Below are 121,374 nucleotides of genomic sequence, written 5' to 3' on the forward strand. Positions count from 1 at the left end.
ACCCAGAAACTTTTATTGGGGGGCCAACCATTAACCAAAATTTTCCTCTTAGGGGGAGGCCAATTTTTTTTTTTTTTGTGTGTGTGTGGTGGTGGTGGGGGGAGCAGAAATTTCTTTTACCTATGTTGGAAGCAGCTAGATGAAGGCTCCAATATAAGTTTTAAATTCTTTGGGGGCAGTCCTAATGTATCCATCTGTGAGGGTTTTCCTTGGGCATAAAAAAACACCAATTCCCTGATCACTTTTGTCTAAAAAAAAGAAAAAGATAGTTGCATAATCACTTCCACACTATCATAATCACCATTGATTGGGTGGACAGGACAGTCATTGGTAGAATAAAGGTGGACTGATTCTCACCTTTAGAACAGACAATACAAAAGCTAAGATAATAATTATTGAAGAAACCAACTGGGGGCTCCGCGTGGTTGGTAGGAACTGTCAGTGCGCGTCTCCTTGTGGTGGGACTCTACAGGTTCAAAACCCAGTGTAGTATGTTCAATAATAACCGGTGGGGTTTGCCTCACAGTGGCAAATATCGTTAGATTTATGAAAATCTCAGGATAATATCACGATAAATTACTTGAATAGTTTAAACGATAATTTCTTGCAGTAATTTCAAAATATCATGATTTTTCATCAAAACATAAGTATCATGATTTTAAACATTTTTAATGGCCATTTATCATGAAAAAAATGTGTGGTTTTTTATTTTTATTTTTATTTTGTTATAAAATTTATTTTTCATATTTTATTATTTATTTTTATGTCAAGATTTTGTCAAAAAAAAGTGCGAGATTTAAAAGAAATCAAATTCTCATATAAGTTTTTGACTGCCTATATTTTGCCGTTTTTAACTTTTGTCACTATGGTCTGCCTAACCCCAGCTTACTGTTCAAAAATAATCATAATAATAATAATAATTATTGAAGAAGATCAAGACGTTTGAGTCTTTTTAAGCGCTGCCGACACGGATCCTGCTCCCGCGTGGCACGTGTAACCGTCCATATCAATCCTGCTGTGTTGCACGTGGCAGAATACACTGTTACAGTCTAATTTTTTCCACAATCAAATGAGAACAATTAGTTACCAAAGTCCCCCAAATTTCTTTCCCACGTGCGAGAATCATAGCTACAAAAGTTTAAAACGGCAATTTATGGCCATGATTTTTCCGGTGAGATTTTGAAATTTTTTATTTATCTCATATTTTTCGATAAAATATCGGCTAAATAAAATAAATTAAGTTTGAAAAATATGACGCAAAAAAAACATTTAAATATACAGGCTTATGGTCTTGTTGAAAATTCAAACTAGTTAAAATAATTCAAAACTTTTAATTTTCACGCTAGATTTTAGGAACGTTTAAGACAAGTAATTTTCAAGATGAATTTTAAGAAACCATCTCTGTTCTTAACGCTTTCCAAAGATGCATTTTTAAAAACTGGTTTTGTTTTGAAAACTGAGTGTTCTTGGCAGATGGGAGGACGGTTTAATAGTATCGAATGAGACAGAGAGAGAGATGCATTAAAGAATAGTTTAATGAGATTTTATTCACTCAAAATATAACGTTGTTAATGCATTTTAATTACATTTAAAGCAGTTAACTATATCTGTTTTTTTTTTAAATCTCGCAGCTAAAATGGAAATATCGAGATAAAAACACGATATTTATATTTTGACGAAAAATACCGGGGATCTTTTGAAATTATTGCCGTATTCTAAAGTTTAAAACAGTGATATAACATATTGCATTTTTGGCGATATTTTCAAAATATCACCCACATTTGTCACAATGACCATCGTGAACTTGTGCATAGCATGACATTGAGGGGTTGTTTCGTTCACGAACAAATGCTTGACGTGTCAATTGGCGCTCGTTCAGGACACTTGCAAGATAGTGACAAATATCGCGAGATTTATGAAAATCTCACGATAATATCGTGAGAAATTGCCTGAAAGTTTAAAGTGGTAATTTCTTGCGAGTTTTTTAAAATATCGTGAGCTTTATGAAAAACATAAATACCATGATTTAAACATGATATTTACGTTTTAAACTGTTATTTATTGTAAAAAATTTTATTTTTTATTTTTAAACATTTTTTATTAATATTTTCTCATACAAATATATTTTTAAATTTATTTTTTTATTGCTGAGATTTTGCCGAAAAATGCAAGATTTATGAAAAATTTTCAAATTCTTGCAAGTTTTTGAAAAATGAGATTTTGCTGTTTCTAATCGTTTGTCACTATGACCAAGGAACACAGTGACAAATATTTGCTATAATATCACGAGAAATTGCCTGAAAGTTTAAAAAGGAAATTTCTCGTGAGATTTTCAAAATATTGTGAGATTTATGAAAAAACATAAATACTGCCATTTAAATGTAATATTTACATTTTAAATGGCTATTTATTGTAAAAAAACTGTGTATTTTTATTTTTAAATAATTTTATTTAGATTTTCTTTTAAAAAATATTTCTTATATTTTTAAATTTATTTTTTTATTGCCGAGATTTTGTCGAAAAAATGGGAGATGAGTTTTTGCCGTTTTTAACGTTTGTCACTATGCTTGAAAGCCATGCGTGCCACGACCAAACACGCTTTCATACTTAAATACTAGACAAGGCTACACGTCTACTAGCGATGCAAAAAGGTTTCGATTTTGGATCAGAAAATACGTTGAAGAGTTGGATTGGATCAGATCAGAAAATACGTTGAAGAGTTGGATTGGATCGGATCAGATCAGATCCGGAACAGCCAAAATTTGCAAATCCCCCGTCCTAAATTTGACTCATTGGCAACCCTAACGTCGTCTACACCTTGAGCTTGTTTTGTTTTTTTGTAGATAAGAAGGTTCGATTAGAATCTTGGTTTGCAAAATTTCATACCAAACCCGGGTCCCACATGAGTTCCGATTAAAATCTGTGATTGTTATAAAAAATATTATTTATAGGGTATGGACCGGGTGAGGTTGATGTAATTCTTATAAACTCGGGTATGGTTTTTTCTTATAATGGACTCAATTAGGCCCTGATCCAGACCCGGTACCTTTACCTCAAAGTCTGATCTGGGCTCAAACCCAGGTCCGAACCAAATCCGACCCGTTTGACGCCCCAACGTCTCCACCCCTTTTTTGTTTCATCCAGTACAGCTGGAACTCAGATCTTTGACTCCATTGTGATATCTGATCTGATTCAAATTCGAAACCTGGGCTCATTCTTCAAAGTCAGGATTCAACATCGGTACAAAGTATACGCCCAATCCATATCCGACTCGTTCATGTCGCCTGTCCCACCATTTTTTTTTACCAAAGGGTACTTATAACATTTACGCAAAAGTACTAACCGTTAGAGTAAAATCGCTGACAGGAACTGGTGTCAATGGGTCGGGTTTGGAACCAAACTTGGATCCGGTTTTAGGTATGGTATCGGGTTTACATTCGAGTCTAATCAGGTCCACTATAAGAAAAACTATATCCGGACCCAATAAAAATTACATGAACCAGAAACCATATTTTTTTATCATTTTTACATTAAAAAATTGTAGGTTCGGATCTGATATAAAATTTCACAAACTATACCTGGGTTCATGCATTGCCTTCGGTCCGAACCCGGGTCTTAATCGTGACTTTTCATTTATCACCATTCTGGACCGTATAGGGTTTGGTTCGGGTCGGATTTACTCAAATCCGACCTGTTGACACCCTTACTTGCAGGGGATGGCCCCTAGCCGCTAGCCGTTGCGACTTCACCGGGCGTAACGGTCGAGGCTTCATGTCGGCTACGATGAGTAAAATGACGTAAATATCCTTGGATGACCGGCCACCTTCACGTGCGTTGTGCAAGCTTTGAGAACTCAAAGGTATCATTCAAATAAGGAAATTACTGATCCGCTTTTAATGCTCTTCTTTTTATGCTCTTCTTTTTATTGCTTAATTGATTGAACTAAAAAGGCGTTCAAAGTTAGCCGAAGATTGACGAAAATGTCCTCAACCAATTATTTTTTTCCTTAATGTTTTTCTTTAAAATTATGAACCGAATGACTCATTTGATCCAGTCGTGACTGAATGGTTATTAAAGCCACCAAAAACGATAGAAGAGTAATTTTATAGAAAGCAGTGGTTGTGCCCTATAAAAGTAAAGTGGTGTGGTTGTAGTTTTAGTTAGGGGGTGTGAAGGGGTCGGGTTTGGTTCGGACCTGATGAAACCAGACTTGGACTAGATTTTCGGATATGGTATCGGGTTCGAACTCAGGTCTAATCGAGTCTTTTATAAGAGAAATCATATCTGGACCTGATAAGGACTACATGAACAAGACCCGATAAAGTAATATTTTTTTATCATTTTTACATTGAAAAATTGTGGGTCTTAATCAAAACTCGGGTCTGGTATAAAATTTCACAAACTATAACCCTGGTCCATATATTAATTAAACTTTCTGGTCCAGTCTTAATCAGGTCTTCTTATTTGTCACCATACCGGACCTATAGAGTTTAGTTCGGATCGGGTTCAGATAAACCAGACCCGTTGACACCCGTTGTCGTAGTTGCTACCCAACACCTTTTCTTTATGGGTTGTCGGTGAGAAAACTCAGTAAAGGCGAAAAGGCTAATTCCGTCATTTTGTCTTAAGGATTAAAGACTGGTGAAAGGGCGTCCCTTTTCCAACGGCTATCGCGCCATAAAATAAGGGCATTCCCGTCAATTCGCTACTCTGGTCCGTACGGTTCCCACGTAGTGAGAAAATAAAAACCCACTTGAGGAGAATGTGGCCCGCACGACGGTTTCCAAGAATAGTATTTATTTGGTGAACTGGATTACAGCGGTACTGGACCTACTGGTTTACGTTTTTTCTTAACGTTAAGATTCTTAAGAATTTCGAGGGAAATAGAGGGAAGCCAGTATTTCTTAGGAAAAGAGATCCCCAAGACAAAATTATTGAGGGGGCTCAGTGACGATTCTCACCCGGTGTCGACACGGGGTCCAGTGAGAATTAAATGTCACTCGCTATCGACACGGCTCACCCCCAGATATTTTACGGGACATCAACGCCCCCTTCTCCATCTCTCTCTCATCACGTTCCCCCCTCTCTCTGGCTCTCTGTGTTTGTTAAACACTGTTTAGGCCTCACGGCTACATCTCTCTTCTCAGAGCAAACCCTAACTCCCAAATTTCCACTTCCTCTCTCTCTCTCTCAGAAACCCTAACTCTAGTGCTAACTCTATCTCTTACCGGATATTACTAGTTGCCGCCGTTTGTCCGCTTGTGCCTTCTCTCCTTGGCTTCAGATCCGGCGGTGGAGCGGAAAGGGGGAAATAGGGAGGGAGTGATATCATGGATTTGAGTTCGTTCATCACCTCGCTCGCGACCTCCTTTTTTATCTTCGTGGTGCTGGTGCTCGTCTTCACGTTTCTCTCGCGGATGCCCGCGAACGAGGTCATCTACTACCCCAACAGGATACTCAAGGGCCTCGGACCGTGGGAGGGCGGGAGGGACAAAAGGCGCGGTCCCTTCGCTTGGATCGGAGAGGCCTTCCGGACGCCGGAAGAGGAGCTCGTCGCCGTCTCCGGCGTCGATTCCGCGGTCTACATCGTCTTCCTCGGCTCAGGTATGCCGGAGTTTGGGTTTGTTACTTTATTCCGGTCGGGATTTCTCAGAATGGCCGAAACACTCCGCCCGGAACACCCCCTAACCACGTGGTGTGGGGCTCGACCGCTTCCGGCGCTGTAGTGGAGGGCATTTTCGGTATTTTTGAGTGACTAAAATGCCCTCTTAAATTGGGTCAGGATATAAAAAAAATTCGAGTCCGCGTCCAAATCAAACTGAACGTGAATCTAAAGGTTATCCGAATCCCTTCAATCGTATGAAAATCGGATCCGGATTTTGGTATTTGTATGTCTATCCAAATCTAACCACTAATCCGATTGGGCAATAGGCAGTGTCGCAATAGGTCGGATTCGATAAATGGCATACCTCCTTACTGAATCCTGTTCGGCAGCTTGCTTTTTTCGAGGGCATTTTCGGTAGTTTGGGTCCCTTTGAATTAAAATGCCGAGCTTGTGGATAGACGTTAAGATGTGACGTCTCCTTTGTTTTTTCTCTCCCTAGCTACTGCCGGTTGGACCGTTTGGTTGATGTTGGGTGTTTTTGGAATTCTGTATATACGAACACTCTCCCCTCTCCTCTTGTTGTTCGGGGCCGGGTCGTGGGCTTCTTTTGCCTGTTTCTAAAATGACGGAAACGCTCCTTCAGTTTCAAATCATTCCCCTATCATGATTGCTTTGTTTGGTGGTAGGTACGGTGTTCGCTTCTTTCCTTTCTTTTTACGCTTCCAAAAGCACTCTAGTGATCTTTTGGAAAATGGAAAAAGCACATCGGTCGGATATGGAATACATATATTCCCAAATCATCATTAATTTAATAATTATTAAAGGTAAATATAAAATTTAGAATTAGAGTATGAAAAAAATTATTTGTTTCAAATACCAATTTACCACTAAGATCTAGACTTCATATCTATTTCGTGACCTAAACTTATATAAAGCCTATTAAATTTAAAGTGGAACTCAAGTATCTATACCTAAACCAAAATATAAACAAGACCCACTACAAATTTTGAGGTCCATTATGTTAAATGCCATCCACTTCATTAAATCAACACTTATTATCTGCTTAATGCATGATTGGACCTGGACTACTGATGACCACTGATGCCAAGTTTTGTTGATTGTGTGAAAATTTCAGTGTTGGCTATACTGGTTTTCTCTGGCCTGGGTTTGCTGCCACTTCTTCTTCCACTGAATGTGACTGATGACTATATCATAACATCAGCAATCGGCAACCCAAAGAGTGCAAACTTCACAAGCTTTGATAAGCTTTCTATGGCAAACATCTCAGTATGCTCAACTCCTCCATCTCATCATCTTCTCTTATCAATATAAAATGCATGCAACTTAATGTGATTGTTGTTTTTCTCCTTGCTATTACTTTTGTTGGTGCCAATTTATAATAGCAATGATGGCGTCTCTGCTGTTTTTATGTGTGAAATGTTAATTCTTCTGTAGCACACAGCTTCAAAAGTGTATTTCTAGTCTAATGTTCAGTTGATGGGATGTGCAAAATCCTTTGTTTGGTTGGCAAAGAATAGAATGAATGGTTTGATCTGTTTTTTATACTAGTATTAGGAGTAGGGGTAACTGAAACATGTAAACCAGTAAAATATGTAAACTGGTATGCACCTATTTTTTCATAGGTTTTTTTATTTTATTTTTTCTAAAATTTTAACGTACTGATGCGATCTAGATGCTTGGTTTTATAGAAACAGACTCTTTTGATCATCCAATTACGATGTATAAGAAGGATCTTTTAAGGCTTGAAAATCAACGGCTCAAAATTTTCAAGCATAAGAAACACATTTCTTGATCCGATGATCCGATAGTCAATTCCAAGCAAATGGACCACCAAATGCATCTGCAGGGTTAGATTTGCAAAAAAACTTATGAAAATCTCTTTTTATACCAGTTTAAGTATTTTGTTGGTTTACATATTCCAGTTTCCCCTTAGGAGCAGTTGCTTGAGAAAATAAGAGGTCAAAGGTACAGAGAAATCAATCTTTGAAATTTTATCAATGAAACAAGCAGGTGAGATGAAAGGGAACAAGGAAGCATTGAGAAGTAATAGGAGTCGTGAATTTTGAATGAACTGAGGAGGGAAATAGCTATATAGACGTGGGAGGGAAGAGAAAGCAGGGAAATTTCTAGGACGAAAACAGTTTAATGGAACTTATGCTCTACTTGCAAGATGATAGATGGGCTCAGAGTCTAGGGTTGAGTTTAAATTTGGTTAAACTACTATAGTGGTGGTTGTTTGGAAGAATGACATTAAGAAGGTAGCTTGTAAAAACGAGAAAGAATGTATGACAATGTCTTCTTTGTATTTTCACAGAAAACAGGAATTGGTAAGTACACCTCCTAAAGGTGGTAAGCTGCAGATCCACAAATTGATCGCTTCCTCTTTTCCAAAATCCACAAATTGAGGTTGGGCATAGAAAGCAGAGAAATTTGTAGGAGGACGAAAACAGTTTAATGGAACTTATGCTCTAATTGCAAGCTGATGGATGGGATCAGAGTCGAGGGTTTGAGTTTAAATTTGGTTAAACTACTATAGTGGTGGTGGTTTGGAAGAATGACATTAAGAAGGTAGCTTGTGAAAATGAGAGAATGTATGACAATGTCTCCCTTGTATTTTCACAAAAAACAGGAATTGTTAACTACACCTCCTAAAGGTGGTAAGCTGCAAAATCCACAAATTGATCGCTTCCTCTTTTCCAAAATCTACATGTGCCCTCTGACCCACACGCATCTCCTTGACAGAGCCTTAGTGTCTTTGTCTGGTTATAGAAGGCAAGGTTTAAAAACTCGCCCAGTCAACCCAGTGACTCGGTCACTTACTGGGTCAAATCAGTGAATGACCCGAACAAAACTCGGCGAGTCAGCTGAGTTTTAGCATGACTCGGCTAAGTGAGCTCATGACTCAACCGAATCATATATATATATATATATATATATATTGTATATAATTACATATATTAATAAAAGTATGCATTAAACATATTATAAAAATATCATATAATGAGTATTATATACAATATCTTAATAATATACTATAAAATATACATAATATATACATATATTACATATTTTATATAACATATAAAGTTAACATAACCCAGCCGAGTTACCAGGTTGACCTGGCCGAGTCACGAGTCAATTATGGATGAGCCTAGTGACGAGTCACTGGGTTTTAAAACTGTGATAGAAAGCAGAATAATTGTTAGGAGAATACATGTGAAAGTGCTGACCTGGCAACCCTTGATGTAATCCTTTCCCACCATGTATGAAACAAACATCACGGTGGGAAAGTACCATGCTGGCACAAGTGGGGCTCAATTTTTGCCACCTCTTGCCACATTTTATTACCTAAATCCATTCATACATCTTCCCTTACGAAAGACATGGAAAACTTTGATACGGGCTGAATTGAACGTACTTTTTAGAAATCAATGCCAATTCCCATGTAAAACATATCCTTTACATGGGAATGAAACACAAACGAGGCTAAAGGAACTTGGTACTGTTGGAAGGTGTTATAGTGTTTATCAAATTCATAGTTGCCTTTTATATTTTATCGATGACTATTCTAGAATGACAATTATTTACTTAATGAAATCCAAAGATAAGGTCTCTTTTATTTTTCCTATTGTGCATAAGTTATTGGCAAAACAATATCATGCCTCTATCAAGATATTGAGATCAGACAATGGAGGTATCATAGTTTAAAAACTCACCTGGTCAACCCAATGACTCGGTTGACTCAGTTTGATGGTCATTTACTGGGTCAAACTAGTGAAATGAACAAAACTCGGCCGAGTCATGTGCTGACTCAGCTGAGTTAACTGAGTTTTAGCATGACTTGGCTGAGTCATATATATATATATATATTACATGAAATATAATATAAATATTATGTATAATATACATAAAAAGTTGATTATACATATATTAATAAAATTATACATTAAACATATTATTAAAATATCATATAATACATATTATATACAATATATTAATAATATTGTATATAAAAAATAAAGTTAACATGACCTGACCCGAGTGACGAGTCAATCATGAACGAACTGAGTGTGACGAGTCACTGGGTTTTAAAACTATGGTGAGTATACCTCTCAACAACTAAGAGATTACCTGATGATGCTGTAACTAAACCAACAAAATCACAATAGATTGCCAATAAGGCTACAATGGATCACAAAAGCAAAGTGGTCACTTATGGACCCACACACTCTCACAAGGAGAAACACACTAACAACTCACAAGTAAAAAATATAAAATGTTTCACATTAACAAAATGCTTAGAAAAGCATGCATATTACAATGGGGAGGATCCCCTTATATAGACAAAAGAGAAGACACAAGAAGAATAAGACAAAAGAAGAAGAATACAAAAGAAGAAGATAAATAAAGAATAAGATAAAGGGGGCAGCCCAACTAGAGGTTGTACCCAACGGTCATAAATATGACCGTTGAGACTATCCCAACGACAAGTTGGGCTGTCTCAAGTAATATTGATTATTAAAAAGAAAAATAATAAACAAAAAATATAAAGTCAGTCCCTAATGTGCTGACCCCTATTACAATGGAAAATGACTGAAAAACCCTGATGGATATTTTAGTATACATACACAACAATATATATATATACTTATATATATATATATATATATATATATATATATATATATATATATATATACAAAAAGAGTTCAATCGCATAACAGATGCATGGTATTAAACCCCAAACTGCTTGTCCTTATACCCCTCAGCAGAATGGGGTAGCTAGAACCTTATTATTTGATAGAAATGTTCCCAAGAGTTATTGGGGTGATGCAGTTTTAATGATTGCTTATTTAATTAACAAAATGCTTCATGACTCGTTGGCAGGAAAATATCCTTTAGAGATTTTAGATCCCAAGGTCAAGAATTTTCATGTTACTCCCAAGATATTTGGTTGTAGTTGCTATGTCCTTGTCTTTGCTCGGTCTAGAGATAGTTAGACCCTCGTGCTATTAATAGTGTTATGACCTAATTAAGAGGCAAAAATATGTTACCATGGATATGACCTTCTTTGAAACAAAGTCCTATTATGATGATAAGGGAGAAATTATAAAGGGGAAATTGAGCCTGATGTTTGCTTACCCCCTACTCCCATAACCATTGTAGTAGACCTCAAAGAACATGGAGGCAATGTGGATAAAACTCGGATGAGGATATACATGAGATGAGAGAGAAATATCGTCATGACGGAGCCTATCATTACCACGATTGAGGAAACTTCCCAGGATTTAGGACCAAGTGACTAGGACATTGAGATCTTAGATACTAGGGCACCCTTATATTTGGACCTGCCTATAACCATAAGAAAAGGTAAAACTAAAAGCCTATGCACTTCGCATCCTTTGTGCCATTTTGTTTCTTATATTGAAACTTCTTAAGCTTATCAGATATCTGTAGCAAACTCAGAATTTAATTCAATCCCTAAGAATATGAATGAGGTGATGAGACATAAAAAAATGGAGAAGCTATAATTCAAGAGATGAATGCATTAGAAAAAAAATCAAACGTGGGAGGTAGTACCATTGCCAGAACGAAGAAGCTCAATTGGGTGCAAATGGGTATACACACTCAAGTACAAGGCAGATGGATCCATTGAAAGGTACAATATAGGTATGGTGGCTAAAGGGTATAGTCAAATCCTATGTAGTAGATTATCAAGAAACTTTTGCTCTTATGGCTAAACTGACATCTATCAGAGTTCATATCATCTTGGCATGCATTTCTGCAAGGCCATTTGAATGAAAAAATATATATGAGCTTTCCTCTAGGGTTCTGCATGTACAATGAGAAGGATGAAGTGTGTAGACTGAACAAATCTATTTATGGATTGAAGAAAACACCTAGAGATGGATTGCCATTTCATAAGAAGGAAAGTTGAAGCCAAGTTATTCTCTATTTGCCATGTTCATACTTGGTTTCATTTGGCAGATATCTTAACCAAGGGTGTAAACAAATCAAGATTATATGATATTGGTAGCAAGTTGGGGATGTATGATATATTTTCCCCAACTTGAGGGAGAGTGTTGGAAGGTGTTATAGTGTTTATCAAGGGCATAGTTGTCTTTTAGCTCTTATACAAGAAAGTCTATTGTTTTACTTTTAAGGGCATTTTGGTCGCAACGCTTATGTAAGTGAGATGTTTAACTATAGAGAAATGAGAATATGTGAATGCTTTTTTTCCCTATTTCTGTCTTTCGTCTCTCTCCATCTTCTCCATCATCTAACATATTCTTGTTCTTCTTTCATTTTTTCCCATCTTCTCCATCATCTTCTTCATCTTTCTAACATATTCTTGTTCTTTCATTCTTTCTTAATACAAAGAGGATCACGACCTACCATGGTAACGTTGATCAGGTACCAATGTCAACTTCGTTCAGAAAGCTTATAAACCACCTCAATCAATATAATGTCCTTCAGGTTGATGTGTCAAACTAGGACTGAAGAAGTAGCAACATGAGCACTGTGAAGAGCTGTTACATTGTTATGGATTTATATCTTTTTTTTTCTCTTTTCCTCATTGGGTGACCAACAGGATTCTTAGGGTACTTGTGCAAAAATGTAAAAGGAAATCCTAGAATGAAAAAAAGAAATTTGTCCAAGACAAACAATTACCCTTACAACAACTCTCTCTCTCCCATGGTCTTTTGTGAACAAGATCACCACAAATTTTGTACACCTAGTACATTTTTAAATTAAATGGTGGTTATGATGCATTAGTTGTCACTATCATGAGCATTTTAACAAATTTTTAAATAAAAATACAATATACTATGTTGCCTATCTCTATAATACTGTAATAAAATAACTAAATGTTTATAATGGTGATGATTAATGCATCAAAACCTTAAGAACAATTTTAAATCTGTTGAGGTTGCAAATTTATGGACTTGTGAATGTTTACGAAAGGCAATGCAAGTTAAATGTTTGTATTAATCTTAATCTTTTTTTCTCTTGCATACTCATTACACTCTTGGCTTGCAACTTTTTAAATAATACATCACGTGTCTATAGTTTGACCTGACAACTCTATTATTGATGAACATATTTTATAAGATGGATGCGGTAGTTTGCTCCTTAGAGCCACCTTATCTTGACTTGGGGATTTAGAGTTCAAATGCTAAAGGCATGCTCTGCACACATGTTTACCTGTATGTTAGCTATAACAACTGCAATAGTATGAATGTGAGGGGTTGAATAAAATGCGTGGGACTGGTTAGAGTTGCATTACTTTAACCAAGGAATCTTGGATTTGAATCCGACTGGTGCACAAACCCTATCTTCACCATAAAAAAAAGAGGATACTTCGTATATGTTTACATGTTTAAGTGAGCTTTCACCCTGTTTACATGCATTTCTAAACAATAAATGTTGGTAAATATTTATAAACAATAAACATATTTAAATTATTGTTGTTTGGATGGCAATCTTCCTAAGAAATTTAAGTTAATGTGTTTGGATGTGCATGAATGGCATCTAGATTGAGTCCAATTGGGACAAATGAGCTTACCAGATCCAAAATTAATACCACAAATTTAATGTATGTTTGCTCTAATTTGGACATAAATGCACCGAGGCCTACGTGAAGCATATAATTATATAAATGTATTGGTTCAGGTTCATCCCAAGGATCATAAAATTTGTGTCACATGATGTTAGTTTCTACTCTTGGATGTTTCATTGAACTTATGATGATAACACAATCTAACAAAAAATATATACAGATATAGAAAACTCAGTTATTAACAATTCATTAACAAATATAGAAATTTCACTTATCTTTTCTATACGTCTCTTATATAGAATTTGTAGACAATTCATTAACAAACTATTATCTTCTTTAAAACAAAGGAATTAAACAAAACAAAATACATCCAAACACTACCTTCAGTTATGTCACATCACTTATCTTTGCAAATTCTTGTTAACTTGCCATCTTGCTGACACCAAAATTGAACACTCGTGGATCTTCATGGACAGAGCCAAACACGTGTTGGATGTAGTTGGTATCATCATGATGAGAAATTCTTTACATGTTAAATATATTATGCAATTCCTACAACCTTTAAGCACTGGTCACTGCTGGAATTTACACCATTCTTTTGTTCTAGGAAGGGAAATCTGAACGGTATATTATTTCTTCCAAGGAATATGGTGCAGTTTAATTGGTGGCTTTTCCTTTTCCCTCAGCTGGATTCATGGATGTTTGAAATCATAACAGCATTTTATCTTGAAATTGTTCATTGACAAGTGTGGATGTCATTTGACCGTAACATGATATATTTCTCTCTTTGTAATCTTTTTTTCTATCATGTTTCTCGTTGTGAACTGGTATGTGTTCAATGTGCAGCAAAAAAGCTCCAGGATATGGGCACATTTATTCGCAGTTTACTGGGTATCCCTTGTTACATTTTTCATACTATGGAAAGCTTACAAACATGTTTCTGAGCTGAGAGCGGCAGCATTAGCAGCTGCTGAAACTAAGCCCGAACGATTTGCAATACTGGTTAGAGATATTCCTCCTCTTCCCCCAGGCCAAACACGTAAAGAGCAGGTCGATTCATATTTCAGGAGGCTCCATCCCGAATCATTTTTTAGATCCATGGTGGTAACTGACAACAAAGAGGTACTGCCTTTACGTTCCTTCCTGCATATATATATATATATATATATATATATATATATATATATTGTTTTAGTAATGGTGCCATTACGTACAAACGAGTTTGGATCTCCTATGCACAAGTTGTTTTCATCCAAATCGATCTCATGGATGGATTAAAAATAGTGGGAATCGGCTTTTGGATCATGTTTTTTTTTATGAAAAAACACAATTTTATGTCCCTGGAAAGTATTACACATTGTAGGCCATCGATTTTTGAAGCCTTATAAAATCCTACCTACATGTCGTAATTGGGCTAATCAAAAGCCGATTCTCACCAAGTGAAACATGTAGATCACATCTGTAAGGTGGGTTTTATGAAAAACAACCAACAAATAAATAAAAAAATGAAAGACAATTTTATGTCCCTGGAAAGTATCACACATTGTAGGCCATCGATTTTTTAAGCCTTATAAAATCCTACCTACTACATGTCATAATTGGGCTAATCAAAAGCTGATTCTCACCAAGTATATATATATATATATATTGTTTTAGTAATGGTGCCATTACGAACAAACGAGTTTGGATCTCCTATGCACAAGTTGTTTTCATCCAAATCGATCTCATGGATGGATTCAAAATAGTGGGAATCGGCTTTTGGATCATGTTTTTTTTTATGAAAAAACATGATTTTATGTCCCTGGAAAGTATTACACATTGTAGGCCATCGATTTTTTAAGCCTTATAAAATCCTACCTACTACATGTCATAATTGGGCTAATCAAAAGCTGATTCTCACCAAGTGAAACATGTAGATCACATCTGTAAGGTTGGTTTTATGAAAAACAACCAACAAATAAATAAAAAAATGAAACAAAGGAGCATTTGTAGGTAATGGCGACAGTAGCCAATAAAGAAGCCCTATGTGTCTGTGTGGGTGTGAAAAATATATGGTGGTTCTGAACCATGATATCATACTTTGGCACACTCTTTACTAATAGATGGTTTATTTGCTATATTAGGAGGTTTTATCATGCCTAGCACAGCCCTAGATTGATTTCTCAGATGGTGAAAAATCGATGGCTCACAATGGTATAGACTATCATCTTGGATATAAGGATGGTTTAAAAATTCATGAATATATAAGGATGCACAATTCATGAATTTGTAGGATGGTTTTACAATGGTATAGACTTTCATCTTGGAGTCAAGCTTGACACATGTAAATAAAATAGAACATGCTTAAACCATGTCCCAAAAGTTACTTTTGGCTTTTGGTTGTTAGATATGTGTGAATCAAGAGTGTATACAAGAAAGAGGGAAGAAGCAGGCAGTCAAAGAGAAGCAACTTCGTTAGTTAAGAAAACAAAGAATACAGCCATATTGTGTGTGTGTGTGGCCCGTTCTATCCCACTACAGGACAAAAACAGGTGACTCTACACTACCAATAAAAGTACAAGAATATCCCTTAAAAGAATGTAATGTATATAATTTTAGACCCTACAGATGTGATATATGATTTATTTAGTAAAGCCTGCATGTTCGATCATGTGAATTTTATGTGTAAGCGGATATTTTAGGAGCTTCAAAATCAATATGTCCCCATTTCCACGATTCGAAGATTACATTTTTTTAAGCATAAAAAGGAGATCCAAGGAGAAAACAATATCAAGCAGACCATGCTGCTGAACATTCTTTTTAGCGTCAGATTGAGTCAATAAACTTGAAACCATGATTCGTTCTGGTCGACCTGATTTTCTTGCTTTTTTTGGTGAATAATAATATTAATATGTTTCTAGTTCCGACTGAATTTGCTACTGTTATCTCAGTTTAGGAATGATTGTTCCTTTATTACAGGCCAACAAAACATGGGAAGAGCTGGAAAGTTACAAAAAGAAACTTGCTCATGCAGAAGCCGTGTTTGCAAAAAACCCGAAAACTAGGCCTCAGCACAAGACTGGATTTCTGGGCCTCATCGGTGAGAAAGTAGACACAATCGAGTATTGCAACCAGAAAATCAAAGAATTGACTCCAAAGTTAGAGGTCGAACAGAAGACCACCATCAAGGACAAGCAGCTTGCTTCCGCTCTTGTGTTCTTTAACAGCTGGCGAGCCACTGTATCTGCCTCCCAGACCATCCATGCACAGATGGTTGACAAATGGACAGTGATGGCAGCTCCTCAGCCTCGTGAATTGCTGTGGGAAAATCTATCTATCCCATACTTCACGAGGCAAATCAGGCAGTATGTGATCTATGGCATAACATTCCTCGTCATCTTCTTCTACACTTTACCAATAGGATTTGTCTCTGCATTCACCACTCTTTCGAATTTGAGGAAGTACCTGCCTTTCTTGAAGCCAATTGTTGACCAGGCAGCGATTAAGACGGTGCTGGAGGCTTACCTGCCTCAAATTGCCTTGTTGGTTTTCCTGGCTATTTTGCCTTCAATTTTGTTGATTCTGTCAAAGGCTGAAGGGATCCCTTCACATAGCCATGCGACCAGAGCAGCATCTGGGAAGTATTTCTATTTCACAGTGCTTAATGTCTTCATTGGGGTGACACTGGGTTCTGCCCTGTTTACTTCATTTAAGGATTTCACCAAACACACTGACAAAATTGTTCCTACACTTGGGAAATCTCTTCCTAAAAGTGCTGCCTTCTTTGTAACATTTGTTGCTTTGAAGTAAGATTTCAATTTCTGAACTCACAGATTTTCCATTTCATTTTCAACTTCTTTGCTCCTACGTAACAAATTAATGGTGGCTTGTTCATATTTATTTCAGGTTCTTTGTTGGCTACGGTCTTGAGCTATCTCGCTTGGTCCCACTGGTCCTTTACCATCTTAAGAGGAAGTACCTCTGCAAAACCGAAGCTGAGTTGAAGGAAGCTTGGTTCCCTGGGGATCTTAATTATGTCACTAGAGTTCCCAATGACATGCTGATAACAACAGTTGTGATGTGCTACTCAGTAATTGCACCAATGATAATCCCCTTCGGTGTTGTGTATTTTGCACTTGGATGGCTTTTGTTCAGGAATCAGGTAAGGCTTAAAATCTTCTCATCTTAATCATAGTGATTATAAGTATAATCTTCACTGCACCTACAAAAAAAAATACGAACAGGAACTTCTGAAAGTTGTGTTTGCCAAGATTGCCACTGTAATTTTTAATTTAGCCTATGGTCAGAACTGACCATGCTCACCAACATTCCTAGCCTTCTCCTAATAGCAGCTCAGAAGAAACCTGATTTTGATCATGTTGACTGAAAATGCAAGAATTAACTATTGCTGCTTTATTAAAACAATAGGCTATTATAGTACGGAACAACATATTCTATCACTGAAATATATTAAATAAAGTCGTCTCCCAAGTCCTAACATTGAGCAGACCAAGTCATACTATATTTTGGATATATTCTGTTTTAAAGGTTTTTGAGAAAAACAGAAAAGAATCATGATATTTTGGAAAGGTTTCAAATTGAAAATATCATGATAATGTTGTTTGTAATATTCTTAACTCAGTTTTAGATTTATTTTTACTGCAATTTATTTTAAAGAAACTCCGAGAATTTCTTAAGAAAAACCATTTATTTTTATTCTCTTGAGGCAAAGCCTCATGAGGTAACTATTGAAACAAACATGAAAAATAACAACAAAGTCTTTTAATTCTTAGGAGTCTTGATATTGTCTCAAGAGTACTTCGGGTCAGAAGGCTGAATGATCAACCTTCCACGCACTTTTTACAATCAGCCGTGGCACTTTTTTGGCCTCTACTAAGAATTTTATAAATGACTTATTGTGTTTAGAAAACGAATCGCTATATATATTCGACATGACTGATCCAGAAAATAACTAATTTTCAATGTATGCAGGCTTTGAAAGTTTATGTACCCTCCTATGAGAGCTATGGACGCATGTGGCCGCACATTCACACTCGAATTCTGGCCTCCCTTTTCCTTTTCCAAATAACCATGATTGGTTTCTTAGGAGTAAAGGTCTTCTACTACGCACCGTTTGCTGTACCCCTTCCGATTCTAAGTGTAATCTTTGGCTACGTTTGCTATAAACGCTTCTATCTGTCATTTGCTTTCATTCCACTGGAAGTTGCCTGCCAGAATTTCGAGGAAGAACCAAATCTAGAAGCAGTTTTTGAGGCCTATGTCCCACCATGCTTGAGCGTGGACAAGTTTGAAGATGTGGAACAGTATGAAGATGCTCGCTCACAGCCCTCGAGAGTAGGCTCAGGCGTATATTCATCCGTGTAGTTGTAGTACCATCTTGTGTAAATATGTGAAGAACAATATTCATGTTTTGCCTTTTGTAAAATTTCTATGCTTCTTTCGAGAAGAACCCAAGTTGTATTTGTTCTGTTTGTGTGTTTTATTTTGGTTGTCTAACTACGTTGTCAGTTTAGCTTTCTTTGGGTGGCGGGCGTATGACCAAATTTGTTATAAAAGTGTGGTTTCTTATTATTGTCATTTAGAGAAACTCCAATGGCTCATTTTTTGCTTTATATTTCTCTCTACATTATTGGGCAATTTACAGTAATTACAATGGTTTGGATTTATCTTTCTTGGTCAGTGAAAATATCTGGTCTTATTTCTAAGCAATGATAATGTCATAATCTTTTCATGATTTTCATGGTAATGGTGATACGATTTTCATCTGTACTGTATCCAATTTTTGTTCAGCAAGCTTTGTTCACCTCTGTCCTGTCCAACAAGTTGATGAAAGCAATAACTTCCTTCTCTTCTGTTACAAGTGCTTTCTTCTTCTCTTGAAGAAAAATATGATATTCTTCTCTACATGGTGACCATGGTTCTTTGGTTTCTTTCATGTCATTAGACAAAGTTTTACAAATATTGACAATCTCATCAGTGTTCTCTTGACTTACAGCGCAGCGTTGGTACGGTCTTTTGCAGTTTAATCATCTGTCGCCATATTCAGTGGCCTTGTGATGTTTTTCAGACTGGCCATCGTAGCAAAAATGAATGGATTGATGGGAAAAAGATTGTCACAAGAGATTGACCTTCGTCCTCCAAATATGACCTCAATTTTCCTTGTTTTATATCGGTTGATTTAGCAGAACCACGGACCTTGTGACTTTTCTCTAACGCTGCTTGTCTCATTAATTCAACATCCAAGAGCCACAGTTGATCAGTCTCAGTGGCAAGATGGCGTAGGGGGGTGGGCATAGGCATCCAAATATGTCAAATCATCTCAATCTTCCTTGGTTCAATGCTGCTAACCCAGAATATGCACTTAGCAAGCTGCTGAAAGTTGCGGGGTTTGGCTGAACCCCTTCATCAAGCATCCTAATGAACCATAGAAATGCATGCTCGAAATCACCATTTTGTACAAAACCAGAAATAATAGTAGTCCAAGCTATCACGTCTCTCTCAGGCGTTTTCTCAAACAGTGAAATTGTGTCCTGCATACACCCAATGTTTGATAATCCCAGAACCATGGTAGTCCAGGAAACCACATCCTTTCTAGGCATGTTACCAAACAACCTGTAGGCTTCATCAGTTCCTCCATTTTGAACATATCCTGCAATCATGGCATTCCAGGCAGCTACATCCTTCTTCATGCTATTAAAGATCTTAGAAGCACTGTTTGCCATTCCATTCCTTGAATACTACATGGTGATTAAAGCATTCCCCAGTATTGCATTTGTTTCAAAACCCATTACAAATACCAAAGCATAAATCTGAATTCCCTCTCCCATGTTGCCACCTTCAGCACAAGCGTCACAAACAACCGTCAAAGCAGTTGAGTTGATCATCACCCTGAGTTCTCATCCTAAAAAACATACTGAATGCCTCATCCCACATTCCATTGTGTGAATAATCACACCAATCATTGCCGTCAAAGAAACCACATTTCTCTCAGGCATTTGATAAAAAAGTTTCAGAGATTCCACAATTCGGCCTGTTTGGGATTACCCATCGACCATAGCGCTCCAGGAAACGACATTTCTTCCATCTATCTGATCCAAAATTTGACGTGCACTATCCATCTTGTCATTCTTCACATATCCAGTAAGCACTGCTTTCGAAGCAAATTCTTCCGTCCGGCATCTGGTCAAACAGATTCTTAGCTTCAGCCAACATATCATTGTGAGCAAAGGCAATGATCACCGCTGTCCAAGAAACTGCATTCCTTTCCGGCATACATCGAAAGAACTCACGCATCCTCCAGTCTTCCATTACATATGCAACCAGAGATCATAGCTTCCAGGAGACCAAGTTCTCTGAGGCATTCCATCGAACACTTTGCGCGCATTCTCGCTCACCTTTCTCAGCGTAGGCCCTAGGCAATGCCGTCCAGGTGACTACGTTTCTGAAGGGCATGTGTTCAAAGACTGCCTTTGCATAAATGAGATCGCCATTTTTCCCGTGTTTGGCAATCAGGGAGTTGAAGTAAACAACCGATGTTTCTATGCTATTCTTTCTGTTGGTTTTCTGGTTTAGCTTGGAAATTGGCGTTTGGTGGTGTTGGGTCTCAAAATGGTAGAGATGAGATGGTGTGGAGGGTGAGGCGGTGTCTGTAGATCAAGAGTCAGTTGGATTTTTGCAGAGTTGCAGAGTGGTTGGTACAATGTGTAGAACTGAGATGGTTGGGTTGGGTTGGGTTTGGTTCGGTTCGGATACACGAACATTAACACAGCATTTAGTAGGAGTGTCAACAGGGTGGACCTCACCTAGAATTGGGTGGGTCTGGATCCGGATTCAACTAAGAAGTGCTGGTATCAGCTTTGGACTCAGGTCCATCCGGATTTACGACAGTAAAAACTATACCCGAATCCTATAAAAATTGGATAAGCCCCTTGTTTTGTTACCAAATTGACCCTACAAGGTCCGGCACAGGTTGAGATCGGGTTACATGCGGCTCGCGGACACCCCTACCCAATTGTCAGTATTGGTGCATATCGGCCGATACGTATAGTATTGACAGAAAATCTATATGCTTCACCTTGAATGCGGCTATTTTTTAATAAATGTAAAAAATATTTAATTTTATTTTTTAAATATTATTTTAAAATTATTTTAATAGCTTTGACATGTGTCACATTCTGATTGACGTGTAATATTTTTTAATTACTTTTTGCCAATTCAGAATGGTTCACTTGAGTATGGTATCCGCCGAATTCACCCGAATCGTTGGCCAAACAATACAAAGCATACTGACAACATTTAGGGATGGCAGTGGACCGGAGCGAAGGCGGAGGACAAGGTCTCCACTCCCATCTCGTCTCAAAATTCTGCCCTCTATCCCCACCTTCATCCTCGCACGGGTTTTGATTTTAACCTCCATCCCCGCCATCATCCTCATTGCATGTCCTCCATCTTCAATTCAAACGAGACGAGAAGGGGCAGAGCCTGTTTCTCTCTGGTTCACTGCCATCGCTAAAGTTATTTTAGTTGTTTTACTAACGAGGATCGGGAACAGAACAGGGAAGGATTCATGTGGAAGACCCAAAATGATTTTCTTTTTTGGTTCATATCGCCGACCCCAATTGTTTTGGGATGAAGGCATAGTTGTTGTTGTTTTGTTGAGAATCGGGAACAGAACAGGGTGGGGCGAAAGAAAGCATAAGTCCATCTTCGCACGGGTTTTCATTTTAACCTCCATCCCCGGTCCAAACAGGGTAAGGCCGGGCGGGCCCCATTTTTCCCAGGTCCACTGCCATCCCTAACAACATTTGCCCCTTCCATGTGAGATTTAGTAAGGTCTTATATATGTGACTAATCAAACAGGTTGAATCAGGTCTAGTGTATTTTCTCTAAATTTATACCTAGACTAATAAGTGAACCTCATCAATATTCAAACATGTTTTTGTTTTTGTTTTTTATAACGAGGAACCAATGTTGTCAGTATCGGTATCTGCTCAGAATCGTTTGGCTACCGATTCAGCTGTATTGGCCAAATAGCGATACTCAAGTGAATCATTCTGTATCAGCCCAAAAAAATTATTACATATCAATCATAACATGACATGCGTTAAAACTATTAAAATAATATTAAAATTTTAAGTTTTAGTATTTTTTTACATTTATTTAAAAATATCTTCTGCTGATGCTTAATGGGCTCATCGACACCCAAGCCTTTACTGAGCTCAGCACTCTCAAGCCGAACACCCTGCCACCCGGGCGACCCGGGTGGGTGTTATTTAAACGTGTTGACGTGTAAAAAAATGCATTAAAAACTAGTGCAAATAAAGAACAAGCTCTTCTCATCCATATACATTTCGCTCAAATAAATCCAACTCATTTATATGGTCCTTGATTTCTAAGAGGCTAACCCGATGTGTCTGTCAATGTGTCGGGTTGGTACCCGATACCTGATCACTCAGGTGTAGGCCTGGTAAACGAACCCAGCAGCTCCTGACTTGGTTCGGTTTGGCTCATTACAAACTTGTTTGTGCTAGTTTCATATAATGGGCAAGCCGATCCACGAGCAGCTTGTTTTTGCTTAAACGAGTCAAGACTCAACATAGGGTGTTCGGCTCAGCTTGGCTCGGGAGAGCTTGTATACATAATATATATATTTATGTATAATATAAATTTTAAGTGTAATATATAAAAAAGTGCATAAAATCTATATAAAAAATAGGATGAATGAAAAATGTATATATAAAATATAAACTGTAATATATATATATATATATATATATATATATATATATATATATATATATATATATATATAACATGAAATGTTTTTACACAAGCCAGCTCGTGTTCTGCGGCAAGCTCAGCTCGGCTAATCACAAACACGAACCAAGCCACGAGCTCAATCCATTGTAAACTAACCGAGCCCAAACATGCTGTGTTCTGTTCGTTCGGCTCGTTTACCAGCCCTACCCAAGTGCTTAATTTTTTATGATCCTCTTATTAATCTTATATGCATGTGAATCGCTTAAAAAAACACGTAGAGTCAAATGGGCCAGTTAATATGATCACCCTTTCACATGTAGGCCGCTTAAAAAAGCATATATAGTGGGATGGTCCCTTTGATCGCCCTTTCACGTGTAGATGGCTTTACAAATTGCCTTTCTTAAATAAGAAATTGACAATGCTGTACATGTACTTTCTTCTACCATCAATCCCTTTCATTCACCACAGTTAAGATCCTTCAACATACCTTCTTCAAGGCCTTTTGTTTCGGCTCAGTGAAACTGCTGTTGCATCGATTGGCTCATTAGTGTCGTTTGTTCCCAATTCCTTCTGCCATTCTCTAACATTGGCAGAGATCGATTCGATCCCTCTTCTTTAATTTTCTTCGATTCTCTTATCTATGGATTCGAGCTCGTTCATCGTCTCGCTGTCGACATCCTTCGCGATCTTCCTGGTGCTGGTGCTCGTCTTCACGTGGCTCTCGCGGATGAGCGCGAACGAGGTCATCCACCATCCCAGCAGGATCCTCAGGGGCCTCCACCTGAGGGAGGCCGCCGGCGGCCGGAGACGCGGCCCATTCGATTGGATCGGAGAGGCCTTCCTCACGTCGGAAGAGGAGCTCGTGGCCGTCTCCGGGGTCGATTCCGCCGTCTACATCGTCTTCCTCGGCTCAGGTACGCCGGAGTTCCGGTTGAGAGATCTCTCAGAATTACCGAAATGACTAATGCACCCTCGTAAATTTTCATAAATGATGAAGTCAGATTCGGGTCGGATATCAAAGAGAATTCCAGCTTGTTTAGTGGTGGTTCGGAAGTCGATCAGAGAATCTGAATCTAAAGTGTGTCCGATTTCCGAATCATCCAATAACATGAAAATAGGATCCAGATTCGGTATTGGTATTTTTAGCCAAATACAACTCCGAAATCTGATTGGGCAATAGGCTGTGTCTAGAATAGGACGGATCAATGTTGTCAGAATCGACCAATTCAGATCCAATCCGCCCAAAGTCAATTCAAAAGGGGCCGACTCAAGGTCGATTCAATTAGTATTTTTTTAATATTTTTTAAGGAGGTTAAAAAAAATTAACATTTTTTAAATATTTTTATTTTATAATGGCATGTGACATCCTACAGTGAAAAAGTACTCATTCGCAAAAGATTCGATTCGGAGGGTTTTTTGAGAAACCCATTTACCTACTAAACCGATTTTAACAATGGGCCGGGATTCGGTCATAGCTGAGGGCATTTTTGGTAGTTCAGGTACGTTAAGGTTCATATTGATGTATTTGTGCTTGGGGGTGTCAAGGGGTCGGGTTTGGTTTGGACCCAGGTAGAACCAGACCTGGCCCCAATTTTTGGGTATGGTATCGGTTCCGACTCGATTTTTGGGTATGGTATCGGGTTCGGACTCAGGTTTAATCAGACTCACCATAAGAGAACCCATACCCGGACCTGATAAGAACTACATGAACCAGACCGGGATATACCCAGGTAAAATAATATTTTTTTATCATTTATACATTGAAAATTTGCTGGTATTAATAGGAACTCGGGTCGGGCCTGGGTTTGGTATAAAATTTTATAAATTATACCCGGATCCATTTATTAATTGGACTTTCTGATCTAGACCCAGGTCTTAATCGGGTCTTCTTATTTATCACCATATATAGCCCTATAGGGTACGGTACGGGTTGGGTCCGGGTAATCCTGACCCGTTGACACCCCCTATCCATGCCCTTTGAATTAATGTTTTTTTTTTTGTGTTTTTGGAATTCTGAAAATATGATCACCCTCCCACTTCATTTATTTCTCGGAGGTAGTGGACTTCCTTTTTTTTAGTCTGACTATTAAATTTTAAAGTCAAACCCAAATATCAATACCTAAACCCAAAATATAAATAAAACCCACTAAAATTTTTGAGACTCACTACGTCAAATACAACCCATACAATTAAACCCATTTAATACAAGGTCATTTGTAAAATCAAAATGAAAAACAAAGTTAAAATTTAATTAAGCAAATCAAAAGGCAAAAAATCAAATTCAAAAGAAAATATAAATGAACCCAAGTGAGGATTTATAAGAATCCTAATCTTTTTAATTTGTCAGGAATTGCTGAGTTTGATAACTCAATCTATACAAAATATCAGCAAACTTTTCAAATAGGTAATTGTCAGTCAAACACGATCAGTGAATTTGATGAACCAACTTGACCGGGTCCATATACCTAATATCATAGTGACAAAATTAAGTTAAAAACAGCAAAATATCGGCAGCCAAAACCTCATGAGAATTTGATTTTTTTTTTAAATATCACATTTTTTGGCAAAATCTTGGCAATAAAATATAAATTAAAAATATAAAAAAAATTTATAAGAAAACATAAATAAAAATTATTTAAAAAGAAAAAACCATTTCATGATAAATAGCCAATAAAAACATAATTATCGTGTTTAAAATACGATATTTATATATGTTTTTGATGAAAAACTAGAAAGAAATTGAAAATATCACGAGAAATTACCGTTTCTTTCTTTTAGGTAATTTTTCGTGAGATTTGTCACTATGCCTAATAGACTTTGTTGCAGACATCAAGGTCCAATTTTGTTGATTGGACCTGAACTGGTGATGACCACTGATGCCAAGTTTGTTTGTTTGAAAATTTCAGTGTTGGCAATACTAGTTTTCTCTGGCCTGGTTTTGCTGCCACTTCTTATTCCACTGGACGTGACTGATGACTATATCGCAAAATCAGCTAGCAGCGACCCACAGAGTGCAAACTTCACAAGCTTTGATAAGCTTTCTATGGCAAACATCTCAGTATGCTCGAACTCCTTCTCATCATCCTCTCTTATCAATATAAAATGCATGCAACTTGATGTGATTGCTATTCTTCTCCTTGCTATTGCTTTTGTTGGTGCCAATCTATAATAGCGATGGTGGTACTCTGCTGTTTTTACTTGTGAAACTTGTATGTTCAATTCTGCTGTAGCACACAGCCTTATGAGTGTATTTCTACTCTAATGCTCAGTTAATGAAATGTGCCAAATCGTTTGATTGGTTCGCAAAGAAGAGGTTGAATAACTTGATATGCTTTACTATAGAGTAATTGCTTGAGAAGATAAAGGTCAAAGGTATAGACAAATCAATCCTTGAAAGTTGATGATGCAGTCATGGTTCAGAGCTAGATCCAACTCGAGCCAAAGGTGAGAAGAAGAGGAACAAAGGGTGATTGAATATGATGAATTCAACGAGAGGGGATATATTCGTAGTTGCATTTTAGATTTGGATTCTTTTAGTTTGTTTGAATAATCGGATCCTATTTAAGATATGATGTAAGGTAAGGATTCTGTTTTTGCTATAAATAATTGTTATAGGGTTCCTCTGAGAGGGATAAGAGTTGGATGTTTAATTATTAGTATTGTTGTTGAATTTATGTAATTTCTTTCAATATTTTTTTCTAGGTTTTCGTGTATAGGAGTAGCGTAACATAGTTTTTTTTACAAATTGTGGACTCGATTTGCATCAAAGTAGTATCAGAGCAAGATCTTGATTTTGTGACGAATCAGGAAGCAGTCAAGAGGAGAACATGACAAAAAATCTTCTCACATAAGTGACCAATCTGAAGATTGATATGCAAAGCCTGAGAACGATGGTGACAGAGGCAAATCAGAGGCTTGCGATGTTTGATTAACGATTCTCCAAGATGGAATATATGCTCGAGGCATTTCTACGATGATATGAACAAAATGGGCAGATGCACAACACTCGAGAATCTCATGGAAAGATGTTCATCCACGAGGGTGAGAAGATGGTGTTGGCATTTGGGAACGCCCAACCGCTACTGCCTAGCAGTGGAATTGAGTTCACTAATCACCCTCCACCGTCAGAACATGCTCAGATGAAGGATCCATTGTCACAAGGTATTTTTTCATCAACGAGTGAAGCGGGGTATGGCGATCAATGTCCTTCTAAGGGTGTCAACGAGTCGGGTTTACCCGGACCCGACCAATACCAAACCCTTATAGGGTCCAAGTACAGTGATAAATAAGAACACTTGATTAAGACTCGAGTTCGGACCTGAAGTTTTGATTAATACATGGATCCAAGTATCGTTTGTGAAATTTTATACTAGACCTAGGCCTGACTCGAGTTTCGATTAAGACCTACAATTTTTTGATGTAAAAATGATAAAAATATTATTTTATCGGGTATGGTCTGTGTCTGGTTCATGTATATCTTATTGGGTCCAAGTATGGTTTCTCTTATGGTAGGTTCGATTAGACCCGGGTCTGGACCCGAGAAATGGTCGAAGGGGACCATCAGCCTCCTGTTCTTTCCTTCTTGCCCTAGGTCAATGGAGGGCAACCACTGGGTGGGAAGGGGCTCATCCACTACCCAACCACCATTCGACAGCGGGAGCCCCACCTGTCACCGACAGTTGCCCCTTCGTAAGCAATGGTGAAGGCGGGGCAGTGGGTTCCCCACAAGGGTGGAGAACTCCACACAATGTTCCCCAACATGGGTGGAGTCCCACCCACTTGGAACAGCTGGGAGAACCGATTCAACACCAAAACTCTGATTTAGGTAGATTCTGAGGCCTAGAACTTGGCTCCATGTGTATTAGGCCTGAGTTAAACCCAAAAACTCACTGATTTTGAGCCCTAGGACACCGGTTCCCTGTTGGGTGGACCTTGTTAAGTATCCAAGTCTACCTAGTTGAGCCCCACCACCTGTTTTGGTCCTAATATGAATACTCAAACCCAAAATGGACATAATTGAACCAGAATAGAGCTCCAGTTCTAGTGCAGACCGGGTCAAAACCATACCCAACATAATTTTGGATATGAATTGGGTCTTATCAAAACCTTTTACCCTCAAATCTTGATCCAATATCTGACTCAACCCATTTTGGGTCCTATGAATCAGTATGTCCTTGATCTCCTCACAATCCAATTGGATCTTTACCAAACACATTATCCTGGCCACCCAAATTTGAACCTGGCCTATGAACCAAACCCTACCCAAACCCAAAATCAACCTAACAAACCTCTAGCCTACCCAATACAACCCAAACCCCTCTATTGGACCTTACCAAAAACCAAGTCCAATTTAATGCCCAAATCCACAACCCGCTAATGGGAACCCAATTTGGGCAATATGCACAAGTACTAGGAGCAGCGAAATGAGATCAGAGGCCAATTGATGTGGCTCTTATCAATCCACCAGAGAGGCTTCATCCTAGGCACATAATTTGATGAGATCTGGTCAATCCATTGGAGGATCCTAATGTTGATTCAAATTTCTAGTACGAGAACCCACCTAGACCGGTTATGCGTCGGGGCGATAGTCAAAGTGTCAAAGACCTATGGAGTCAAGCTAGACCTCCCAGAATTCTTGGGACAGCTTGATGCTAATTAACATCTTCTTGGATTGGAGGTTGGCAATGGACACATACGTCACTTCCCAACAAGTTCGAGAGCATTGTCATGTCGCACTGGTCGCAACCCGCTTATGAGGGTTAGTACTATTATGGTAAACTGACTTGTGCTAAATTCATAAAAGTTAGAGACTAGGACCTGTAGAGACGTGGACTGAGATGTAATAAGTCATGGATGCCAAGTTTGTACCCCTCAGTTATGCTCAACAAGCATATCGACGACGTCTTTTGCTTTGACAGAGTTTGAAGTTTGTAGCCAAATACACTGCAAAGTTTCATTGCCTAAACTTTCGGAGTCAGCTTCAAGAGATTGAGGATCAACAAGTTACCAGGTATATCATAGGCATTTGTTCTGCTATTTATGATGAGATGATTTGCCTTGTAGTGTCAAATGTTAATCAAACAACCTAACATGCCATATCTATCGAGGAGAAACTCAAGTCAATGAGTGATTTACGAGTATCGTCCTCGCAGTTCAAGGACGCTTTCCCAACCTGAGGAGCGAGTTTAGACCATGGTACCTGTAAAAACTTTAACTAGTGCAAAATTTGTGCCAGTAAAAATCAAATTTCTTGTAGTGTCAGCATGCTTCCAAGGCCGCCAATCAGAAGGATTCCAAGCAACCAATGTGACGTGAGGATTTAGAGCCTGCACACAACACCAGGTTGCGTGCTTGGGCCTTTGAGTGGATCAATGTGCTTCCATTGTGATGGAGTTGGGCATCTAGCAACCTAATGCTTCATGATCCACAAGCAGGTTCAGTTGGTTGAACATGAAGAGGATGATGACACGAATCCTTACTCTAAATTAAGAAAAGGGCCAAGAGTCAAAGTAGGATGAAGTGACCATTATTTTTTATGGTGCAACCCTTTTGTGTGGGGCTCATGTTTAGAGATGTGGAAGCCACTACCTATGATTCGTCAAAGATAAATCCTTTCCAACCTATGGAGGATGATGCAATCGTGGATCTAGAGTCGGATCTAACCCCAACGAAAGGCAAGAAGAAGAAAAAGGAGAGGAACAAAAGGTGATTGGATTTGATGGATCCAATAGAATCCGTAGTTGCATTTTAGATTTGGATTCTTTTAGTTTGTTTGGACATTCGAATCCTATTCAAGATACGAGGTAGGATAGGATTTCTGTTTTTGCTATAAATATTTGTTATAGGGTTCCTGTGAGGAGAATGAGAGTTGAATGATTAATTAATTTATATTTTTTTTGTTGAATTTATGCAATTTTTTTTTGTATTTCTTGTTTTTTCTCAGTTTTCATACATAGGAGTAGTGTAACATAATTTTTCCTTGCGAATTGTGAACTCGATTTACATCAGTTGATCAATGAAACAAGCTGGTGGGAAAAAAAATGAGGAAGCATTGGGATTCGAGAAGTAATAGGACTATAGCAGTCATGAACTTTAAATGTACTGAGGGAAGAGAATGGTGGTTGCATCTTTCTTTGAGGTTGGGCATAGAAAGCAAGGAAACTAGTAGGGAATGAAAATACTTTATGGAACTTATGCTCTACCTGGAAGTTGGTAGATGGGATCGAAGTTGATGATTTGGGTTTAAATAGCTAAATTATGCCTCATCCTATGCAACGGAGCTCAGAAAACAAGGAATAATAGAAATTAACACTTAGATTGTAGAAAAATAAAAGATAACAAGAGTCGATCACCCATCAACCTCCCTCTAAACCCCTCATAGCAAATATTTATATTTATAGTCAACTAAAAACTGTAATCATATTTTTGGGTCTCAGATAACATCTGAATATGAAAAGAAATTCCAAAAGATCAAACCAAATTAAAAATCACAAAATGGATCATGTGCATCCAAACTCCATCAGCACTTGTTCTTTTTCTTCTTCTTGCAGCTCGCACGAATTGGGTATGTCTCCGGATCCACGGGTGCATCAAGGGTGAATATAGTTAATGGAACTTACCCTCTACTTGGAAGCTTGGAGTCTAGGATTTGGGTTTAAATGTGGAAAGCTACGACAAAAGTTGTCAAATAATAATAGATTAACTTAATCTTCTTAATTGTTGCAAGCACTGAAAGTAATTGTTTGAGAACTTTGAGGTCAAACACACTGACGAATCAATCTTTAAAAGCTCATCAAGCATTGAACCAGGTTGGGAAGAAGGTGTCGACGAGGGAGGAGGAGGAGGGGTTGGCAATGAAGGCTGGTCTACGAGAGTGGGAGCGGGTGCAGTCAGAGACATAGTCAAAACAACTGGGGGTGAGGGTGACAAGGGCGCTACACCAACTGAAGGGGTAGGTGGGGGAGTATGGGAGATACCATAGGTTTAAGAAAGGGAAACTTCTCCTTGTAAAAAACAACCATACGCTCAATTTCATATCTAAACACAAATATCCTTTATGCTGAGCACTATATCCTAAGAAAAAATATTGAGCGCCACGAAAATTCATCTTATGAGCTTTAGCAAAACGAATCACCACCATGAGCAGCCATGTGCCCTCAGGACCTTTATAAAACTTGAAAATCCTACATTGAAGGGCCCATGGCTAGATTTGTCACCATGCTTAGCAAGAAATAGAATTAGAAGAACCTCTGGTATGCTGATTTTGAGACAGATTTTGTCCACCAGCATTAAACGACCAGTTATCATAACCACCACCTCGATTTCTAGAGAACCGACCCTTATTGATTTGCTTCTTCTAGTAAAAACAACCGCCAGATTTATTTCTGCGGCCCCTACCGAATTGCCTTTGGGTATATTGGACAGTAGGAGTCACAACTTCATGTTGTTCATTCACACTAAGTTCAGCTTCATGAGTCAATAAAAGTTTGAACAGTTCATCAAGAGTAACAAGATCTGAATGGGTATCAGTAGATGTCCTAATAGAACCATATTCTGCAACAGCAAGACCAACCAAGAACTGCATGATTAAGTCCTCATTTGAGGCTGGTTTGGAAGCAAGTACAAGTTGAGATTCAAGCACTTTTGCTTTTAGAAAATAGGACTATCGTTGCCTTTCTTAAGGTAATGAAACTGACCTCTCTAACTGTTGAACATGAGCTCTAGATCAAGTAGCATAGTACTTCTTAAGAACCATCCATACCTCATAAGTAGTCAGGCCAATCACCTAACTATGAACCGTCTCACTGAGAGAGGAGACCAGCCAACTTAACAGAAGTTGATCTTGCTGATGTCATTGAATATAGGCATGGTTTAAAGCAGGTTTATTTCAGGTTCAGCCGGTTTAAACCTCTTTTTTTGGCAAGGATTAGATTCGCCGATAAAACCAATGAGATCATGGCTCTTTAACAAGGGGATGAATTAAGATTCTCAGAACAGAAAATTATCATCCGATGATTTTGTAGTAAAAAAATATTGGAGATTTGTAGAAGCTGGTGAGGCACCTGATCCATTGGTAGTGTTATCATTCTTTGGAGGATCCATCTCCTTCATATCGTCTACAGCTCTGATATCATAAATGACTTGCATGAGAAGAAGAGAAACAGACACAAACTCTTAACGTGGTTCAGTTCCTTTCGAGAACCTACATCCACGGTGGGAAACCTCACACACTCAATGGAGAGGTGGTCTTGTTTTCATTGATTTTACAGGAGGTTTACAATCACCAGAAGATTCTTTCTTAGGACTCTTATCAATTGTAAAAGTCCTATCACAATTATGAATAGATTTAGAAAGGGAAACTAGATTTCTATCTTCATTAGCTTCATTACATGTCTTGTTTCCTTCAATGGACACCTTCACATGATTCTTGAGGTCTCACGTATCCTCCACACTTTCTTTAACAAGGTAGATGTGTTAAACTAGGAATGGAGCAACAGGAGCACTGTGAAGAGATGACTCATTGGAACAGAGAAAATATTTTATATGTTTTCTTCTTTTTTCTTTTCCTCATTAAGTGACCAACAGAATTCTTAGGGTACTCGTGCATAAATGTAAGGAAAAACATAGAATGTAAAAAAGAAATCTATGCAAGACAAAAACTTGCCCTTGCAACGAGACTCTCTCTCTCATGGCCCTTTGTGAACAAGTTCACCACAAACTTATATCCAGCACAAAATTATACACTTGATGCATTTTCAAGTTAATGGTAGTTTTGATGCATCGGTTGTCTATATCATGAGCATTTTGATAAAAAATTTAAATAAAAATGCACTAAACAATGTTGCATATTTCCATAATATTGTAATAAAATAACTAATTTCTTATAATGATGATAATACGTCAAAACCATAAGATCATTTTTTTAATTTTTTGAGCTTACAAATTTATGGATCGTGAATCTTTATATAAAAGGCAATGCAAGTTAACTCTCTCTCTCTCTCTCTCTCTCTCTCTCTCTCTCTCTATATATATATATATATATATATATATATATATATATATATATATATATATATATATATATATATATATATATAAACACTAGAATATGACAACTAATGTGTGAACCATGATTTTTATGGATTTTTTGTTCTCTTCTCTTGAATCTAACCATAAGGATGTGATCTACATGTATGGTTTTATAAGAACCCATTATTGAATCATTCTATTTTGATGCATAAAGCAGATGTTTTAAGGCTTTAAAATCAGTGGCTCATAATCTTCATAAATATTCAAGTATTCAAAAATCATATTTTTCATCAAAAATACACCATCCAATGGTTGATTCCTAGCAACTCACCGTGCCAAGCACATGCACATGGTTGAATTTGCAAAAAAGTATTGAAAATGCCCATATTTCTAGTTCTCATGTTCTAGTGACTCTCTCTCTCTCTCTCTCTCTCTCTATATATATATATATATATATATATATATATTATGTGCATCAAAACCGTAAGATCAATTTTAAATTTTTTTAGGTAACAAATTTATGGACTTATGAATCTTTATAAAAGCCATGTATCTCTCTCTCTCATATATATATATATATATATATATATATATAAAATATTTGCTACTAATGAAGATAAGGAACTAATGAGCTAGAAATCATAAGGTGAAGTTGTATCGACTCAATCTAAACACATAAATGTGTTCAACGTGGTTTGTTTGCAAGTATCAAGCCTTGGGTTGTGCTTTTCTAATGTAAAAATGTGATCTTTTGAGTGACAGAAATTTTGGCACATTTTGAGCCGTTGATTTTTGGACCCTTTAAAAACCTAATTACTTGTCATCATCACATGATTCAAATGCAATACTTTTTCCTATCATGTTTCTTTGTTGTGAACTGGTGTGTGTTCAATACGCAGCCAAAAAGCTCCAGGATGTGGGCACATTTATTAGCAGTTTACTGGGTGTCGTTTGTTACGTTTTACATACTATGGAAAGCATACAAACATGTCTCTGAGCTAAGAGCGGCACGATTAGAAGCGGATGAAACTAAGCCCGAACGATTTGCAGTACTGGTTAGAGATATGCCTTCTCTTCCTCCAGAACAAACACGTAAAGAGCAGGTCGATTCATATTTCAGGAGGCTCCATCCCGATTCTTTCTTTAGATCTATGGTGGTCACTGACAACAAAGAGGTACTACTTTTCTTCGCTCCTTCCTACATGGAATATGTATAAACTAGGATCTTGCTAAGAATCATAGTTGCCGTTGTTTTTGCCTTTTCGGATCAATCTGAACCTCTAGATGTGTTTATTATAGTTTACTCGGTAGAAAACAAAAACATGTATTAGATGAGGTATATTCAGGTTCAAATTTGTTCAAGAGATTTAAAATCAACAGCTCATGTCTCACAGTGACAGAATATTCAATCAAAACATGTATTTTTAGTAAATAAGCAATGACAAGTATTTATTACAGGCCAACAAAATATGGCAAGAGCTGGAAAGTTGCAAGAAGAAACTTGCTCATTCAGAAGCCGTGTTTGCAGAAAACCCGAAAACTAGGCCGCAGCACAGGACTGGATTTCTGGGACTCATTGGTGAGAAAGTTGACACGATCAAGTACTGCAACCAGAAAATCAAAGAATTAGCTCCAAAGTTAGAGGCCGAACAGAAGACCACCGTCAAGGACAAGCAGCTCGCTTCTGCTCTTGTGTTCTTTAACAGCTGGCGAGCCGCTGTATCTGCCTCCCAGACCATCCATGCACAGATGGTCGAAAAATGGACGGTGACGGCAGCTCCTCAGCCTCGTGAGTTGCTGTGGAAAAATCTATCCATCCCATATTTCATGAGGCAAATCAGGCAGTATGTGATCTATGGCATTGTATTCCTCGTCATCTTCTTCTACACGATACCGATGGGATTTGTCTCTGCATTCACCACTCTTTCGAATTTGAGGAAGTACTTGCCTTTCTTGAAGCCAATTGTCGACCAACCGACGATTAAGATGGTGCTGGAGGCTTTCCTGCCTCAAATTGCCTTGTTGGTGTTGTTGGCTATCCTGCCAACGATTTTCATGATTTTGTCAAAGGCTGAAGGGATCCCTTCACGGAGCCATGCGGCCAGATCAGCGTCTACCAAGTATTTCTACTTCACAGTGCTTAATGTCTTCATTGGGGTGACACTGGGCTCTACCCTGCTTACCTCATTTAAGGACTTCACCACACACACTGACAAAATTGTTCCCACACTTGGGAAATCTCTTCCTAAAAGCGCCACCTTCTTTATTACATTTGTTGCTTTAAAGTAAGATTTTCATTTTCTGAACTCGCAGATTTTTCCATTTCATTTTCGATTTCCTGCTCCTGCATAAAAAAATTAATGGTGGCTTGTTCATTTTTTATTTCAGGTTCTTTGTTGTCCATGGGCTTGAGCTCTCTCGCTTGGTCCCATTGGTCCTTTACCATCTTAAGAGGAGGTACCTCTGCAAAACCAAGGCCGAGTTGAAGGAAGCTTGGGCTCCTGGGGATCTTAATTATGTAGCTAGAGTTCCCAATGACATGCTGATAGCAACAGTTGTGATATGCTACTCGGTAATTGCACCAATGATACTCCCCTTCGGTGTTGTGTACTTTGCAATTGGATGGCTTTTGTTCAGAAATCAGGTAAGGCTTGAAATCTTTGCTGAGTTTTTGCTTTCCTTTTTCTCTTACTTTCATCATAGTGATTATTAGTATATTTTTCACTGCATCTAGAAATAAATACAAACAGTAACTTCTAAAAGTTGTGTTTGGCCACTGAAATTTGTGATTTTGACCAAGGTCGGACCTTGCCACGCTCACCAACGTCCCTAGCCTTCTCCTAAAAGAAGCTCAGAGGAAACCCGACTTTGATTTTGTTGACTGAAAAAAACATGCTACTATAGTACGGAAAAACATATTCTATCATGAAATATAATAAATAAAGTGCTCTACCAAGTCCTAACATTGAGCAGACCAAATCATAATTGAATATATTCTGTTCTAAAGGTTTTTGAGAAAAACAGAAAAGAATCATGATATTTTGAAAAAGTTCCAAATTGAAAATATCATGATATGTTTGTGATATTCTTCATTCATTTTTTTTTACTGTACTTTATTTTAAAGAAACTCTGAGAATTTCTTACGGAAAACCATTTATTTTTATATTTTCAGGGAAAGCCTCACCAAGTGACTACGAAACAAACATTAAATAAAAATAACAATAAAATCTTCTAGTTCTTAGGATTGCCTCTAAAAAGCACTTCGGGTCTGAAGGCTGAATCATCAATCTTCCAAAAGGGCTTAAAAAAACGCAACTATTAAAACTAAAGCATGGTCCAGAAAATAACTAATGTCCAAAACTACAATAAGCCTTATAGCACGTTCAAGTTTGAAATATAATCATTGATACCACAAACTTCACAGAAAATCAAGACAGCTATGAACAGATTTAGTTACTTCTATTCACAGAGCAGAGTTGATTCATAAAACTTTCTATGTATGCAGGCTTTGAAAGTGTATGTACCCTCCTATGAGAGCTATGGACGCATGTGGCCGCACATTCACAGTCGAATTCTGGCCTCTCTTTTGCTTTTCCAATTAACCATGATTGGTTTCTTAGGAGTAAAGCACTTCAATTATGCACCGTTTGCTATACCCCTTCCGATTCTGAGTGTAATCTTTGGCTACGTTTGCTATAAACGCTTCTATCGATCGTTTGCTTTCATTCCACTGGAAGTTGCCTGCCAGAATTTGGAGGAAGAACCAAATCTGGAAGCAGTTTTTGAGGCCTATGTCCCACCATGCTTGAGCATGGACAAGTTTGAAGATGTGGAACAAGGTGGAGATGCTCGCTGACAGCTAGCCCTCAAGAGTAGGCCCAAGCATATATTCATCCGTGTAGTTGTAGTACCATCTTGTGTAAATGTGTAGGAGCATTTTTCATGTTTTGCCTTTTTTAAACTTTCTATGCTTCTTTCGAGAAGAACCCAAGCTGTATTTCTGTTTGTGGATATTCTATTTTGGTTGCCACATCTATAACTTTGTCAGTTTTATCTTTCTTTCGGTGGTCGGCATATGACCAAAATTGTTATAAAGAAAGTTGTCTCAATTGTGGCTTCTTATTATTGTCATTTAGAGAAACTCCAATGGCTCATTTTTGCTTTATCTCTCTCTATATATTAACCCATATCTTCCGTGAACAGGAACTGGATCAGAAAACATTAATTCATCTGCCAAGATGTTATTGGGAAATTCACAGTAATTACAACGATTAGGATTTATCTTAGTTGTTAGTTAGTGAAATATTTGGTCTTATTTCTAAGCAATGAATAATGTCATAATCTTTTCAGGATTTCGTGGTAATGGTGATACAATTTTCATTTGTACTACTTTATCCAATTTTTGTTCAGGAAGCTTTGTTTAGCTCTGAGCTGCCCAACAAGATGATGAAAGCAACAGCTTCTCTTTTGCTGCAAATGTTTTATTCTTCTCTTGAAGAAAATTATGATAATCCTTCTCTACATGGTGACCATGGTTCTTCGGTTTCTTTCATGTGGTAAAGGATTACACAAAGCCATCCAAATATTGGAAATCTCGTCACTGTTCTCTGATTTACAGTGGCAGCATCGTACGCGAGCTTTTGTGGTTTAATCATCTGTTGCCATCTAAGGTGGCCTTGTGATGTTTTTCATACACTGGCCATTGTAGCAGAAATGAATGGATTAATGGGAAAAAGATTGTCACAAGAGATTGACATTAGACATCCAAATATGAAATCTCACTGTTCCTTGTTTTATAGTGATTGATTTGTGACCTTTCTCCAGCATTGCTTATCTCATTAATTCGACATCCAAGAGCCACAGTTGATCAGGCTCAGTGGCAAGATGCCGTAGGGGATGTGCTGAGGCAACCAAAAATGTCAATCATCTCAATGTTCCTTGTTTTATAGAGGTTGGTTAGCACACCATGGAACAGTCTGCATTCTGGTCATGATCACATATCCCAACTTCTTAGACATCAGCCATATTAAATTAGATTTTCCTCAGCATAGACTCTATTCCTGAAAACTGCGGATGAGATTGGTCCCCAGCAAAGAAGAAGTGAACTTCAGAGTTCACAATGATCCAGCTATGTCCTCTGTTCTTCTTCACATCTTTCAGCCTCTTGACCATCCCAAGTCTTTTCTCATCCTTCTTCTGACCTGCCATGGCATACATCTTTGACAGGACCACGTATGGAGTTGCACTCTCAGGTTCTAGTTCAAAAAGCTGACGTGCAGCTATCTTTGCGAGCTTGAGATTCACATGTGTTTTACTTGCACCAAGTAAAGCTCCCCAAGCAGCTGGATAAGGCTCTAATGGCATTGCCTTGGTGAAGTTGAATGCTTCTTCTAATAATCCAGCTCTACCAAGAAGGTCAACCATACAAGTATATGATCAGGCCCACGGTTGATTCCATATGAAGACCTCATCAGATAGAAGTAGTGCCATCCTTCGTCTATTAGGCCCACGTGGATGCATGATGTGAGCACCCCAAGAAACGTAATAAAGTTTGGTTGCTCTCCAACTAGTTGCATTGTATTGAACAGTCCTAATGCTTTGTTTCCACAGCCATGAGCAGCAAAACCACTAATCATCGAATTCCATGATACGAGATCATGGTTTTTGGTACTTCTGAAAACTTGATATGCATCTTCTATACTCCCACATTTTGAGTACATAGAGATTAGCAAGTTTGAGACCAAGATTTCTGACTGGAAATTCCTCTTCACGGCCTGCGCATGGACCTGCTCCCCTTGGTTCAATGCTGCTAACCAGGAAGATGCACTTAGCAAGCTGCTGAAAGTCACGGGGTTTGGCTGAACCCCTTCCCTAAGCATCCTAATGAACCATAGAAATGCAGGATCGAAATCACCATTTTGTACAAAACTAGAAATCATAGTAGTCCAAGCTATCACATCTCTCTCAGGCATCTTCTCATATAGAGAAATTGAGTCCTGCATACATCCAATGTTTGATAATCCAAGAACCATGGTAGTCCAGGAAACGACATCCTTTCTAGGCATTTTAATAAACAACCTGTAGGCTTCATCAATTCTTCCATTTTGAACACATCCTGTAATCATGGCATTCCATGCAGCTACATCCTTCTTCTTCATGATATTAAAGATCTTAGAAGCATGGGTTGCCTTTCCATTCCTTGAATACATGGTGATTAAAGCATTCCCCGCGATTGCATCTTATTCAAAACCCATTACAAAAACTAAAGCATGAACCTGAATTTCCTCTTTGATATTACCACCTTCAGCACAGGCATCACAAACAACAGTCAAAGCAGTTGAATTGATCATCACACCCTGCCTTCAAATAGTCAAAAACATACTGAACGCTTCATCCCACATACCATTCTGTGAATAACCACCAATCATTGCCGTCCAAGAAACCACATTTCTCTCAGTCATTCTATCAAACAGATGCCAAGCATCCATAATTGAGCCTGTTCGGGAGTACCCATCGACCATAGCCCTCCAGGAGACCACATCTCTTCGGTCCATCCGATCGAAAAATCAACGTGCACTATCCATCTTGCCATTCTTCACATATCCAGTAAGCATTGCATTCGAAGCTATCAAATTCTTCTCTCCAGGCATCCGGTCGAACAGATTCTTAGCTTCAGCCAACATACCATTTGTGAGCAAACCCAGTGATCATAGCAGTCCAGGAAACCGCATTCCTTTCCAGCATAGATCGAAAGAGCACATACGCATCCTCCAGCCTTCCATTACATACGCAACCAGAGATCATAGCATTCCAGGAGACCAAGTTTCTATGAGGCATTCCATCGAACACTTTGCGTGCATTCTCGATCTCATCATTCTCAGCATAAGCTGTGAGCAATGCCGTCCAGGAGACGACGTTTCTGAAGGGCATGCTGTCAAAGACTACCTTTGCATCAACGAGATCGCCATTTTTCCCGTGTTTGGTAATCAGGGAGTTGAAGGAAACAACCGATGCTTGGAAATTGGCGTTTGGTGGTGTTGGGTGTCAAAATGGTAGAGAGATGAGATGCTCAGGGTGAGGCGGTGTCTGTAGATCAAAAGGCAGTTGGGTTTTTGTAGAGTTGCCGAGTGCATGAGAGAGTTGGTGGTTCCTGTGAGGGAATGTGATAGTAGTGAAATGAGATGCCTCGATTCATTTCACGACGCTGCTATGGTTGTGTTCATCCGAACATTGACACAGCGTTTAGTAGGAATATCAACAGGCCGGACCTCACCTAGAATTGCATAAGCCAGACCCAGGTCCAACCGAATAAAGGATTTACTATAGAATTGCATCCAAAAACATTGAGTGGATCAGCTTTAACAGAATTGCTTTATTGCAATTATTTCTTTGTTGTTTCTGTCACAAACTTTATATGTTTTCTGTTGTGAATAAAATATATATAAAAAAGAAAGATGAATGAAAAATATACACATAAAATGTGGGTTATTAAGTGTAATTTATAGAAAATTATATATATTTTCAAGTATAATATATACAAATGTATATACTTTGTATAAATAACATGAAATGTTTTTACACGAACCAGATCATGAGCTCGGCTCGGCTAAACAAGAATACAAGCTAAGCCACAAGCTCAACCCACTAGTAAATGAGCCGAGCCCGAACATGCCCTCTTTGGTTAGTTAGGCTTGTTTACCAGCCCTTAGTTGCAGATAGGTCTGGTAAATGAACCGAACATCTGGCGACTTGACTCGTCATGAGCTTGTTCGTGACCGGCTCATACAGCTGGCAAGTGAAGCCACTTAAAGGAGTAGAGCCCGAACACAAGGCGTTTGGCTCGGCTTCACTCAAGTGAGCTTATGTAGATTAAAAATATATATTTTTTATGTGATATATATTTTTAATGTAATATATAAAGAGAAGTATGCAATATATATATATATATATATATATTCTATAAATAAATAACATGGATTTTTTTTTATATGAAGCCGCTCATATTTGGCTTGCCTCATTCAAGGACAAGCGGAGCTCGGCTCAGCTAAACAAGAACACTAGCCGACTCATGAGCTTTCTCTGGTAAAAAAGCCAAGCCCAAACCTGTTCCATTCGACTCATTTAAGAGTCTTACTTGCAGATGCATGATTTTAATAAATTTTTTTATTTTGTTAAAAAAAATCACAATTTATGAGAAGATACCTTCACCACCAACTTAACCGAGAAAAAGGAAAAAAAGAATACATATCCATAATCCCACCAACTCATGCAAGTTGACTAGCACATGACAATAAAGAATTAAAAAAAAAAAAAAACAAATTGTAGGAACAAGCCACTGAAGATTTACCAAAGGTCCATATGATAGACAGCATCCGGTCTGCAACATGTGAGGATATAGAAAGGGATACGTGCTTGCCTATTGTTTTTTTATTTATCAACCATAAATGGATACGAGAAGATGTGTGAAGGGGAAGCGAGAATGAAGCGCGAAGCGTGGTACAATTGTGAAGCCATTATGCATGAAAAATGAAAAGGAAACACTTAGAAAGCAATATGAAGTGCGGGTGAAAGCAGCAAGTTTGTTATAGAAATGCTATTATTTCCTAATATAAAAAAATCTAGAAAGTGAGTGTGACAATAAGGAAGTGAGTGGAACGTACCCTGTTGGGTCAAGTTCTGAGAGCCAATTGGGTTCCCAAAGCTAACCAGGTGCAAATGAATCAAGTTTTATGCAGGCCTCTAGCTTGTGTCTGATGCATTTTTTTCTAAAAAAGATAATATATATATATATATATATATAAACTGAATTATGTAAACCAACAAAATATGTAAACTAGTATAAACCGAGATTTTCATCAGTTTTCTTTTTTTGTAAATCTAACCTTGCAGATGCATTCTGCGTGGTCCATTTGCTTGGAATTGACTATTGGATCATTGAAATCGAATAAAAAAATGTGATTTTTGCATGTTTTAATATTTATAAAAAATCTAATCTCCCTTGATTTTGAAGTCTTGAAAGATTCTTCTTATATATCTTAATCGGATGATCTAAGAGTTTGATTCTATAAAACCAAGCATCTAGACTACATCCGTGAGGTGAAATTTTAGAAGAAAATAAAAAAGAACTTAATGAAAATATCGGTGCATATCAGTTTACATATTATTCTGATTTACATATTTCAGTTATATATATATATATATATATAAAACATGTTTTCCCATTTGAATAGTTCCTTAACTAAATGGTCACTACTTGTTCTTTTGTTTTTAATATGGGACTAATAGAGAAAGAGAGTTTTATTACAATTTGATCGTTACCTAATAAAATGGTAAGTATTTAGTTATTGAGCATATTATAAAGATGACATGTAAGTGGCACTTTTAAGTGATTATATAAAAAGAAGTGGCACTTTTGTAATTTTTAAAATATGGGTTCGTCAAAGAATAAATTCCGGTTCATTGACGTCCATGTATTAACGCGTTAATAAATCAACTTCTGTTTTTAACCCTCTTGCTCCTCTCGCATTTCTGGCCGCATTTCCGTTACGCCACTTTCTGCTTCTTTTGGAACTTTCTGCTTAATTCCCGCCCAATAAAAATCCGAAGAAGACGAAGGCGGCGATATCCTAAATTCTTCTTCTTCTTCTCTGTCTGTGAGGGTTCTGTGTTTGGAGTGAGTAAGGAAGGATGAGGCTCCTGAAGGTAGCGACGTGCAGCCTGAACCAGTGGGCGATGGACTTCGACCTGAACCTGCGAAACGTGAAGGAGTCGATCGCTAGGGCGAAGGAGATGGGTGCGAGGGTCAGGGTCGGCCCCGAGCTCGAGATCACCGGCTACGGTTGCGAGGATCATTTCTTGGAGCCTGATACCCACGCCCACGCGTAAAATTCACCCTCTGTGATTTTCCTTTTTTTTCACTTAATTAGTCGACTTTTAGTTCATCGGAAGCCGTCTTAGAATCCTGATCCGAAGTTCGCTTTGTTTCTTTTTGTTGTGGCATGAAGAAGTAAATTCTTCGATTGCGAGTTCATTTCCTTTTGTTTTTTACTTTCTCTTTTTTTTTTGACGAATTCGATTCTTTAGCCCTTTGTCAGGTGGATTCAATTCTTTTGCAGTTCGATTTGTCTTCTAATCGATCGTTCGTTCTTCTTCGTTTAGAATCGTCGGTGTGTGTTTTCTTAGAGTGAGTTTTTTGCAGTTCGATTTGTCTTCTAATCGATCGTTCGTTCTTCGTTTAGAATCGTCGGTGTGTGTTTTCTTAGAGTGAGTTTCGTCTTGGAAGGAATGGAAGTTCTTTGTTTTTGTTGCATGAGATGATTTTTTTTCCTTTTCGATTTGTTGGGAATTGTTTGTGGTTTTTATGTTGTAGTGAATTGGTTTAGTTTGGTCGAGGACTCAATTTGCTGATTCACGTCGAAGGAGGATTTTTGTAATTTCGGTTTAGTTTGATGAGGTTTGCAGTTGTCCATTCCGGTGCTTCTGTTCTATCTTTGAATCAATTCGGATTGAGGATGTAAACTTTTGCTATCTGTGCTCGAATCGGGAGCCTCTTTTAATTTCGGATTGGTTTGTGGATTTTTGCATGTTACATAATCGGTATGGTTTGGAAATCGTTGAATACGTTGTTTTTACAAAGTATAAGTTCCTTCCTTTCCTTTTCTGTTCTTTGTGATCGTTGAGCTTTATGTTCTGCTCTTTTTGTTTTTCCATGTTGGGTTTACTTTTTCTCTCTTTAGATTCCTTTCGTTATTTCTTTTTTCAAGTTAGGAAATAGCTCTAGAAAAGGGTTGAAAAGATGTCTTCAGACAAAGTAGGATTCCTTAATTTTGTTTGGTTTGCTGAACTTTCTATTACTGCTTGATTTATTTTTTTGAAATCGGGCAACTGATACAAATTTATTATCACGTTCATTTGGAATTGATAATTTGAAAAAAGACAATTTTCTTTTCCAGTTATTTTTTCTTTTTAATTTGATTTATGCATGCTAGGGGTTTAATTTCGTTTGTTAAAGAAATTAAATTCATATGTTAAATGGAGTAGAATTTCAGAATTTCAGTTGGATTTTACACGGTTTTGTTCTTTTTTGAAGTTTCTGCTTATGTGTGAAGGAATTCATGTAATCCTTTTGGGACTAATTCATGATCTGAACCTAAATTCTTTTAATTTCACATAAAGTTAATTGACATTTGTTTTTACTTGCTTATATTAGATGAACTGCATGCGCATTTGCGTTTTGTCATTCACTATCCACAGTAACAATTCAGTATTAGGCTAAAGAACTTTGGTCTTTGTTCGTTGCCATTTCCAATTTCATAATGTTGCTTCTGGATTGCAATCTTTCTTATTAAGTTAGATATTATTTTTGGTGTTTTCGTTTATAAAAAGTGAACTGATGATGAATGTAGGTGGGATTGTTTGGCAGATCTTCTGTCAGGAGAATGGACGGAAGGCATTTTATGTAGTATCGGCATGCCAGTTAGAGAAGGAAGCACCCTTTACAACTGCCAAATATTCTGTTTAGACCGGAAGATCCTTTTGATTCGACCAAAGATGTGCCTTGCTGGTGATGGAAATTACAGGGAACCAAGATGGTTTTCAGCATGGAAGCATAGAGGCCAGTTGATTGATTTTCAACTCCCGCACAATGTCTATGAGATTACTTCACAAAAAACAGTTCCCTTTGGTTATGGGTATCTGACATTCTCAGACACGTAAGCCTCTTGTCTTCAGCACTTTAAACTTTCAGACACAGAGAAATCTGTATGCTTTTTAATCTGCTTGTTAATGTATTTCTGTATCGCATGTATGATTAGTTCCGGTAAAGTTTGGTTTTGTTGTAGTTTGCTTCCTGCTTCTACTTAGTACAAAAATCTGCAACATTGACAAGGGCCACCATGTCAATTTTTCATTTTAAATTTTTGCATCTGGCAAACTTAGCAACCCCCTATCTGAAGCAATCACTGTTTGTCTCATGGCATTGGTTATACAGAGAATCTCCTGCAGAGTCACACATCCACTTTTTTAGATTATTTCATACAATGGCCGGAAGTTTTAGATTTCAACTTTGCAACTCAATAATGTTTCACATGTAATGGTTTTTGCCTTTATGCTCTGTTTGGATGCCATATTTGAGATGGAGATGGGAGGGAAATAGGGATTCATTGTATCCTCTATTCCCCCATTTTTTTTGGTAACCCAGATTTGTGAGATGGGAGTGAAGAGGAGGGTGGAGATGGTCTCCCATATCCCCATTTCAACTACATCCTAAAAAAGATGTAGTTGACAACTCAACTCTCATCATCCATTTTCCTCTCCACTCCCATCAGCTCTCTTATCTCCCCTCCAACGCCAGCTCCCAAAGAGAGCCTTAATTGATTTGGCTGATTCATGAAGGTCACAGTCCTCTCAGTAGACTCAGTCTTCTTTTTAGGATTTTTTCTGTACATTGCCATAAGCAATGAATGATGAAATATACATATGTCAAAAGGCGTGAATATATCCAGTGAGTTAATTATTTTGAGTTTTTGAAGCAAAGAACTGTGTATATTCTTGCTTTTGACAAGCATGAGTCCTTAACTTCCACACTAGTAAGTCATTCTGATTTGTCTTTTCTCATCAGAGTGGTTGCTGCTGAAACATGTGAGGAACTTTTTACTCCAGATGCACCCCGAATTGAGCTTGCGTTGAATGGTGTTGAAGTCTTTGTTAATGCAAGTGGTAGTCATCACCAATTGAGAAAGCTAAACATCCGAATGGACCGGATCAAGAATGCTACATTTGTATGTGGCGGTGTTTATATATATAGCAATCATAAAGGGTGTGATGGTGGCCGGCTTTACTATGGTTTGACATTTATTCTTTTTTCCTTTTTGCTTTTCTAGATTTGTGTGTTGGCATTTGTTGCATTCTGTGAATTGTGTTCAATGCTGAATGTCTCCATTTTCTATAATCTTTACACTTACCCTGAGCATTCAGGCTCGTATGCATTCTTCAATATGATGATTTTGGTGTTTCCCTGAGGCAGATGGATGTTCTTGTGTTGCTGTGAATGGAGATGTTGTTGCCCAAGGTTCCCAGTTTTCACTTAAGGATGTAGAGGTTTTATTTGCACAAGTTGATTTGGATGCTGTGAGCTTTCCTCTCTCATTTATATTATTGCTGTTGCTCTTTTCACTTTCTTCTGTTCATAGTGAAAAATATGTGTGTTGTTCCTTCCCTTGAAGCCTTTTTTTTTTTATCGTATTTCGAGTTGTTCCCAGTTCAAGGCACTGGAAGCAAATTTTTTTTTTTAAGAAGAAAGGAATATATCTGTTAATTAAAGATCAGAATATAATCAATCTTAAGGGGTAGATGGCGAGGTATCACCCAGTCTCAGTCCTCTAATTGTTCGAACAATAGAAAAGGTAGGCCTGTTAAGATGTATTGATATAAATTCACTTATATATATATATATATATATATATATATATTTGACTGTTTCTCATTGTAATAGGTTTTGCCCATGTAGGGACATTTTAGTCTTTTTACATGTATGTAATAGGTACTGCCTATTAGGGGCAGTTTTGTCTTTGTGTATATTTTTTCATTTTATTTTTTATTCTGTCTTTTCCCTCTTGCATGAGGGTATATTGGACTTTATCCAATATAGTCGTTGGGAGTGTTGGGACCTCCCCAACTGCTATAATTATAGCTGTTGGGAGCATCCCAACTACTCTTTTGAGTCTTGTATAGCCTATATAAAGGGGGTTAAATCCCCTCTTGTATTAATGCTTTTTCTTAAGCATTTTCTCATAATAATGATCATATTATTTTTAAGTGTGTGTTCTTGTATTTGCTATTGTGAACTTTTATATTTGCTATTGATTAGCTTGCGTATTGTCCCTTTGTGGACTTGTGTTTGAGCACTCTCTTTTGACTCTTGTATGCCCTTGGTGGCTCTTTTTGTATTTCTCTTTCTTTCATTACATGGTATCAGAGCCATAGGCTCTTGGGATCGCGTGATACTTCTCCAAAGTTCGTGGTTGTGGCAAAGAAGGGATCTTCCTCAAGCATTTGTTCGTGATACTTCATTTCTCTCCTCCACACTTGTTCGTGATAGTTCATTTCTTCTCTCCAAAGATAGGCAAAAAAGAACTCATGACGGTGGTCACATTCAAGCTAAATGACTCAAATTACCTAATGTGGGCCGCTGCTATGGAGAACCATCTTAAAGGCAAAAAACTATAGGGGTACGAAAGTGTCACTACATGTGAGCCACATCTCATACTCACCAAAAAAGATGGAGATCAAATCAAAGCCCTTGATGATGAAGAAAGAGAAAAAATTCTTAAAAAACATCATATTAAGGTGGAGGATTAGGAAGTCGAGAACGCTCAAATCCTATCTTGGTTCCTAAATAGCATGAAATTTAAGATAGCCACCAACATTGTGAAGTTTAAAAAAGCTTGTGATGCATGGATCTTTCTAAAAAACATGTTCATGCAAAAAGACTTGGCACGACAATATTTCCTTCAAGAGAAGGTTCAAACTATAAAACAAGGAGATAAGAGTGTGAGAGATTACTATGAAACTCTCTCTCCTCTTTGAGATGAGTTGGCCTTGCTTGAGCCTAAATGGGAAGGCACGTGCATTGAAATGAGGCGAAAGTAATTGGAAAAGGAACAACTCTTTATGTTCTTATTCAGGTTGAGACCCAAGTTTGAGCAAATTAGGTCCTCAATTTTGCATAGGATTACTACTATCTCACTTAACGAGGCCCTTGTCGAGGTATACCAAGCTGAAACTTGACTTGGCATGAACAAAGGAAGTGAGGAAGTCCTTGTCGTGTCAAGACCCAACAACTATGTCAAAACATATAGACTTCATTTTGGGAGGAATAACAATGGTAGAGTGAGGAGAATAATATGCCATTTTGTAATGAACCAGGACATATCAAACCAGAATGTCTCAAACTTAAGAAGAAGGTGGCAACTGTTAAAGAATCATCCAAAAATGGTGAAGAAGCAAACAAGAAAGGAGGAGACCTTAAGGATACCATCAACCAATTAACGGAAGCACTTCAACAATTCCTTAAGACATCTTCAACTTACTTTTAGTGTCACCGTCTCCACATCCTCTCCTCCCGATACGTTTTCGATACTTGATTTCGGTGCCTCCTCTAGAATCTCTCTTATCTGAATGCACTAAACCCTTTTATAGTTCATATTGTTTCTATCGCCGATGGAACTAATTTGAAAATCAAAAGCATTGGAACCTTTAAAAATATTTCCAACAGATTTCTTCATGTCATCTTTGTCTCCAACAGATTTCTTCATGGATACGCCGTTGAGTTTGTGAAATCAGGTCACTGATGTGAGAATGCAACCCCCGCATTTCTGTCAATCCATCATCGTTGCGCCTTTGTAGTTGAAATTCCCAGAGCTTCACTTTTTAAGTGTTCATGAGGCGAAAACTATATTCTCTATGCTCCTTCAATCATCCTTTCATCTTACTTTTGAGAAATCTGAACTTAACCATCAGTCTAAATCCCACCTATTTGCCTTCAGATGGCTGGTTCCACTAATGCAAGATTACGTCCCTTAAATCCCTCAATCCACAGACACAAACTTCAAAATGATACTTGTTCTGACCTTTGACCCAGTACTCCATTGCAGCATGATCCCTCCATGGTCCAGATGTCAGCATTTAAGGATTTTGTCCATTGAGTTTTAAAAGGCACCATGTGGAGCAACTACATAGGAAGGAGTGTTGGATTCTTCCCTATTGTGTGGATGTTTTTGCGGGTGTCAGAAATTGATGATCAAATAATGAAATGATCCAGTCATGATGTCCGAGTTTCTAGTTTGTTCTGTTGATTTGTCGATGGTCCATCCAGAATAACTTATAAATGAGTTTAGTTCATCATTACTTTATTAATTGAAGAAGTGAATTTGTGGGTGCATGCCCACCAAAACTTGAAGGGAAGTTTACTAATTTGCACCTGTAACTCGCCATCTGAAAAAACTTTATTCTATGCTTATAATTCTTTAAGGGATGCAATCCAAAATGTTGCCTTGGTTTAGTAGAAACCTTGGTTAGTACATGTGATATTCATGTGTATATTCCAGGCCAAAACATTTTGGCATGGATTTCCTTCTGTGATTGTTCTGTTATTTATTATCCTTAATATTTTCTCGACAGTCTAACAACTCATTTCTTGATCTGTCTTAATAATCAGGTAGTTAGCTATCGAGGAGCAATCAGTAGTTTGCGAGATCAAGCAAGTTACAAGCCTAAGGTTCCTTCTGTGGCAGTTCATTATAAACTCTGCCAAACTTTCAATTTCCAAGAATTTCCTTCGCTGCCAATTGAGGTGAGCTATTTCTTGGTCACAAATAGCTTTTCACTTATGAATGCACTTCTCTAGGTTAATTTTACATTTATAGATATAGTAAAGAGTAATAAACCAAGCCTAGTTTATGTATATGGATAGATGTGCTGGCAACCTATGCTTGGTTCCAAACCAAGCTCTGAATGAAAACTTGTTTAGGCATGCATTCATTAAAATAGGAAAGTATGGTTACACTAAAGTCGTGCCCAGATTCTTTCTTGCCATCTCTGCTTCTCTGCTATATACCATTGTTCTCTCTTTTGCTTCATGATGATACTATGTCACATGGGTGCGGGGGTGCGGCAAAAATATAGAAAATTATATATATATATATATATATATATATATATATATATATATATATATATATAAAGTTGGACATAAATGACCCTGGGTGCGTTGACTGCACACAGGGTCAGGTTGACCGCATTGGGTGCAGGTGCGGCACCTAGTTGGAGAATCCCTGTGACATATAGGACAAAAAAAATTTCTTGGCAATTTTTTTAAGTCCGAAAATTGGACCAAAATGACCCTGGGTGTGTTGACCGCACCCGGTGCTCGTGTCGACGCGGGTGCGGCACCCTGCTAGCCCCCTGTGACATAGTGATGATATGATTGTTCAAGATCTCTAATGATAATTGTCAGACTGAATAATTTAAAAGCTGTCTCAACTTTTTATTTTGAAAGGAAAAGTTACTATATAAGGAATCCATTATGCTACCTTATGGAAATTTGTGAACTTGAAGGGGGCGTTTGTTGCATCCCCACCCAAGCGAAACCATTTTCTCTTGAGAGGGAAACCCAGGAGGGAAAGTGCTTTAGCATGAGAGGAAGCGTGAACTGGCTTTGATAGGAAAGATGTTTTTTTGCATTCATTATGTAGACCCTACGAAGATGTTTGTTTTACCCCTCTAGGGAAAGAGGCTTCCTTTCCTATGAAAAAGGGCCTCTTTCATAGCAAAGGGCATGAAAGAAACACCCCAAAGATAGTAAAAAGAAGAAAAAGATAGTACTTGTCAATTCTATGGTAAGTTTGTTTAATATGCTAACCAGGTGCATGGAAATAGTTAACAAACCTTACTGCAGCAATGACTACACCTCCTTTCTGTTTATTCTATTTTATTTTTTTGAAAATTCTTTTTCTGCCAGCAAAGGCTAACTTGTGTGTAGAATTATCAGCAAGTTGCCTTTTTTCTGCATTTCTATCCGAAGTTCTAAAGTTTTATGACCTTGCAGGTCAAGTACCACTTGCCAGAGGAGGAGATAGCTTTAGGGCCTAGCTGTTGGCTGTGGGACTACTTGAGAAGGAGTGGAGCTTCTGGATATTTGCTTCCACTTTCAGGCGGAGCAGATAGTTCTTCTGTAGCAGCTATTGTTGGATGTATGTGCCAGCTGATCATGAAAGGTACACTGAATATTTGCATTTAACATCCTCATGTTTATCTAGACCATTCACCATTGTTATCTTTATATCCAGACTTCGTCATGCATTATATAGCAAGGGGACACGTTCTCTTGGATTAGTGCATTGGCTTATGCAACACAACTTAAAACTTATTAAGGGGGTGGGTACTTTTGCAATGTGCTAGTAGAATCTAGTGAGACCAATTTTTACATTTAGAACAAATCCCTCACTAAATGTGAATATCCTAGAAACTGGCTAAGATAAAAAAAAATGAGATGTTCAATTCTTTGGTTGAATTGCTTTGAGGGCTTGTGTACCAACTTTGAAAGTGAATCCCAACCTAGGTTAAAACGGGAGTGGGAGATGGTTCCCCAAGTCAGAAAATGTGGTAATCATTCTATTTTCCTTTTTTTTATGACATTAATTCTTTCTTGTGTCAGTTTTAGCCACTTCTACAATGACACTCTATCCTACTGTTTTTCATAGTTAAAATTTTCGTTGGGAGCAATCCATAGTTACCTTTCTCAGCTGGCAAACATTTATTATCCATATCTCTTATAGCTCAATGACTGCATATGCATGCAGCAATTGCGGACGGAGATGAACAAGTTAAAGCTGATGCTATACGTGTCGGTCAATACCATAATGGCGAGCTCCCTCATGACAGTAAAGAGTTCAGTAGGCGCATTTTTTATACCGTCTACATGGGAACAGAAAACAGGTAAGATTAGCACTTTTTAGCAATACACTGAAAATAGTGATATCATGATTTTATGTCATCTTCTAAAATGTTTGGTAATGTGATATGTGTTAGATCTGTATAAAAATATAGTTATATATATTCATGGGGAAATGAAAACCTCCCCAATGGAAAACCCTCCCAAACCTCCCCAATGGACGTTTTATTGGATTTTTGGTGTTTTTTTCAAAATTCTGGCCGTGCAAATGTGATCTATATGCTTGTTTTTATCGGAATCAGTTCTTGGAGCATTTGATTCTGATGCATGGATAGGTTTTTATAAGTTTCAAAATCAATGGCGTACAATTTTCATAAACTTTTGAGGCTCCGAATACCATTTTTTCTATCTAAAATTCATGATCCAAGTGTTGATTTATAGTAAATCAATCATGCTGAACACATTTGTACGGTCAGAATTTTGAAAAAAAATACCAAAATTTTTCCATTGGGGAGGTTTTCATTCCCCTATATTCATGTGTGTGTGTATATATATAGGGACATTTTGGTATTTTCCCTTTTGTAATAGGGTCATCCTAGTAGGGGCTGTTTTGTACTTTTGTTTTTTAGGACGACTATTAGACCCGCTTTACTATATGGTACGGAATGTTGGGCTGCCAAGAGACATCATATTCAAAAAATGAGTGTAGCTGAGATGCGGATGCTTAGATGGATGTGTGGAAATACAATAAAAGATAAGATTCAGAACGAGGAGATACGTAAGAAGGTAGGTATTGCACCCATTGAAAATAAGATGCGAGAGAATCGTTTACGGTGGTTTGGACATATTCGGCGAAGGCCTAATGATGCTCCAGTTAGAAGGTTGGAGAAATGGGAAAATATATTAGTTAAAAGAGGTCGGGGTAGGCCTAGGAAGACTTGGATGGAGATGATAGGAAAGGATATGAATGCTTTGAACCTCACCGAGGACATGGCATTGGATATAAATGATTGGAGGAAAAGGATTCATGTGGAAGACTCAAAATGAATTTCTTTTTTGGTTCATATCGCTGACCCCAATTGTTTTGGGATGAAGGCGTAGTTGTTGTTGTTGTTTTTTGTTTTTTATATTTTGTAATACATATGATTGTTGGAGCAGCCAAACTAGTCGTTGGGGGCTAGCCCAACGACTAGTTGGGCTGCCCCCTTTGTCTCTCTTTTGTGCTTATATATATAGGGGACTTCCCCTTGTAATCTTAATGCTTTTCTAAGCATTTGTTAAGTGAATAAATATATTTTTTTATATTGGTCTCTTGTTTGGCTCTTTGAAGCCTTTGTATGCACTTTTGTGCTTTTGTATTGGCTTTGCATTTGTGTTGTCCCTTAGTGGACTTGTATTTGTGCTTAAGCATATTGTATTTTGCATTTCTGCTTGTTTCAGTATAAGAGCTTCTTGGGTACTTTGACCTCAGAACATGGTGATCAATCATCCTCGTCATGGAGCATGAAGCAAAGAGTGAACTCTCCTTTAAGCTCAATAGAACTAACTATATGATGTGGTCAGTTGTAATGGAGAACCACCTCAAAGAGGAAAAACTTTAGGAGTACGTGATGGGCACTACTCCCGAGCCTCTACTGAAGCTCACAAAACTTGAAGGAGGCATAGAAAAGGCTCTTGAAAGAGAAGATCGAACCAAAGCTATTTATGAACATCAAATGAAGATAGAAGATTGAGAAAACAACCATGCTAAAATCTTAGCATGGTTCATGAATAATGTGGATATTAAGACTTGTGCTAACATTGCCAAGTTTAGAAAGGCAAATGAGGCATGGTTCTTTATGAAGGGTATGTATACCCAAAACCCCAAAAGGACCAAGACAATATTTCTTGCAATTGAAGATTAGAAGTACTAAACAAAAGGTCATGAATGTTTAGGACTATTTTAGTGCCTTGTCCTAGGGGTGGGCATCGAGCCAGCCTGGCCTGACCTGGGACCATTTAGAGCTTGGCCCACCGGGCTTTAAGTGTGGCCCAGAACAAAGATTGATCGATTCTTAATGGGCTCGGGTTTGAAGAGCAACCCATGGCCCGGCCCAATGGGCCAATGTGAAGCGGGTTGGGTCCAGCCCGACCCGACCCAAATCCATTTGTAAATAGTAATAATTAATAAGTTTTCAACTTTCCATGTATCCAATTAATTATCTTTCTAGTTTTCATAAAATTAATATAACTAATTAGGTAAATAGTAGTTACCAAGGTACTATGAAAATAGTTAATTTTTATATTATTAAAAAAATAATAAATAACTCAAGCCCATCATGCCTGCTCAGTTGCCCGTTGGCCGGCCCAGGCCCAGCCCACGCATATAGCAGGTCGAGTTTTGGTCCGGGCCTAAAATCTTGGCCTAAACCCGACCCATGGTCGGTCGGGTTGGCTTGGCCCATCAGGCGGCCCGACCCGTTGCCCACCCCTACTTTGTCCTCTCTATGGGATAAGTTGGCACTCCTTGAACCTAAATGGAAAGTCTCCATTGTTAAAATATAGTGTATATATTTTTATACATAACTGATATACGTATATTTATACAATATACATATATCAGGGGTATTTTGGTCATTTAATGACATATAATATAGTACAGTCCAATAGGGACTGTAGAGACTTTTTTGTTTTTTTATTTTCTATTTTTTGTATGTCAGTCAATATGACTGTTGGACTGCCTCCTTTTCATTATACGTGAGGCTCTATACCACTCTATGTGATACAAGCTTTTCTAAGCTTATTGGCCGTTATATAAAAATTAGTTTTTTTACATTGTGCTTGTGTGGAAGTTGTGCCATTGTGTTATCATGGAATTTGTGTTTTTGTATATCTCTTTTATGAGATTGTTATCGGTCCATTAGAGATCATATTGTATTTGTGCACTTGTTTTGCCCTTTGTTGGCATTCTGATTGTGCACATCTTGTTTCATTACATGGTATCAGAGCTTATGGCTCTTGAAGTGTTGAAAATTATCTTGGGATTGCTCTCTTTGTGGTGGTGATCTTCAATCTTTAGTCTTCAAACGCAAACCTTCTTCGTTATGGGAGAAAGAGATTTCGCCTCCATCACCTCCTACAAGCTTAACGAAAGCAACTATTTTATATGGGCTATCGTAATGAAAAATCAATCAAAGGTAAATAGCTTTGGGGGTTTGTTAGTAGAACTACTAATAAACCTCAACTTAAATTAACAAGAAGAAAAGGAGATCAAGTCAAAGCTCTATCCGAAGGACAAAAAGAGAAAGCTTTGCAAGAATACCAAAACAAGTTGGAGGATCGAGAAGCTAGCAATGCTCAAATACTTTCATGGTTCATGAATACCATGGAGTTCAAGATCACCACTAACATCATCAAATTTAAAAGGACATGTGATGCATGGATCTTCTTAAAGAGCACATTCATTCAAAAAGATATGGCTAGGTTATATTATCTTCAAGGCAATGTGCATAATACCAAACAAAGAGATAAAAGTGTAAGAGACCTTTATGGTACATAATACCAAACATTCATTTGGGATGAACTAGTTATGTTAGAAGCAAAATGAGAAGATTTGGCTATTGAGATGAGAAAATTACAACTTGAAAGAGAAAACCTTTTCTCTTTTCTATATGGTCTCCGATCAGAATTTGAGCAAGTTAGGTCTTCCTTGTTTCATAGGACTTCGACTTCTTCTATAAGTGAGGCTCTTATTCAAATTTGTCAAGAAGAAACAAGACTTAGAATGCACAAGTCTAATGACGAGGTTCTTACCGTATCAAGACCCGGAAATTTTGTAAAAACTTATAAATCACCTCACTTTGAAAGAAAATTCAATGGAGGACATAATGGGGGAGGATACAAAGGAGGACACAAGGGTAAAATTACTTGTCATCATTATAACATGAACTCTTCTAACAGGGCACTGCACCCACAACCATGCAGGTGTGACACTTGGGCACGACTTCCTTTATGTCAGGTGAAGTCAACCACATTGAGGTCCATTTTTATCCAAAAGTAGGTTCAATTAAACCTAATCAAGTCTAGTTTTATATATATACATAAATGCACAAACATGCACATAGTTTTAACTTAAAACTGTTAAAAATTATATTTATATATATACCCTCCCCGCACCCTCGCACCCAAGTTTTTTTAAAGTGTTGCATCGCCTCACCCGTATCCGCACCCACACCTATGTGACATAGAAAATAACAAAAACAAAAAAAATACAAGAAAAGAAAAAGGATTGATGTGCCCCTAATCGGCACAACCTATTAAAAAAGACAAAAATACCCCTAGAGGGTATTACCTATTACATCATTAGAAATATATATGTACAATATGAAACTATATATATATATATATATATATATATATATATATATATATATATATATATATATATATATATATATATATATATACAACTTAATACTCCCCCTCAAACTTACGATGTGATATACCGGAAGTTTGAAAATACAAAAGGAATCAATAGGAAGGATCCAAGTCTTCAATGATAATCTTCACCAAATGCCTGCATCGACTATCTTCATCTTCATGATGCATCAAAAATGAAATTTCTTTCTCAACCCATATCATCTTTAAGAAGCTGCAGAGAGAACAAAACAAAGGTTCCAACTACACAAAAGAAGATATCTTAACCAAATAGTTATAAAGTTTCAAAACAAGTATATATTTTGAACAAGAATAATACTCAAGTAGAATTTTCAAACAAAGCAGCAATAATTTTAAGATTTTAGAAACATTAGACAATCATTAAGAAAGATAAAAACAAAACAACAATAATTTTAAGATTTTAGAAACATTAGACAATCATTAAGAATGATGAGAGGAGCATACCTCAAAGATAAATTTTTATGAAATCAAATTTTAGACAATCATATACCAAAAATCAGCATATTTTTCAAGAAAACATAAATATTAATCATAAGAGAATTTGATCACTAAAAGACATAAATTATCAAGAAGAGATAAACAATCATGCATAAATAATATCTCAAAGTTTTAGAAAAGCACTTCAAATGAAATAACAAATCATCAACTATACTAAGCAAACACGACAACATGCATATAAAATATAACAATTCAAAAGATCCTTCAAGAAATGAGGAGTTAATTAAATTCATGCATACAACAATGTGAACAAGATAATCAATATTAAACACACACATATATATAACATGCAATTAAAGCATATTTATTGAACATAATAATGAATGAGAACAATCTCATAAATCACAACCCATTAGGATTCATTTACACAACCTATAATGGGTTTAAGCACAAAGGACCAAACAACAATCTTAATATATATATATATATATAGAGAGAGAGAGAGAGAGAGAGATATTATCGATGAAATGCACATAAGATGCATGATTTATCAATAAATATTTTTTCATACAATGAATTAAGCGATCTGCTTTTATTGAAACATAACTAACTCTTTAAGAGATAATATCTAGATAGTAACTACAAGTTGAGCAAGTTCATCTAATTTGATTTACAATAGTTATAGATGACATACTGATACTGATGGTCATATGGCTGCATGTCTTAATTGCATACTTCTTTTTTTTCAAGGTTACCATGGATGTAACAGATGGAAATCTCTTTCTCTCTCCATGTGCTGTGTCTCTGCTTTCCAAATGGCTAGCTTCCTAATTAAGGTGGATCATGAAATTTTTTTCTCATGATCTCCAGTGTTTATCTTGTGATTTGGATGAGACAAGAGCCCTCTGAGACTTAGTTGTTTCATCTATGCAGTTCTGAGGCTACTAGGCTGCGAGCAAAGGTCCTCTCTGATGAAATTGGCTCATATCATATTGATATGAAGATTGACATGGTTATATCCGCATTGATCTCCTTGTTTCACACACTTTCTGGGAGGAGGCCCTGTTATAAGGTACTAATCTGAATATTTTATATTTTTGAGTTCTTTTTTCTTTTTAGTTTTTGGGGTGTCCTCTTTACATGAAAAGTTCATTGTCTTACCTTTATGGGCTTATGGTGAGCGCTTGTTGATGAGTGCTATAATTTGTTGACTGAGTCTATCATTTGACAGGAGATTCCAATTTCCTTTTTATTTTCTTCTCTTTATTAAAAATGATACTGATGTGAGCTAGAATAAGCTAAAAAAGAGATGTTTGTTAAAAAGATGGTTCTTGAAGTCTCTCTTTGAAACAGTTCAGAAACTTGGCAAAATGGTATATGTCCATTTATATGACATGGTTGCCTTGGATACCTTGCCTATACGTGTACTCCCTACTTTCTTCAACATCATCCAGACGAATAAATTTCAACTTCAACCTGTGCTAAAGACTGCCTTTTGTCAGCGATTTTTTGACCCAACTCAAGTTTTGGTACCATTTGAATCCAATTTTAGTAATGTCATGTTTCAATGAACTAAGGACATGCCTAAAGGACCTGAACTTGCAAAACTATGGTCCTGTTCACAACAGCTTCTCTAGAACTAGAACACCCTGTGTTTTCCTTACTGTACGCATCCAGTCACCAGTATCAATGTGTTGGTTACATCTTAATGAGGCAGTTTCTCAAGATATTTAGGATTTCCTTATAAATCTTGGGAAATGCTCAGGAAGTTTTTTCCATTTAAAAATGATAATAATAAACAATCCAGTGTAAGAAAAATAACTTAATTTTTAGAAAAGTTTTCAAAATATCATTTTTAGGTGTATAAAAGTTTGAAAAACAACTTGTGAAAACACCATGATAAACCGTGTTAATATCATGAAGCAATATATTTAAATTGGTGGTATTTTGAAAAGATCATGATAAATTGTTTTTCTATTATATAAGACCATGGTGTTTTGAACATATCGATGACATCTGTGTCTATGGGGTTGTCATAATTGAACACGGAGAAGCCAACAGAGAGGATATTTGGACCATAAACTAACTCATGTCTTCTGTTTTTTTTTTTAAAGAAAGAAAATTGTATATTAATAAGATGGAAGAATTACACCGTTACCAAAAATGATGAGGTATCACTCTCTTGTCTTAAGAAAGTAAGGAAGTAGGACAACCAAATACAAGAACAGCGACAGCTATGAAGCTAGAACCAAAGACTGCTTACAAAACTATTCTATTCTTCCCTGTCCAATTCAAGTCCATACCCGACCTTAAACCAGTGGTAAGCTGGAGCTCTTTCTTGACTACATGGATTTTAGTGGTTGCTAGAGTATTTCATGGGTCAATCAACCCCTTATCAGGCCATAACATTCTTTACTTCTTTCATGTCCATGTCTGTTTTCCTTTTCTGCATGTGTGCACATTAATGTGTTTCATTTAATGTGTTGTTTCTAGTCTAGTTGGGTCACAGCATTAACATAAGCCTTCTTTAAAGGTTGATGGTGGCTCAAACACGGAGAACCTGGCACTGCAAAATATTCAAGCTCGAGTAAGAATGGTCGTATCTTTTATGCTAGCGTCTCTCATGCCTTGGGTTCATAACAAATCTGGCTTTTATCTTGTGCTTGGGAGTTCAAATGTTGATGAAGCATTGCGAGGGTACCTAACCAAGGTGTGAATTTCTACTACCATTTGTTATACATCCCTAATATGCATTTGATGGGGCAGTTGTATTTTTCTTTATTAAGTCTCCATCGTTCTTTTTCCTTTATTGAGTCTCCATTGTTCCTGTCATTGAGTTTTTTGTGTGATATTTTTCATTTCCTGGTGCAGTATGATTGTAGCTCGGCTGATATTAATCCAATTGGGAGTATTAGTAAAGTGGATCTCCGTGCATTCCTTCGCTGGGCTTCTGTTAATCTTGGATATACATCTTTGGCAGAAGTCGAAGCAGCTCCTCCAACTGCAGAGTTGGAACCTATCCGTTCCAATTATTCCCAGGTCTTTCTCTTGACTGGTTATAAGATATTGTTACTATTACTATTTCCCCATGGCATTTCACTTAAGTACGAAAGGGTAATGCATTATTCGGAAAGCGTATAAAACTTCTGACATGATTAATTATTTGTGGTTTCATATTTCATGAACTGGGGGAGGGGACCTTTTCCTCAAGCCATTCCTTATTAATGTTTTTGTTATCATGTTTGAAGTGTCATACAAGTGTTAAGGGAAGCGTTGTGTGTGGACATTATTGTTAAATGACTGAAGTTTTTCTTAATTATGCTTGTGCTTATAATTTTGAATTTTACTCAAACATACTTTTGAAGATCTCAGTCAGCGAGGAAAAAAGACTTGTTATTTTGATTGTGTTTTGTGTTTGTATTGAGCTATCCTCTTCTGTGTATCAAATCATGTATACACCTACAGTACACCTTCTGACAGCTGCATAATACACACCTACCCATTTCCTTTTTGATGAATAATGCTGTGGGGTTACCCCAAAATTTCCGTTCATTGAAAAGGCATTTACACAGTATCCATGAGGAAAGAGTCACTAGCAGCCTGATGATCAGGTGGCTTATTTTTCCAATACATAAAATTCCCCACCACAATATCTACAGAGAATAAATAAAAAATCAACAAATCTGGTCCCTTAACAAAGACAGAAACATCCAAAATTTTGGATAGGCATGACAAAATACTAGATGAATTATTCCATTTGCCCTTCCAACTGTCTTTAAAACGCCATCAATTTCCTAATTGGAAATAATCTGCAACTTAGTAGATTGGATTTGATTTGGAACGTAAGAAAAAACTTTATTTCAGTCAAAATGAAATTGAACATAAACCCTTGAATAGAACCTACTGCTGTGTCTGAACTGCAAAAGCAAATCTTTTACCAGAAGACATCGCCCAACCAGCTAACTGCAAACGAGTACAATCGTACGGTGGAGCAATGTATTGATCAATAACTGGTTGTCCATTTAACCAGATTTTAACCGGAGTTAGTTCAATGGCCACTTGATTTTCAATATAATTTCCTTATAGGAAAACCAAATTTTCCTCAATGCTATCAATCTCCCAACCTGTGTCATCATGCACGACTTTATTCCAAATAAATCATAATATCCAAATTACAGTATTGAAGACAGCTTTGCAAGATTCCCAGTCATCCAGCTAGCTTGGAATTTCTTGGAAAACCACCACTTGATTTGGCAACCAATATTTGAGTTGAGAACCCGCTTGACTCCAAACTTGTTAACAGCATCCTTCCATGGATTTTAACAGCCACATTACACTTAAAAGCAGATGATCATGATTTTCTTCCGAGCTTGTACACAAGTAGCATCCATTTGCCGTAAATATACCTCTTCTCTGAAGTCTATCAAGAATTGGAAGCCTATTAGCAACTGCTATATAAAGATATAAACAAACCAAGATTCATGAGGTATCTGATCCTTAATCCAAATGAAACGTCTCCACTGTTCTTTAGAATACGATGCCTAATAAAATTCCAGCATGCCAATGTTGAAAAAAGTGTTTTGGAATCTGTATCAGAAAGGAAGACATGCATATCGTACTATATCATATTGTATCATAAGATATAGGAAAAAACACATTTAAAAAATTACAAAAAAACAGAAAAACACTAAAAAATCAGGAAAAATAGAAAAAAATGCAATAGGAAAAAAAATTAAGCATTAAGATCAATTAAACATAGATGTGCATTAAGCCATTAACATCAAGTAAATTTCATTACATAAACATAAATGTTATGAAAGTTCATTACATAAACTTGTATAATAAAATTATAAAATACATCAGTCATTTTCATCGAATATTCATCGAATACCGGTGGATGATTGTTTCAAATATTTGGGATCTATCATTCAAAAGTATGGAGAAATTGATGGAGATGTAAATCATAGGATAAAGGTTGGGTGGATGAAATGAAAAAGTGCAACTGGAGTGTTGTGCGATCGTAGAATGCCATTGCGGTTGAAGGGAAAGTTTTATAGGACGACTATTAGGCCCGCTTTACTATATGGTAGGGAATGTTGGGCTGCCAAAAGACATCATATTCAAAAAATGAGTGTAGCTGAGATGCGTATGCTTAGATGGATGTGTGGAAATACAATAAAAGATAAGATTCAGAACGAGGAGATGCGTAAGAAGGTAGGCGTTGCACCCATTGAAAATAAGATGAGAGAGAATCGTTTACGGTGGCTTGGACATATTCGGCGAAGGCCTAATGATGCTCCAATTAGAAGGATGGTGAAATGGAAAAATATATTAGTTAAAAGAGGTCAGGGTAGGCCTAAGAAGACTTGGATGGAGATGATAAGAAAGGATATGAATGCTTTGAACCTCACCGAGAACATGGCATTGGATAGAAATGATCGGAGGAGAAGGATTCATGTGGAAGACCCAGAATGATTTTCTTTGTTGGTTCATATCGCCGACCCCAATTGTTTTGGGATGAAGGCATAGTTGTTGTTGTTGTTGTTTGTTGTATTCAGTGTTCTCCATCAGGGATGACATCTTTGTAATGAAATAGAAAGAGAGGTGCACACACAAATCCACTATGGGATGGTGCACATAAGCCACTAAGGGCTAGAACAAACACTCAAGAACTCACAAGCCACTAATGGGCATAACACAAAGACATAAAACATATAATTTTATTATATTAACAAATGCTCAAGAGAAGCATTCCCACAAAGGGGACAAGATGTCCTTTTAGGCTAAAGAGGGACTAAAGGGGGCCCATTATAGCTGTTGTGGAGGCCCCAACAGCTAGAAATATAGCTGTTGTGGAGCCCCAACAGGTATATGGCCTAAAGACCATAATGCCCTTACATAAAAAAGGAAAGACAAAAAAGGAAAAATAAAAGAAATAAAAAATATCAAATCTGCCCCTAATGGGCAGGACCTATTACACATGCAGAATTGCAAAAGAAACCCTAGTGGGTATTACTTATTACAAGAGAAGAAACACACACACACACACATATATATATATATATGTACTATATATATGTGAACAATAACATATACACATATTTAACAATCTTGTGATAACTGGGCAACATCTTGTGGTGGCTGTGCATCAAGTCATGCCCATTCCCTTCTATTTACTTCCAAACTAGTAAGAATCTCAGCCCGTACATTACTTAGAATGTTAGGTGAGTGATACATTCACATAAAGTAAGTTTGAATGCCTACAATGTGCAGCTTAAAATGATACAAGCCCCAGTGATGCCATCTCAAAGTAAAAATGTGAGAGAAAAGGATGAAGATGCAGTATGGTGGGCCTCACTATTCATTAGTTTCCACTGATGAAAAACTCATATATTTCATTTTTTACTATGTTAACAATGAAAGATATGAAGTAAAATTTATTAAAATTCCTTAAGATCTGTAATTACAATAATGTGCATAAGAAAAAAAGATATGTCTCTAGTGATTGCTTTCTCATGTTCGTCCTCAAAGAGCTGGAAGTAAATCTTCATCAGACAAAACTCAATTGCAGATGAAGGTGACAGTCTAACTGCATTAATGCCCTCAAATGGAGGGCTTACAAAAGAGAAAGTAGCAACTGAAGAGCCAGATAGCCTGAGGAAAGTGCAAGCTCTCACACATTCCTGCACTACTTATGGTACCTATAAGATGCATACATCAGATTTCTGTTTTAGCAACTATTTAGTTGTTTGTCTGATTTTTTCACACATGCCTGAGGAATTTATTTTCAATCAAATGTGCCCATGCTTGTGTTCAATATTGTATGCCCTTTATGTGATCAAACCTGGACTGAACATAAACTTGAGTGATGCCTTGACTCAGACAGGCGATTAATCTAACTGCATGGACACATTGACCTATCTGGTTCATTTGTTGACCTGTGCAAGCCGCAGATCAGTTACTTGCAAATGAATTTCAAAAGCATGGGTTTGCAAGCTATCAATATGCCTCATATTGGCCCCACTGGTATCAAACTTTATCTATATTGCCCTGTGAACATCCAATGATATTGTTTTGTGGTAGAGGGAAACACTTTTTGTATGCAGGATAGTTTTTATTTTATCATCTGTTTGTTCAAATGGTTTTCAACTAGAATGACATTTGTATTGTTGCAGATCAAGGATCAGCTGATCCCATAATTAGTAGATGGATTTACATTAAACTTGTCAATGCAGATCGCAACAAATACAAAGACATGATAACATGATAGTTGATGGAAATGAAATAATTTGCTTTTTCTATTTAAAAAACTAATTCGACAATAAGTAAGATTGAATAAAAAATGTGAGTTCATGGTCTAACGTTCTGTCTTTGTGGCACAGTTAGATGAAGTGGATATGGGCATGACATATGAGGAGTTATCATTCTATGGACGGCTTAGAAAGATTTTCCGATGTGGCCCTGTCTCAATGTTTCAGGTTACTCTCATAAACTCAGGTTATCACAGTTTATTATCTAGGTTGTGCAACAACCCTTCTTATGATGACATAGTTAAATAATATTATTTTTACTTATTATACTCAGATTGTTTGAGAGATGAAATTATCTTATTGTTTTTTCTTATTATGTGTGCACATGTAAGCACACACATGCATTTATGACATGGAATCGATCAACTGTAGCAAACATCAAGGGATCAAGTACTCCTGTGGACTAACTTGGTGTGGTATCCATTGCAGTGGATCTGTACCTGATGGAAAGGTGTTCATAGCATTATAATTTGGTTAATGTCTGTTATTTATAGCTTTATTTTTTATGTTTTAGAACCTTGTTCACACGTGGCATGGTAGGCTTACTCCTTCTGAGGTTGCGGCAAAGGTCAAGCACTTCTTTAAGTACTACTCAATGAATCGGCATAAGATGACTGTCCTAACGCCATCATATCATGCTGAGGTATTTTCATGATGTAGATCTTGACTGACTAATTATTCAATTGTCTATGCTTGCATTCTATGAAGTATATTCAGCTTAGATATAAGAGACTTGACTTATTTTTAAAATGTGGAAACTAATATCTTTTGGAATAGAAATTCTTATTCTTTTTTTTCCTTCAACCCTCCAATGTCTTTAACTCCATATGGTTTCATTTTGTTTATTTCATTCGACTTAAATTTTTTCAGGTTGTGCTCAAACATTTGCCTATTTTTTCTATTCTTGAATTTTTAAGTAAGGCTTTCACTAATCATGGAAAATTAAGAAAGACAACATTGTTTCCTGCAGAGTTATTCACCAGAAGACAATAGATTTGATCTTCGCCAGTTTTTATACAATACAAGGTGGCCTTATCAGTTCCGCAAGATTGATGAACTTGTACAGAAAGGTGCAGCTGGCAGCATCCCTGTGGTAAAACCTAAGGAGCCAACAGACTTGGAAGTTTCCATGGTCCATGCAACTGGAATGGGGGTTGCAGCAGCTGACGCTGGAAACCCGAGGACTGGCTTGTAATTTTAATAGTTTGGTAGGTATTTTGATATCTCTGCTTTTATGGGGGTAATAAGATGTAATTCATGCAACATGTTGTTGACCCTTATCTTTCTAATTCATATCATGGTAGTTGCATTTGGTCTTTCTCTGTTTCTTTCTCAAAAGATTTTGGTGTCTGAATATTTTCCCACGCATAGATTATTCTTTTCTTCTCTCTCTCTCTCTCTCTCTCAGCCTTCTCTTTGGACTTTGGTTGGAGCTGATATGACAACCTTATGCCAAGGATAGTGGTGGCTAAGGCACTTGTTTGGCTGGTATATTTAAAGATAGATGGATGCAAGTTAATCTTAGCAAATACAGCATCAGATGGTTGAAGGGCATCTTGATAGAAATGAGATTGTGAACATGCGCTTGAGTTCTAAGATTATCCTAGATTTTAGGTCTCTAGTCGGAGTCCAGCCCTGGAAAAGCCAATATCATTTATTTAGTTACTGTTTTCTTTGGTAAATGTTGTCTTTGTGTGGCTTTTGCTTTTTTATTGCCTAAATTTGCCACCGACTCACAGTTTGGTCAAGGTGTCTCGAGGTAACGAAAGATAGCAAATTTATTGCTTTTCTTTCAGTGAAATTGCATGATATACGCTTCTATTTTTTCAATCTTAGTTAATAATGATGCCGTATTTTTGCTGGATGATAAACGACCTTTGGCCCAATCTACTGTTTGTCGCTTATGTTTGATATTTGACAGTCAGACAGAGTGTGAACAAGAGCTATTGTTGTCATTTTCTCGATTGATCATTAAATGCCAATTTTCCTTTTCTCTTTTTGAAATGAGGGATGATCAGGCGCAATCTGATTGAATACTTCTAGTGTGCTGCTTAGAGATGTCAATGGATTGAATTTTAATCCAACTCTGTTTAGTAGGATTTGGTAAGCTAAATTGATATTCAATTATAATTGAATGCGGATATGGTTTTGATTTTTTTTCCTACCTAATTTGACAAATATCCAGATTTGATGGATATATGAATCTGATTATGTGTAAAAAAACTGGATATGGTATGAGCTTTTCACCATCCCAATTTGAATCCGAATTCGAGTACTTTTAGTCAACATTCAATTAGTCTAATTTGGTATTGGCCACATCCGACCTGAATCTGAACCATTTACATCCGTAGTGTTGTTGCATCTGATCACCCACCTTCTTTGGTAAGAGACAATCAGTTGTGGGGCCCAACAGCAGATGGTGTGTGATCAGGTTCCGGAGCACACCAAAAGTGTGTGGTCACATTGCACCTGATCCGTCCTCCTTATGAAATCTAAGCAGGCTTTTCTTGAATCTCCCATTCATTCGGTTATTCTTTCAGTGAATAGCATTGCCAGCATTTATAGGTCACAAGGACAGCAAGGTCCACGTGCATAGGCATATTTCTGTTTGCAGTATTGTAGGATGCCGTGGCGTGATGCATTGGTTACGATGTTACAGGTCCAGCCGTTTGATCCTGAGTCTACCCAGCTGGTTCACTTTTTCGTAATTTTTTTCTTAGGAACTTTGAATCTTTTTTTGTGTTGGTCTGTTTGATCAATAAGTAAAGAATGATAGATTATTGGATCTTTGAACTTGTTTCTCTTGTAATTTATTATTTATTAGGGTTTGGGATTGGATTGGGGTCACCTCGGGTCAGTGAAAATCCTATGGGCTGGATTGGGGGCTCCTCAATTTGATGCGAGTTGTAACGGGTTGAATCAGAACAATGTTGATTCTGTGTAAAAAGTCCATGTATCTTCATGGGAATTGAAAAGTTTTTTGAACTTAAGGGATTTGAAAAGTCAAACTCCTTTCCCAAAAAAGTAACTTTATGAATCCATCAAATTTACCTTTTTGACTTAAAAAATCAATCATATATTAAAAAATATTATTTTTAAGGCTTTTTTTTTAGTTATTTTAATATGATTGAATTCATCTACTGTTAACAGCAATTAATTTATTGTTAGATTAATCCACATATATATATATATATATATATATATATATATATATATATATATATATATATATATATATATATATATATGAGAGTAACAGTGGATGCGGACGTTGGACAAGTATGCACCGTTGATCTGCGCACGCTGATTTTGCCCAAAACAAGCATTACAACTGAAGGGCCTCTAGTGGTAGAAATGACAGCACCTAAAGGCCACTTTTGTGCAAAATTTTTTTGCACTGCTGATTACGCATGCCATTAGTGGCACAACTGCGTCTAATAACATCAGATGAAATGAGCGTCCAATATTACACCCTTCCTATATGTGTATGTGAAAAATATATGATGGTTTTGTACTATGATACCTTATGGTGGTGCACACTCTTGTTTGTGTTTGTATGAATTTAGCGATAGATCTAATGATGGTTTATTTACTACATTAACATGTTTTATTGTGCCTAATACTTTATAGATCTTATTTTTTATAGTGAAAATAGATGACTCACAATTCACGAAAATAAGGATAGTTTAGAAATGACATCAAACATCATATTTCAATCAAGTTTAACATATAGAAATAACAAATAGAACATGTTAAACATGATCCAAAGGTTAGATTTTGCATTTGGAGCTTAAATCTATATAACTCAAGCATGTACCATTATATATTTATATATTGCTACAATCCATTCTATTTACAATCAACTTAGCAAATAACATTTTTTTGTCGAAAAAACATGATCCAAGGGTTGATTTCTACTAAATTTGGCATGTTGAACATGTCTATGAGGTTAGATTGAATAAAAAAAAACTCACATTGATTTCTACTAAATTTGGCATGTTGAACATGTCTATGAGGTTTGATTGAGTCAAAACAACTCACGTGACATTCCCACTTGACTGTAGGTATAATTGTTTGTAGAATATATATATATATATATATATATATATATATATATATATATATATATATATATATATATATATATATATATATATATATATATATATATATATGATTCTCAAATTTAGTTCTTTTTTAATTGGCCCAAACTTTTTTAATGCTTTTAGTTAATGTTTTGAATTTTTAGCAAAACCTTTAATTTTCAACATGGTAGCTAAGACTCAGCCCAGTCAATGATAAACTCAGCGAGTGTTAGCTGATTCAGCCAAGTTTGGTCCTAACCGAGTTATGTAACTTTTTTTTACTTTTTTAGGTTCCAATCTGAGTCAACTCGGGCGAGTCACGAGTTGACTGGCCGAGTTTTCCAATTATGATGAGCATGAGGCCCTGCTCAAGCTTGGCTCATTTATTTAATTGGACAAGTTCCAACTGGTCATAGACGGCCCGGTATGGCTTGGCTTATTGTGCAGTCCAAATTCTACTCTCTATATATGGTAAGGTTATAACAGGATTGAGGTGGGTAGGTGGGTGGGGGAGGTGGTGGTGGTGGTGGTATCATCAGGACTTCTTTCATTCAACTTCATAAGAAGTTTAAGGAAGACCGAAAGGAAAAAGGGGGCGAACTTTGTAAACTGGTTCAAGCTTTATGACCATTGCCTGATGTGACAATCACCAAAGATAACATGTTATGTAACGAATTGGCTACAGTTTATAGTACCATTGTATAGTGAATCTCATAGGTAGAAGCATTATTTGATTAATTGACCACGTGGATGTGTTTAGCATGGTTCATTTATTAAAAAATGCACTTTGAATTGAGTGGTTTTGATATAAACATATAACTTTGTTAATAAAAAAATCTTGACAACATAGCAAATTTGGGAGTTCCGATCGGGTACTGGCACAAAATTTGTGCATTAAGCACCTGATTGCCCTCCATCATGCTTTGCCCTGTTCCCAAAATGGAGGGTGATCAGGTGCTTAAGGCACAAATATTTGTCCAATCATATTGCACCTAACCTTTTCATCAAATTTGGGCAGCCTAAATCTTATGGGAAATCCAATTGTTTTACATTTCTCATGTTTTTCCGCAAAGTATCGGTAAAATAAATAATTTAAATTTCAAAAAATATAGTCTTTGTGATGAAATGAAAAATGCATATATTTCATGAAAAATAATCATTAAAAATGTAAACATCATGATATTTTATAGTTGAATGGAAATGTTGGCGACTATTTTGGAAATCTCACAAGAAATTGTTTAAAATGTTAAACCAATTTCTGTTTTTTCATGTTTTTTTTTTTTCAAAAAAAGATAATATGTATCACTGGTTGTGGACTAATGTATTTTGTAGCCCTCAAAAGATTTGTTTTTACCATGATGTTTTTACTAAACAAGCCATATAGATAATATCCATTTTACCAATGAGTTACACCTGAGGGTATCCAATATTTTCCCGTGAGATTATTTATGCCCTTCATGCTCTTTTTGTGTGTGACTCCATTTATGCTCTCTCTCTCTCTCATAGACTTCTTATTAGGGAACATTATGTAGGGTAATGTTTGCTACCTTGTGGGTATGGAACCCCTAGTAAAAAAAATGCATTATTTTTTTTTCCAAGGTTTTTTTACATTAAACCATCTGGATGTGAAATACGTATTAAGTTTAATAAAAACTGGCGTTTGGATCATGTTTTTTTTTTTTTATGTACGTCAGATTTTACCAGGATTGAAAAATCAACACCACGCAATCTACCAAAATTTCAAACCTCAAAAGAACTTTTTTTTACAGATTTGGTCAAAACAGCCTCTCTCTCTCTCAAACCTGAAAAGAAACAATTTTTTTTACATTAAAACACTATATCCAAGGGCCTATTACCACTATTGGAACCATGTTAAACGCAGATTTGGTCAAAACAGTCTCTCTCTCTCTCTCTCTCTCTCTCTCTCTCTCTCTATATATATATATATATATATATATATATATAGGGTTCCTTACCCATACACGACGGTAGCTAATACCATCCTCACTATGTAAATTAGGGGCATCAACGGGCCTGGTTTACCTAGAACCGATACAAACCAAACCCTACAGGGTCCAGGTATGGTGATAAATAAGAAGACCTGATTAAGACCCAAGTTCAGATCCGAAGGTCCGATTAATACATGGACCTGGTTATAGTTTGTGAAATTTTATACTAGACACAGGCCCAACCCGAGCTCCAATTAAAACCCATAATTTTTCAATGTAAAAATGATAAAAAAAATATGGTTTACCAGGTATGGTCCGGGTTTGGTTCATGTAGTTCTTATTAGGTCCAGATATGGTTTTTCTTATAATGGACCTGATTAGACCCAGGTTTGGACCCGATACCATACCTGAAAATCTTATCCAAATCTGGTTTCATTTGGATCCGAATTAAACCGGTCCCGTTGACACCCCTAATGTAAATAGACTTTGTCTATTAAAAAGTGCTAGTACCAACAAAGCCATTCGCGGTTTCAATCACCATGGATCCGCACTGTTTGAAGGTGGTTTTTTTTTAATCCCATGATAATCACCTTTTGGAGATTTTACCACATACAAGAAGTTAAGATTACATGGTTACAAAGTCATAATCAATCAATCAATCCTTGCCACTACTTTGATGAGCAAACTGACGAATCAATCTTTAAAAGCTCATCAAGCATTGAACCAGGTTGGGAAGAAGGTGTCGACGAGGGAGGAGGAGGAGGGGTTGGCAATGAAGGCTGGTCTACGAGAGTGGGAGCGGGTGCAGTCAGAGACATAGTCAAAACAACTGGGGGTGAGGGTGACAAGGGCGCTACACCAACTGAAGGGGTAGGTGGGGGAGTATGGGAGATACCATAGGTTTAAGAAAGGGAAACTTCTCCTTGTAAAAAACAACCATACGCTCAATTTCATATCTAAACACAAATATCCTTTATGCTGAGCACTATATCCTAAGAAAAAATATTGAGCGCCACGAAAATTCATCTTATGAGCTTTAGCAAAACGAATCACCACCATGAGCAGCCATGTGCCCTCAGGACCTTTATAAAACTTGAAAATCCTACATTGAAGGGCCCATGGCTAGATTTGTCACCATGCTTAGCAAGAAATAGAATTAGAAGAACCTCTGGTATGCTGATTTTGAGACAGATTTTGTCCACCAGCATTAAACGACCAGTTATCATAACCACCACCTCGATTTCTAGAGAACCGACCCTTATTGATTTGCTTCTTCTAGTAAAAACAACCGCCAGATTTATTTCTGCGGCCCCTACCGAATTGCCTTTGGGTATATTGGACAGTAGGAGTCACAACTTCATGTTGTTCATTCACACTAAGTTCAGCTTCATGAGTCAATAAAAGTTTGAACAGTTCATCAAGAGTAACAAGATCTGAATGGGTATCAGTAGATGTCCTAATAGAACCATATTCTGCAACAGCAAGACCAACCAAGAACTGCATGATTAAGTCCTCATTTGAGGCTGGTTTGGAAGCAAGTACAAGTTGAGATTCAAGCACTTTTGCTTTTAGAAAATAGGACTATCGTTGCCTTTCTTAAGATAATGAAACTGACCTCTCTAACTGTTGAACATGAGCTCTAGATCAAGTAGCATAGTACTTCTTAAGAACCATCCATACCTCATAAGTAGTCAGGCCAATCACCTAACTATGAACCGTCTCACTGAGAGAGGAGACCAGCCAACTTAACAGAAGTTGATCTTGCTGATGTCATTGAATATAGGCATGGTTTAAAGCAGGTTTTTTTCAGGTTCAGCCGGTTTAAACCTCTTTTTTTGGCAAGGATTAGATTCGCCGATAAAACCAATGAGATCATAGCTCTTTAACAAGGGGATGAATTAAGATTCCCAGAACAGAAAATTATCATCCGATGATTTTGTAGTAAAAAAATATTGGAGATTTGTAGAAGCTGGTGAGGCACCTGATCCATTGGTAGTGTTATCATTCTTTGGAGGATCCATCTCCTTCATATCGTCTACAGCTCTGATATCATAAATGACTTGCATGAGAAGAAGAGAAACAGACACAAACTCTTAACGTGGTTCAGTTCCTTTCGAGAACCTACATCCACGGTGGGAAACCTCACACACTCAATGGAGAGGTGGCCTTGTTTTCATTGATTTTACAGGAGGTTTACAATCACCAGAAGATTCTTTCTTAGGACTCTTATCAATTGTAAAAGTCCTATCACAATTATGAATAGATTTAGAAAGGGAAACTAGATTTCTATCTTCATTAGCTTCATTACATGTCTTGTTTCCTTCAATGGACACCTTCACATGATTCTTGAGGTCTCACGTATCCTCCACACTTTCTTTAACAAGGTAGATGTGTTAAACTAGGAATGGAGCAACAGGAGCACTGTGAAGAGATGACTCATTGGAACAGAGAAAATATTTTATATGTTTTCTTCTTTTTTCTTTTCCTCATTAAGTGACCAACAGAATTCTTAGGGTACTCGTGCATAAATGTAAGGAAAAACATAGAATGTAAAAAAGAAATCTATGCAAGACAAAAACTTGCCCTTGCAACGAGACTCTCTCTCTCATGGCCCTTTGTGAACAAGTTCACCACAAACTTATATCCAGCACAAAATTATACACTTGATGCATTTTCAAGTTAATGGTAGTTTTGATGCATCGGTTGTCTATATCATGAGCATTTTGATAAAAAATTTAAATAAAAATGCACTAAACAATGTTGCATATTTCCATAATATTGTAATAAAATAACTAATTTCTTATAATGATGATAATACCTCAAAACCATAAGATCATTTTTTTAATTTTTTGAGGTTACAAATTTATGGATCGTGAATCTTTATATAAAAGGCAATGCAAGTTAACTCTCTCTCTCTCTCTCTCTCTCTATATATATATATATATATATATATATATATATATATAAACACTAGAATATGACAACTAATGTGTGAACCATGATTTTTATGGATTTTTTGTTCTCTTCTCTTGAATCTAACCATAAGGATGTGATCTACATGTATGGTTTTATAAGAACCCATTATTGAATCATTCTATTTTGATGCATAAAGCAGATGTTTTAAGGCTTTAAAATCAGTGGCTCATAATCTTCATAAATATTCAAGTATTCAAAAATCATATTTTTTCATCAAAAATACACCATCCAATGGTTGATTCCTAGCAACTCACCGTGCCAAGCACATGCACATGGTTGAATTTGCAAAAAAGTATTGAAAATGCCCATATTTCTAGTTCTCATGTTCTAGTGACTCTCTCTCTCTCTCTCTCTCTCTCTCTATATATATATATATATATATATATATATTATGTGCATCAAAACCGTAAGATCAATTTTAAATTTTTTTAGGTAACAAATTTGTGGACTTATGAATCTTTATAAAAGCCATGTATCTCTCTCTCTCATATATATATATATATATATATATAATATTTGCTACTAATGAAGATAAGGAACTAATGAGCTAGAAATCATAAGGTGAAGTTGTATCGACTCAATCTAAACACATAAATGTGTTCAACGTGGTTTGTTTGCAAGTATCAAGCCTTGGGTTGTGCTTTTCTAATGTAAAAATGTGATCTTTTGAGTGACAGAAATTTTGGCACATTTTGAGCCGTTGATTTTTGGACCCTTTAAAAACCTAATTACTTGTCATCATCACATGATTCAAATGCAATACTTTTTCCTATCATGTTTCTTTGTTGTGAACTGGTGTGTGTTCAATACGCAGCCAAAAAGCTCCAGGATGTGGGCACATTTATTAGCAGTTTACTGGGTGTCGTTTGTTACGTTTTACATACTATGGAAAGCATACAAACATGTCTCTGAGCTAAGAGCGGCACGATTAGAAGCGGATGAAACTAAGCCCGAACGATTTGCAGTACTGGTTAGAGATATGCCTTCTCTTCCTCCAGAACAAACACGTAAAGAGCAGGTCGATTCATATTTCAGGAGGCTCCATCCCGATTCTTTCTTTAGATCTATGGTGGTCACTGACAACAAAGAGGTACTACTTTTCTTCGCTCCTTCCTACATGGAATATGTATAAACTAGGATCTTGCTAAGAATCATAGTTGCCGTTGTTTTTGCCTTTTCGGATCAATCTGAACCTCTAGATGTGTTTATTATAGTTTACTCGGTAGAAAACAAAAACATGTATTAGATGAGGTATATTCAGGTTCAAATTTGTTGAAGAGATTTAAAATCAACAGCTCATGTCTCACAGTGACAGAATATTCAATCAAAACATGTATTTTTAGTAAATAAGCAATGACAAGTATTTATTACAGGCCAACAAAATATGGCAAGAGCTGGAAAGTTGCAAGAAGAAACTTGCTCATTCAGAAGCCGTGTTTGCAGAAAACCCGAAAACTAGGCCGCAGCACAGGACTGGATTTCTGGGACTCATTGGTGAGAAAGTTGACACGATCAAGTACTGCAACCAGAAAATCAAAGAATTAGCTCCAAAGTTAGAGGCCGAACAGAAGACCACCGTCAAGGACAAGCAGCTCGCTTCTGCTCTTGTGTTCTTTAACAGCTGGCGAGCCGCTGTATCTGCCTCCCAGACCATCCATGCACAGATGGTCGAAAAATGGACGGTGACGGCAGCTCCTCAGCCTCGTGAGTTGCTGTGGAAAAATCTATCCATCCCATATTTCATGAGGCAAATCAGGCAGTATGTGATCTATGGCATTGTATTCCTCGTCATCTTCTTCTACACGATACCGATGGGATTTGTCTCTGCATTCACCACTCTTTCGAATTTGAGGAAGTACTTGCCTTTCTTGAAGCCAATTGTCGACCAACCGACGATTAAGATGGTGCTGGAGGCTTTCCTGCCTCAAATTGCCTTGTTGGTGTTGTTGGCTATCCTGCCAACGATTTTCATGATTTTGTCAAAGGCTGAAGGGATCCCTTCACGGAGCCATGCGGCCAGATCAGCGTCTACCAAGTATTTCTACTTCACAGTGCTTAATGTCTTCATTGGGGTGACACTGGGCTCTACCCTGCTTACCTCATTTAAGGACTTCACCACACACACTGACAAAATTGTTCCCACACTTGGGAAATCTCTTCCTAAAAGCGCCACCTTCTTTATTACATTTGTTGCTTTAAAGTAAGATTTTCATTTTCTGAACTCGCAGATTTTTCCATTTCATTTTCGATTTCCTGCTCCTGCATAAAAAAATTAATGGTGGCTTGTTCATTTTTTATTTCAGGTTCTTTGTTGTCCATGGGCTTGAGCTCTCTCGCTTGGTCCCATTGGTCCTTTACCATCTTAAGAGGAGGTACCTCTGCAAAACCAAGGCCGAGTTGAAGGAAGCTTGGGCTCCTGGGGATCTTAATTATGTAGCTAGAGTTCCCAATGACATGCTGATAGCAACAGTTGTGATATGCTACTCGGTAATTGCACCAATGATACTCCCCTTCGGTGTTGTGTACTTTGCAATTGGATGGCTTTTGTTCAGAAATCAGGTAAGGCTTGAAATCTTTGCTGAGTTTTTGCTTTCCTTTTTCTCTTACTTTCATCATAGTGATTATTAGTATATTTTTCACTGCATCTAGAAATAAATACAAACAGTAACTTCTAAAAGTTGTGTTTGGCCACTGAAATTTGTGATTTTGACCAAGGTCGGACCTTGCCACGCTCACCAACGTCCCTAGCCTTCTCCTAAAAGAAGCTCAGAGGAAACCCGACTTTGATTTTGTTGACTGAAAAAAACATGCTACTATAGTACGGAAAAACATATTCTATCATGAAATATAATAAATAAAGTGCTCTACCAAGTCCTAACATTGAGCAGACCAAATCATAATTGAATATATTCTGTTCTAAAGGTTTTTGAGAAAAACAGAAAAGAATCATGATATTTTGAAAAAGTTCCAAATTGAAAATATCATGATATGTTTGTGATATTCTTCATTCATTTTTTTTTACTGTACTTTATTTTAAAGAAACTCTGAGAATTTCTTACGGAAAACCATTTATTTTTATATTTTCAGGGAAAGCCTCACCAAGTGACTACGAAACAAACATTAAATAAAAATAACAATAAAATCTTCTAGTTCTTAGGATTGCCTCTAAAAAGCACTTCGGGTCTGAAGGCTGAATCATCAATCTTCCAAAAGGGCTTAAAAAAACGCAACTATTAAAACTAAAGCATGGTCCAGAAAATAACTAATGTCCAAAACTACAATAAGCCTTATAGCACGTTCAAGTTTGAAATATAATCATTGATACCACAAACTTCACAGACAATCAAGACAGCTATGAACAGATTTAGTTACTTCTATTCACAGAGCAGAGTTGATTCATAAAACTTTCTATGTATGCAGGCTTTGAAAGTGTATGTACCCTCCTATGAGAGCTATGGACGCATGTGGCCGCACATTCACAGTCGAATTCTGGCCTCTCTTTTGCTTTTCCAATTAACCATGATTGGTTTCTTAGGAGTAAAGCACTTCAATTATGCACCGTTTGCTATACCCCTTCCGATTCTGAGTGTAATCTTTGGCTACGTTTGCTATAAACGCTTCTATCGATCGTTTGCTTTCATTCCACTGGAAGTTGCCTGCCAGAATTTGGAGGAAGAACCAAATCTGGAAGCAGTTTTTGAGGCCTATGTCCCACCATGCTTGAGCATGGACAAGTTTGAAGATGTGGAACAAGGTGGAGATGCTCGCTGACAGCTAGCCCTCAAGAGTAGGCCCAAGCATATATTCATCCGTGTAGTTGTAGTACCATCTTGTGTAAATGTGTAGGAGCATTTTTCATGTTTTGCCTTTTTTAAACTTTCTATGCTTCTTTCGAGAAGAACCCAAGCTGTATTTCTGTTTGTGGATATTCTATTTTGGTTGCCACATCTATAACTTTGTCAGTTTTATCTTTCTTTCGGTGGTCGGCATATGACCAAAATTGTTATAAAGAAAGTTGTCTCAATTGTGGCTTCTTATTATTGTCATTTAGAGAAACTCCAATGGCTCATTTTTGCTTTATCTCTCTCTATATATTAACCCATATCTTCCGTGAACAGGAACTGGATCAGAAAACATTAATTCATCTGCCAAGATGTTATTGGGAAATTCACAGTAATTACAACGATTAGGATTTATCTTAGTTGTTAGTTAGTGAAATATTTGGTCTTATTTCTAAGCAATGAATAATGTCATAATCTTTTCAGGATTTCGTGGTAATGGTGATACAATTTTCATTTGTACTACTTTATCCAATTTTTGTTCAGGAAGCTTTGTTTAGCTCTGAGCTGCCCAACAAGATGATGAAAGCAACAGCTTCTCTTTTGCTGCAAATGTTTTATTCTTCTCTTGAAGAAAATTATGATAATCCTTCTCTACATGGTGACCATGGTTCTTCGGTTTCTTTCATGTGGTAAAGGATTACACAAAGCCATCCAAATATTGGAAATCTCGTCACTGTTCTCTGATTTACAGTGGCAGCATCGTACGCGAGCTTTTGTGGTTTAATCATCTGTTGCCATCTAAGGTGGCCTTGTGATGTTTTTCATACACTGGCCATTGTAGCAGAAATGAATGGATTAATGGGAAAAAGATTGTCACAAGAGATTGACATTAGACATCCAAATATGAAATCTCACTGTTCCTTGTTTTATAGTGATTGATTTGTGACCTTTCTCCAGCATTGCTTATCTCATTAATTCGACATCCAAGAGCCACAGTTGATCAGGCTCAGTGGCAAGATGCCGTAGGGGATGTGCTGAGGCAACCAAAAATGTCAATCATCTCAATGTTCCTTGTTTTATAGAGGTTGGTTAGCACACCATGGAACAGTCTGCATTCTGGTCATGATCACATATCCCAACTTCTTAGACATCAGCCATATTAAATTAGATTTTCCTCAGCATAGACTCTATTCCTGAAAACTGCGGATGAGATTGGTCCCCAGCAAAGAAGAAGTGAACTTCAGAGTTCACAATGATCCAGCTATGTCCTCTGTTCTTCTTCACATCTTTCAGCCTCTTGACCATCCCAAGTCTTTTCTCATCCTTCTTCTGACCTGCCATGGCATACATCTTTGACAGGACCACGTATGGAGTTGCACTCTCAGGTTCTAGTTCAAAAAGCTGACGTGCAGCTATCTTTGCGAGCTTGAGATTCACATGTGTTTTACTTGCACCAAGTAAAGCTCCCCAAGCAGCTGGATAAGGCTCTAATGGCATTGCCTTGGTGAAGTTGAATGCTTCTTCTAATAATCCAGCTCTACCAAGAAGGTCAACCATACAAGTATATGATCAGGCCCACGGTTGATTCCATATGAAGACCTCATCAGATAGAAGTAGTGCCATCCTTCGTCTATTAGGCCCACGTGGATGCATGATGTGAGCACCCCAAGAAACGTAATAAAGTTTGGTTGCTCTCCAACTAGTTGCATTGTATTGAACAGTCCTAATGCTTTGTTTCCACAGCCATGAGCAGCAAAACCACTAATCATCGAATTCCATGATACGAGATCATGGTTTTTGGTACTTCTGAAAACTTGATATGCATCTTCTATACTCCCACATTTTGAGTACATAGAGATTAGCAAGTTTGAGACCAAGATTTCTGACTGGAAATTCCTCTTCACGGCCTGCGCATGGACCTGCTCCCCTTGGTTCAATGCTGCTAACCAGGAAGATGCACTTAGCAAGCTGCTGAAAGTCACGGGGTTTGGCTGAACCCCTTCCCTAAGCATCCTAATGAACCATAGAAATGCAGGATCGAAATCACCATTTTGTACAAAACTAGAAATCATAGTAGTCCAAGCTATCACATCTCTCTCAGGCATCTTCTCATATAGAGAAATTGAGTCCTGCATACATCCAATGTTTGATAATCCAAGAACCATGGTAGTCCAGGAAACGACATCCTTTCTAGGCATTTTAATAAACAACCTGTAGGCTTCATCAATTCTTCCATTTTGAACACATCCTGTAATCATGGCATTCCATGCAGCTACATCCTTCTTCTTCATGATATTAAAGATCTTAGAAGCATGGGTTGCCTTTCCATTCCTTGAATACATGGTGATTAAAGCATTCCCCGCGATTGCATCTTATTCAAAACCCATTACAAAAACTAAAGCATGAACCTGAATTTCCTCTTTGATATTACCACCTTCAGCACAGGCATCACAAACAACAGTCAAAGCAGTTGAATTGATCATCACACCCTGCCTTCAAATAGTCAAAAACATACTGAACGCTTCATCCCACATACCATTCTGTGAATAACCACCAATCATTGCCGTCCAAGAAACCACATTTCTCTCAGTCATTCTATCAAACAGATGCCAAGCATCCATAATTGAGCCTGTTCGGGAGTACCCATCGACCATAGCCCTCCAGGAGACCACATCTCTTCGGTCCATCCGATCGAAAAATCAACGTGCACTATCCATCTTGCCATTCTTCACATATCCAGTAAGCATTGCATTCGAAGCTATCAAATTCTTCTCTCCAGGCATCCGGTCGAACAGATTCTTAGCTTCAGCCAACATACCATTTGTGAGCAAACCCAGTGATCATAGCAGTCCAGGAAACCGCATTCCTTTCCAGCATAGATCGAAAGAGCACATACGCATCCTCCAGCCTTCCATTACATACGCAACCAGAGATCATAGCATTCCAGGAGACCAAGTTTCTATGAGGCATTCCATCGAACACTTTGCGTGCATTCTCGATCTCATCATTCTCAGCATAAGCTGTGAGCAATGCCGTCCAGGAGACGACGTTTCTGAAGGGCATGCTGTCAAAGACTACCTTTGCATCAACGAGATCGCCATTTTTCCCGTGTTTGGTAATCAGGGAGTTGAAGGAAACAACCGATGCTTGGAAATTGGCGTTTGGTGGTGTTGGGTGTCAAAATGGTAGAGAGATGAGATGCTCAGGGTGAGGCGGTGTCTGTAGATCAAAAGGCAGTTGGGTTTTTGTAGAGTTGCCGAGTGCATGAGAGAGTTGGTGGTTCCTGTGAGGGAATGTGATAGTAGTGAAATGAGATGCCTCGATTCATTTCACGACGCTGCTATGGTTGTGTTCATCCGAACATTGACACAGCGTTTAGTAGGAATATCAACAGGCCGGACCTCACCTAGAATTGCATAAGCCAGACCCAGGTCCAACCGAATAAAGGATTTACTATAGAATTGCATCCAAAAACATTGAGTGGATCAGCTTTAACAGAATTGCTTTATTGCAATTATTTCTTTGTTGTTTCTGTCACAAACTTTATATGTTTTCTGTTGTGAATAAAATATATATAAAAAAGAAAGATGAATGAAAAATATACACATAAAATGTGGGTTATTAAGTGTAATTTATAGAAAATTATATATATTTTCAAGTATAATATATACAAATGTATATACTTTGTATAAATAACATGAAATGTTTTTACACGAACCAGATCATGAGCTCGGCTCGGCTAAACAAGAATACAAGCTAAGCCACAAGCTCAACCCACTAGTAAATGAGCCGAGCCCGAACATGCCCTCTTTGGTTAGTTAGGCTTGTTTACCAGCCCTTAGTTGCAGATAGGTCTGGTAAATGAACCGAACATCTGGCGACTTGACTCGTCATGAGCTTGTTCGTGACCGGCTCATACAGCTGGCAAGTGAAGCCACTTAAAGGAGTAGAGCCCGAACACAAGGCGTTTGGCTCGGCTTCACTCAAGTGAGCTTATGTAGATTAAAAATATATATTTTTTATGTGATATATATTTTTAATGTAATATATAAAGAGAAGTATGCAATATATATATATATATATATATATATTCTATAAATAAATAACATGGATTTTTTTTTATATGAAGCCGCTCATATTTGGCTTGCCTCATTCAAGGACAAGCGGAGCTCGGCTCAGCTAAACAAGAACACTAGCCGACTCATGAGCTTTCTCTGGTAAAAAAGCCAAGCCCAAACCTGTTCCATTCGACTCATTTAAGAGTCTTACTTGCAGATGCATGATTTTAATAAATTTTTTTATTTTGTTAAAAAAAATCACAATTTATGAGAAGATACCTTCACCACCAACTTAACCGAGAAAAAGGAAAAAAAGAATACATATCCATAATCCCACCAACTCATGCAAGTTGACTAGCACATGACAATAAAGAATTAAAAAAAAAAAAAAACAAATTGTAGGAACAAGCCACTGAAGATTTACCAAAGGTCCATATGATAGACAGCATCCGGTCTGCAACATGTGAGGATATAGAAAGGGATACGTGCTTGCCTATTGTTTTTTTATTTATCAACCATAAATGGATACGAGAAGATGTGTGAAGGGGAAGCGAGAATGAAGCGCGAAGCGTGGTACAATTGTGAAGCCATTATGCATGAAAAATGAAAAGGAAACACTTAGAAAGCAATATGAAGTGCGGGTGAAAGCAGCAAGTTTGTTATAGAAATGCTATTATTTCCTAATATAAAAAAATCTAGAAAGTGAGTGTGACAATAAGGAAGTGAGTGGAACGTACCCTGTTGGGTCAAGTTCTGAGAGCCAATTGGGTTCCCAAAGCTAACCAGGTGCAAATGAATCAAGTTTTATGCAGGCCTCTAGCTTGTGTCTGATGCATTTTTTTCTAAAAAAGATAATATATATATATATATATATATAAACTGAATTATGTAAACCAACAAAATATGTAAACTAGTATAAACCGAGATTTTCATCAGTTTTCTTTTTTTGTAAATCTAACCTTGCAGATGCATTCTGCGTGGTCCATTTGCTTGGAATTGACTATTGGATCATTGAAATCGAATAAAAAAATGTGATTTTTGCATGTTTTAATATTTATAAAAAATCTAATCTCCCTTGATTTTGAAGTCTTGAAAGATTCTTCTTATATATCTTAATCGGATGATCTAAGAGTTTGATTCTATAAAACCAAGCATCTAGACTACATCCGTGAGGTGAAATTTTAGAAGAAAATAAAAAAGAACTTAATGAAAATATCGGTGCATATCAGTTTACATATTATTCTGATTTACATATTTCAGTTATATATATATATATATATATAAAACATGTTTTCCCATTTGAATAGTTCCTTAACTAAATGGTCACTACTTGTTCTTTTGTTTTTAATATGGGACTAATAGAGAAAGAGAGTTTTATTACAATTTGATCGTTACCTAATAAAATGGTAAGTATTTAGTTATTGAGCATATTATAAAGATGACATGTAAGTGGCACTTTTAAGTGATTATATAAAAAGAAGTGGCACTTTTGTAATTTTTAAAATATGGGTTCGTCAAAGAATAAATTCCGGTTCATTGACGTCCATGTATTAACGCGTTAATAAATCAACTTCTGTTTTTAACCCTCTTGCTCCTCTCGCATTTCTGGCCGCATTTCCGTTACGCCACTTTCTGCTTCTTTTGGAACTTTCTGCTTAATTCCCGCCCAATAAAAATCCGAAGAAGACGAAGGCGGCGATATCCTAAATTCTTCTTCTTCTTCTCTGTCTGTGAGGGTTCTGTGTTTGGAGTGAGTAAGGAAGGATGAGGCTCCTGAAGGTAGCGACGTGCAGCCTGAACCAGTGGGCGATGGACTTCGACCTGAACCTGCGAAACGTGAAGGAGTCGATCGCTAGGGCGAAGGAGATGGGTGCGAGGGTCAGGGTCGGCCCCGAGCTCGAGATCACCGGCTACGGTTGCGAGGATCATTTCTTGGAGCCTGATACCCACGCCCACGCGTAAAATTCACCCTCTGTGATTTTCCTTTTTTTTCACTTAATTAGTCGACTTTTAGTTCATCGGAAGCCGTCTTAGAATCCTGATCCGAAGTTCGCTTTGTTTCTTTTTGTTGTGGCATGAAGAAGTAAATTCTTCGATTGCGAGTTCATTTCCTTTTGTTTTTTACTTTCTCTTTTTTTTTTGACGAATTCGATTCTTTAGCCCTTTGTCAGGTGGATTCAATTCTTTTGCAGTTCGATTTGTCTTCTAATCGATCGTTCGTTCTTCTTCGTTTAGAATCGTCGGTGTGTGTTTTCTTAGAGTGAGTTTTTTGCAGTTCGATTTGTCTTCTAATCGATCGTTCGTTCTTCGTTTAGAATCGTCGGTGTGTGTTTTCTTAGAGTGAGTTTCGTCTTGGAAGGAATGGAAGTTCTTTGTTTTTGTTGCATGAGATGATTTTTTTTCCTTTTCGATTTGTTGGGAATTGTTTGTGGTTTTTATGTTGTAGTGAATTGGTTTAGTTTGGTCGAGGACTCAATTTGCTGATTCACGTCGAAGGAGGATTTTTGTAATTTCGGTTTAGTTTGATGAGGTTTGCAGTTGTCCATTCCGGTGCTTCTGTTCTATCTTTGAATCAATTCGGATTGAGGATGTAAACTTTTGCTATCTGTGCTCGAATCGGGAGCCTCTTTTAATTTCGGATTGGTTTGTGGATTTTTGCATGTTACATAATCGGTATGGTTTGGAAATCGTTGAATACGTTGTTTTTACAAAGTATAAGTTCCTTCCTTTCCTTTTCTGTTCTTTGTGATCGTTGAGCTTTATGTTCTGCTCTTTTTGTTTTTCCATGTTGGGTTTACTTTTTCTCTCTTTAGATTCCTTTCGTTATTTCTTTTTTCAAGTTAGGAAATAGCTCTAGAAAAGGGTTGAAAAGATGTCTTCAGACAAAGTAGGATTCCTTAATTTTGTTTGGTTTGCTGAACTTTCTATTACTGCTTGATTTATTTTTTTGAAATCGGGCAACTGATACAAATTTATTATCACGTTCATTTGGAATTGATAATTTGAAAAAAGACAATTTTCTTTTCCAGTTATTTTTTCTTTTTAATTTGATTTATGCATGCTAGGGGTTTAATTTCGTTTGTTAAAGAAATTAAATTCATATGTTAAATGGAGTAGAATTTCAGAATTTCAGTTGGATTTTACACGGTTTTGTTCTTTTTTGAAGTTTCTGCTTATGTGTGAAGGAATTCATGTAATCCTTTTGGGACTAATTCATGATCTGAACCTAAATTCTTTTAATTTCACATAAAGTTAATTGACATTTGTTTTTACTTGCTTATATTAGATGAACTGCATGCGCATTTGCGTTTTGTCATTCACTATCCACAGTAACAATTCAGTATTAGGCTAAAGAACTTTGGTCTTTGTTCGTTGCCATTTCCAATTTCATAATGTTGCTTCTGGATTGCAATCTTTCTTATTAAGTTAGATATTATTTTTGGTGTTTTCGTTTATAAAAAGTGAACTGATGATGAATGTAGGTGGGATTGTTTGGCAGATCTTCTGTCAGGAGAATGGACGGAAGGCATTTTATGTAGTATCGGCATGCCAGTTAGAGAAGGAAGCACCCTTTACAACTGCCAAATATTCTGTTTAGACCGGAAGATCCTTTTGATTCGACCAAAGATGTGCCTTGCTGGTGATGGAAATTACAGGGAACCAAGATGGTTTTCAGCATGGAAGCATAGAGGCCAGTTGATTGATTTTCAACTCCCGCACAATGTCTATGAGATTACTTCACAAAAAACAGTTCCCTTTGGTTATGGGTATCTGACATTCTCAGACACGTAAGCCTCTTGTCTTCAGCACTTTAAACTTTCAGACACAGAGAAATCTGTATGCTTTTTAATCTGCTTGTTAATGTATTTCTGTATCGCATGTATGATTAGTTCCGGTAAAGTTTGGTTTTGTTGTAGTTTGCTTCCTGCTTCTACTTAGTACAAAAATCTGCAACATTGACAAGGGCCACCATGTCAATTTTTCATTTTAAATTTTTGCATCTGGCAAACTTAGCAACCCCCTATCTGAAGCAATCACTGTTTGTCTCATGGCATTGGTTATACAGAGAATCTCCTGCAGAGTCACACATCCACTTTTTTAGATTATTTCATACAATGGCCGGAAGTTTTAGATTTCAACTTTGCAACTCAATAATGTTTCACATGTAATGGTTTTTGCCTTTATGCTCTGTTTGGATGCCATATTTGAGATGGAGATGGGAGGGAAATAGGGATTCATTGTATCCTCTATTCCCCCATTTTTTTTGGTAACCCAGATTTGTGAGATGGGAGTGAAGAGGAGGGTGGAGATGGTCTCCCATATCCCCATTTCAACTACATCCTAAAAAAGATGTAGTTGACAACTCAACTCTCATCATCCATTTTCCTCTCCACTCCCATCAGCTCTCTTATCTCCCCTCCAACGCCAGCTCCCAAAGAGAGCCTTAATTGATTTGGCTGATTCATGAAGGTCACAGTCCTCTCAGTAGACTCAGTCTTCTTTTTAGGATTTTTTCTGTACATTGCCATAAGCAATGAATGATGAAATATACATATGTCAAAAGGCGTGAATATATCCAGTGAGTTAATTATTTTGAGTTTTTGAAGCAAAGAACTGTGTATATTCTTGCTTTTGACAAGCATGAGTCCTTAACTTCCACACTAGTAAGTCATTCTGATTTGTCTTTTCTCATCAGAGTGGTTGCTGCTGAAACATGTGAGGAACTTTTTACTCCAGATGCACCCCGAATTGAGCTTGCGTTGAATGGTGTTGAAGTCTTTGTTAATGCAAGTGGTAGTCATCACCAATTGAGAAAGCTAAACATCCGAATGGACCGGATCAAGAATGCTACATTTGTATGTGGCGGTGTTTATATATATAGCAATCATAAAGGGTGTGATGGTGGCCGGCTTTACTATGGTTTGACATTTATTCTTTTTTCCTTTTTGCTTTTCTAGATTTGTGTGTTGGCATTTGTTGCATTCTGTGAATTGTGTTCAATGCTGAATGTCTCCATTTTCTATAATCTTTACACTTACCCTGAGCATTCAGGCTCGTATGCATTCTTCAATATGATGATTTTGGTGTTTCCCTGAGGCAGATGGATGTTCTTGTGTTGCTGTGAATGGAGATGTTGTTGCCCAAGGTTCCCAGTTTTCACTTAAGGATGTAGAGGTTTTATTTGCACAAGTTGATTTGGATGCTGTGAGCTTTCCTCTCTCATTTATATTATTGCTGTTGCTCTTTTCACTTTCTTCTGTTCATAGTGAAAAATATGTGTGTTGTTCCTTCCCTTGAAGCCTTTTTTTTTTTATCGTATTTCGAGTTGTTCCCAGTTCAAGGCACTGGAAGCAAATTTTTTTTTTTAAGAAGAAAGGAATATATCTGTTAATTAAAGATCAGAATATAATCAATCTTAAGGGGTAGATGGCGAGGTATCACCCAGTCTCAGTCCTCTAATTGTTCGAACAATAGAAAAGGTAGGCCTGTTAAGATGTATTGATATAAATTCACTTATATATATATATATATATATATATATATATTTGACTGTTTCTCATTGTAATAGGTTTTGCCCATGTAGGGACATTTTAGTCTTTTTACATGTATGTAATAGGTACTGCCTATTAGGGGCAGTTTTGTCTTTGTGTATATTTTTTCATTTTATTTTTTATTCTGTCTTTTCCCTCTTGCATGAGGGTATATTGGACTTTATCCAATATAGTCGTTGGGAGTGTTGGGACCTCCCCAACTGCTATAATTATAGCTGTTGGGAGCATCCCAACTACTCTTTTGAGTCTTGTATAGCCTATATAAAGGGGGTTAAATCCCCTCTTGTATTAATGCTTTTTCTTAAGCATTTTCTCATAATAATGATCATATTATTTTTAAGTGTGTGTTCTTGTATTTGCTATTGTGAACTTTTATATTTGCTATTGATTAGCTTGCGTATTGTCCCTTTGTGGACTTGTGTTTGAGCACTCTCTTTTGACTCTTGTATGCCCTTGGTGGCTCTTTTTGTATTTCTCTTTCTTTCATTACATGGTATCAGAGCCATAGGCTCTTGGGATCGCGTGATACTTCTCCAAAGTTCGTGGTTGTGGCAAAGAAGGGATCTTCCTCAAGCATTTGTTCGTGATACTTCATTTCTCTCCTCCACACTTGTTCGTGATAGTTCATTTCTTCTCTCCAAAGATAGGCAAAAAAGAACTCATGACGGTGGTCACATTCAAGCTAAATGACTCAAATTACCTAATGTGGGCCGCTGCTATGGAGAACCATCTTAAAGGCAAAAAACTATAGGGGTACGAAAGTGTCACTACATGTGAGCCACATCTCATACTCACCAAAAAAGATGGAGATCAAATCAAAGCCCTTGATGATGAAGAAAGAGAAAAAATTCTTAAAAAACATCATATTAAGGTGGAGGATTAGGAAGTCGAGAACGCTCAAATCCTATCTTGGTTCCTAAATAGCATGAAATTTAAGATAGCCACCAACATTGTGAAGTTTAAAAAAGCTTGTGATGCATGGATCTTTCTAAAAAACATGTTCATGCAAAAAGACTTGGCACGACAATATTTCCTTCAAGAGAAGGTTCAAACTATAAAACAAGGAGATAAGAGTGTGAGAGATTACTATGAAACTCTCTCTCCTCTTTGAGATGAGTTGGCCTTGCTTGAGCCTAAATGGGAAGGCACGTGCATTGAAATGAGGCGAAAGTAATTGGAAAAGGAACAACTCTTTATGTTCTTATTCAGGTTGAGACCCAAGTTTGAGCAAATTAGGTCCTCAATTTTGCATAGGATTACTACTATCTCACTTAACGAGGCCCTTGTCGAGGTATACCAAGCTGAAACTTGACTTGGCATGAACAAAGGAAGTGAGGAAGTCCTTGTCGTGTCAAGACCCAACAACTATGTCAAAACATATAGACTTCATTTTGGGAGGAATAACAATGGTAGAGTGAGGAGAATAATATGCCATTTTGTAATGAACCAGGACATATCAAACCAGAATGTCTCAAGCTTAAGAAGAAGGTGGCAACTGTTAAAGAATCATCCAAAAATGGTGAAGAAGCAAACAAGAAAGGAGGAGACCTTAAGGATACCATCAACCAATTAACGGAAGCACTTCAACAATTCCTTAAGACATCTTCAACTTACTTTTAGTGTCACCGTCTCCACATCCTCTCCTCCCGATACGTTTTCGATACTTGATTTCGGTGCCTCCTCTAGAATCTCTCTTATCTGAATGCACTAAACCCTTTTATAGTTCATATTGTTTCTATCGATGGAACTAATTTGAAAATCAAAAGCATTGGAACCTTTAAAAATATTTCCAACAGATTTCTTCATGTCATCTTTGTCTCCAACAGATTTCTTCATGGATACGCCGTTGAGTTTGTGAAATCAGGTCACTGATGTGAGAATGCAACCCCCGCATTTCTGTCAATCCATCATCGTTGCGCCTTTGTAGTTGAAATTCCCTGAGCTTCACTTTTTAAGTGTTCATGAGGCGAAAACTATATTCTCTATGCTCCTTCAATCATCCTTTCATCTTACTTTTGAGAAATCTGAACTTAACCATCAGTCTAAATCCCACCTATTTGCCTTCAGATGGCTGGTTCCACTAATGCAAGATTACGTCCCTTAAATCCCTCAATCCACAGACACAAACTTCAAAATGATACTTGTTCTGACCTTTGACCCAGTACTCCATTGCAGCATGATCCCTCCATGGTCCAGATGTCAGCATTTAAGGATTTTGTCCATTGAGTTTTAAAAGGCACCATGTGGAGCAACTACATAGGAAGGAGTGTTGGATTCTTCCCTATTGTGTGGATGTTTTTGCGGGTGTCAGAAATTGATGATCAAATAATGAAATGATCCAGTCATGATGTCCGAGTTTCTAGTTTGTTCTGTTGATTTGTCGATGGTCCATCCAGAATAACTTATAAATGGGTTTAGTTCATCATTACTTTATTAATTGAAGAAGTGAATTTGTGGGTGCATGCCCACCAAAACTTGAAGGGAAGTTTACTAATTTGCACCTGTAACTCTCCATCTGAAAAAACTTTATTCTATGCTTATAATTCTTTAAGGGATGCAATCCAAAATGTTGCCTTGGTTTAGTAGAAACCTTGGTTAGTACATGTGATATTCATGTGTATATTCCAGGCCAAAACATTTTGGCATGGATTTCCTTCTGTGATTGTTCTGTTATTTATTATCCTTAATATTTTCTCGACAGTCTAACAACTCATTTCTTGATCTGTCTTAATAATCAGGTAGTTAGCTATCGAGGAGCAATCAGTAGTTTGCGAGATCAAGCAAGTTACAAGCCTAAGGTTCCTTCTGTGGCAGTTCATTATAAACTCTGCCAAACTTTCAATTTCCAAGAATTTCCTTCGCTGCCAATTGAGGTGAGCTATTTCTTGGTCACAAATAGCTTTTCACTTATGAATGCACTTCTCTAGGTTAATTTTACATTTATAGATATAGTAAAGAGTAATAAACCAAGCCTAGTTTATGTATATGGATAGATGTGCTGGCAACCTATGCTTGGTTCCAAACCAAGCTCTGAATGAAAACTTGTTTAGGCATGCATTCATTAAAATAGGAAAGTATGGTTACACTAAAGTCGTGCCCAGATTCTTTCTTGCCATCTCTGCTTCTCTGCTATATACCATTGTTCTCTCTTTTGCTTCATGATGATACTATGTCACATGGGTGCGGGGGTGCGGCAAAAATATAGAAAATTATATATATATATATATATATATATATATATATATATATATATATATATATATATATATATAAAGTTGGACATAAATGACCCTGGGTGCGTTGACTGCACACAGGGTCAGGTTGACCGCATTGGGTGCAGGTGCGGCACCTAGTTGGAGAATCCCTGTGACATATAGGACAAAAAAATTTTCTTGGCAATTTTTTTAAGTTCGAAAATTGGACCAAAATGACCCTGGGTGTGTTGACCGCACCCGGTGCTCGTGTCGACGCGGGTGCGGCACCCTGCTAGCCCCCTGTGACATAGTGATGATATGATTGTTCAAGATCTCTAATGATAATTGTCAGACTGAATAATTTAAAAGCTGTCTCAACTTTTTATTTTGAAAGGAAAAGTTACTATATAAGGAATCCATTATGCTACCTTATGGAAATTTGTGAACTTGAAGGGGGCGTTTGTTGCATCCCCACCCAAGCGAAACCATTTTCTCTTGAGAGGGAAACCCAGGAGGGAAGTGCTTTAGCATGAGAGGAAGCGTGAACTGGCTTTGATAGGAAAGATGTTTTTTTGCATTCATTATGTAGAACCTACGAAGATGTTTGTTTTACCCCTCTAGGGAAAGAGGCTTCCTTTCCTATGAAAAAGGGCCTCTTTCATAGCAAAGGGCATGAAAGAAACACCCCAAAGATAGTAAAAAGAAGAAAAAGATAGTACTTGTCAATTCTATGGTAAGTTTGTTTAATATGCTAACCAGGTGCATGGAAATAGTTAACAAACCTTACTGCAGCAATGACTACACCTCCTTTCTGTTTATTCTATTTTATTTTTTTGAAAATTCTTTTTCTGCCAGCAAAGGCTAACTTGTGTGTAGAATTATCAGCAAGTTGCCTTTTTTCTGCATTTCTATCCGAAGTTCTAAAGTTTTATGACCTTGCAGGTCAAGTACCACTTGCCAGAGGAGGAGATAGCTTTAGGGCCTAGCTGTTGGCTGTGGGACTACTTGAGAAGGAGTGGAGCTTCTGGATATTTGCTTCCACTTTCAGGCGGAGCAGATAGTTCTTCTGTAGCAGCTATTATTGGATGTATGTGCCAGCTGATCATGAAAGGTACACTGAATATTTGCATTTAACATCCTCATGTTTATCTAGACCATTCACCATTGTTATCTTTATATCCAGACTTCGTCATGCATTATATAGCAAGGGGACACGTTCTCTTGGATTAGTGCATTGGCTTATGCAACACAACTTAAAACTTATTAAGGGGGTGGGTACTTTTGCAATGTGCTAGTAGAATCTAGTGAGACCAATTTTTACATTTAGAACAAATCCCTCACTAAATGTGAATATCCTAGAAACTGGCTAAGATAAAAAAAAATGAGATGTTCAATTCTTTGGTTGAATTGCTTTGAGGGCTTGTGTACCAACTTTGAAAGTGAATCCCAACCTAGGTTAAAACGGGAGTGGGAGATGGTTCCCCAAGTCAGAAAATGTGGTAATCATTCTATTTTCCTTTTTTTTATGACATTAATTCTTTCTTGTGTCAGTTTTAGCCACTTCTACAATGACACTCTATCCTACTGTTTTTCATAGTTAAAATTTTCGTTGGGAGCAATCCATAGTTACCTTTCTCAGCTGGCAAACATTTATTATCCATATCTCTTATAGCTCAATGACTGCATATGCATGCAGCAATTGCGGACGGAGATGAACAAGTTAAAGCTGATGCTATACGTGTCGGTCAATACCATAATGGCGAGCTCCCTCATGACAGTAAAGAGTTCAGTAGGCGCATTTTTTATACCGTCTACATGGGAACAGAAAACAGGTAAGATTAGCACTTTTTAGCAATACACTGAAAATAGTGATATCATGATTTTATGTCATCTTCTAAAATGTTTGGTAATGTGATCTGTGTTAGATCTGTATAAAAATATAGTTATATATATTCATGGGGAAATGAAAACCTCCCCAATGGAAAACCCTCCCAAACCTCCCCAATGGACGTTTTATTGGATTTTTGGTGTTTTTTTCAAAATTCTGGCCGTGCAAATGTGATCTATATGCTTGTTTTTATCGGAATCAGTTCTTGGAGCATTTGATTCTGATGCATGGATAGGTTTTTATAAGTTTCAAAATCAATGGCGTACAATTTTCATAAACTTTTGAGGCTCCGAATACCATTTTTTCTATCTAAAATTCATGATCCAAGTGTTGATTTATAGTAAATCAATCATGCTGAACACATTTGTACGGTCAGAATTTTGAAAAAAAATACCAAAAATTTTCCATTGGGGAGGTTTTCATTCCCCTATATTCATGTGTGTGTGTATATATATAGGGACATTTTGGTATTTTCCCTTTTGTAATAGGGTCATCCTAGTAGGGGCTGTTTTGTACTTTTGTTTTTTGTTTTTTGTTTTTTAGGACGACTATTAGACCCGCTTTACTATATGGTACGGAATGTTGGGCTGCCAAGAGACATCATATTCAAAAAATGAGTGTAGCTGAGATGCGGATGCTTAGATGGATGTGTGGAAATACAATAAAAGATAAGATTCAGAACGAGGAGATACGTAAGAAGGTAGGTATTGCACCCATTGAAAATAAGATGCGAGAGAATCGTTTACGGTGGTTTGGACATATTCGGCGAAGGCTTAATGATGCTCCAGTTAGAAGGTTGGAGAAATGGGAAAATATATTAGTTAAAAGAGGTCGGGGTAGGCCTAGGAAGACTTGGATGGAGATGATAGGAAAGGATATGAATGCTTTGAACCTCACCGAGGACATGGCATTGGATATAAATGATTGGAGGAAAAGGATTCATGTGGAAGACTCAAAATGAATTTCTTTTTTGGTTCATATCGCTGACCCCAATTGTTTTGGGATGAAGGCGTAGTTGTTGTTGTTGTTTTTTGTTTTTTATATTTTGTAATTCATATGATTGTTGGAGCAGCCAAACTAGTCGTTGGGGGCTAGCCCAACGACTAGTTGGGCTGCCCCCTTTGTCTCTCTTTTGTGCTTATATATAGGGGACTTCCCCTTGTAATCTTAATGCTTTTCTAAGCATTTGTTAAGTGAATAAATATATTTTTTTATATTGGTCTCTTGTTTGGCTCTTTGAAGCCTTTGTATGCACTTTTGTGCTTTTGTATTGGCTTTGCATTTGTGTTGTCCCTTAGTGGACTTGTATTTGTGCTTAAGCATATTGTATTTTGCATTTCTGCTTGTTTCAGTATAAGAGCTTCTTGGGTACTTTGACCTCGGAACATGGTGATCAATCATCCTCGTCATGGAGCATGAAGCAAAGAGTGAACTCTCCTTTAAGCTCAATAGAACTAACTATATGATGTGGTCAGTTGTAATGGAGAACCACCTCAAAGAGGAAAAACTTTAGGAGTACGTGATGGGCACTACTCTCGAGCCTCTACTGAAGCTCACAAAACTTGAAGGAGGCATAGAAAAGGCTCTTGAAAGAGAAGATCGAACCAAAGCTATTTATGAACATCAAATGAAGATAGAAGATTGAGAAAACAACCATGCTAAAATCTTAGCATGGTTCATGAATAATGTGGATATTAAGACTTGTGCTAACATTGCCAAGTTTAGAAAGGCAAATGAGGCATGGTTCTTTATGAAGGGTATGTATACCCAAAACCCCAAAAGGACCAAGACAATATTTCTTGCAATTGAAGATTAGAAGTACTAAACAAAAGGTCATGAATGTTTAGGACTATTTTAGTGCCTTGTCCTAGGGGTGGGCATCGAGCCAGCCTGGCCTGACCTGGGCCCATTTAGAGCTTGGCCCACCGGGCTTTAAGTGTGGCCTAGAACAAAGATTGATCGATTCTTAATGGGCTCGGGTTTGAAGAGCAACCCATGGCCCGGCCCAATGGGCCAATGTGAAGCGGGTTGGGTCCAGCCCGACCCGACCCAAATCCATTTGTAAATAGTAATAATTAATAAGTTTTCAACTTTCCATGTATCCAATTAATTATCTTTCTAGTTTTCATAAAATTAATATAACTAATTAGGTAAATAGTAGTTACCAAGGTACTATGAAAATAGTTAATTTTTATATTATTAAAAAAATAATAAATAACTCAAGCCCATCATGCCTGCTCAGTTGCCCGTTGGCCGGCCCAGGCCCAGCCCACGCATATAGCAGGTCGAGTTTTGGTCCGGGCCTAAAATCTTGGCCTAAACCCGACCCATGGTCGGCCGGGTTGGCTTGGCCCATCAGGCGGCCCGACCCGTTGCCCACCCCTACTTTGTCCTCTCTATGGGATAAGTTGGCACTCCTTGAACCTAAATGGAAAGTCTCCATTGTTAAAATATAGTGTATATATTTTTATACATAACTGATATACGTATATTTATACAATATACATATATCAGGGGTATTTTGGTCATTTAATGACATATAATATAGTACAGTCCAATAGGGACTGTAGAGACTTTTTTGTTTTTTTATTTTCTGTTTTTTGTATGTCAGTCAATATGACTGTTGGACTGCCTCCTTTTCATTATACGTGAGGCTCTATACCACTCTATGTAATACAAGCTTTTCTAAGCTTATTGGCCGTTATATAAAAATTAGTTTTTTTACATTGTGCTTGTGTGGAAGTTGTGCCATTGTGTTATCATGGAATTTGTGTTTTTGTATATCTCTTTTATGAGATTGTTATCGGTCCATTAGAGATCATATTGTATTTGTGCACTTGTTTTGCCCTTTGTTGGCATTCTGATTGTGCACATCTTGTTTCATTACATGGTATCAGAGCTTATGGCTCTTGAAGTGTTGAAAATTATCTTGGGATTGCTCTCTTTGTGGTGGTGATCTTCAATCTTTAGTCTTCAAACGCAAACCTTCTTCGTTATGGGAGAAAGAGATTTCGCCTCCATCACCCCCTACAAGCTTAACGAAAGCAACTATTTTATATGGGCTATCGTAATGAAAAATCAATCAAAGGTAAATAGCTTTGGGGGTTTGTTAGTAGAGCTACTAATAAACCTCAACTTAAATTAACAAGAAGAAAAGGAGATCAAGTCAAAGCTCTATCCGAAGGACAAAAAGAGAAAGCTTTGCAAGAATACCAAAACAAGTTGGAGGATCGAGAAGCTAGCAATGCTCAAATACTTTCATGGTTCATGAATACCATGGAGTTCAAGATCACCACTAACATCATCAAATTTAAAAGGACATGTGATGCATGGATCTTCTTAAAGAGCACATTCATTCAAAAAGATATGTCTCGGTTATATTATCTTCAAGGCAATGTGCATAATACCAAACAAAGAGATAAAAGTGTAAGAGACCTTTATGGTACATAATACCAAACATTCATTTGGGATGAACTAGTTATGTTAGAAGCAAAATGAGAAGATTTGGCTATTGAGATGAGAAAATTACAACTTGAAAGAGAAAACCTTTTCTCTTTTCTATATGGTCTCCGATCAGAATTTGAGCAAGTTAGGTCTTCCTTGTTTCATAGGACTTCGACTTCTTCTATAAGTGAGGCTCTTATTCAAATTTGTCAAGAAGAAACAAGACTTAGAATGCACAAGTCTAATGACGAGGTTCTTACCGTATCAAGACCCGGAAATTTTGTAAAAACTTATAAATCACCTCACTTTGAAAGAAAATTCAATGGAGGACATAATGGGGGAGGATACAAAGGAGGACACAAGGGTAAAATTACTTGTTATCATTATAACATGAACTCTTCTAACAGGGCACTGCACCCACAACCATGCAGGTGTGACACTTGGGCACGACTTCCTTTATGTCAGGTGAAGTCAACCACATTGAGGTCCATTTTTATCCAAAAGTAGGTTCAATTAAACCTAATCAAGTCTAGTTTTATATATATACATAAATGCACAAACATGCACATAGTTTTAACTTAAAACTGTTAAAAATTATATTTATATATATACCCTCCCCGCACCCTCGCACCCAAGTTTTTTTAAAGTGTTGCATCGCCTCACCTGTATCCGCACCCACACCTATGTGACATAGAAAATAACAAAAACAAAAAAAATACAAGAAAAGAAAAAGGATTGATGTGCCCCTAATCGGCACAACCTATTAAAAAAGACAAAAATACCCCTAGAGGGTATTACCTATTACATCATTAGAAATATATATGTACAATATGAAACTATATATATATATATATATATATACAACTTAATACTCCCCCTCAAACTCACGATGTGATATACCGGAAGTTTGAAAATACAAAAGGAATCAATAGGAAGGATCCAAGTCTTCAATGATAATCTTCACCAAATGCCTGCATCGACTATCTTCATCTTCATGATGCATCAAAAATGAAATTTCTTTCTCAACCCATATCATCTTTAAGAAGCTGCAGAGAGAACAAAACAAAGGTTCCAACTACACAAAAGAAGATATCTTAACCAAATAGTTATAAAGTTTCAAAACAAGTATATATTTTGAACAAGAATAATACTCAAGTAGAATTTTCAAACAAAGCAGCAATAATTTTAAGATTTTAGAAACATTAGACAATCATTAAGAAAGATAAAAACAAAACAACAATAATTTTAAGATTTTAGAAACATTAGACAATCATTAAGAATGATGAGAGGAGCATACCTCAAAGATAAATTTTTATGAAATCAAATTTTAGACAATCATATACCAAAAATCAGCATATTTTTCAAGAAAACATAAATATTAATCATAAGAGAATTTGATCACTAAAAGACATAAATTATCAAGAAGAGATAAACAATCATGCATAAATAATATCTCAAAGTTTTAGAAAAGCACTTCAAATGAAATAACAAATCATCAACTATACTAAGCAAACACGACAACATGCATATAAAATATAACAATTCAAAAGATCCTTCAAGAAATGAGGAGTTAATTAAATTCATGCATACAACAATGTGAACAAGATAATCAATATTAAACACACACATATATATAACATGCAATTAAAGCATATTTATTGAACATAATAATGAATGAGAACAATCTCATAAATCACAACCCATTAGGATTCATTTACACAACCTATAATGGGTTTAAGCACAAAGGACCAAACAACAATCTTAATATATATATATATATATAGAGAGAGAGAGAGAGATATTATCGATGAAATGCACATAAGATGCATGATTTATCAATAAATATTTTTTCATACAATGAATTAAGCGATCTGCTTTTATTGAAACATAACTAACTCTTTAAGAGATAATATCTAGATAGTAACTACAAGTTGAGCAAGTTCATCTAATTTGATTTACAATAGTTATAGATGACATACTGATACTGATGGTCATATGGCTGCATGTCTTAATTGCATACTACTGTGCATATGGCTGCACGTCTTACCTTTTTGTGAGTGATAATTTTCCAATAAGAGGTCATTTCAAATGTATCGCTTCTTTTTTTTCAAGGTTACCATGGATGTAACAGATGGAAATCTCTTTCTCTCTCCATGTGCTGTGTCTGCTTTCCAAATGGCTAGCTTCCTAATTAAGGTGGATCATGAAATTTTTTTCTCATGATCTCCAGTGTTTATCTTGTGATTTGGATGAGACAAGAGCCCTCTGAGACTTAGTTGTTTCATCTATGCAGTTCTGAGGCTACTAGGCTGCGAGCAAAGGTCCTCTCTGATGAAATTGGCTCATATCATATTGATATGAAGATTGACATGGTTATATCCGCATTGATCTCCTTGTTTCACACACTTTCTGGGAGGAGGCCCTGTTATAAGGTACTAATCTGAATATTTTATATTTTTGAGTTCTTTTTTCTTTTTAGTTTTTGGGGTGTCCTCTTTACATGAAAAGTTCATTCTGTCTTACCTTTATGGGCTTATGGTGAGCGCTTGTTGATGAGTGTTGTAATTTGTTGACTGAGTCTATCATTTGACAGGAGATTCCAATTTCCTTTTTATTTTCTTCTCTTTATTAAAAATGATACTGATGTGAGCTAGAATAAGCTAAAAAAGAGATGTTTGTTAAAAAGATGGTTCTTGAAGTCTCTCTTTGAAACAGTTCAGAAACTTGGCAAAATGGTATATGTCCATTTATATGACATGGTTGCCTTGGATACCTTGCCTATACGTGTACTCCCTACTTTCTTCAACATCATCCAGACGAATAAATTTCAACTTCAACCTGTGCTAAAGACTGCCTTTTGTCAGCGATTTTTTGACCCAACTCAAGTTTTGGTACCATTTGAATCCAATTTTAGTAATGTCATGTTTCAATGAACTAAGGACATGCCTAAAGGACCTGAACTTGCAAAACTATGGTCCTGTTCACAACAGCTTCTCTAGAACTAGAACACCCTGTGTTTTCCTTACTGTACGCATCCAGTCACCAGTATCAATGTGTTGGTTACATCTTAATGAGGCAGTTTCTCAAGATATTTAGGATTTCCTTATAAATCTTGGGAAATGCTCAGGAAGTTTTTTCGATTTAAAAATGATAATAATAAACAATCCAGTGTAAGAAAAATAACTTAATTTTTAGAAAAGTTTTCAAAATATCATTTTTAGGTGTATAAAAGTTTGAAAAACAACTTGTGAAAACACCATGATAAACCGTGTTAATATCATGAAGCAATATATTTAAATTGGTGGTATTTTGAAAAGATCATGATAAATTGTTTTTCTATTATATAAGACCATGGTGTTTTGAACATATCGATGACATCTGTGTCTATGGGGTTGTCATAATTGAACACGGAGAAGCCAACAGAGAGGATATTTGGACCATAAACTAACTCATGTCTTCTGTTTTTTTTTTTAAAGAAAGAAAATTGTATATTAATAAGATGGAAGAATTACACCGTTACCAAAAATGATGAGGTATCACTCTCTTGTCTTAAGAAAGTAAGGAAGTAGGACAACCAAATACAAGAACAGCGACAGCTATGAAGCTAGAACCAAAGACTGCTTACAAAACTATTCTATTCTTCCCTGTCCAATTCAAGTCCATACCCGACCTTAAACCAGTGGTAAGCTGGAGCTCTTTCTTGACTACATGGATTTTAGTGGTTGCTAGAGTATTTCATGGGTCAATCAACCCCTTATCAGGCCATAACATTCTTTACTTCTTTCATGTCCATGTCTGTTTTCCTTTTCTGCATGTGTGCACATTAATGTGTTTCATTTAATGTGTTGTTTCTAGTCTAGTTGGGTCACAGCATTAACATAAGCCTTCTTTAAAGGTTGATGGTGGCTCAAACACGGAGAACCTGGCACTGCAAAATATTCAAGCTCGAGTAAGAATGGTCGTATCTTTTATGCTAGCGTCTCTCATGCCTTGGGTTCATAACAAATCTGGCTTTTATCTTGTGCTTGGGAGTTCAAATGTTGATGAAGCATTGCGAGGGTACCTAACCAAGGTGTGAATTTCTACTACCATTTGTTATACATCCCTAATATGCATTTGATGGGGCAGTTGTATTTTTCTTTATTAAGTCTCCATCGTTCTTTTTCCTTTATTGAGTCTCCATTGTTCCTGTCATTGAGTTTTTTGTGTGATATTTTTCATTTCCTGGTGCAGTATGATTGTAGCTCGGCTGATATTAATCCAATTGGGAGTATTAGTAAAGTGGATCTCCGTGCATTCCTTCGCTGGGCTTCTGTTAATCTTGGATATACATCTTTGGCAGAAGTCGAAGCAGCTCCTCCAACTGCAGAGTTGGAACCTATCCGTTCCAATTATTCCCAGGTCTTTCTCTTGACTGGTTATAAGATATTGTTACTATTACTATTTCCCCATGGCATTTCACTTAAGTACGAAAGGGTAATGCATTATTCGGAAAGCGTATAAAACTTCTGACATGATTAATTATTTGTGGTTTCATATTTCATGAACTGGGGGAGGGGACCTTTTCCTCAAGCCATTCCTTATTAATGTTTTTGTTATCATGTTTGAAGTGTCATACAAGTGTTAAGGGAAGCGTTGTGTGTGGACATTATTGTTAAATGACTGAAGTTTTTCTTAATTATGCTTGTGCTTATAATTTTGAATTTTACTCAAACATACTTTTGAAGATCTCAGTCAGCGAGGAAAAAAGACTTGTTATTTTGATTGTGTTTTGTGTTTGTATTGAGCTATCCTCTTCTGTGTATCAAATCATGTATACACCTACAGTACACCTTCTGACAGCTGCATAATACACACCTACCCATTTCCTTTTTGATGAATAATGCTGTGGGGTTACCCCAAAATTTCCGTTCATTGAAAAGGCATTTACACAGTATCCATGAGGAAAGAGTCACTAGCAGCCTGATGATCAGGTGGCTTATTTTTCCAATACATAAAATTCCCCACCACAATATCTACAGAGAATAAATAAAAAATCAACAAATCTGGTCCCTTAACAAAGACAGAAACATCCAAAATTTTGGATAGGCATGACAAAATACTAGATGAATTATTCCATTTGCCCTTCCAACTGTCTTTAAAACGCCATCAATTTCCTAATTGGAAATAATCTGCAACTTAGTAGATTGGATTTGATTTGGAACGTAAGAAAAAACTTTATTTCAGTCAAAATGAAATTGAACATAAACCCTTGAATAGAACCTACTGCTGTGTCTGAACTGCAAAAGCAAATCTTTTACCAGAAGACATCGCCCAACCAGCTAACTGCAAACGAGTACAATCGTACGGTGGAGCAATGTATTGATCAATAACTGGTTGTCCATTTAACCAGATTTTAACCGGAGTTAGTTCAATGGCCACTTGATTTTCAATATAATTTCCTTATAGGAAAACCAAATTTTCCTCAATGCTATCAATCTCCCAACCTGTGTCATCATGCACGACTTTATTCCAAATAAATCATAATATCCAAATTACAGTATTGAAGACAGCTTTGCAAGATTCCCAGTCATCCAGCTAGCTTGGAATTTCTTGGAAAACCACCACTTGATTTGGCAACCAATATTTGAGTTGAGAACCCGCTTGACTCCAAACTTGTTAACAGCATCCTTCCATGGATTTTAACAGCCACATTACACTTAAAAGCAGATGATCATGATTTTCTTCCGAGCTTGTACACAAGTAGCATCCATTTGCCGTAAATATACCTCTTCTCTGAAGTCTATCAAGAATTGGAAGCCTATTAGCAACTGCTATATAAAGATATAAACAAACCAAGATTCATGAGGTATCTGATCCTTAATCCAAATGAAACGTCTCCACTGTTCTTTAGAATACGATGCCTAATAAAATTCCAGCATGCCAATGTTGAAAAAAGTGTTTTGGAATCTGTATCAGAAAGGAAGACATGCATATCGTACTATATCATATTGTATCATAAGATATAGGAAAAAACACATTTACAAAATTACAAAAAAACAGAAAAACACTAAAAAATCAGGAAAAATAGAAAAAAATGCAATAGGAAAAAAAATTAAGCATTAAGATCAATTAAACATAGATGTGCATTAAGCCATTAACATCAAGTAAATTTCATTACATAAACATAAATGTTATGAAAGTTCATTACATAAACTTGTATAATAAAATTATAAAATACATCAGTCATTTTCATCGAATATTCATCGAATACCGGTGGATGATTGTTTCAAATATTTGGGATCTATCATTCAAAAGTATGGAGAAATTGATGGAGATGTAAATCATAGGATAAAGGTTGGGTGGATGAAATGAAAAAGTGCAACTGGAGTGTTGTGCGATCGTAGAATGCCATTGCGGTTGAAGGGAAAGTTTTATAGGACGACTATTAGGCCCGCTTTACTATATGGTAGGGAATGTTGGGCTGCCAAAAGACATCATATTCAAAAAATGAGTGTAGCTGAGATGCGTATGCTTAGATGGATGTGTGGAAATACAATAAAAGATAAGATTCAGAACGAGGAGATGCGTAAGAAGGTAGGCGTTGCACCCATTGAAAATAAGATGAGAGAGAATCGTTTACGGTGGCTTGGACATATTCGGCGAAGGCCTAATGATGCTCCAATTAGAAGGATGGTGAAATGGAAAAATATATTAGTTAAAAGAGGTCAGGGTAGGCCTAAGAAGACTTGGATGGAGATGATAAGAAAGGATATGAATGCTTTGAACCTCACCGAGAACATGGCATTGGATAGAAATGATCGGAGGAGAAGGATTCATGTGGAAGACCCAGAATGATTTTCTTTGTTGGTTCATATCGCCGACCCCAATTGTTTTGGGATGAAGGCATAGTTGTTGTTGTTGTTGTTTGTTGTATTCAGTGTTCTCCATCAGGGATGACATCTTTGTAATGAAATAGAAAGAGAGGTGCACACACAAATCCACTATGGGATGGTGCACATAAGCCACTAAGGGCTAGAACAAACACTCAAGAACTCACAAGCCACTAATGGGCATAACACAAAGACATAAAACATATAATTTTATTATATTAACAAATGCTCAAGAGAAGCATTCCCACAAAGGGGACAAGATGTCCTTTTAGGCTAAAGAGGGACTAAAGGGGGCCCATTATAGCTGTTGTGGAGGCCCCAACAGCTAGAAATATAGCTGTTGTGGAGCCCCAACAGGTATATGGCCTAAAGACCATAATGCCCTTACATAAAAAAGGAAAGACAAAAAAGGAAAAATAAAAGAAATAAAAAATATCAAATCTGCCCCTAATGGGCAGGACCTATTACACATGCAGAATTGCAAAAGAAACCCTAGTGGGTATTACTTATTACAAGAGAAGAAACACACACACACACACATATATATATATATATATATGTACTATATATATGTGAACAATAACATATACACATATTTAACAATCTTGTGATAACTGGGCAACATCTTGTGGTGGCTGTGCATCAAGTCATGCCCATTCCCTTCTATTTACTTCCAAACTAGTAAGAATCTCAGCCCGTACATTACTTAGAATGTTAGGTGAGTGATACATTCACATAAAGTAAGTTTGAATGCCTACAATGTGCAGCTTAAAATGATACAAGCCCCAGTGATGCCATCTCAAAGTAAAAATGTGAGAGAAAAGGATGAAGATGCAGTATGGTGGGCCTCACTATTCATTAGTTTCCACTGATGAAAAACTCATATATTTCATTTTTTACTATGTTAACAATGAAAGATATGAAGTAAAATTTATTAAAATTCCTTAAGATCTGTAATTACAATAATGTGCATAAGAAAAAAAGATATGTCTCTAGTGATTGCTTTCTCATGTTCGTCCTCAAAGAGCTGGAAGTAAATCTTCATCAGACAAAACTCAATTGCAGATGAAGGTGACAGTCTAACTGCATTAATGCCCTCAAATGGAGGGCTTACAAAAGAGAAAGTAGCAACTGAAGAGCCAGATAGCCTGAGGAAAGTGCAAGCTCTCACACATTCCTGCACTACTTATGGTACCTATAAGATGCATACATCAGATTTCTGTTTTAGCAACTATTTAGTTGTTTGTCTGATTTTTTCACACATGCCTGAGGAATTTATTTTCAATCAAATGTGCCCATGCTTGTGTTCAATATTGTATGCCCTTTATGTGATCAAACCTGGACTGAACATAAACTTGAGTGATGCCTTGACTCAGACAGGCGATTAATCTAACTGCATGGACACATTGACCTATCTGGTTCATTTGTTGACCTGTGCAAGCCGCAGATCAGTTACTTGCAAATGAATTTCAAAAGCATGGGTTTGCAAGCTATCAATATGCCTCATATTGGCCCCACTGGTATCAAACTTTATCTATATTGCCCTGTGAACATCCAATGATATTGTTTTGTGGTAGAGGGAAACACTTTTTGTATGCAGGATAGTTTTTATTTTATCATCTGTTTGTTCAAATGGTTTTCAACTAGAATGACATTTGTATTGTTGCAGATCAAGGATCAGCTGATCCCATAATTAGTAGATGGATTTACATTAAACTTGTCAATGCAGATCGCAACAAATACAAAGACATGATAACATGATAGTTGATGGAAATGAAATAATTTGCTTTTTCTATTTAAAAAACTAATTCGACAATAAGTAAGATTGAATAAAAAATGTGAGTTCATGGTCTAACGTTCTGTCTTTGTGGCACAGTTAGATGAAGTGGATATGGGCATGACATATGAGGAGTTATCATTCTATGGACGGCTTAGAAAGATTTTCCGATGTGGCCCTGTCTCAATGTTTCAGGTTACTCTCATAAACTCAGGTTATCACAGTTTATTATCTAGGTTGTGCAACAACCCTTCTTATGATGACATAGTTAAATAATATTATTTTTACTTATTATACTCAGATTGTTTGAGAGATGAAATTATCTTATTGTTTTTTCTTATTATGTGTGCACATGTAAGCACACACATGCATTTATGACATGGAATCGATCAACTGTAGCAAACATCAAGGGATCAAGTACTCCTGTGGACTAACTTGGTGTGGTATCCATTGCAGTGGATCTGTACCTGATGGAAAGGTGTTCATAGCATTATAATTTGGTTAATGTCTGTTATTTATAGCTTTATTTTTTATGTTTTAGAACCTTGTTCACACGTGGCATGGTAGGCTTACTCCTTCTGAGGTTGCGGCAAAGGTCAAGCACTTCTTTAAGTACTACTCAATGAATCGGCATAAGATGACTGTCCTAACGCCATCATATCATGCTGAGGTATTTTCATGATGTAGATCTTGACTGACTAATTATTCAATTGTCTATGCTTGCATTCTATGAAGTATATTCAGCTTAGATATAAGAGACTTGACTTATTTTTAAAATGTGGAAACTAATATCTTTTGGAATAGAAATTCTTATTCTTTTTTTTCCTTCAACCCTCCAATGTCTTTAACTCCATATGGTTTCATTTTGTTTATTTCATTCGACTTAAATTTTTTCAGGTTGTGCTCAAACATTTGCCTATTTTTTCTATTCTTGAATTTTTAAGTAAGGCTTTCACTAATCATGGAAAATTAAGAAAGACAACATTGTTTCCTGCAGAGTTATTCACCAGAAGACAATAGATTTGATCTTCGCCAGTTTTTATACAATACAAGGTGGCCTTATCAGTTCCGCAAGATTGATGAACTTGTACAGAAAGGTGCAGCTGGCAGCATCCCTGTGGTAAAACCTAAGGAGCCAACAGACTTGGAAGTTTCCATGGTCCATGCAACTGGAATGGGGGTTGCAGCAGCTGACGCTGGAAACCCGAGGACTGGCTTGTAATTTTAATAGTTTGGTAGGTATTTTGATATCTCTGCTTTTATGGGGGTAATAAGATGTAATTCATGCAACATGTTGTTGACCCTTATCTTTCTAATTCATATCATGGTAGTTGCATTTGGTCTTTCTCTGTTTCTTTCTCAAAAGATTTTGGTGTCTGAATATTTTCCCACGCATAGATTATTCTTTTCTTCTCTCTCTCTCTCTCTCTCTCAGCCTTCTCTTTGGACTTTGGTTGGAGCTGATATGACAACCTTATGCCAAGGATAGTGGTGGCTAAGGCACTTGTTTGGCTGGTATATTTAAAGATAGATGGATGCAAGTTAATCTTAGCAAATACAGCATCAGATGGTTGAAGGGCATCTTGATAGAAATGAGATTGTGAACATGCGCTTGAGTTCTAAGATTATCCTAGATTTTAGGTCTCTAGTCGGAGTCCAGCCCTGGAAAAGCCAATATCATTTATTTAGTTACTGTTTTCTTTGGTAAATGTTGTCTTTGTGTGGCTTTTGCTTTTTTATTGCCTAAATTTGCCACCGACTCACAGTTTGGTCAAGGTGTCTCGAGGTAACGAAAGATAGCAAATTTATTGCTTTTCTTTCAGTGAAATTGCATGATATACGCTTCTATTTTTTCAATCTTAGTTAATAATGATGCCGTATTTTTGCTGGATGATAAACGACCTTTGGCCCAATCTACTGTTTGTCGCTTATGTTTGATATTTGACAGTCAGACAGAGTGTGAACAAGAGCTATTGTTGTCATTTTCTCGATTGATCATTAAATGCCAATTTTCCTTTTCTCTTTTTGAAATGAGGGATGATCAGGCGCAATCTGATTGAATACTTCTAGTGTGCTGCTTAGAGATGTCAATGGATTGAATTTTAATCCAACTCTGTTTAGTAGGATTTGGTAAGCTAAATTGATATTCAATTATAATTGAATGCGGATATGGTTTTGATTTTTTTTCCTACCTAATTTGACAAATATCCAGATTTGATGGATATATGAATCTGATTATGTGTAAAAAAACTGGATATGGTATGAGCTTTTCACCATCCCAATTTGAATCCGAATTCGAGTACTTTTAGTCAACATTCAATTAGTCTAATTTGGTATTGGCCACATCCGACCTGAATCTGAACCATTTACATCCGTAGTGTTGTTGCATCTGATCACCCACCTTCTTTGGTAAGAGACAATCAGTTGTGGGGCCCAACAGCAGATGGTGTGTGATCAGGTTCCGGAGCACACCAAAAGTGTGTGGTCACATTGCACCTGATCCGTCCTCCTTATGAAATCTAAGCAGGCTTTTCTTGAATCTCCCATTCATTCGGTTATTCTTTCAGTGAATAGCATTGCCAGCATTTATAGGTCACAAGGACAGCAAGGTCCACGTGCATAGGCATATTTCTGTTTGCAGTATTGTAGGATGCCGTGGCGTGATGCATTGGTTACGATGTTACAGGTCCAGCCGTTTGATCCTGAGTCTACCCAGCTGGTTCACTTTTTCGTAATTTTTTTCTTAGGAACTTTGAATCTTTTTTTGTGTTGGTCTGTTTGATCAATAAGTAAAGAATGATAGATTATTGGATCTTTGAACTTGTTTCTCTTGTAATTTATTATTTATTAGGGTTTGGGATTGGATTGGGGTCACCTCGGGTCAGTGAAAATCCTATGGGCTGGATTGGGGGCTCCTCAATTTGATGCGAGTTGTAACGGGTTGAATCAGAACAATGTTGATTCTGTGTAAAAAGTCCATGTATCTTCATGGGAATTGAAAAGTTTTTTGAACTTAAGGGATTTGAAAAGTCAAACTCCTTTCCCAAAAAAGTAACTTTATGAATCCATCAAATTTACCTTTTTGACTTAAAAAATCAATCATATATTAAAAAATATTATTTTTAAGGCTTTTTTTTTAGTTATTTTAATATGATTGAATTCATCTACTGTTAACAGCAATTAATTTATTGTTAGATTAATCCACATATATATATATATATATATATATATATATATATATATATATATATATATATATATATATATATATATATATATATATATGAGAGTAACAGTGGATGCGGACGTTGGACAAGTATGCACCGTTGATCTGCGCACGCTGATTTTGCCCAAAACAAGCATTACAACTGAAGGGCCTCTAGTGGTAGAAATGACAGCACCTAAAGGCCACTTTTGTGCAAAATTTTTTTGCACTGCTGATTACGCATGCCATTAGTGGCACAACTGCGTCTAATAACATCAGATGAAATGAGCGTCCAATATTACACCCTTCCTATATGTGTATGTGAAAAATATATGATGGTTTTGTACTATGATACCTTATGGTGGTGCACACTCTTGTTTGTGTTTGTATGAATTTAGCGATAGATCTAATGATGGTTTATTTACTACATTAACATGTTTTATTGTGCCTAATACTTTATAGATCTTATTTTTTATAGTGAAAATAGATGACTCACAATTCACCAAAATAAGGATAGTTTAGAAATGACATCAAACATCATATTTCAATCAAGTTTAACATATAGAAATAACAAATAGAACATGTTAAACATGATCCAAAGGTTAGATTTTGCATTTGGAGCTTAAATCTATATAACTCAAGCATGTACCATTATATATTTATATATTGCTACAATCCATTCTATTTACAATCAACTTAGCAAATAACATTTTTTTGTCGAAAAAACATGATCCAAGGGTTGATTTCTACTAAATTTGGCATGTTGAACATGTCTATGAGGTTAGATTGAATAAAAAAAAACTCACATTGATTTCTACTAAATTTGGCATGTTGAACATGTCTATGAGGTTTGATTGAGTCAAAACAACTCACGTGACATTCCCACTTGACTGTAGGTATAATTGTTTGTAGAATATATATATATATATATATATATATATATATATATATATATATATATATATATATATATATATATATATATATATATATATATATATATATATGATTCTCAAATTTAGTTCTTTTTTAATTGGCCCAAACTTTTTTAATGCTTTTAGTTAATGTTTTGAATTTTTAGCAAAACCTTTAATTTTCAACATGGTAGCTAAGACTCAGCCCAGTCAATGATAAACTCAGCGAGTGTTAGCTGATTCAGCCAAGTTTGGTCCTAACCGAGTTATGTAACTTTTTTTTACTTTTTTAGGTTCCAATCTGAGTCAACTCGGGCGAGTCACGAGTTGACTGGCCGAGTTTTCCAATTATGATGAGCATGAGGCCCTGCTCAAGCTTGGCTCATTTATTTAATTGGACAAGTTCCAACTGGTCATAGACGGCCCGGTATGGCTTGGCTTATTGTGCAGTCCAAATTCTACTCTCTATATATGGTAAGGTTATAACAGGATTGAGGTGGGTAGGTGGGTGGGGGAGGTGGTGGTGGTGGTGGTATCATCAGGACTTCTTTCATTCAACTTCATAAGAAGTTTAAGGAAGACCGAAAGGAAAAAGGGGGCGAACTTTGTAAACTGGTTCAAGCTTTATGACCATTGCCTGATGTGACAATCACCAAAGATAACATGTTATGTAACGAATTGGCTACAGTTTATAGTACCATTGTATAGTGAATCTCATAGGTAGAAGCATTATTTGATTAATTGACCACGTGGATGTGTTTAGCATGGTTCATTTATTAAAAAATGCACTTTGAATTGAGTGGTTTTGATATAAACATATAACTTTGTTAATAAAAAAATCTTGACAACATAGCAAATTTGGGAGTTCCGATCGGGTACTGGCACAAAATTTGTGCATTAAGCACCTGATTGCCCTCCATCATGCTTTGCCCTGTTCCCAAAATGGAGGGTGATCAGGTGCTTAAGGCACAAATATTTGTCCAATCATATTGCACCTAACCTTTTCATCAAATTTGGGCAGCCTAAATCTTATGGGAAATCCAATTGTTTTACATTTCTCATGTTTTTCCGCAAAGTATCGGTAAAATAAATAATTTAAATTTCAAAAAATATAGTCTTTGTGATGAAATGAAAAATGCATATATTTCATGAAAAATAATCATTAAAAATGTAAACATCATGATATTTTATAGTTGAATGGAAATGTTGGCGACTATTTTGGAAATCTCACAAGAAATTGTTTAAAATGTTAAACCAATTTCTGTTTTTTCATGTTTTTTTTTTTTCAAAAAAAGATAATATGTATCACTGGTTGTGGACTAATGTATTTTGTAGCCCTCAAAAGATTTGTTTTTACCATGATGTTTTTACTAAACAAGCCATATAGATAATATCCATTTTACCAATGAGTTACACCTGAGGGTATCCAATATTTTCCCGTGAGATTATTTATGCCCTTCATGCTCTTTTTGTGTGTGACTCCATTTATGCTCTCTCTCTCTCTCATAGACTTCTTATTAGGGAACATTATGTAGGGTAATGTTTGCTACCTTGTGGGTATGGAACCCCTAGTAAAAAAAATGCATTATTTTTTTTTCCAAGGTTTTTTTACATTAAACCATCTGGATGTGAAATACGTATTAAGTTTAATAAAAACTGGCGTTTGGATCATGTTTTTTTTTTTTTATGTACGTCAGATTTTACCAGGATTGAAAAATCAACACCACGCAATCTACCAAAATTTCAAACCTCAAAAGAACTTTTTTTTACAGATTTGGTCAAAACAGCCTCTCTCTCTCTCAAACCTGAAAAGAAACAATTTTTTTTACATTAAAACACTATATCCAAGGGCCTATTACCACTATTGGAACCATGTTAAACGCAGATTTGGTCAAAACAGTCTCTCTCTCTCTCTCTCTCTCTCTCTCTCTCTCTCTCTCTCTATATATATATATATATATATATATATATATATATATATATATATATAGGGTTCCTTACCCATACACGACGGTAGCTAATACCATCCTCACTATGTAAATTAGGGGCATCAACGGGCCTGGTTTACCTAGAACCGATACAAACCAAACCCTACAGGGTCCAGGTATGGTGATAAATAAGAAGACCTGATTAAGACCCAAGTTCAGATCCGAAGGTCCGATTAATACATGGACCTGGTTATAGTTTGTGAAATTTTATACTAGACACAGGCCCAACCCGAGCTCCAATTAAAACCCATAATTTTTCAATGTAAAAATGATAAAAAAAATATGGTTTACCAGGTATGGTCCGGGTTTGGTTCATGTAGTTCTTATTAGGTCCAGATATGGTTTTTCTTATAATGGACCTGATTAGACCCAGGTTTGGACCCGATACCATACCTGAAAATCTTATCCAAATCTGGTTTCATTTGGATCCGAATTAAACCGGTCCCGTTGACACCCCTAATGTAAATAGACTTTGTCTATTAAAAAGTGCTAGTACCAACAAAGCCATTCGCGGTTTCAATCACCATGGATCCGCACTGTTTGAAGGTGGTTTTTTTTTAATCCCATGATAATCACCTTTTGGAGATTTTACCACATACAAGAAGTTAAGATTACATGGTTACAAAGTCATAATCAATCAATCAATCCTTGCCACTACTTTGATGAGCAAACTGACGAATCAATCTTTAAAAGCTCATCAAGCATTGAACCAGGTTGGGAAGAAGGTGTCGACGAGGGAGGAGGAGGAGGGGTTGGCAATGAAGGCTGGTCTACGAGAGTGGGAGCGGGTGCAGTCAGAGACATAGTCAAAACAACTGGGGGTGAGGGTGACAAGGGCGCTACACCAACTGAAGGGGTAGGTGGGGGAGTATGGGAGATACCATAGGTTTAAGAAAGGGAAACTTCTCCTTGTAAAAAACAACCATACGCTCAATTTCATATCTAAACACAAATATCCTTTATGCTGAGCACTATATCCTAAGAAAAAATATTGAGCGCCACGAAAATTCATCTTATGAGCTTTAGCAAAACGAATCACCACCATGAGCAGCCATGTGCCCTCAGGACCTTTATAAAACTTGAAAATCCTACATTGAAGGGCCCATGGCTAGATTTGTCACCATGCTTAGCAAGAAATAGAATTAGAAGAACCTCTGGTATGCTGATTTTGAGACAGATTTTGTCCACCAGCATTAAACGACCAGTTATCATAACCACCACCTCGATTTCTAGAGAACCGACCCTTATTGATTTGCTTCTTCTAGTAAAAACAACCGCCAGATTTATTTCTGCGGCCCCTACCGAATTGCCTTTGGGTATATTGGACAGTAGGAGTCACAACTTCATGTTGTTCATTCACACTAAGTTCAGCTTCATGAGTCAATAAAAGTTTGAACAGTTCATCAAGAGTAACAAGATCTGAATGGGTATCAGTAGATGTCCTAATAGAACCATATTCTGCAACAGCAAGACCAACCAAGAACTGCATGATTAAGTCCTCATTTGAGGCTGGTTTGGAAGCAAGTACAAGTTGAGATTCAAGCACTTTTGCTTTTAGAAAATAGGACTATCGTTGCCTTTCTTAAGATAATGAAACTGACCTCTCTAACTGTTGAACATGAGCTCTAGATCAAGTAGCATAGTACTTCTTAAGAACCATCCATACCTCATAAGTAGTCAGGCCAATCACCTAACTATGAACCGTCTCACTGAGAGAGGAGACCAGCCAACTTAACAGAAGTTGATCTTGCTGATGTCATTGAATATAGGCATGGTTTAAAGCAGGTTTTTTTCAGGTTCAGCCGGTTTAAACCTCTTTTTTTGGCAAGGATTAGATTCGCCGATAAAACCAATGAGATCATAGCTCTTTAACAAGGGGATGAATTAAGATTCCCAGAACAGAAAATTATCATCCGATGATTTTGTAGTAAAAAAATATTGGAGATTTGTAGAAGCTGGTGAGGCACCTGATCCATTGGTAGTGTTATCATTCTTTGGAGGATCCATCTCCTTCATATCGTCTACAGCTCTGATATCATAAATGACTTGCATGAGAAGAAGAGAAACAGACACAAACTCTTAACGTGGTTCAGTTCCTTTCGAGAACCTACATCCACGGTGGGAAACCTCACACACTCAATGGAGAGGTGGCCTTGTTTTCATTGATTTTACAGGAGGTTTACAATCACCAGAAGATTCTTTCTTAGGACTCTTATCAATTGTAAAAGTCCTATCACAATTATGAATAGATTTAGAAAGGGAAACTAGATTTCTATCTTCATTAGCTTCATTACATGTCTTGTTTCCTTCAATGGACACCTTCACATGATTCTTGAGGTCTCACGTATCCTCCACACTTTCTTTAACAAGGTAGATGTGTTAAACTAGGAATGGAGCAACAGGAGCACTGTGAAGAGATGACTCATTGGAACAGAGAAAATATTTTATATGTTTTCTTCTTTTTTCTTTTCCTCATTAAGTGACCAACAGAATTCTTAGGGTACTCGTGCATAAATGTAAGGAAAAACATAGAATGTAAAAAAGAAATCTATGCAAGACAAAAACTTGCCCTTGCAACGAGACTCTCTCTCTCATGGCCCTTTGTGAACAAGTTCACCACAAACTTATATCCAGCACAAAATTATACACTTGATGCATTTTCAAGTTAATGGTAGTTTTGATGCATCGGTTGTCTATATCATGAGCATTTTGATAAAAAATTTAAATAAAAATGCACTAAACAATGTTGCATATTTCCATAATATTGTAATAAAATAACTAATTTCTTATAATGATGATAATACGTCAAAACCATAAGATCATTTTTTTAATTTTTTGAGGTTACAAATTTATGGATCGTGAATCTTTATATAAAAGGCAATGCAAGTTAACTCTCTCTCTCTCTCTCTCTCTCTCTCTCTCTATATATATATATATATATATATATATATATATATATATATATAAACACTAGAATATGACAACTAATGTGTGAACCATGATTTTTATGGATTTTTTGTTCTCTTCTCTTGAATCTAACCATAAGGATGTGATCTACATGTATGGTTTTATAAGAACCCATTATTGAATCATTCTATTTTGATGCATAAAGCAGATGTTTTAAGGCTTTAAAATCAGTGGCTCATAATCTTCATAAATATTCAAGTATTCAAAAATCATATTTTTTCATCAAAAATACACCATCCAATGGTTGATTCCTAGCAACTCACCGTGCCAAGCACATGCACATGGTTGAATTTGCAAAAAAGTATTGAAAATGCCCATATTTCTAGTTCTCATGTTCTAGTGACTCTCTCTCTCTCTCTCTATATATATATATATATATTATGTGCATCAAAACCGTAAGATCAATTTTAAATTTTTTTAGGTAACAAATTTATGGACTTATGAATCTTTATAAAAGCCATGTATCTCTCTCTCTCATATATATATATATATATATATATATAATATTTGCTACTAATGAAGATAAGGAACTAATGAGCTAGAAATCATAAGGTGAAGTTGTATCGACTCAATCTAAACACATAAATGTGTTCAACGTGGTTTGTTTGCAAGTATCAAGCCTTGGGTTGTGCTTTTCTAATGTAAAAATGTGATCTTTTGAGTGACAGAAATTTTGGCACATTTTGAGCCGTTGATTTTTGGACCCTTTAAAAACCTAATTACTTGTCATCATCACATGATTCAAATGCAATACTTTTTCCTATCATGTTTCTTTGTTGTGAACTGGTGTGTGTTCAATACGCAGCCAAAAAGCTCCAGGATGTGGGCACATTTATTAGCAGTTTACTGGGTGTCGTTTGTTACGTTTTACATACTATGGAAAGCATACAAACATGTCTCTGAGCTAAGAGCGGCACGATTAGAAGCGGATGAAACTAAGCCCGAACGATTTGCAGTACTGGTTAGAGATATGCCTTCTCTTCCTCCAGAACAAACACGTAAAGAGCAGGTCGATTCATATTTCAGGAGGCTCCATCCCGATTCTTTCTTTAGATCTATGGTGGTCACTGACAACAAAGAGGTACTACTTTTCTTCGCTCCTTCCTACATGGAATATGTATAAACTAGGATCTTGCTAAGAATCATAGTTGCCGTTGTTTTTGCCTTTTCGGATCAATCTGAACCTCTAGATGTGTTTATTATAGTTTACTCGGTAGAAAACAAAAACATGTATTAGATGAGGTATATTCAGGTTCAAATTTGTTGAAGAGATTTAAAATCAACAGCTCATGTCTCACAGTGACAGAATATTCAATCAAAACATGTATTTTTAGTAAATAAGCAATGACAAGTATTTATTACAGGCCAACAAAATATGGCAAGAGCTGGAAAGTTGCAAGAAGAAACTTGCTCATTCAGAAGCCGTGTTTGCAGAAAACCCGAAAACTAGGCCGCAGCACAGGACTGGATTTCTGGGACTCATTGGTGAGAAAGTTGACACGATCAAGTACTGCAACCAGAAAATCAAAGAATTAGCTCCAAAGTTAGAGGCCGAACAGAAGACCACCGTCAAGGACAAGCAGCTCGCTTCTGCTCTTGTGTTCTTTAACAGCTGGCGAGCCGCTGTATCTGCCTCCCAGACCATCCATGCACAGATGGTCGAAAAATGGACGGTGACGGCAGCTCCTCAGCCTCGTGAGTTGCTGTGGAAAAATCTATCCATCCCATATTTCATGAGGCAAATCAGGCAGTATGTGATCTATGGCATTGTATTCCTCGTCATCTTCTTCTACACGATACCGATGGGATTTGTCTCTGCATTCACCACTCTTTCGAATTTGAGGAAGTACTTGCCTTTCTTGAAGCCAATTGTCGACCAACCGACGATTAAGATGGTGCTGGAGGCTTTCCTGCCTCAAATTGCCTTGTTGGTGTTGTTGGCTATCCTGCCAACGATTTTCATGATTTTGTCAAAGGCTGAAGGGATCCCTTCACGGAGCCATGCGGCCAGATCAGCGTCTACCAAGTATTTCTACTTCACAGTGCTTAATGTCTTCATTGGGGTGACACTGGGCTCTACCCTGCTTACCTCATTTAAGGACTTCACCACACACACTGACAAAATTGTTCCCACACTTGGGAAATCTCTTCCTAAAAGCGCCACCTTCTTTATTACATTTGTTGCCTTAAAGTAAGATTTTCATTTTCTGAACTCGCAGATTTTTCCATTTCATTTTCGATTTCCTGCTCCTGCATAAAAAAATTAATGGTGGCTTGTTCATTTTTTATTTCAGGTTCTTTGTTGTCCATGGGCTTGAGCTCTCTCGCTTGGTCCCATTGGTCCTTTACCATCTTAAGAGGAGGTACCTCTGCAAAACCAAGGCCGAGTTGAAGGAAGCTTGGGCTCCTGGGGATCTTAATTATGTAGCTAGAGTTCCCAATGACATGCTGATAGCAACAGTTGTGATATGCTACTCGGTAATTGCACCAATGATACTCCCCTTCGGTGTTGTGTACTTTGCAATTGGATGGCTTTTGTTCAGAAATCAGGTAAGGCTTGAAATCTTTGCTGAGTTTTTGCTTTCCTTTTTCTCTTACTTTCATCATAGTGATTATTAGTATATTTTTCACTGCATCTAGAAATAAATACAAACAGTAACTTCTAAAAGTTGTGTTTGGCCACTGAAATTTGTGATTTTGACCAAGGTCGGACCTTGCCACGCTCACCAACGTCCCTAGCCTTCTCCTAAAAGAAGCTCAGAGGAAACCCGACTTTGATTTTGTTGACTGAAAAAAACATGCTACTATAGTACGGAAAAACATATTCTATCATGAAATATAATAAATAAAGTGCTCTACCAAGTCCTAACATTGAGCAGACCAAATCATAATTGAATATATTCTGTTCTAAAGGTTTTTGAGAAAAACAGAAAAGAATCATGATATTTTGAAAAAGTTCCAAATTGAAAATATCATGATATGTTTGTGATATTCTTCATTCATTTTTTTTTACTGTACTTTATTTTAAAGAAACTCTGAGAATTTCTTACGGAAAACCATTTATTTTTATATTTTCAGGGAAAGCCTCACCAAGTGACTACGAAACAAACATTAAATAAAAATAACAATAAAATCTTCTAGTTCTTAGGATTGCCTCTAAAAAGCACTTCGGGTCTGAAGGCTGAATCATCAATCTTCCAAAAGGGCTTAAAAAAACGCAACTATTAAAACTAAAGCATGGTCCAGAAAATAACTAATGTCCAAAACTACAATAAGCCTTATAGCACGTTCAAGTTTGAAATATAATCATTGATACCACAAACTTCACAGAAAATCAAGACAGCTATGAACAGATTTAGTTACTTCTATTCACAGAGCAGAGTTGATTCATAAAACTTTCTATGTATGCAGGCTTTGAAAGTGTATGTACCCTCCTATGAGAGCTATGGACGCATGTGGCCGCACATTCACAGTCGAATTCTGGCCTCTCTTTTGCTTTTCCAATTAACCATGATTGGTTTCTTAGGAGTAAAGCACTTCAATTATGCACCGTTTGCTATACCCCTTCCGATTCTGAGTGTAATCTTTGGCTACGTTTGCTATAAACGCTTCTATCGATCGTTTGCTTTCATTCCACTGGAAGTTGCCTGCCAGAATTTGGAGGAAGAACCAAATCTGGAAGCAGTTTTTGAGGCCTATGTCCCACCATGCTTGAGCATGGACAAGTTTGAAGATGTGGAACAAGGTGGAGATGCTCGCTGACAGCTAGCCCTCAAGAGTAGGCCCAAGCATATATTCATCCGTGTAGTTGTAGTACCATCTTGTGTAAATGTGTAGGAGCATTTTTCATGTTTTGCCTTTTTTAAACTTTCTATGCTTCTTTCGAGAAGAACCCAAGCTGTATTTCTGTTTGTGGATATTCTATTTTGGTTGCCACATCTATAACTTTGTCAGTTTTATCTTTCTTTCGGTGGTCGGCATATGACCAAAATTGTTATAAAGAAAGTTGTCTCAATTGTGGCTTCTTATTATTGTCATTTAGAGAAACTCCAATGGCTCATTTTTGCTTTATCTCTCTCTATATATTAACCCATATCTTCCGTGAACAGGAACTGGATCAGAAAACATTAATTCATCTGCCAAGATGTTATTGGGAAATTCACAGTAATTACAACGATTAGGATTTATCTTAGTTGTTAGTTAGTGAAATATTTGGTCTTATTTCTAAGCAATGAATAATGTCATAATCTTTTCAGGATTTCGTGGTAATGGTGATACAATTTTCATTTGTACTACTTTATCCAATTTTTGTTCAGGAAGCTTTGTTTAGCTCTGAGCTGCCCAACAAGATGATGAAAGCAACAGCTTCTCTTTTGCTGCAAATGTTTTATTCTTCTCTTGAAGAAAATTATGATAATCCTTCTCTACATGGTGACCATGGTTCTTCGGTTTCTTTCATGTGGTAAAGGATTACACAAAGCCATCCAAATATTGGAAATCTCGTCACTGTTCTCTGATTTACAGTGGCAGCATCGTACGCGAGCTTTTGTGGTTTAATCATCTGTTGCCATCTAAGGTGGCCTTGTGATGTTTTTCATACACTGGCCATTGTAGCAGAAATGAATGGATTAATGGGAAAAAGATTGTCACAAGAGATTGACATTAGACATCCAAATATGAAATCTCACTGTTCCTTGTTTTATAGTGATTGATTTGTGACCTTTCTCCAGCATTGCTTATCTCATTAATTCGACATCCAAGAGCCACAGTTGATCAGGCTCAGTGGCAAGATGCCGTAGGGGATGTGCTGAGGCAACCAAAAATGTCAATCATCTCAATGTTCCTTGTTTTATAGAGGTTGGTTAGCACACCATGGAACAGTCTGCATTCTGGTCATGATCACATATCCCAACTTCTTAGACATCAGCCATATTAAATTAGATTTTCCTCAGCATAGACTCTATTCCTGAAAACTGCGGATGAGATTGGTACCCAGCAAAGAAGAAGTGAACTTCAGAGTTCACAATGATCCAGCTATGTCCTCTGTTCTTCTTCACATCTTTCAGCCTCTTGACCATCCCAAGTCTTTTCTCATCCTTCTTCTGACCTGCCATGGCATACATCTTTGACAGGACCACGTATGGAGTTGCACTCTCAGGTTCTAGTTCAAAAAGCTGACGTGCAGCTATCTTTGCGAGCTTGAGATTCACATGTGTTTTACTTGCACCAAGTAAAGCTCCCCAAGCAGCTGGATAAGGCTCTAATGGCATTGCCTTGGTGAAGTTGAATGCTTCTTCTAATAATCCAGCTCTACCAAGAAGGTCAACCATACAAGTATATGATCAGGCCCACGGTTGATTCCATATGAAGACCTCATCAGATAGAAGTAGTGCCATCCTTCGTCTATTAGGCCCACGTGGATGCATGATGTGAGCACCCCAAGAAACGTAATAAAGTTTGGTTGCTCTCCAACTAGTTGCATTGTATTGAACAGTCCTAATGCTTTGTTTCCACAGCCATGAGCAGCAAAACCACTAATCATCGAATTCCATGACACGAGATCATGGTTTTTGGTACTTCTGAAAACTTGATATGCATCTTCTATACTCCCACATTTTGAGTACATAGAGATTAGCAAGTTTGAGACCAAGATTTCTGACTGGAAATTCCTCTTCACGGCCTGCGCATGGACCTGCTCCCCTTGGTTCAATGCTGCTAACCAGGAAGATGCACTTAGCAAGCTGCTGAAAGTCACGGGGTTTGGCTGAACCCCTTCCCTAAGCATCCTAATGAACCATAGAAATGCAGGATCGAAATCACCATTTTGTACAAAACTAGAAATCATAGTAGTCCAAGCTATCACATCTCTCTCAGGCATCTTCTCATATAGAGAAATTGAGTCCTGCATACATCCAATGTTTGATAATCCAAGAACCATGGTAGTCCAGGAAACGACATCCTTTCTAGGCATTTTAATAAACAACCTGTAGGCTTCATCAATTCTTCCATTTTGAACACATCCTGTAATCATGGCATTCCATGCAGCTACATCCTTCTTCTTCATGATATTAAAGATCTTAGAAGCATGGGTTGCCTTTCCATTCCTTGAATACATGGTGATTAAAGCATTCCCCGCGATTGCATCTTATTCAAAACCCATTACAAAAACTAAAGCATGAACCTGAATTTCCTCTTTGATATTACCACCTTCAGCACAGGCATCACAAACAACAGTCAAAGCAGTTGAATTGATCATCACACCCTGCCTTCAAATAGTCAAAAACATACTGAACGCTTCATCCCACATACCATTCTGTGAATAACCACCAATCATTGCCGTCCAAGAAACCACATTTCTCTCAGTCATTCTATCAAACAGATGCCAAGCTTCCATAATTGAGCCTGTTCGGGAGTACCCATCGACCATAGCCCTCCAGGAGACCACATCTCTTCGGTCCATCCGATCGAAAAATCAACGTGCACTATCCATCTTGCCATTCTTCACATATCCAGTAAGCATTGCATTCGAAGCTATCAAATTCTTCTCTCCAGGCATCCGGTCGAACAGATTCTTAGCTTCAGCCAACATACCATTTGTGAGCAAACCCAGTGATCATAGCAGTCCAGGAAACCGCATTCCTTTCCAGCATAGATCGAAAGAGCACATACGCATCCTCCAGCCTTCCATTACATACGCAACCAGAGATCATAGCATTCCAGGAGACCAAGTTTCTATGAGGCATTCCATCGAACACTTTGCGTGCATTCTCGATCTCATCATTCTCAGCATAAGCTGTGAGCAATGCCGTCCAGGAGACGACGTTTCTGAAGGGCATGCTGTCAAAGACTACCTTTGCATCAACGAGATCGCCATTTTTCCCGTGTTTGGTAATCAGGGAGTTGAAGGAAACAACCGATGCTTGGAAATTGGCGTTTGGTGGTGTTGGGTGTCAAAATGGTAGAGAGATGAGATGCTCAGGGTGAGGCGGTGTCTGTAGATCAAAAGGCAGTTGGGTTTTTGTAGAGTTGCCGAGTGCATGAGAGAGTTGGTGGTTCCTGTGAGGGAATGTGATAGTAGTGAAATGAGATGCCTCGATTCATTTCACGACGCTGCTATGGTTGTGTTCATCCGAACATTGACACAGCGTTTAGTAGGAATATCAACAGGCCGGACCTCACCTAGAATTGCATAAGCCAGACCCAGGTCCAACCGAATAAAGGATTTACTATAGAATTGCATCCAAAAACATTGAGTGGATCAGCTTTAACAGAATTGCTTTATTGCAATTATTTCTTTGTTGTTTCTGTCACAAACTTTATATGTTTTCTGTTGTGAATAAAATATATATAAAAAAGAAAGATGAATGAAAAATATACACATAAAATGTGGGTTATTAAGTGTAATTTATAGAAAATTATATATATTTTCAAGTATAATATATACAAATGTATATACTTTGTATAAATAACATGAAATGTTTTTACACGAACCAGATCATGAGCTCGGCTCGGCTAAACAAGAATACAAGCTAAGCCACAAGCTCAACCCACTAGTAAATGAGCCGAGCCCGAACATGCCCTCTTTGGTTAGTTAGGCTTGTTTACCAGCCCTTAGTTGCAGATAGGTCTGGTAAATGAACCGAACATCTGGCGACTTGACTCGTCATGAGCTTGTTCGTGACCGGCTCATACAGCTGGCAAGTGAAGCCACTTAAAGGAGTAGAGCCCGAACACAAGGCGTTTGGCTCGGCTTCACTCAAGTGAGCTTATGTAGATTAAAAATATATATTTTTTATGTGATATATATTTTTAATGTAATATATAAAGAGAAGTATGCAATATATATATATATATATATATATATATCTATAAATAAATAACATGGATTTTTTTTTATATGAAGCCGCTCATATTTGGCTTGCCTCATTCAAGGACAAGCGGAGCTCGGCTCAGCTAAACAAGAACACTAGCCGACTCATGAGCTTTCTCTGGTAAAAAAGCCAAGCCCAAACCTGTTCCATTCGACTCATTTAAGAGTCTTACTTGCAGATGCATGATTTTAATAAATTTTTTTATTTTGTTAAAAAAAATCACAATTTATGAGAAGATACCTTCACCACCAACTTAACCGAGAAAAAGGAAAAAAAGAATACATATCCATAATCCCACCAACTCATGCAAGTTGACTAGCACATGACAATAAAGAATTAAAAAAAAAAAAAAACAAATTGTAGGAACAAGCCACTGAAGATTTACCAAAGGTCCATATGATAGACAGCATCCGGTCTGCAACATGTGAGGATATAGAAAGGGATACGTGCTTGCCTATTGTTTTTTTATTTATCAACCATAAATGGATACGAGAAGATGTGTGAAGGGGAAGCGAGAATGAAGCGCGAAGCGTGGTACAATTGTGAAGCCATTATGCATGAAAAATGAAAAGGAAACACTTAGAAAGCAATATGAAGTGCGGGTGAAAGCAGCAAGTTTGTTATAGAAATGCTATTATTTCCTAATATAAAAAAATCTAGAAAGTGAGTGTGACAATAAGGAAGTGAGTGGAACGTACCCTGTTGGGTCAAGTTCTGAGAGCCAATTGGGTTCCCAAAGCTAACCAGGTGCAAATGAATCAAGTTTTATGCAGGCCTCTAGCTTGTGTCTGATGCATTTTTTTCTAAAAAAGATAATATATATATATATATATATAAACTGAATTATGTAAACCAACAAAATATGTAAACTAGTATAAACCGAGATTTTCATCAGTTTTCTTTTTTTGTAAATCTAACCTTGCAGATGCATTCTGCGTGGTCCATTTGCTTGGAATTGACTATTGGATCATTGAAATCGAATAAAAAAATGTGATTTTTGCATGTTTTAATATTTATAAAAAATCTAATCTCCCTTGATTTTGAAGTCTTGAAAGATTCTTCTTATATATCTTAATCGGATGATCTAAGAGTTTGATTCTATAAAACCAAGCATCTAGACTACATCCGTGAGGTGAAATTTTAGAAGAAAATAAAAAAGAACTTAATGAAAATATCGGTGCATATCAGTTTACATATTATTCTGATTTACATATTTCAGTTATATATATATATATATATAT

The 121,374-nt window shown here is 37.0% G+C and overlaps 9 protein-coding genes across 10 annotated transcripts; 6 read left to right on the forward strand and 3 right to left on the reverse strand.

Moving 5' to 3' along the window:
• Positions 1–5,019: 5,019 nt before the first annotated feature.
• On the forward strand, positions 5,020–18,764 carry LOC149831279 (CSC1-like protein ERD4). Its single transcript, XM_090013793.1, has 6 exons — positions 5,020–5,604; positions 6,741–6,892; positions 14,034–14,309; positions 16,146–16,972; positions 17,073–17,328; positions 18,159–18,764. The coding sequence occupies exons 1-6, from the start codon at positions 5,331–5,333 to the stop codon at positions 18,549–18,551; spliced, it is 2,178 nt and encodes a 725-aa protein (XP_089869919.1). The 5' UTR covers positions 5,020–5,330; the 3' UTR covers positions 18,552–18,764.
• A 737-nt stretch (positions 18,765–19,501) lies between these two features.
• Positions 19,502–20,571, reverse strand: LOC149831280 (pentatricopeptide repeat-containing protein At3g21470-like). Its single transcript, XM_090012977.1, has 4 exons — positions 20,477–20,571; positions 20,232–20,366; positions 19,985–20,075; positions 19,502–19,924 (listed from the first exon to the last, which is right to left on the reverse strand). The coding sequence occupies exons 1-4, from the start codon at positions 20,569–20,571 to the stop codon at positions 19,502–19,504; spliced, it is 744 nt and encodes a 247-aa protein (XP_089869103.1).
• A 3,015-nt stretch (positions 20,572–23,586) lies between these two features.
• Positions 23,587–36,991, forward strand: LOC149831281 (hyperosmolality-gated Ca2+ permeable channel 3.1-like). The gene is made up of 6 exons (XM_090013794.1): positions 23,587–23,860; positions 25,853–26,004; positions 33,875–34,150; positions 34,434–35,260; positions 35,364–35,619; positions 36,481–36,991. Exons 1-6 carry the CDS (start codon positions 23,587–23,589, stop codon positions 36,829–36,831), a joined length of 2,136 nt encoding a protein of 711 aa, XP_089869920.1. The 3' UTR covers positions 36,832–36,991.
• Positions 36,992–38,365: 1,374 nt separating this feature from the next.
• Positions 38,366–39,184, reverse strand: LOC149831282 (pentatricopeptide repeat-containing protein At1g53600, mitochondrial-like). Its single transcript, XM_090012978.1, has one exon. The coding sequence runs from the start codon at positions 39,182–39,184 to the stop codon at positions 38,366–38,368; it is 819 nt and encodes a 272-aa protein (XP_089869104.1).
• A 3,303-nt stretch (positions 39,185–42,487) lies between these two features.
• On the forward strand, positions 42,488–64,931 carry LOC149831283 (glutamine-dependent NAD(+) synthetase-like). 2 transcript variants are annotated; one of them, XM_090013795.1, is made up of 13 exons: positions 42,488–42,856; positions 44,381–44,686; positions 45,595–45,818; positions 46,000–46,103; positions 49,192–49,326; positions 50,581–50,749; positions 51,335–51,470; positions 57,235–57,373; positions 58,835–59,011; positions 59,173–59,340; positions 63,684–63,779; positions 64,126–64,254; positions 64,582–64,931. In XM_090013795.1, the coding sequence occupies exons 1-13, from the start codon at positions 42,663–42,665 to the stop codon at positions 64,804–64,806; spliced, it is 2,202 nt and encodes a 733-aa protein (XP_089869921.1). In that variant the 5' UTR covers positions 42,488–42,662; the 3' UTR covers positions 64,807–64,931. The 2 variants fall into 2 exon arrangements, with proteins under 2 accessions (XP_089869921.1, XP_089869922.1); XM_090013796.1 differs by lacking the exon at positions 49,192–49,326 and having other exon boundaries at positions 42,489–42,856.
• A 5,390-nt stretch (positions 64,932–70,321) lies between these two features.
• LOC149831284 (hyperosmolality-gated Ca2+ permeable channel 3.1-like) lies at positions 70,322–76,552 on the forward strand. Its single transcript, XM_090012980.1, has 5 exons — positions 70,322–70,447; positions 73,436–73,711; positions 73,995–74,821; positions 74,925–75,180; positions 76,042–76,552. Exons 1-5 carry the CDS (start codon positions 70,322–70,324, stop codon positions 76,390–76,392), a joined length of 1,836 nt encoding a protein of 611 aa, XP_089869106.1. The 3' UTR covers positions 76,393–76,552.
• Positions 76,553–77,926: 1,374 nt separating this feature from the next.
• On the reverse strand, positions 77,927–78,745 carry LOC149831285 (pentatricopeptide repeat-containing protein At1g53600, mitochondrial-like). Its single transcript, XM_090012981.1, has one exon. The coding sequence runs from the start codon at positions 78,743–78,745 to the stop codon at positions 77,927–77,929; it is 819 nt and encodes a 272-aa protein (XP_089869107.1).
• A 3,305-nt stretch (positions 78,746–82,050) lies between these two features.
• LOC149831286 (glutamine-dependent NAD(+) synthetase-like) lies at positions 82,051–104,535 on the forward strand. Its single transcript, XM_090013797.1, has 13 exons — positions 82,051–82,419; positions 83,944–84,249; positions 85,158–85,381; positions 85,563–85,666; positions 88,752–88,886; positions 90,150–90,318; positions 90,904–91,039; positions 96,833–96,971; positions 98,435–98,611; positions 98,773–98,940; positions 103,288–103,383; positions 103,730–103,858; positions 104,186–104,535. Exons 1-13 carry the CDS (start codon positions 82,226–82,228, stop codon positions 104,408–104,410), a joined length of 2,202 nt encoding a protein of 733 aa, XP_089869923.1. The 5' UTR covers positions 82,051–82,225; the 3' UTR covers positions 104,411–104,535.
• A 1,303-nt stretch (positions 104,536–105,838) lies between these two features.
• LOC149831287 (hyperosmolality-gated Ca2+ permeable channel 3.1-like) lies at positions 105,839–116,184 on the forward strand. Its single transcript, XM_090012982.1, has 5 exons — positions 105,839–105,919; positions 113,068–113,343; positions 113,627–114,453; positions 114,557–114,812; positions 115,674–116,184. The coding sequence occupies exons 1-5, from the start codon at positions 105,839–105,841 to the stop codon at positions 116,022–116,024; spliced, it is 1,791 nt and encodes a 596-aa protein (XP_089869108.1). The 3' UTR covers positions 116,025–116,184.
• The last annotated feature ends 5,190 nt before the right edge of the window (positions 116,185–121,374 follow it).

This window comes from Nuphar pumila, chromosome 7, assembly GCF_984573655.1.
Source record: "Nuphar pumila chromosome 7, dmNupPumi1.hap1.1, whole genome shotgun sequence".
Lineage (NCBI taxonomy): Eukaryota > Viridiplantae > Streptophyta > Magnoliopsida > Nymphaeales > Nymphaeaceae > Nuphar > Nuphar pumila.

Coding starts and splice junctions, on each gene's coding strand:
- LOC149831285 (XM_090012981.1), bottom strand. CDS start 78,745: ATGTATTCAAGGAATGGAAAGGCAACCCATGCTTCTAAGATCTTTAAT.
- LOC149831280 (XM_090012977.1), bottom strand. CDS start 20,571: ATGCGCGCAAAGTGTTCGATGGAATGCCTCAGAGAACTTGGTCTCCTG. Junction 20,076..20,231: donor TGGAGCGCTATGGTCGATGG/GTAATCCCAAAC, acceptor ATGAGAACTCAG/GGTGATGATCAACTCAACTG. Junction 19,925..19,984: donor GAATTCAGATTTATGCTTTG/GTATTTGTAATG, acceptor ATCACCATGTAG/TATTCAAGGAATGGAATGGC.
- LOC149831286 (XM_090013797.1), top strand. CDS start 82,226: ATGAGGCTCCTGAAGGTAGCGACGTGCAGCCTGAACCAGTGGGCGATG. Junction 91,040..96,832: donor TACATGGGAACAGAAAACAG/GTAAGATTAGCA, acceptor TCATCTATGCAG/TTCTGAGGCTACTAGGCTGC. Junction 103,859..104,185: donor CGCCATCATATCATGCTGAG/GTATTTTCATGA, acceptor TGTTTCCTGCAG/AGTTATTCACCAGAAGACAA.
- LOC149831284 (XM_090012980.1), top strand. CDS start 70,322: ATGAGCAAACTGACGAATCAATCTTTAAAAGCTCATCAAGCATTGAAC. Junction 73,712..73,994: donor TGGTCACTGACAACAAAGAG/GTACTACTTTTC, acceptor TATTTATTACAG/GCCAACAAAATATGGCAAGA. Junction 75,181..76,041: donor GGCTTTTGTTCAGAAATCAG/GTAAGGCTTGAA, acceptor CTATGTATGCAG/GCTTTGAAAGTGTATGTACC.
- LOC149831283 (XM_090013795.1), top strand. CDS start 42,663: ATGAGGCTCCTGAAGGTAGCGACGTGCAGCCTGAACCAGTGGGCGATG. Junction 46,104..49,191: donor CACAAGTTGATTTGGATGCT/GTGAGCTTTCCT, acceptor CTTAATAATCAG/GTAGTTAGCTATCGAGGAGC. Junction 63,780..64,125: donor GCCCTGTCTCAATGTTTCAG/GTTACTCTCATA, acceptor TTTATGTTTTAG/AACCTTGTTCACACGTGGCA.
- LOC149831281 (XM_090013794.1), top strand. CDS start 23,587: ATGGATTCGAGCTCGTTCATCGTCTCGCTGTCGACATCCTTCGCGATC. Junction 26,005..33,874: donor TTTCTATGGCAAACATCTCA/GTATGCTCGAAC, acceptor TTCAATACGCAG/CCAAAAAGCTCCAGGATGTG. Junction 35,261..35,363: donor ATTACATTTGTTGCTTTAAA/GTAAGATTTTCA, acceptor TTTTTATTTCAG/GTTCTTTGTTGTCCATGGGC.
- LOC149831282 (XM_090012978.1), bottom strand. CDS start 39,184: ATGTATTCAAGGAATGGAAAGGCAACCCATGCTTCTAAGATCTTTAAT.
- LOC149831287 (XM_090012982.1), top strand. CDS start 105,839: ATGCCGTGGCGTGATGCATTGGTTACGATGTTACAGGTCCAGCCGTTT. Junction 105,920..113,067: donor CCCAGCTGGTTCACTTTTTC/GTAATTTTTTTC, acceptor TTCAATACGCAG/CCAAAAAGCTCCAGGATGTG. Junction 114,813..115,673: donor GGCTTTTGTTCAGAAATCAG/GTAAGGCTTGAA, acceptor CTATGTATGCAG/GCTTTGAAAGTGTATGTACC.
- LOC149831279 (XM_090013793.1), top strand. CDS start 5,331: ATGGATTTGAGTTCGTTCATCACCTCGCTCGCGACCTCCTTTTTTATC. Junction 6,893..14,033: donor TTTCTATGGCAAACATCTCA/GTATGCTCAACT, acceptor TTCAATGTGCAG/CAAAAAAGCTCCAGGATATG. Junction 17,329..18,158: donor GGCTTTTGTTCAGGAATCAG/GTAAGGCTTAAA, acceptor CAATGTATGCAG/GCTTTGAAAGTTTATGTACC.